Source organism: Bufo gargarizans, chromosome 2 (genome assembly GCF_014858855.1).
Source record: "Bufo gargarizans isolate SCDJY-AF-19 chromosome 2, ASM1485885v1, whole genome shotgun sequence".
In the NCBI taxonomy this organism is placed as follows: Eukaryota; Metazoa; Chordata; class Amphibia; order Anura; family Bufonidae; genus Bufo; species Bufo gargarizans.
In genome coordinates, this window is record NC_058081.1 from 26859064 (window position 1) to 27000386 (window position 141323).

Genomic DNA, 141323 nt, shown 5'->3' on the forward strand with positions numbered 1-141323 from the left:
TCCCAACTTTTTGGGAATCCGGTTTGTATAAATGATATATATACTGTAAGTAGTGAAGCGTGACTACCCCATTTCAAAGTAATTGACATTTTGACAGGTGCCATGCCCTCTCCTCCCCTTCAGATCCACCTTCCTCTCAAACCTATATTACTGTCCTTAACCACCGCCCCTCTCAGACACCAGCCCTAGTCGTGCAGTGGGGCTCTCCTATCACTCCAAAAGCATCTACACCATATACAAGCAGAGAGCTATGAGTGTATGTTGAGATCTGCTTTCGGATCAGCAGCCACATGGTAAATTAGACTTTTAATGTGTATAGCATCTCTATGGGGATGTGTATCGTGCCCCCAAACTGCAGTTTGCAGACATAATGTGTCTACACAGACAGCCTTTATCAATTAGAACACGTCTTAAAGAGGACCTTTCATGGGTTTGTAGTAAGTGAGATAAACATCTGTACCTGCGGGGTACCCCGCCGCTGATGCTGCCACCCTCCCTAGCTGTGATGCAGCCAGGGGAGAAGGAGACCCCGTAGAGAAAGACTGTCTCTCCTCCCCATTGCTCTGATGCTCAGTATTAGCATACTGAGCGTGAAATGTGCGGGGGGCCATAACGGGGCGCAGGAGCACTATTTTAACAATCCAGGCAGGGTGGCAGCAGGTACAGATATTTATCTCACTTACTACAAACCCATGAAAGATCCTCTTTAAAATTCCTGCTGTGTTAAGAATTTCTTTCACTTGAATGGACATGTCATGATTGCTGCAGTATCTCAGCCCACCAAGGATAATGTGCCTGCTTCTCACCCATCCTCCCACCCATGAAGCTGTACACATTCGCAGACAAGACCCCCTGTTATCACTCACACTCAAAATGCACAGATGAAATGTTATTTATATAGATGAGCTATAAGAAGCATGGCTGGCTGGTAGAGCAAAAACACAGAGTTTTAAAAAGGCCAATTGAGGGCAGCATTTCAGGACATAGACTTAGAGCAGCTACTCTCACATAATAACACTGATGATAAATGGTATAGATTTAAATCCAAAGTGAGTAATTGCACCCAAAAATGTATTCCCTGAGGTAACAAGTATAAACGGCTAAAATTAACCCCCTCCCCCCATGGCTTACCGCTACTGTAAAAAGAGCAATAAATGACAAAAAAGGGCATTTAAAAATACAAATTTGAGGAGTCAGCTGTAGCCTTTGAAGTTTACAAAGGGCTAATAAAATCTGTAAAAAGAACATAAAATCTTCAAAAATACAAAATTAACAGCAGGTGGCAAAAGAGAGCAAAATAAATATCCAATAATTCTTTAAATATATAAATGCTAAAAAAACAAAGTCTGAGAAGGTAGGTCCCCTATATAACGATAAAGAGGGGTTAGTCACTGAAGATAAGGAAGAGGCAGAGTTTCGTACAATTATTTTTTTTTGCTCTGTATATACAAAAGAAGAGAAAGGAGCTGATATCTGTGGTGCTGAGGCTGTTAGTACATCCAGTAATATACTCAATTGGCTAACTGGGAAAACCTATAATCGGACACTGAGACTAATTAGCTATAAAAATACAAATTTTATTGAAGATACATGGTTAAAAAACATATAATAAGAGATGACAAACATATCAATATCAAAAGTGCGGTACAACCCTGGGAGATATGGTAATAGTAAATATTGTGGACTCAATATAAATGTAAATGATCACATACCGTTAGTCAGAATAATATATCCACAGGAAGACCGCACACCCTGACGCGCGTTTCGGTGGAGATATTATTCTGACTAACGGTATGTGATCATTTACATTCATATTAAGTCTACAATATTTACTATCTACGAGTCATTCAGTAGGGCAGAGACGTGATTTTTGCTGTTTATATGGGGTTTGCCTATGCACTTTATTCATATGGCACTTTTGCACTTTTCTATTAGACCAATAGATCCATCTTTATATTCTCTTCCCAGGCTCTTTTTCAGGTCATACCTTTTACCCATATCTCCCAGGGTTGTACTGCACTTTTGATATTGATATGTTTGTCATCTCTTATTATATGTTTTTTAACCAAGTATTTTCAATAAAATTTATATTTTTATAGCTAATTAGTCTCAGTGTCCGATTATAGGTTTTCCCAGTTTCTCCTGAGCTAGCTTTCCACTAGAGGGGCTTATGCCATTTTTTGCTTTACGCACTTTCATGTAACCTGTCTTTGTTTAAGCAATTGGCTAACTGTAGAAATGGTCCAAGCTAAGTTAAATAAGGTAAATGTGAACAAAACTCCGGATCCAGATGGATTACACCCAAGTTCTTAAAGAGCTCAATCCAGTCATTGCTGTCCGCTTTTTTTAAATCATTTTTAACCACTTCAGCCCCGCTAGGTGAAACCCCCTTCATGACCAGGCCACTTTTTACACTTCGGCACTACACTACTTTCACCGTTTATCGCTCGGTCATGCAACTTACCACCCAAATGAATTTTACCTCCTTTTCTTCTCACTAATGGAGCTTTCATTTGGTGGTATTTTATTGCTGCTGACATTTTTACTTTTTTTGTTATTAATCAAAATGTAACGATTTTTTTGCAAAAAAATGACATTTTTCACTTTCAGCTGTGAAATTTTGCAAAAAAAACGACATCCATATATAAATTTTTCGCTAAATTTATAGTTCTACATGTCTTTGATAAAAAAAAAATGTTTGGGCAAAAAAAAAATGGTTTGGGTAAAAGTTATAGCATTTACAAACTATGGTACAAAAATGTGAATTTCCGCTTTTTGAAACGGCTCTGATTTTCTGAGCACCTGTCATGTTTCCTGAGGTTTTACAATGCCCAAACAGTAGAAAAACCCCACAAATGACCCCATTTCGGAAAGTAGACACCCTAAGGTATTCGCTGATGGGCATAGTGAGTTCATAGAACTTTTTATTTTTTGTCACAAGTTAGCGGAAAATGATGATGATTTTTTATTTTTATTTTTTCTTACAAAGTCTCATATTCCACTAACTTGCGACAAAAAAAAAAAAATTCTAGGAGCTCACCATGCCCCTCACAGAATACCTTGGGGTGTCTTCTTTCCAAAATGGGGTCACTTGTGGGGTAGTTATACTGCCCTGGCAATTTAGGGGCCCAAATGTGTGAGAAGAACTTTGCAATCAAAATGTGTAAGAAATGACCGGTGAAATCCGAAAGGTGCACTTTGGAATATGCGCCCCTTTGCCCACCTTGGCAGCAAAAAAGTGTCACACATGTGGTATCGCCGTACTCAGGAGAAGTTGGGGAATGTGTTTTGGGGTGTCATTTTACATATACCCATGCTGGGTGAGAGAAATATCTTGGCAAAAGACAACTTTTCCCATTTTTTTATACAAAGTTGGCATTTGACCAAGATATTTTTCTCACCCAGCATGGGTATATGTAAAATGACACCCCAAAACACATTGCCCAACTTCTCCTGAGTACGGCGATACCAGATGTGTCACACTTTTTTGCTGCCAAGGTGGGCAAAGGGGCACATATTCCAAAGTGCACCTTTCGGATTTTGCAGGCCATTTTTTACACATTTTGATTGCAAGGTACTTCTCACACATTTGGGCCCCTAAATTGCCAGGGCAGTATAACTACGCCACAAGTGACCCCATTTTGGAAAGAAGACACCCTAAGGTATTCCGTGAGGGGCACTGCGAGTTCCTAGAATTTTTTATTTTTTGTCACAAGTTAGCGGAAAATGATGATTTTTTTTTTTTTCTCTTTTTTCCTTACAAAGTCTCATATTCCACTAACTTGCGACAAAAAATAAAAAATTCTAGGAACTCGCCATGCCCCTCACGGAATACCATGGGGTGTCTTCTTTCCAAAATGGGGTCACTTGTGGCGTAGTTATACTGCCCTGGCAATTTAGGGGCCCAAATGTGTGAGAAGTACTTTGCAATCAAAATGTGTAAAAAATGACCGGTGAAATCCGAAAGGTGCACTTTGGAATATGTGCCCCTTTGCCCACCTTGGCATCAAAAAAGTGTCACACATCTGGTATCGCCGTACTCAGGAGAAGTTGGGGAATGTGTTTTGGGCTGTCATTTTACATATACCCATGCTGGGTGAGAGAAATATCTTGGCAAAAGACAACTTTTCCAATTTTTTTATACAAAGTTGGCATTTGACCAAGATATTTTTCTCACCCAGCATGGGTATATGTAAAATGACACCCCAAATCACATTGCCCAACTTCTCCTGAGTACGGCGATACCAGATGTGTGACACTTTTTTGCTGCCAAGGTGGGCAAAGGGGCACATATTCCAAAGTGCACCTTTCGGATTTTGCAGGGCATTTTTTACACATTTTGATTGCAAAGTTCTTCTCACACATTAGGGCCCCTAAATTGCCAGGGCAGTATAACTACGCCACAAGTGACCCCATTTTGGAAAGAAGACACCCCAAGGTATTCCGTGAGGGGCATGGCGAGTTCCTAGAATTTTTTATTTTTTGTCGCAAGTTAGTGGAATATGAGACTTTGTAAGGAAAAAAGAAAAAAAAAAAGAAAAATCATCATTTTCCGCTAAATTGTGACAAAAAATAAAAAATTCTAGGAACTCGCCGTGCCCACCACGGAATACCTTGGGGTGTCTTCTTTCCAAAATGGGGTCACTTGTGGCGTAGTTATACTGCCCTGGCAATTTAGGGGCCCAAATGTGTAAGAAGTACCTTGAAATCAAAATGTGTAAAAAATGGCCTGCGAAATCTGAAAGGTGCCCCTTTGCCCACCTTGGCTGCAAAAAAGTGTCACACATCTGGTATCGCCGTACTCAGGAGAAGTTGGGGAATGTGTTTTGGGGTGTCATTTTACATATACCCATGCTGGGTGAGAGAAATATCTTGGCAAAAGACAACTTTTCCCATTTTTTTTATACAAAGTTGGCATTTGACCAAGATATTTCTCTCACCCAGCATGGGTATATGTAAAATGACACCCCAAAACACATTGCCCAACTTCTCCTGAGTACGGCGATACCACATGTGTGACACTTTTTTGCAGCCTAGATGCGCAAAGGGGCCCAAATTCCTTTTAGGAGGGCATTTTTAGACATTTGGATCCCAGACTTCTTCTCACACTTTCGGGCCCCTAAAAAGCCAGGGCAGTATAAATACCCCACATGTGACCCCACTTTGGAAAGAAGACACCCCGAGGTATTCAATGAGGGGCATGGCGAGTTCCTAGAATTTTTTTTTTTTTGCATAAGTTAGCGGATATTGATTTTTTTTGTTTTTTTTCTCACAAAGTCTCACTTTCCGCTAACTTAGGACAAAAATTTCAATCTTTCATGGACTCAATATGCCCCTCACGGAATACTTTGGGGTGTCTTCTTTCCGAAATGGGGTCACATGTGGGGTATTTATACTGCCCTGGCTTTTTAGGGGCCCTAAAGCGTGAGAAGAAGTCTGGAATATAAATGTCTAAAAATGTTTACGCATTTGGATTCCGTGAGGGGTATGGTGCGTCCATGTGAGATTTTATTTTTTGACACAAGTTAGTGGAATATGAGACTTTGTAAGAAAAAACGAAAACAAAAACAAACAAAAAATTTCCGCTAACTTGTGCCAAAAAAAATGGCTGAATGGAGCCTTACCAGGGGGGGAGTGATCAATGACAGGGGGGTGATCACCCATATAGACTCCCTGATCACCCCCCTGTCATTGATCACCCCCCCTGTAAGGCTCCATTCAGACATCCGCATGATTTTTTACGGATCCATGGATACATGGATCGGATCCACAGAACGCATGCGGACGTCTGAATGGAGCCTTACAGGGGGGTTATCAATGACAGGGGGTGATCAGGGTAATCACCCCCCTGTCACTGATCACCCCCCCTGTAAGGCTCCATTCAGACGTCCGCATGATTTTTACGGATCCATGGATACATGGATCGGATCCACAGAACGCATGCGGACGTCTGAATGGAGCCTTACAGGGGGGTTATCAATGACAGGGGGTGATCAGGGTAATCAGGGTGATCACCCCCCTGTCACTGATCACCCCCCCTGTAAGGCTCCATTCAGACATCCGCATGATTTTTTACGGATCCATGGATACATGGATCGGATCCACAAAACGCATGCGGACGTCTGAATGGAGCCTTACAGGGGGGTTATCAATGACAGGGGGTGATCAGGGTAATCACCCCCCTGTCACTGATCACCCCCCCTGTAAGGCTCCATTCAGACGTCCGCATGATTTTTACGGATCCATGGATACATGGATCGGATCCACAGAACGCATGCGGACGTCTGAATGGAGCCTTACAGGGGGGTTATCAATGACAGGGGGTGATCAGGGTAATCAGGGTGATCACCCCCCTGTCACTGATCACCCCCCCTGTAAGGCTCCATTCAGACATCCGCATGATTTTTTACGGATCCATGGATACATGGATCGGATCCACAAAACGCATGCGGACGTCTGAATGGAGCCTTACAGGGGGGTTATCAATGACAGGGGGTGATCAGGGTAATCAGGGTGATCACCCCCCTGTCACTGATCACCCCCCTGTAAGGCTCCATTCAGACATCCGCATGATTTTTTACGGATCCATGGATACATGGATCGGATCCACAAAACGCATGCGGACGTCTGAATGGAGCCTTACAGGGGGGTTATCAATGACAGGGGGTGATCAGGGTAATCACCCCCCTGTCACTGATCACCCCCCCTGTAAGGCTCCATTCAGACGTCCGCATGATTTTTACGGATCCATGGATACATGGATCGGATCCACAGAACGCATGCAGACGTCTGAATGGAGCCTTACAGGGGGGTTATCAATGACAGGGGGTGATCAGGGTAATCAGGGTGATCACCCCCCTGTCACTGATCACCCCCCCTGTAAGGCTCCATTCAGACATCCGCATGATTTTTTACGGATCCATGGATACATGGATCGGATCCACAGAACGCATGCGGACGTCTGAATGGAGCCTTACAGGGGGGTTATCAATGACAGGGGGTGATCAGGGTAATCACCCCCCCTGTAAGGCTCCATTCAGACGTCCGCATGATTTTTTACGGATCCATGGATACATGGATCGGATCCACAGAACGCATGCGGACGTCTGAATGGAGCCTTACAGGGGGGTTATCAATGACAGGGGGTGATCAGGGTAATCAGGGTGATCACCCCCCTGTCACTGATCACCCCCCCTGTAAGGCTCCATTCAGACGTCCGCATGATTTTTACGGATCCATGGATACATGGATCGGATCCGTAAAAATCATGCGGACGTCTGAACGGAGCCTGACAGGGGGGTGATCAATGACAGGGCGGTGATCAATGACAGGGGGGTGATCAGGGAGTTTATATGGGGTGATCAGGGGTTTATAAGGGGTTAATAAGTGACCGGGGGGGGGGGGTGTAGTGTAGTGTAGTGTGGTGTGGTGTTTGGTGGGACTGTACTGACCTACCTGAGTCCTCTGGTGGTCGATCCTAACAAAAGGGACCACCAGAGGACCAGGTAGGAGGTATATTAGACGCTGTTATGAAAACAGCGTCTAATATACCTGTTAGGGGTTAAAAAATTCGGATCTCCAGCCTGCCAGCGAGCGATCGCCGCTGGCAGGCTGGAGATCCACTCGCTTACCTTCCGTTCCTGTGAGCGCGCGCGCCTGTGTGCGCGCGTTCACAGGAAATCTCGCGTCTCGCGAGATGACGCGCCGATGCGTCCAGGAGGAGAAAAGCAACCACCTTCCGGACGCATCGGCGCGTTAGGCGGTCCGGAGGTGGTTAAAGATTCTCTAGGTACTGGTACAGTGCCAAGTGATTGGCGCAAGGTTAATGTGGTGCCCATATTCAAAAAAGGATCTAGGTCCTTCACAGGTAATTATAGACCAGTTAGTTTAACTTCTGTTGTGGGAAAATGTTTAAAGGACTCTTAAAAGACTATATACAGGAGTATGAGACTGTAAATAATATCATAAGTGATAACCAGCATGGGTTTACCAAGGACAGAAGTTTTCAGACTAACCTGATTTGTTTTTATGAGGAGGTGAGTAGAAGTCTGGACAGAGGGGCGGCTGTGGATGTAGTGTTCTTCGGTTTTGCAAAGGCATTTCATACTGTTCCTCATAGACATTTAACAGCTAAAATATGGTCTATAGGCTTGGAAAGTATAGTTTGTAATCTGATTGAAAACTGTCTGAAGGCTTCCAGGATATTGTCAGGCATGAAATGAGGCATGGACTCGCGGGACAGGTATATAATACTACCAATTTATAAAGCGTTGGTGCGGACTCATCTGGAATATGCAGTTCAGTTCTGGGCACCAGTCCATAGAAAGGATGCCCTGGAGCTGAAAAAAGTACAAAGGAGATTAACTAAACTGATAAGGAGCATGGAGGGACTTAGTTATCAAGAAAGATTAAAATAATTAAATGTATTTAGTCTTGAGAAGAGACCTCTAAGGGAGGACATGATTAACCTATACAAATATATAAATGGCCCATACAAAAAATATGCTGAAAAGCTGGGCTTGACCTGTGGCCAGAGCTGACACAATTTGCCATGGAACTCTTGGCTTGCCCCTCGTCCAGTGTCCTGTCCAAAAGGACGTTCAGCGCAGCAGGGGGGATCGTGACCGATAAGCGCACTTGCCTAGCTCATGACAGTATGGACTACCTCACATTTCTAAAAATGAATGAGGCATGGATCTCAGAGGAATTCAACACCTGTGACGACCACGTTTAATGGAATTTCCTCATGACGGCCCCAAATATTGGTCCCTGTCTTAGGTAAATACAGCGGCATAAAAGGCCTTTTCTGTCCATTGAATGCCTAATGTTTTAGGCAGGCCTTGGAGGAGTTTAACACCTGTGACGACCACATGTTTCAACTATTATCATTAGTTTTTTTTTCAAAAGGGGGTATTTTGTTAGCCATGTTTTTAATCCAATTTTATATTTTTAGTTCTTTTAAACATAGACTATGTATTTGAACTCTTTTTGTACTGGCCTTCAGTAAAATTGATATTTATTGACCGTCTAATAGCGCTCCAGCCAGATACTTACTTGTTCTTTTATGTACTCTTAATGCATAATTTTTGGGGCCTGTAGCAAACTGGCCAGCTGGAAAATTGATATCCAATGACCGTGTAATCTACCTCCAGACACATACTTACTTGTTATTTTATGTATGCTGAATGCATAATTTTTAGGGCCTGTAGTACACTGGCCTGCTGTAAAATTGATATCCAATGACCGTGCAATCTACCTCCAGCCACATACTTACTTGTTCTTTTATGTACGCTGAATGCATAATTTTTGGGGCCTGTAGTACACTGGCTTGTTGGAAAATTGATATCCAATGACCGTGTAATCTACCTCCAGCCACATACTTGTTCTTTTATGTTCGCTGAATGCATAATTTTTGGGACCTGTAGTACTGGCCTGCCGTAAAATTGATATCCATTGACGGTGTAATATACCTCCGGCCAAATAATCACTTGATCTTTTCTGTCTGGTGAATGCCTAATGTTTGGGGCTGTAGTCCAGTGGCCTACAGTAAAAATTGTATCCATTGACCGCATAATGTACCTCGAGCCACATAATCAGAATTTCCTTTATTTCAGATGAATGCGTAATTTTTAAGGCCCATACTCCCGTGGCCTAAAATACAATTTTTCTAGGCTCCAACAGGGCACATTTCAGAGAATTTCCCTTTAAGGCCTCATGCACACGACAGTTTTTTTTCACGGTCCGCAAAAACGGGGTCCGTGGGTCCGTGATCCGTGACCGTTTTTTCGTCCGTGGGTCTTCCTTGATTTTTGGAGGATCCACGGACATGAAAAAAAAGTCGTTTTGGCGTCCGCCTGGCCGTGCGGAGCCAAACGGATCCGTCCTGAATTACAATGCAAGTCAATGGGGACGGATCCGTTTGACGTTGAGACAATATGGTGCAATTGCAAACGGATCCGTCCCCATTGACTTTCAATGTAAAGTCAGGAGTCCCTTTACTTTCACACTTGTGTTCATAATGCAGACGGTGGCTCCGTTCAGAGCGGATCCGTCTGCATTATATTGTTAAAACATTTCTAAGTGTGAAAATAGCCTCAGACGGATCCGTCCAGACTTTACATTGAAAGTCAATGGGGGACGGATCCATTTGAAAATTGAGCCACAGTGTGTCATCTTCAAACGGATCCGTCCCCATTGACTTACATTATAAGTCTGGACGGATCCGCTTGCCTCCGCACGGCCAGGCGGACACCCGAACATAACTTGAAGCGTCCCCATCACCATGGGAACGCCTCTACGTTAGAATATACTGTCGGATATGAGCTACATCGTGAAACTCATTTCCGACAGTATATTCTAACACAGAGGCGTTCCCATGGTGATGGGGACGCTTCAGGTTAGAATATACTGAAAAACTGTGTACATGACTGCCCCCTGCTGCCTGGCAGCACCCGATCTCTTACAGGGGGCCGTGATCAGCACAATTAACTCCTCAGGTGCCGCACCTGAAGGGGTTAATTGTACTATCATATCCCCCTGTGAGAGATCAGGGCTGCCAGGCAGCAGGGGGCAGACCCCCCCCCCTCCCCAGTTTGAATATCGTTGGTGGCACAGTGTGCGCCCACCATCGGGCCCCCCCCCCTTCCTCCCTCTATTGTTATAAATCGTTGGTGGCACAGTGTGCGCCCACCATCGGCCTCCCCTCTCTCTATAGTAGTAACAACCATTGGTGGCAGTGTGCGGCCTCCCATTCCCCCCCCCCCCCCATCATTAGTGGCAGCGGAGTTCCGATCGGAGTCCCAGTTTAATCGCTGGGGCTCCGATCGGTAACCATGGCAACCAGGAAGCTACTGCATCCCTGGTTGCCATGGTTACTTAGCAATAGTACAATTGTAGAAGATTCATACTTACCTGCTTGCTGCTGCGATGTCTGTGACCGGCCGGGAGCTCCACCTACTGGTAAGTGAAAGGTCTGTGCGGCGCATTGCTAAAGAACTGTCACTTTCCAGTAGGAGGAGCTCCCGGCCGGTCACAGACATCGCAGCAGCAAGCAGGTAAGTATGAATCTTCTACTGTTGTACTATTGCTAAGTAACCATGGCAACCAGGGATGCAGTAGCTTCCTGGTTGCCATGGTTAACGATCGGAGCCCCAGCGATTAAACTGGGACTCCGATCGGAACTCCGCTGCCACCAATGATGGGGGGGGGGGGGAATGGGAGGCCGCACACTGCCACCAATGGTTGTTACTACTATAGAGAGAGGGGGGCCGATGGTGGGCGCACACTGTGCCACCAACGATTTTTAACTATAGAGGGAGGAAGGGGGGGGCGATGGTGGGCGCACACTGTGCCACCAACGATTTTTAACTATAGAGGGAGGAAGGGGGGGGGCGATGGTGGGCGCACACTGTGCCACCAACGATATTCAAACTGGGGAGGGGGGGTCTGCCCCCTGATGCCTGGCAGCCCTGATCTCTTACAGGGGAATATGATAGTACAATTAACCCCTTTAGGTGCCGCACCTGAAGGGGTTAATTGTGCTATCATATCCCCCTGTAAGAGATCGGGTGGTGCCAGGCAGCAGGGGGCAGTCTTGTACAAAGTTTGCAGTGTATTCTAACTAGAAGCGTCCCCATCACCATGGGAACGCTTCTGTGTTAGAATATACTGTCGGAAATGAGTTTTCACGAAGTGAAAACTTAGATCAGAAAAAGCTTTTATGCAGACGGATCTTCGGATCCGTCTGTATGAAAGCAACCTACGGCCACGGATCACGGACACGGATGCCAATCTTGTGTGCATCCGTGTTCTTTCACGGACCCATTGACTTGAATGGGTCCGTGAACCGTTGTCCGTCAAAAAAATAGGACAGGTCATATTTTTTTGACGGACAGGATACACGGATCACGGCCTCGGCTGCAAAACGGTGCATTTTCCGATTTTTCCACGGACCCATTGAAAGTCAAAGGGTCCGCGAAAAAAAACAGAAAACGGCACAACGGCCACGGATGCACACAACGGTCGTGTGCATGAGGCCTAAGACGCATAAAAATGTTCCCTGATTAAGATACATATTTTTTTATTGGAATTTTTTCATTGATCCCCCTCTAGTATGTCACTGTCCATGTTGTGAGACTATTTGTACACTTCTACTAAGTATTTGGTGGCTGCAAATATGCGCTGAAGGTTTTTCAGGTTCCCCTGCCATTACAGTGAATGGGACCCGCTGAAAACTTGCGCTTCGCAAACATTTGATCGCGATCGTGTTCTGCAACCATCCCGGCAGATGTTCGTCCATCACTAGCTGACAACTTATTTGAGAGTACGTCCTGAGGGTGAGAACCCCTAGATCTCTCCCTCAGGAGTCTATCCGGATGTACAGCAAGGGACATGGCTGCTTCCAATGACTCAGGTTTTTAATGAAAGGCCAACTCGTCCTGCAGTCTCTCAGATAGACCCTGACCGAACTGGCTACGGAGAGCAGGATCATTCCACTCCGTATCTGTAGCCCATATCCTAAATTCAGAGCAATAGATCTCCATGGAGCGTTCTCCCTGCCGTAAACCGTGTAACTTGGTCTCAGCCTGAGAGATCTGATCCGGGTCATCATAAATTAGACCCAAGGCTCTAAAACATTAATCTACTGACTGGAGGGACGGTGATCCGGTCGGCAGAGAAAAAGCCCAAGACTGTGCATCATCCTTGAGCAAAGAAATTATCATACCCACACGTTGACACTCATCCCAGAAGAATATGGATGCAGCTTAAAGTACAATTTACACGTTTCCCTTAACCGAATGAAATTGTCACTTCCCCCAGAAAATCTGTCTGGAAGGGCAACCTTAGGTTCAGGGTAGGCAGCCTGTGGTCTCTGAATCCGTAAGACTGTCGCGGAGGTCAGCTAGCTCCAAAGACAGTCCCTGCAGCTGATCGACCAGTACAGACATAGGATCCATAGCTGCACTGACCTGAACGAAATGACTGTTTTTGTGGCGGTTGATAATGTCACGATCAGTGTGGGGGGGAAACTCCACACTGAACACAGGAGATAAGGGGAACAGTAACTGGGCCTGGAAACTAGGTAAGAAACAGGTCACCTCCTAGACAACCCTAATCCGGGCCCTGACTACCTATCAATATGAATAGACCTTGAAGGTAGGAATATTCATAAGCAGGATACCTAGGACCTGATTTCTCTATAAGGCGCTGGAATTAGTATAGGACGAGAGACAACCCATTCCTCCCAAGATGGACGAATAGAAGTCTCTGTCTCAGGCCCACAACAGGGAATATAACAAATACAAACAAACGCGACACTTAACTTCTGTAGAGATGTAAGAATAGGAACACCAGAGAGGATCTCACACCAGCTCAGCCAAACTCAAATTAAGCTATCAACCGCAGTATCAGAAGGGTGGGGTGAGACTATAAAGGGTAGAAGTAATGACCACTGAGCAACAGCTGAGAAAAGGGAAGTGGTCATTATACCTATCAACACTGAACCAAGAGAAATCAAGGAGGCTGTTGGATTCTGCCAATCTCCTTGATTTCCTGCCATCAGTCACCTGAGGGACTGTGACACTTAAAGGGGTTTTCCGGGATTTTAATATTGATGAGCTATGTTTAGGATAGATCATCAATATCAGATTGGCGGGGGTCAGACCCCCAGCACCCTTGGCGATCAGCTTGTTGAAGAGAATGCTTTAGGTTTTAGCCCCAAGCTCTTGCAGTAAATGTTTCTCTCTCTGTAATTGATGGGGCACATGGTCATCATTATCAAATAATTTTGTCTCTCCAAGCGACACACTAGGCGTATTTTGATATATATGTCCTTTAACGTTAAAATATATTTCATATGACGTATCGGAATCTTCCCCCTTCTTCCCATCTTTCTTCCTCTCTCTCCTTCTTTCTTCCTTACTTTCTTTGCTTTCTCTTTCTTGTGCTGAGCCTCATATAGCTATTCGAATATGGGCTAAATTTTGCTTACCCAATTGCTCTGTGTTTTGTTTTCCTTTTTGCTTCTCTCTGTCTATTCTTTGCTCATTTTTCATACAGACAGAGTAGATAAATACACCTTTCGTGTATAACGTCTACTGATCGACTCATCAGTATTATCCTCCTGCTATTGTCACGGCCATGGTCATGGTCGTGACTCCTGAACCGCATGCGGTTGTCAGCGGTTTGGTCTGGTTGTCAATCACAGGTGAGGGCTGTGGTATTTGCCTCACCTGTGGTTGCCGCTGGCAACAGTATGTATGTGGCAGCATAGCAGTCTGAGCTGTATTGTGGCAGCTTGCTATGTTGTGCATGCGGTTGCACCTGGCAACCTCCCTGTTAGGTGTGTGTGTATGTTATGCACTTTGTATGTCTGGTGTGCATGTGGTTTATGTAGGTGTGCACTGTGACACTTCCCTTTACTGTGGCTGCCCGTGGCAACGTTTGGTATGATGTACATGTGGTGGCAGTGTCTCGACCTTCTGGCTGACTCCCAGGACATGGTTGCCACCCATGTCGTTGCCTGCGGTAACAGCTACAGTGTGATGTGCATTTGGACACTTCCCCTTTAAGTGGTTTCACTCCCTGTTAGTGCTGGAATGGTTAATTCCCTCTCCTTGTGTGTCTGTGTGGGTGTGGCCACTTTGGGCTATAAAGCCTCTTTGGTGATCAGAAGCTGAGGGGGTTCTTCAGCCATACTTTGCTGGAGACACCCTCCTGGTATTTACATCTGCCAGTGGGGGCCACCCTTGTGGTCATAGACAAATTGTTGTTATAAATTGTTATATTTTGTTATACACGATGTTATGAGGATGTGTTTGTGTGTCATGTCTATTGATTGCAGTGTATGGTTTCCTGGCGTCCTGTGTGGTGTGTGTGCTCTGTTTTTTGTGTTGGTGGACAGCAGCACTGATACTTGGGTCCCAGGCTCTGTGTCTGTGGCAGGTAGGTGTTAGTACTAGTTGCACTTACCTGCCATTGCCATATCACTGTTCCAGTTCCCCTGTCTTTATAGTTTGGCCATCTTTAGACTCCTATTTCTCCATGTCCAGGAGGAACAGGTAGTCTACCCAGCTCCTAGCTTAGGGACCTGCGGAGGGCTAGTAGGGACCCGAGGTTCCAGAGCATGAGCCCTCCTACCTTCAAGGTCGGCTCATGTCGCTAGGAGTTAGGGTCAGATTAGGGAAGCAATAGGAGGTGACCTGCTCCCTAATTCTGTGCTTCTGGCCAAGTCGGGACTACCATCCTCTGTCATCGCACGGCTGAGGGTTTTCTCCATCCTCAGCCGTGACAGCTATGTTTTATGACACAAGTGATATTCATCACCTTCTTCTGTGGGGTAAATGTTCTATTTGTTTAAAGGATAAAACCCAATAAAACTCTTGAATAAGAAAATATATTTCGCCTTATCATTGGCTGCCGTATATTTACAAATGTCAACTAAGTCAATTTTCCAGGAAAAGTTTGGGTTCAAGTTCGGTGTTTGGGCATTTAATAAAGCTTGTTAAAAGGCTGCAGGTCAGGCAATCAACAAGCTTTTATGCTGTGGGCACTTAGAAGCCATCACAGTCATGCCTAGTAATGGCATGGCTGTGATTGGCCCGTGCATCATGTGACCCAGCCTCTATGAAAGCTATATCATGTGTAGCACATCTTTGAAACCATTGCTGATTTGGGGGTATTTTTGCTTTCTTCCAGTAAACGGCTATAAGCAGTCTGGATGAAGCCAATAGAATTTTGCAAAGGGTTTGTGTGTCCCCAGGGCATCTGAGACCCTCAAAAAACCCTAAAAGTCACAGTTTCGCCAAAACCGGCATGTTCATCTTCACTATATTAGATAGTGTTCTACAGATTTCTTGCCAGTAGGATGTTAACTTGGGGCAAGTCCACCAAATATGGCTCTGAGTGCCTATTTCAGCATTACATCTCCAGCACATAGGGCTACTATCAGGGAACATGAGGTGAAGGCGTTGCGGAGAATAGTACCATTGGGTCAGGACTTTATAACTACTCTCAGTTTGACACTCCTAAACACCCTAAAGGGAGCCGTCAGGACATTACTCAGCTCTTTTGCTGCGAACCGGATATTAAGTTCTGATTATGATTTTAAGATAAACAGACATTTATCTGGGCGTGATAAGGACTTTAGGATGGTGTATAGGTTTGATATCTTTCCCTTTGGGTCTTTGACTTGTAGAGCCGCTTTTTCAAAAGCTGAATGCTCATTTTTATCATGAAGATTTTTCAGGTGTTTCTTTATGAAATGGATAATATGAAACATGTGGAATGTGGAGAGACCTGCCAACATGAGGTGTATTTTCAATTCAATGAGGGTAGGGATGTTGTTACTTGGGCATATGGCCAAGACGGGAGTAGAAAGTGTTTTGGATTTTGCAGGTAACGTTGCTCTGAAATGAGCAGAGGATTGATAAAGGACATCTCGAACCTGCATCAGAGCAAGGCGGTTTGGTAGGAACTGATCTGCCCAATTGGAGTTCTGCCATATTCTTAGCGTATATTCAGTGATATAACTATGTGTATGTGGTCTATCACTTTTCCTGTTTTTTTCAAGGAAGATTAAAGAGTGCAAGGGAATGTTTGACATGTTTTCTTCAACAATTAGGTCTAATCACTGTGAGATTGGGCATAACCACTCCAGACATCTGAGACACATAATCGCTTTATAGTAGACATATAGTTCAGGGATACCGAGTCCTCCGTCTCTAGGATGTTGTGTTGTAAATTTGAGAGGTAATCTAGCTCTTTTGCCACTCCAAGGTAATTTTGTGAGGATACTTTGCAGTTTTTTTAAAATACATTTTGGGAATTGGGATGGGTAAGGCTTGGAGATAGTAAAGAATTGTAGAGAGAAGTATTGTTTTAATAAGTGTCCTACGACCAAACCATGATACAAATGGGATATCCCATGAGCTTATCAAATCCTCCATTCGTTTTGGAAGTGTTTGGAAATTTTAACGAAACGGATGGGAGAATTCAGGTGCAATTACTATGCCCAGAAATACAATCGACTGACTGGTTCACTGAAAGGGAATTGTTTGCTGCAAGTTAGCTACAGTATTGGGGCTTAGGGACACATTCAGAACTATAGGTTTACTGAAAAATTAGACAGAAGGTGGAAGGTCTGGAGTGTTGACATAATTGCTGGGAAAGACTATTTTGGGTTAGTAATGAGTAGTAGAACGTCATCTGCAAATGCAGCTGTTTGGTGCATTGTGGACCCTATCATCAACCCCTTGATGTCCTTATTTTGTCTGAAAGACTGTAGAAGTGTTTCTATAACCAGTATAAAGAGTAGCAGGGAGAGGGGACATCCCTGATGTGTGCCGTTATATATTTTGAACGTCGGAGAGAGGATTCCATTCACCAGGATGCGTGCTGTGGGCGCATGATACATTGCCATAACACCTTCTATAAAAGTGTTCGGGATCCCGAATTTTGACATCGTTTGAGCCATATAGAGCCAGTCCACTTTGTGAAAGGCTTTTTCGGCCTCCATACTTAGGAGGGATAGCGGTATTTTTGTCTTTTTAGCTAATTGTATTAGATTTATAATCCTGACTATATTGTTTTTCCCTTCTCTACCAGGTATGAAGCCTACTTGTTCTGCTGATATGAGTTCTGGTAAGTAATGTTTCAGTCTGTTGGCAAGCATTTTTGCATAGAGTTTAAGGTCATTGTTGAGAAGCAAAATTGGCCTATAATTTGAACAGAGTGAATGGGTCCTTATTTGGCTTGGGAATAAGAGAAATTTGCGCTGTTAACATATCTCTAGTGAATGGCTTACCCTCCCGTGCTTCGTTACAAACAATCAGTAGGCGGGGCAGTAAGATTTCTTTAAACGAGGAGTAATAAAAGATAGGAAGTCCATCTGGACCCGGACTTTTGTTAGAAGGTGAATCTTTCAAAGCTGCTTGTAGTTCGGATAGAGTAAATGGGGAGCATAACTTGTCTGCTTGAGTCTTGGTTAATGAGGGGAGGTTCAAAGTATCTAGCCAATTCTGTGTCAGTTGTTTTTTTAAACTAGTTTGGGATGAGGTTGATGCCTCTTGGAGATTATATAATTGGCTATAGTATTTGCAAAATTGTTCTGCTATTAATTCTGTTTTATGGACAACTTGTGAGTCATGGGATTTTATATGGGAGATATAAGACGCAACTTTCTTCTTTTTAACCTGGGACAATAGCACTTTTGTGGCTTTATTTCCATGCGCATAATATTTATATTGGGTGGACAGGAATAATTTCTCTGTACTGGCGTTAAATATATTTTTTTAATTCTGACCTCAGAGTATCAAGGTGTGCCAAAGTGTCTGCCTTCAATGTTCTCCTGTGCTGAATCTCCAATTTGAAGGTTTTAGGGTACGGTAAGTTCTTCTACTTTCATTTGTTTTAGTTTTTTGACATAAGAGCCTAGGGTGATTAGGTGACCTGTTATGACAGATTTGTGAGCGTCCCAAATTACTGATTGAGTCAGATCCTCTGTCTCGTTTATACTGAAGTACTCTTCTATCAGATTCACTACTTTTGGGATAGAGGAGGCTCATGTTAGGAACTAGAAGGGTTAGAAAGACCGGCCGTGGTCTGAGAAAAGTATATTCCCAATTTGAGATGAAACGCAGTGCTGAAGGGAACATAATCCAATCTCTGATATGAGTGGTGGGCAGAAGAGAATTATAATCCTTATCATTGGAGTGCATTGCCCTCCAAGCGTCAATGAGTCCTCGACTGGAAAGTACTATTTTAATTCTTCTCAACGCTTTTTTTTGACATTGTCGAATTTCCAGTGGAGGAGTCAAGACTGGGGACTAAAGTCACACTGAAATCGCCTCCCAGGACAATAATGCTTTCAGCAAAGTTTTCCATCTTATCAATAGATTCTAATAAACAGGAGGTCTGAGCTGTGTTTGGTGCGTAGATATTGCAGAGCGTGAATAGTTGGGGACCGAGCATACCCTTTACAAAAATAAATCTTCCCACCTCATCCTTTAATGCATCCTAGTGGATAAAGGGGGCATTTTTATGAATGGCTATGCTGACCCCTTTTGAGTTAGATACTGGGGAGGGACTATGAAACCATTGGTTATACAGCATGTGTGATAATTTTGGGATATGATTTTTCCGGAAGTGCGTTTCTTGTAACATTGCTATTTGCACCTTCTTCTTATGTAAGTGTTGACATATTTGGGTCCGTTTTGATGGGACATTTAGACCCCTGACATTGTATGTGCATATTTCTAATTTAGCCATTTACATAGATACTTATTTGGCTGATTACCATCCTTACCTGGTTCCAGGACTCGTGGAGTGAACAGCAGAGTGGGGAGAAGGAAATAAGAGGAGCAAGGAGGAAGGACCAAAAAGAGAAAAAGGGTGAAAAATGGTAAGAACAAATGCAAATAACATGACATTTAACAGAAAATGTCCATAATATAGATATAGGAATTGGGGGGGGGGTTGTCTACCAAACTTGACCACAGACCCCTATGAGCTAGCTATTGTGGGGAATACTATGTTCCGTATTCAAGGGAGACATATGCCATAAAATTATATAAGCTGAGAAATGGAAAGCAAATAAGAGAAAAAAGAAATGAAAACCTTATAGAAAAAGTATAGTAGTGAGCTCAAAATAAGTAGATATGTTCTGAAAACATTTGTACAACGCACTAGGTGGCGCTAGTCTACCAAAAATCAAGGTATTCCAGGATAGCTCAGCGATACCCAGTGCACCAAATCGGGTACGGTTATGTCTTCTTATGTTGAAGATGGAGCGAGGAGTGGAAGAACTTGGTACGTTCAAAAAAGAGAGGAAAGTATTTGAGGGTATAGCTTATACAACAGGTATAAAAAGTGGTTAATAGCAAACTAGAAATAACATTGGGTGGATTAATTCACCACTAATAGGACAGAAGATAGAGATAGTGTTATCTATTGGCATATCACATCTTGTGTTTTCTGCTCATCTTGTGGGAGTTTGGCCGGGAATCTTCTTAGATTCGTGCTTCCTGGGGGACCTCTGCTGCCAGTCACTCCATGCAGGTAGAGAGGGCATAGATGCCATGTTCTGAGCAGGACACCAGTCCAATATATCGAGATCTTGAATGTCCAAAGCTTCACAGACTCTCATTAGGTCTGCATGTGAACGGATGACTAGCTTCCAGAGTGGCGCATTAATTAACAGTCCAAAGGGGTAACGCCATCTATATGTCATTTTCTTCTGTTGCAAGACTTCTAGAAAAGGTCTGATATGTCGACGCTTCTTTAGGATCATAGGTGATAGATCTTGTTATAGTGCTATAATAGACCCTTCAATGTCGATAATCTTATTGCTGCACACCGCATCTAGAATTTATTCCTTTACCGAGAACCTTGTGATGCGGCAGATAACATCTCTAGGGAGTTCTTGTGGTTTCAGCATCGGTCGCAGAGCCCTGTGAATCCTATCCATTTCCAGAAGTTCAAGTGGGCAGTCTGGGACCAGGCGGGAAAAAAATGATTCCACCTGTTGTTTTAGGGAATCCAGCTTGACTGACTCAGGGACACCCTTCAGCCTGATATTGTTTCGTCTTCCCCTGTTATCTTGGTCTTCTATTAGGGCATATAAGTAGTTTGCATTAGCTTATGCATTATCCATTGTATTTGATACTTGCTCAACAAACGTGATAATGGTGTCTTGAGCGGTTTCTAGGGCTTCCACTCTGGCATGTAACTGACGCATGTCTCTTTTAATCTCAGACAGGTCTTGTCGGAGGGGTTCAATTGCGGCTCCTAAGAGGTCTCTCATGAAGGCTCTAGAGAGAGGTAAGTTATCTTCAGCTATGGCCTCCTCTTCCCCACCTTCTGAGTCTTCCTCTCTTCGCGCGGTCGCCATCTTGGCTTCTGAGCGGACTTCAGATTTCTTTACGAATCTGTCTAAGTTGCTTTGTGTTGATGCCAGTTTAAGCCTCCCTGGTGTTTCCCTAGGCTTTTCCTTGTTAATCTTTACCATTTTCAGCTGTTAATAACGCTGTAAAATGCTCATAGGGACTCTGTCTGCAGTGGAGCTCTTCACACAGCCTGCTTCAGGCTTGGCTGCCAGACTTGGCCCCCCCAAATGCACTATATGGAAAGTATACATCATTATTGGTATTTCATACCTGTGCCTCAATCAGTTTTCCTGGGGGGAAACCTCAAACAAATGCTGCATTAGCCAAATATATATAGAAAGTATATTATTGGTATATAACACCCCTGCTTCAATTAGTTTTTTGGGGGGGCAACTGGTATATCACACCAGTTGAAATTATTTGTTCCAACAGCGTTTGTCACTCTGTGTAGCTGGGGTAATGCAGCCAAACCGCATACAAATGCTGCACTACCCAAATGCACTATATAGAAAGTATAATATTGGTATATAACACCCCTGCTTCAATCAGTTTTTTGGGGGGCAACTGGTATATAACACCGTTTGAAATTATTTGATTTAATAGCGTTTGTCACTCTGTGTAGCTACTGTAACGCAGCAGAACCGCCAACAAATGCTGCACTACCCAAATGCACTATACAGAAAGTATATTATTGGTATTTAACACCCCTGCCTCAATCAATTTTTTTGGGGGGCAACTGGTATATCACACCCGTTGAAATTATTTGTTCCAATAGCGTTTTCAATCTGTGTAGCTGCGGTAACGCAGCAAAACCAAAAACAAATGCTGCACTACCTAAATGCACTACATAGAAAGTATATTATTGGTATATAACACCCCTGCTTCAATCAGTTGTTTTGGGGGGCAACTGGTTTATCACAATGAATTGTTCCAATAGCGTTTGTCACTCTTTGCAGCTGCGGTAACGCAGCAGAACCGCGAACAAATGCTGCACTACCTAAATGCACTAAACAGAAATTATATTATTGGTATTTCACACCCCTTCCTCAATCAGTTTTTTTGGGGGGCAACTGGTATATCACACCAGTAGAAATTTCTTGTTCCAACAGCGTTTGTCACTTTGTGTAGCTGCGGTAACGCAGCCAAACCGCATACAAATGCTGCACTACCCAAATGCACTATATATAAAGTATATTATTGGTATATAACACCCCTGCCTCAATCAATTTTTTTTAGGGGGCAACTAGTATATTACACCAGTTGAATTTATTTGTTCCAAGAGCGTTTGTCCCTCTGTATAGCTGCAGTATCGCAGCAGAAACACACACAACTGCTGCACAATACAAATGCACTATAATATACTTTCTATGTTAGAAAGTATATTATAAGTATATCACACCCCTCTGTAAGTCACACCTATCGATAGTACATGTATAGCAGTCCTTAAAAGGACTTTTGTGGCCCTATTAGGTAACGTTTGGTGTCCCTGCTCCACAAAGCAACCTCTCCTTACACTGGCAAAAGAATCAATGTAAAATGGTGGCCAGATCTGGTTTATTTATAAGGTAGGGGGTATGTCCATGTGCTGAAACATCTCAATTGGCTGTCCTGTACCACCTGATGGATGTGTCATGGGTCAAAATTTTTCACAATGTAAAAGAATATGGCACCGGCGAACCATATGTTCGCCCATTCATCGAACCGCGAACGAGTAAAGTTTGCCACAAAACCACTGCCGGGCGAACCGCAAGGCCATTTCTATTGCATATCACTGAGTATCATTGAACTTTGCATGGATACATTTTTGATTGTATTTTAAATTACTGTATGATAAATCATTTATATTTTTGCATAGATGCTTGTACCTTGTTTTACTGATTACACAATATAATTAAATAACCGATCAAACTCTTTTTGAGGTGTTTATATGTCCACCTCAGGATCAATAACCATTTTTCATTTTTTTCTTTGATCCCTTCTTTTATACAAAGCCTTTTGCTTTATATCCTCGACACACTGCCGTGCTCTGCATAGGTGGTACTCTGCAGGAGCACTCTGAATTGTGCCTGCAGTGGAGGCTGAGGACAATGTGGAGGATGAGGAGGCAAAGGAGGACATTGGAACAGGTCTCACAGCTTGAGAACATGGAGGTGGCCATGCTGTAACCTGGCCAAGTTGCGGGTGTGGCTGGGCAGGAGCCATCTTTACCCAGTGGTCCGTAAAGGACATATATTGTCCTTGATGTAAGGCATACACTGACAGGCTCAAGGACTGGCCCATCTTCTGTTTAACATACATGTGCAGGGCTGGTTTAGCCTTTTTGGAGAAGTAATGACAGCTTGGGACTCTCAACCTTGGCTCGGCACAAGCTATCAGTTCTCTGAAAGGTTCTGAGTCAACCACATGGAAAGGGAGGGACTGTAATACCAGCCACTTGGCCAGCAGCACGTTCAGCTTTTGTGCCATTGGATGAGTGCACGCATACTATTGTCTTTTTGCAATCGCCTCAGTGATCGATTGTTGGCGAAATGAAGGACGAGAAGTAGGAGGAGGAGCATGAGCATAAGGAACAGTAGATGATAGGACGGAAATATAGCTCCCATTTTCTGGGGTTGGTGGAGCCTTGACTGCTTGAGAGGGGTGCGGGCCACTGGGTGATGCAAAGGTTCCTGTGTCAGGCTGTACCACTACATTAGCACCACAGTTTTCCCAGGCCACTTTGTGGTGATGCTGCATGTGTTGACGCAGGGCCGTGGTGCCAACATTGGCACCCTGGCCACTCATCACATTCTGCACACAGATTCTACAAATGGCCATGCTGATGTCCTTTGGCAGCTTAATGAAAAATTCCCACACCGGTGAGTATGGCATTTTCCCCCCACCACTCCATGCTGACTGCCTACTGCTGCTGTCCCCATGAACCCATGCACCTCTAGTTCTTTCTGGAATTAGCCGGTTTATCCCGGGCACGTTTGGCTTCAGACCTCACACTGCTGCCATCCTGCTGACTCGCGGCCACGCTAGCACCTGGCAGGTTCAGCTGCTGCCTCACACGCATGCTGCCACCCTCATTCCCTGATGATGATGCCCTTCTCCTCACCTGACTCCCACATGTGATTAGCTACATTATCCACTACTGTCTGCAAATCAACATCACTGATGTCACCCTTACCAGTCTCAGGGCCGCATGTCTGAATGCTTACAACACGAGCTCCCACGCAAATCTCATCATCGCTACTTGCCCGCCTACTGGAGGAAGCAGCGGATCTCTCTTCCACATCTTGGCTCGGCAGTAGCTTCTGACTGTCCATTAAACCTTTCAAGACCAAGCCATTTTTGACCTTCGTGACCATGTCTAATTTAGCAAATCTGATATGTGTCACTTTATGTGCTATTAACTTTGGAATGTTTTTACTTATCTAAACCATTCTGAGATTGTTTTCTCGTGACACATTTTACTTCATTATAGTCATAAATTTGAGTCAATATATTTTACCTTTATTTATGAAAAAATCCCAAATTTAACAAAAAATTTGAAAAATTCTCAATTTTTTAAATTTCTATTTCTCTGCTTTTAAAACAGAAAGTGATACCTCATAAAATATTTATTACTCAATATCCCCATATGTTTACTTTATGTTGGCATAATTTTGTAAATGTCATTTAAATTTTTAGGACGTTAGAAGGCTTAGAATTTTAGAAGCGATTCTTAAAATTTTTAAGAAAATTTCCAAACAGACTTTTTAAGGAACAGTTCAGGTCTGAAGTCACGTTGTGGGGCTTACATAGTGGAAACCCCCCATAAATGACCCTATTGCAGAAATGACACCCCTCAAATTGCTAAAAACTGATTTTACTAACTTCCCACAAGAATTAAAGGAAAACGAAGATTAAATTTCACTTTTTGGGCAGATTTTCCTTTTTAATCCATTTCTTCTTTAAAACATGGAGGGTTAACAGCCAAAACTCAATGTTTATTACACTGATTCTGTGGTTTACATAAACACCCCACATGTGGTCGGAAACTGATGTAAGGGCGCAGAAGAAAAGGAGCACCATATGTTTTTTGAAAGGCAGATTTTGCTGGACTGGTTTTTAGATGCCATGTCCCATTTGAAGCCCCCCTGATGCACTCTTACAGTAGAAACTCACAAAAAGTTACCCCATTTTGAAAATTAGGGGATAAGTTGCCAGTTTTATTGGAACGATTTTTATTTGCTTCATATTAAGTTTTTTATTAGGCAAGGTAGCCAAAAAATGGCTGTTTTGGCAACATTTTTTTTATTTTTATATTTTACAACATTCATCTGACAGGGTAGCTCATGTGCTATTTTTTATAGAACAGGTTGTTATGGACGCAATGATATCAAATATGTATACTTTCTTTGTTTTAGTTTTACATAATAAAGCATTTTTGAAGAAAAAATACTTTTTGTCTCTCTTTTCTGAAAGTCTTATTTTTTTATTTTTCTGCAGAGGGTTGTTTTTTGCAGAAAGAGTTGACGTTTTTATTGGTACCATTTTTGGTTACATATAATTTTTTGATCATTTACTATTACACTTTAGGGGGCAAGGTGCCCAAAAAATTGGTTGTTTTGGAACTGTTTTTATTTATTTATTTTTAAAGCGTTCACCTGAGGGGTTAGGTCATGTGACATTTTTATAGAGAAGATTATTACGGACGTGGCAAAACCTAATATCTATAATTTTTCTTATTTATTTAAGTTTTACAGAATAATAGCACTTTTTAAAACAAAATAAATATGTTTTAGTGTCTCCAAAGTCTGAGAGCCATAACTTTTTTTTTTTTAATGATAGTCTAAGGTATGGTCTAATTTTTTGCGGAATGAGGTGACGGCTTGATTGGTACTATTTTGGGGGGGCATACGCCTTTTTAAACACTTGGTGTTGCAATTTTTGTGAGGTAAGGTCACAAAAAATGGCTTTTATTTTACTCAATTTTTTTTTTTTTTTGTATGATGTTTATCGGACGAGGTGGATCATGTGATATATTTATATAGTTTGTTGTTATGGACGCAGAAATACCTAATATGTATACTTTTTTTTATGTATTTCACTTTAACACAATAATAGCATATTTGAAACAAAAAAAAATGATGTTTTAGTGTCTCCATGTTCTGAGAGCCATAGTTTTTTTAATCTTTTGCGAGATTTTCTTATGTAGGGGGTCATTTTTTGCAGGATGGGGTGACGGTTTTGTAATGGATCTCCTAGCACCCCGACCGGGTACCTCCGTCAATAGATGCTCCTAGTGCTTTCCGAGGACTCCAAGCACTCCACTTGACACCGTACACACTGCAGACCCCACGAACCGCCGCAGCTTGGTTGGGGTCTCACCGTCCTCCACCCACGCTGGACCTACGACAAGGCTCCAGGCTCCAGTGGGTGAACCTCTACTACAGCCAGAGAGCAGGAACAGCTCTTACAAGAGCTAGTAGTTATGCCAGGGGAGTATAGAAAATCTTCAGCGTATAGCAATCCACCAGTTTTGATCAGTCATCCAAACACCAGTCTCAACATGATGAAGGATAAAACAGGAACTCTTTATTGAGGGCTACCCGCCTGTATTTATGCAGGTCCCCATCTGGTGGACACGCCCCTAGGGGACCAGAAGGGAGACTGCGACACACAGACACAACACATCCCCACAATGCATCATGGTTTCCTCCTCTCTGCCCTGGCGACACCCGAGGAGCAATCCAATTATCTCTCAGGACAAAGGGAAATCGCCAATACACATGTGGAGACAACAGGACAGGAATCACCACCCAAACACACAATGTCACACCCCCACAGCAAACACAGACATTTAACATATCCCCAGATAGCTCAAGTCTGAGTGCATATCATTAGGTGAATGGCACTCAGAATACACGAATACAATAATGTTAGCTATCTGGGTGCCCTCACATAACATACAATTTAACTGAACGCATAATAACATAAAATACAATTCCAAAGACAGATTTAAGCTGTGCGACCGGTCTGTCTTCTCCTTTAAAGTTAGTATGGGCCATAATCCTGAGGCAAGAGGCTGGCAAACAGCCCCCTCCAAAACACCGTGGCGAGGTTGGTTTCGTCACAGGTTTAATTGGTATTATTTTGTGGGACATACACCTTTTTGATCTTTCTTTTTGGTGTTGCACTTTTTGTGATGTAAGGTGCTAAGAAAAATTGACAGTTTTTATTTTTTATTTCATGGTGTTTATCGGATCGGCTGGATCATGTGATATCTTTATAGAGACTGTCGTTACGGACACAGTGATACCTAATATGTGTCATTAAATTTTTCCAATCTCTTATAAATGAGCGGATACAGGAAAAGGCTATTATTTTATTTTTAAGTTACATTTTTATTTATTTATGTTTTTTACTTTTTTTTCACACTTTTTTTAAAGATCCAGTGGGGCTGATGGCTGTACTATACTTTGCAATGCTCTTGCATTGCAAAGTATAAGATTATCAGTTTTACACTGGTAGATGGCAACAAAGGACGCCTTTGCAAGGCATCTAGTTGCCATGGCAACCATCGGTCCACTGCCATGGCAGCACAACATCCCGATGGTTAGGATGGGAGCCCCTTCCCTCTGATAACCCCTTGGATGTAAACGTATATATAGATGGTACTACACACCATACAGACTATCTAAGATTTATGAGAACACATCTAGCATATGCTGCAGAGGTTGCAACCAGATAGGAACCCTCACCCATATATTCTGGGAGTGCCCACTCATATCCAATTTCTGGCAAGGAATCAACAATCTTATTTTAAACACTATAGGAGTGAAACTACCCTTCAGACCGAAAATATTTCTTTTAAGATTAAACCTAGATAACCTTTCCCTTTCCCAAAAAATATATTCTATGTCATATACTTACAGCTTCTCTACAAAGCATAGCACAACTTTGGAAATCTACATCTACACCGCCGATCTCGCAGATAATTAGTAGTAAAGTTAATACTAATTGCAGATTCGAAAAGATGATAGCAAAAAGCAATAATAAATCAAATAAATACCAAAAAACCTGGGCACTATGATGAGCTACAACATATGCCACCCTATTAGACACATAAGAGTTTTCTGTTACTGTTTATATTTTAATTTTATTTTTTATGGTCCATGTAATAAAGAGTGTCATCTCATGTTTTACAATGATTAACAGGATACACTGTACTCTATTGTACTTTCCTGTACTTTATTGTCCTTTAACATCTTGGAATTGATGTTAAACTATTAAAAAACCTATTGAATGAGAAAGGCCTGGCGCCTGTTTGTCGGACATACTGTACTGTAGCAGTAACTGTAAAAAAAATCTGTAGGCTTTCCTGATCATTGTCCCTAGTGCCTGAAACGTCTCTCCCTAAACTAAGTTCACTGAAAAATGGCGGAGATCGGGCAGGAGGAACCTTTTTATAAGGCTGTGACATTACAGGGGCTAGCTGGCTGCTGATTGGCTATCATGTATGCAGCTCAAAAAAACATTGCTTGTCGGCAGCACATCAGCCTATGTAAGCATGCCAACAAACAATGAAACTATATGGGGATGGCAAACAATCATAAGATCATTCATTCCCATACAGCAGCAATTAAAAAGTGATTGCTAACAAGTGGGCAATTATCTGGAATGAACAATATGTTCCTATTCAATGCCCTGAGTATTAACCAATGTAAATGAGCTTATTTTCACCGACCATCCGTTTTCACTGTAACATAACCTAAGCCTCCATGCTATACCGTGACATATAGGTCCGAGTATTATATAAGCAACTAATGTAAGTAGAAAAATAAAAATTGGACAGTGTTAAAAACCTTACCCAATGCATATCCAATGCATACAGCTCCCTCTGAAATGGCGTATACTCCACCATACACAGATGTATGACGTAGATCTACCAGTTGTCCCATGATAGGCATGATGGATGCATCAACCATTCCAACGGCAAAGCCAATGGCAGTCACAAGACAGATAAGACCAAACAGATTGGAAGCTAGTGGAACCTAGAAGGGGAAGCAATGTATAGATGCACAATGTACAGATTAGTTGCTAGGTGTCTTAACAAGTACATTTGAGGCATCAGTAGATGAGGATCCTTAGCTACAACCAAGTAGACACTAGACCAAGCAAAAGCAGGTGCACCCATGGGGCAGAGGCCTTTCTACCATGCACGGATCTACTATATCTATACTGACCAATATAAAAACAACTCCTGTGATTAACATCCCGACAAAAGCACACAGCCACCTAAAAAAAGAAGACATTGGTTTAGTCTTCAGAGAATTCATAAATATAATTTATGAATAGCTTATTACTGAAGAAATCTGACAGGCCCTACTCTAAAATATTACTTTTATTAATATAAATTAAGACAACCTACTTCAAAATCAAATGATATCTGTTAACTATTTAACAATAACAGGAAACCAAAATAAAGTAAAGTATAGGGCACAGTGAGTGTTATCTCACAGATAATATAGTGTAGACTGCTATTGCAGTCACTCACGGTTAGATGGATCACAAATGTTCCTGGTTCACCACTTCTGAAGTCCCAACACGTTTGCCCTTTCAAAATGTGCATGTCACGATCCCTCCCGTGACAGAGGTTAGAAGATCTCAGAGACTTGCATCATGTGAGGCTATCTGACAGCTTCTCGGTTTTCACTTTGCAGTGTTGTTGTTCGTATGACCACACCTCTTGTTTCAGGTGTAGCTTGTGGTCATTACTGCTCCTCTATTTAGTCTGGACTCACACTTCTTACCATGCAGTTGATATTATCTGCCTGGTGTTGGAAGAGCTGGTGTGTTGTTCTCATCTGAGTTCCTGCTCATCCATTTTCTATTGAAGATAAGTGTACTTCCCTGTCACGGAAGGTGTACAGGAAACAAGACAACACAAAATGAATATACGACTCACTGGATCCAGAACTAAGGAACAAAAAGGAGACCCCTGCATCAGACCTGGCACTCTCCCTGACTGCTCAGTCTATGCGAAAATCCCAATGGTAGATGATCGCATATCCTCATACCTCGACTGTATAACACCTGAACACCCTATAATAGTGAGGGGACACGACCACCGGCTCCCTACACTAGATACGGAGGGAGTCAGGGTCACCTGGGATTCAGCAAACAGAAAAACACAAATGAAAGCACTACACTTATCTTGTAGAAGACTGGGAAGTAGGATCAGCATGCACACACACTCCAGGAAGTAATATAACAAACTGATGCACTATGGGGAGGAATTTAAAGGGATGCAATCAGTACAACTACATGACAGCTGAGAGAGGCTAACGAGATGAGGAACTGAAAGCAAAACAAAGGAAGCTCAAGGAGGAGGTTCTGAAAGGCATCTGTCAGAGCTTCTCAGATGTTTGGTGGTGACATTCCCTTTGTATTTTGTTGTACCATTTTGTTATTAGTTTCCTAGGCCTCAGGGAGATGCTGGTTCGTTCATCTCGGAAGGAACCAGTGATCTCAGACCCTGTCACTACTCCTAGGGATTTTAGGGTTTCTAGGGCCTAGGTTTACGGTGTATGAATATTCCCACCTTCAGGTTCTATTCATACTGACAGGAGTCAGGGCTAGGTTTAGGGTTTCCTCGGTGTGACCTTTTTTCCTTTCCATAGCCATGAGGCCTAGTTTTCTGTCATTTTCCTTCTGTTGTTATTCTGGTGTTTATCCCCTCGCCCTACTTTGTGACAGTGCAGGTTTATCAAGAGACAATTAGAAAACATGCCCAACTGCACAAAAATGAATGCCAGCATTTGATAACCACCTGCTCGATTATTTCTTCAGTGATAAGTTATATTCATTACCCTACCACCATTTATCATTGGACTTCAGTGAATAGTTAGAATAGACTGACCTCCCCATCTTGTATGCCAGAATGCCAAACAGGTTGGTACATAGGAGGTACAAAATGCCACCAGGTAGGAAAACAAAACCTGTTAAAGTAAACATGTGTGGGTTATACCGGGGATTATAGTCAATGTGTAATTATTAACCTCTGTCACCAACCTGTCTTTGTCCTCAGGATGAAGCAATTGTTTTTAATTTTTTCATTGTCACATTGCAAGAGCTATAATTTTGCAGTACACCCAACAACTTACTCCTTAATTTGTATTAACTCTTTTTTGGGTGTATGGGAAAAGCAGCAATACCGCCACAGATTTTTTTTATTTTAAAAGTTTTGTGGCGTTTATTTTTGTATAAATAAACATAACTTAAAGGGTTCCTATCACCACGTTTTGACATAATTAGCTATCAGACACTAGCGATCCGCTAGTGTCTGCTCTACCAAATAACTTTGAGTGCAGCCGTTTGCCTAAAAAACAAACTTTTATTGATATGCTAATTAGCCTCTAGGTGCTATGGGGGGTCTTTTCAGCACCTAGAGGCTCGGTCTACTCACACAAAATGCCGCCCAGCGCGTCCCTCCAGCCCGCCCATCTCCTCTGGAATGCGATCCTCCCTCTGAGCCAGCGGACGAATTCTCGCACCTGCGCCGTGTGCGTCTGTATTCGGCACAGGCGCAGTGACTGTCTGAACGCTCCCTGCGCCGGCATCTCCACTGCGCCTGCGCCATCTGTTCCTCAGAGCACTCTGACATAATCAACGCAGGCGCAGTGGAGATGTCTGTGCAGGGAGCGGTCAGACATTCACTGTGCCTGCGCCAAATACAGACGCGCACGGCGCAGGTGCGAGAATTCGTCCGCTCGCTCAGAGGGAGGATCGCATTCCAGAGGAGATGGGCGGGCTGGAGGGACGCGCTGGGCGGCATTTTGTGTGAGTAGACTGAGCCTCTAGGTGCTGAAAAGACGCCCCCATAGCACCTAAAGGCTCATTAGCATATCAATAAAAGTTCGTTTTTTAGGCAAACGGCTGCACACAAAGGTATTATAATAGCATTGTTTGGTAGAGCAGACACTAGCGGATCGCTAGTGTCTGATAGCTAATTATGTCAAAAAGAGGTGATAGGAACCCTTTAATTCCCTGGGTTAGTACGACCACAGGGATACCAAATACTTAGAGGTTTTTCTTTTTTTTTTTTTTTTACATTTTACTACTTTTGCACAATAAAAATCCTTTTATAAAAAAAAATGGCATGATACATGTAGATGCCATTTGCTGAAGTGAGACAACCCCTTTAAGACCCTCTTACACATGTTCTCCTGGGAGATAAGCTGTGGCCAGTAGTGTTTGGCAGCTGCATCTTCAACTCTCCCCCATTAAATACACATACATGTTCGGCTAAGTCAAACATAGATGTCTGTGAGGGAGGCGGGAGGGATAGCGGATCATTTTCCTGCCTGTCCGCTCTTGTGCTTAGCTCAGGAGGCGCTATGACCTCACTGCATCGCACCTACTGCAGAGGAGAGTAGGATGCTCCATTCATCAGGGAATTGGGTTAGGTGCGTGTTATTTCTTATTTTATTAACAATACAGGTTACCCGATTGGAGGGTCCTTGAGCATATATATATATATATATATATATATATATATACAACACTTATAATGATAACTCCATCTGTGTGGATAGTAATGTAAAAACTCCAGCAAATAGCGTTGCAAAAAAGAATCTTTTAATAGACATATGCGGCAATGTGTAAAATTCATGACGTTTCGGCCATACATTAGCCTTCATCAGACTACAGCAAAACAAAAGAAAGAAAAGAAAATAATATGAACACATCTTATATATACATATTTATAAAGTGTGCCATGGCAAGTGACATAGAATGTGGCACATAAGTATAAAGCAGTAAATCAGGTAAAAAACAATAATTAAGGTCCAGAGAATTCTGTAATTTTGTCCAACAATCCGTGTTCAGACATATCCTTGGTGCGGGTAATGTATTCCGATCCCATTTTCAATGAGAACATATTAAGGAATATAATGTTCATGTGAACAGCAGTCCATAGAATGCTTACAAGTCCGTGGGCATCAGCAGCGTTATAGAAATGGAGCACAAATATTGTCATGATAAAAGATAATTTCAACAGTACTAAGATAAGATATCCCTATGCTGCAATTAAGTGCCAGTATATAGATCTAACCTGGATAAAATGAATTGGCAGTGGATCCATGGATAGATGGGAGGGAACGGAGAAGGGGGAGAGAGAGAGTGAGAGCACAAGGCTGGAGATAAGGTAAGTAGAATACATACTATATAACGCATGGCTACAGGTCATATATGCAGTTTGTCATAAGTGGACTAGTATTGTCCTACCTTCTGCCGCTTAGGGATGGATGTCCAGGATGTGGGCGTAGTGTGAAATGTGCAGTAGCACTATCTGGGATGCGCCTCTGAGATCCAGGATGCGCGCCCTTATTTGAAGGAGTGTGTCCAGTAATGAGGGTCATGGCGCATGCGCACTGGGTGCCGTTGCGTGTCACGTCTCACTCCTGTTTATAGGTAGGATCCGGTATGACTGGTATGAATGCGCCTCAAGCCTCGCTTGAGGTGTTGGTGTTGCGCATGCGCAGATGGTATAGGTGCGTATCAAGCCTCGCTGTGAGTGTCATTATGAGTGTACGGGATATTTGAAGAGTACAGTATCGCAATACCTGATGTAGGGTAAAATAGGATAGAATGAAAACGGACTGATCTATGGGGGAGAATAAGACATAGAAGATAAAAGATAAAAGGACATAAGGGACATAAATGCGGATAGATGATAATGATATAAGACATATGGACATATAGACAAAAGACATTAGACAGTCATAGGAAATATCAGGAAGATAACCTATAATAACATGAAAACATGGATACTATACCATAACGTGAAAAGGATACTATGGATGACCCAACGTAGTGAAGGGTAGTGCGACTAATTCATCTAAAAGGAACAACAGAATACATCAGAAAGTGGTGGAGACCATGTTACCACATACTACTGTTGATATAGATAGACATATATTGAAATATATTGAAATATAGAGGTGTCTAGGTATCAAAGTAACCGGACGTGGGGGGAGGGTTTTTATAAAAAACGGATTATAGTGGTCAAATGGGAAGTAAGGAGGGACAACTTGGGTATATACTGCTGGGTATCAAGGTCTGGTATCTGTTATTATGTAACGGTTCGTTCAGATAAGGCTATGTATTTCATAGTCCCTATTTAATCCTTTAGGTTCCAGACTGTCAAGTGTATGAATCCAATATGCTTCCCTCTTTTTCAATAATTTGATTCTATCACCTCCCCTCCTACTGGGTGTCACCTGTTCGATTATTTGATATTTAAGTTGTGAGAGATTGTGGCCTGCTGATTCGAAATGTGCTGGTACCGGAAGTAATAGATTTTTTCGTCTGATATTAGATTTGTGTTGGCATATGCGATCGCGTATTTTTTGGGTTGTTTCCCCTACATATATCTTACCACAGGGACACTTCAATAGGTACACTACAAAGTTGGTTTCACATGTAAAGAAACCGCGAATTGGGAAGCTTTTGCCTGACTGTGGGTGATGAAATTGGGGTCCTTTTAATACATTCGAGCACTGGGAGCAATGTATACAGGGAAAAGTTCCTGTCTTCTGTTTCTGTATAAAAGTCTGTCTAGGGATGGTCTTAGTCGGGCCTATATCAGCCTTCACAATTAGGTCCCTTAAATTTTTGGGCCGGCGTGTACAAGGTAGTATAGGGTTTTTAAATTCACTAATGTCTGGGTAGGCTTTTTGTAACAGGGGCCAGTGGTTCCTAATGCTATTGATTATTTTGTTAACACTTGGGTGGAAGGTGTGGACAAATGGTATCCATTAATGTTCCTAAATAGTCTCTGTAAATCTATGTCAAGTTGGAAAGTATCCAACTGATTAGATGGACAGTAAGAGAGCCCTTTCTCTAATAGGGACATTTCAGCCGGCCCTAGTGTGTGTGAGGATATGTTAATCACTAGTGATTGTACCTGTGATCTTGTGACGATGCCGGAATTTTCTCGTGTAGTGGTGTTGGTTTGTCCTCTTTGGCTTTGACTTTGGCCTCTTCTGCCCTGGGATCGCCGTTGTCGGTTGTCTGGTCTGTACTGGAAGTTAGTGTCGCCACTAGAGCCCGACTGAGCTGAATCCCTGGATGATGACCGTTTGTTGGTGTAGCTGAACCGGTTGTTGGTGGTATCTGACCATCTGTAGACTCGGTTGTGTCTGTAGTCTTCAGTATCCCTGAAAAATTTGTTCCTTTTTGTTGTCTCCACTTCTTTTCGTTGCTGTGCCAGGGATGTTGTTATTTTTTCTTTCAGTTGATTGTAGTCTTCTGGTGTTATGATGTCTTGCAGTTGTTCTTCGATTGTATGAATTTCTGTTTTAGTTGTACTGATGGCGTTATGCAAATATGAGAGAGTAAGAGTCATCAAGTCGAAGGAGCACTTATTTAGTATTTGTTCAAATTTTTCGCAGAATTCCTGATTTTCTTTAAAAAATGTTGGTCTAGTGCGTATGCATAACCCACGCGGGATGCGTTGTACCTTCAGGTATTCGGCTATTGTGACGCTGTGTAATTCATAGTTGAGCAATCGTCGAGATTCTCGCTCTAGGTCTCGCTTCAACAAATCAGATTAACGGAAATGAAACAGCGATTTCTAACACGTGGCTATCCACAACACCTTCTCCATGAAACAATTAAACCCAAAATAAAAAAACAATCAGGAATAACCAATAGGATACCATTTTTCCACACCTTCCACCCAAGTGTTAACAAAATAATCAATAGCATTAGGAACCACTGGCCCCTGTTACAAAAAGCCTACCCAGACATTAGTGAATTTAAAAACCCTATACTACCTTGTACACGCCGGCCCAAAAATTTAAGGGACCTAATTGTGAAGGCTGATATAGGCCCGACTAAGACCATCCCTAGACAGACTTTTATACAGAAACAGAAGACAGGAACTTTTCCCTGTATACATTGCTCCCAGTGCTCGAATGTATTAAAAGGACCCCAATTTCATCACCCACAGTCAGGCAAAAGCTTCCCAATTCGCGGTTTCTTTACATGTGAAACCAACTTTGTAGTGTACCTATTGAAGTGTCCCTGTGGTAAGATATATGTAGGGGAAACAACCCAAAAAATACGCGATCGCATATGCCAACACAAATCTAATATCAGACGAAAAAATCTATTACTTCCGGTACCAGCACATTTCGAATCAGCAGGCCACAATCTCTCACAACTTAAATATCAAATAATCGAACAGGTGACACCCAGTAGGAGGGGAGGTGATAGAATCAAATTATTGAAAAAGAGGGAAGCATATTGGATTCATACACTTGACAGTCTGGAACCTAAAGGATTAAATAGGGACTATGAAATACATAGCCTTATCTGAACGAACCGTTACATAATAACAGATACCAGACCTTGATACCCAGCAGTATATACCCAAGTTGTCCCTCCTTACTTCCCATTTGACCACTATAATCCGTTTTTTATAAAAACCCTCCCCCCACGTCCGGTTACTTTGATACCTAGACACCTCTATATTTCAATATATTTCAATATATGTCTATCTATATCAACAGTAGTATGTGGTAACATGGTCTCCACCACTTTCTGATGTATTCTGTTGTTCCTTTTTAGATGAATTAGTCGCACTACCCTTCACTACGTTGGGTCATCCATAGTATCCTTTTCACGTTATGGTATAGTATCCATGTTTTCATGTTATTATAGGTTATCTTCCTGATATTTCCTATGACTGTCTAATGTCTTTTGTCTATATGTCCATATGTCTTATATCATTATCATCTATCCGCATTTATGTCCCTTATGTCCTTTTATCTTTTATCTTCTATGTCTTATTCTCCCCCATAGATTAGTCCGTTTTCATTCTATCCTATTTTACCCTACATCAGGTATTGCGATACTGTACTCTTCAAATATCCCGTACACTCATAATGACACTCACAGCGAGGCTTGATACGCACCTATACCATCTGCGCATGCGCAACACCAACACCTCAAGCGAGGCTTGAGGCGCATTCATACCAGTCATACCGGATCCTACCTATAAACAGGAGTGAGACGTGACACGCAACGGCACCCAGTGCGCATGCGCCATGACCCTCATTACTGGACACACTCCTTCAAATAAGGGCGCGCATCCTGGATCTCAGAGGCGCATCCCAGATAGTGCTACTGCACATTTCACACTACGCCCACATCCTGGACATCCATCCCTAAGCGGCAGAAGGTAGGACAATACTAGTCCACTTATGACAAACTGCATATATGACCTGTAGCCATGCGTTATATAGTATGTATTCTACTTACCTTATCTCCAGCCTTGTGCTCTCACTCTCTCTCTCCCCCTTCTCCGTTCCCTCCCATCTATCCATGGATCCACTGCCAATTCATTTTATCCAGGTTAGATCTATATACTGGCACTTAATTGCAGCATAGGGATATCTTATCTTAGTACTGTTGAAATTATCTTTTATCATGACAATATTTGTGCTCCATTTCTATAACGCTGCTGATGTCTATGGACTTGTAAGCATTCTATGGACTGCTGTTCACATGAACATTATATTCCTTAATATGTTCTCATTGAAAATGGGATCGGAATACATTACCCGCACCAAGGATATGTCTGAACACGGATTGTTGGACAAAATTACAGAATTCTCTGGACCTTAATTATTGTTTTTTACCTGATTTACTGCTTTATACTTATGTGCCACATTCTATGTCACTTGCCATGGCACACTTTATAAATATGTATATATAAGATGTGTTCATATTATTTTCTTTTCTTTCTTTTGTTTTGCTGTAGTCTGATGAAGGCTAATGTATGGCCGAAACGTCATGAATTTTACACAGCCGCATATGTCTATTAAAAGATTCTTTTTTGCAACGCTATTTGCTGGAGTTTTTACATTACTATTGAAACGGGGTGGGAACCCGACTTCCAGCGGCAAACGGACGGCAGAGTGCCACGAAGTTTTGCTTATCCATCTGTGTGGAACCACAATTACCAACACCAACAAACACAACAAAAATAATACATCTTTATTAAAACATAATAATAAAAATAAATAAATATAATAATAAATCACATTATGATATCCATAGTCCTGGATGAACTCCACGTCATCAAAACATGTCCCTGAGATCCTAATAATGGTCAAATGGATCAGATATCAGTTTGAAAATAATAACTCCCCACAATTTTCCAGGTAATAATACTATCAATTGTCTATACTATTACAGTATAGTGTGCCATATTATTGTTGTTATTGTCCATTATCTACACTATCAGTATAATACATCAGCCAAAGTGTTGCAACAGAGTAATATCACTCAAACAATATGTCTGCCAACATCCACAGCAAGTGTTGGCATATAGCATCTGAGCCCTTGAGCATATAGCAGGGGAACAAATGGGTTCACAGTTGCAACGGGCGCCTCCCCCTAGATCCCTCTCTATCACGCATCCCAGGTGTAGGAAATGCTGAGTGGTATGTTACTGCCTAAAATGTCTCTTTATGTGTGTCACAGTGCTCCTACCTGTATACGGCTGGACCCCAGGCTTTAGCTCCAAAGCAATAAATATGGGGAATAATTGAGGGATTTGAAGAAATAACTTGCATCCAGACCTTGCGATGAAGTTCAATGGCAGCTTTACTTGAATAAACGTTTCTCCAAATAGTTTCAGGCTTTGTCTTGGTTCCAGCAGGCTTTAGCATTAAACTGGCAGGCAAACTCAACTCTGCTCTATTCTTCTCTCACTTTGCTGTACAAACAGGCTAGCTGTATAACTCAGTTTCTTCTGTATGCTGCACATCTTCTTTGTAGTCTGACTCTAGGTTATGCCAGGGAACTTTCCTCCTGGCTCCTGAGGCTTCAAGCTTTGGCCTCCATGGCTAGCAGAGCTTAAGGTGCTCTGGCTAGTGTGGGCACCTTCAGCAGAGATGTGCCTCTGCACACCATTCCCCTATTTAGGGGAGACCTAAACCTGGAACTAACTGGTCCCCACCTTTCCTGCAGGAAGTAGGACTAGCCCACTTCTCTCCAGAGGGAGGTTAGAATGGAATGGTAATTTCCATTCAATCTAAGTACAGCTCTGCCGTGTTTGCTGCCACCTGCTGGTGAACCAGGCATATTACATGAATATAACAGTTGCAAAAAGATTAGGAATGCATAGTGTATAGGACCTGGACAGAAATACATAAAATTATGTTTTGTTAGCTGATTAGAGATACTAGCATAGGTGTTCTGATATGTTTGTGGTTTGTTGTTTCTTCCTTCTGATTCTCTCCCCTCATCCTTTTCCCCCTTTTTTCTTTGTGTCTGGTACCGGCACATTGTTCAATGGCTCTTATGAGTAGTGAAGGCCAAGTTGGAGCTGTGCACTAGCATGTGAAAGTTCTTGAACTTTCCCAGTGTCTTGTTCCCCAGCCTCAGAACAGACTCCAGCATCGGATCAGTGGCGGCAGCACCACAGAGCTTTGCAGGATGCTTCTTCCAGTCCTTGGTGGATCCCAGGGCCTAGCCAGTCAACGTTGCCTGTGGTGGAGCCTACTACTGCTGAATCCTCTGTGTAGCCAGGAGATGCTTTAGTCGTTGGGCGAGACTGTCTGTCCCTATTGATCTTGTGTCTGAAATCTTAAAGTTTGTTTCTGGTGGTTCTGGTTCTGTGGACCATTCTGCAGCCAGGGTTTGTTTTGAGTCTCATGCTGCTGCTAGTTCTGGGCTTCACTACGCAGGGGCGTAGCGTGGGGGGGGGGGGCGGAGGGGCCGTTGCCCCGGGCACCAAATTTCAGGGGGCGCCAGGCAGCCGAAATTTCAATGAGGGCTACGGGAGCCTATGGCTCCCGTCCCCTCCGTTATGCCCCATAGGCTTCAGGCCTAGTGGCCTGAAGCCTATAAGGCACAAGAGCTATGCAGGACTCGGTCACGATAACCTCACTGTGACCTCCTGCGTCGGGTCTCGCGAGATGACGCGATGACGCGGCGCAGGAAGGCACAGTGAGGCGTTCGTGACCACCTGCGTCGGGAACAAGCGGGGATGGAGATAGGTAAGTATTTTTTTTTTTATGTTACCTTACCTAATTGCAGAGGCTCTGGGGGCAATATGGGGGGTGGGAGAGGACTGGAGCAGAAAGGCTATCCTATTCAATGGCATTGGCATAGTAATAAGAAGGGGCGATTATATTAGCAAAGAGGGGGCCAGTACATTAATAACAAAGAGGGGGACATTATATTAGCAAAGAGGGGGCCAGTACATTATTAATAAAAAGGGGGCCATTATATTAATAATAAAGAGGGGGCCAGTACATTATTATTATTAATGTAATGACCCCCTCTTCATTATTAATGTAATGACCCCCTCTTTATTATTAATATAATGACCCCCTCTTTGTTATTAATGTAATGACCCTCTCTTTGTTATTAATGTAATGGCCCCTCTTTATTATTAATGTAATGGCCCTTCTTTATTATTAATGTAATGGCCCCTCTTTATTATTAATGTAATGGCCCTTCTTTATTATTAATGTAATGGCCCCTCTTTATTATTAATATAATGGCCCCCCTCTTTATTATTAAAGAGGGGGCCAGTACATTAATAATAAAGAGGGGGCCATTATAATATACAGGGGGAATAATATTATGGGAAATGAAAGCTATCTGTCTGGCTCTAGCTCAGTATTGGGGGGCAGCAGGATGACAGTGTTGAGACACCAGGAAGGAGAGCATGATAGTAAAGTGAGGAACCTAAATTTTTTTTCGGTGAAACTCTGCAGAGACGAGAAGCGGCTGAAAGAAGTTATCATGGCGGTCTTATCTCTGAATGAAGACGTCAAGGAGAGTCTACATCACAGGAGACGTCACTGGATGTAACAGGTATGGTGCGGTATTCTACTGTAATAATAATGTCCATCCACATATCTGTTTCATGGTAGGGTTGGGGGAGAAGATTGAGAATTTGGCCCATACTGCCGAATTCTGGCCCCAGACTTCAGGTCACACTGTGTGTGTTCTGAATTCTGGGGGCTCACACCCATCTACTACATTATCTGTACTCAGAGAGTTATCTCTGTGTTATCTGAGGTGTTACATAGGACTGCTAGTGATCTACTACAGTATCTGTTAAAAGTGGCATGCCTGGGGTAGGCGCGCGGGGGGGGGGGGGGGGGCGCAATTTTTGGCTTGCCCCGTGTGCTGGCAACCCACGCTACGCCACTGTCACTACGTCTCTGTATCTGCTTCTGAGACAGTAGTTTAACCATTGTTAGACAAAGGTGCTGGCATTTCCCAGACCTGTGTTGGATTTGTGAATTGTCTCCTTTAGGATTTGATTTGTCTCCTGCAAAGAGATGAGCAAACCAGTTAAGATTCGTTTTGTGTCCAGTTTGCCGAATCTTAGAAAAAGTTCGGTTTGGACCTGAATCGGTTCCAATTACCCTGAAAGTTGGTATATAACCCCCTCTAGCTTCCTATGACTCATACTGTTTTAGGAAAACTTGTTATCTCTTTTTGTTCATTTTTTATGATTTTTTTTCCCTTCCCCCTCTGCAAGCTGTGGAGCGCAATGACAGCAATAGTAAATGATATCTGAGTGACACTGACATACATAGCTTTCATATATCAAAGATTCTAAAATTTGTCCCTTAGAGGAGGGCAGAAGATGTTTAAACAAACTTAGCTCTATTGTAGCACCCTGGAGCAGGGATACTTTGAAGGCTGGACATTTAGGGACATTTGCCTCTGTTTCCCCAATGCAAAGTCATCAACTCCTTACTTTATTTTACTTTAAAGGGTGAACGTGCATTGACTTATACTGTTTAATACTGTGTAACTGATATATATCTTGTTCATTTGCACTGTATTTGCATAGCACTGTGGAAATGGTTAATGAATACTGACATAATTTTTGGGGCTTTCAATAAGAAGCTGGTCATTTTCCACAGCTGCCATAAGGTTTAAAGGCGCTACATCCGAAACAAACAAGTTCGGACTGAACTCAGTTCGGTCCCAACTGGTATTGTAACACCCCAGAGTTGTGTTATTACACGCCTCTACCCCGCTAATATCTTCTAAGAACCTTTATACTGTCATTAGATGTAATTTATATTATGTCCTCTACAAATGTGCATACAAAACTATGTTAAAAGTAATTGTTCATGTCATTTGCCTGGTTACTAGTAGGTGGCAGCAACACATTGGCAAGTATAGTTTAGTGTTTAGTGAATCTGAGTTGGAATGGTTTATTCCAGCTTAGCTCCCCCTCTGTGGAGAGGTTGGCTGGTCCCACATCCTGCAGCATGGGTGGAGAAGGACGTTAGAGTCAGTGTAGCCTCCCCCTTGCTAGAGGAAGGCTATGGTATGATAGCGTTCAGGAGTTCCCCTGCATAGGCAAGACAGCAAGGACCTAGTCTTGGCTGAGACTTGGCCATATACCCAGCTTTAGCACCTTAAGCTCAGCTGAATGAAGAAAGCAGAAACTACAGACAAACACCAGACTTCTAGGAAGAAAGCATCCCCTGAGAATCCATCTGTGAGATAAGTCCAGAGTCCTAGGAGAAGCCAATTCCTCCTCAGCTAGTCTGTCCCCACACAGCAGAAGGTATCAGATAAGTGCAGAAGCTAATCCTGCCTCGAATACAGAGATACCAAGCAGATGTTTTATCCGGCAAGCTTCACATTTAAAGCAGAAGTACACATTCCTGCCAATGATTGCCAAAACCTGCTGGGACCAAGAGACCAAAGCTGTATACTGCTTGGATGAGAGTTACCTCAAGTAAAGAAACGTTTGAACTTCATCTAAAGGTCTGGACATTATTTCTTCTGCAAAATTCCTCTATTTCTCCTACTATCACTACACTCAAATTTATTGAGCCAGGAGCCAGTAGTCCGGCCGTACCCACACAATTATCACTATCCTACAGAGACATTATAGGCCATTACACCACTCTGGCATTCCTAATCTGGGACGTGCGTTATAACACCTTGGAAGAGCCCTGGGATAGTAACCCTGAGCTCGCTGCAATTGACCTCACAAACAAATTCAGGATATATTATCCATCTGACCCTGCCTCTGCATTAAAGCGGCGTCAGCGAACCCATTCCTGGTCACTGCAGTATCACTTATCCTTACTCTTGTGGTAAAATATCTGGAAGCAGGAGTCTGTATGTTTGATGTCCTTATTGCTGTCCTCTAGGGAGACTGTGGTTTCCAGTGACAGAAAAAAAGAACAAGGTTAATGATAACTGGAGACGAGCTCAGCCTCGTTCATTTAATAATTGGCTTCAGGCCTTTTTTCTTTATGCATCTGAGTTGGGAGATACATTTCCTGATAAATGTGCCAGTCTCTTGCAACATTTAAATATTATTTTGGAAGCTTATCGCTATTTTTGTTGGGATGGCGCAGTTCAATTAAGGCTACTTTCACACTAGCATTTTGGCTTTCCATTTGTGAGATCCGTTCAGGGCTCTCAGAAGAGGTCCAAAATGGATCAGTTTTGCCCTAATGCATTCTGAATGGAAAAGGATTCGCTCAGAATGCATCAGTTTGCCTCCGTTCAGTCACCATTCCACTCTGGAGGCAAACACCAAAACACTGCCTGCAGCGTTTTGCTGTCCGCCTGATGAAGCGGAGCCAAACAGATCTGTCCTGGCACACAATGTAAGTCAATGGGGACAGATCCATTTTTCTCTGACACATTAGTAAACGGATCCGTCATGGCTGTATAAGACATAATACAACGGGATTCGTTCATGGCGGATTCTGGTAGTTGTATTATTGTAACAGAAGTGTTTTTGCAGATCCATGACAGATCCACAAAAACCGCTAGTGTCAAAGTAGCCTAAGATTAGGGGGGTAATATCTCTCCTTAGGGAGAGAGCACCTTAATCAGCGTGCGGAGACTTATAGGCCATACATGCTTCTCTGAAATTCTGGGAGGAAAGGGATGCAAATGAGCTCTTAACAAGCTTTGCCTCTAATGCCATCAGATGTAAGGCAGCTATCTTTTAAGTCAATGTTCAGCTCTTTAACTAAGCCTTGAGACATGACTCAATAATATCCAAGTCATGTCTCAAGGCTTAGTTAAAGAGTAGTGTTGAGCGCGAATATTCGAATTGCGAATTTTTTTCTCGAATATCGCAATTTCGAGATTTCGCGAATATTTTGAATATTGTTCTATATATTCGCAAATTCGAATATTCTTTTTTTTTATTTATTATTATTATATTTTTTTCTTTCCCACTTCTCTAAAGTTGTTCTTACCTGTCCTTTGGATTCCTGGCTTCCTGGCTGCTCCAGTCAGTGGCGTTTTCAACTTACTGCTATATTCCATATTAGCTAAATTACAATCTAATCTATATGTGTATTTTACGAAATTTCGCAATAGTCGAAATTGCGATGCGAGTAATATAACACGAAATAATCGCATGAAGATTTCAACTTAGTACTGCTATATTCCATATTCTAGCCTAATATGGAATATAGCAGTGCTAAGTTGAAATCTTCATGCGATTATTTCGTATTATATTACTCGCATCGCAATTTCGGCTTTTGCAAATGTTCTTAATATTGCTCTAACTTCGTCTTTTAGAATATTACGAATATTCTAAAAGACGAAGTTAGAGCAATATTACGAATATTCTAAAAGACGAAGTTAGAGCAATATTACGAAATTTCGTAAAATACACATAGATTGTATTTAAGCTAATATACTGCTATAGTAATATTTTTTAATAGTGTACATATTTTACAAAACTTAAGTTCAGAAGAGGCAAAAAAAAATTAGAGGAAAAAAAAGGGATTATAGCACTATATAAGCTAAATTACAATCTATATGTGTATTTTACGAAATTTCGTAATATTGCTCTAACTTCTTCTTTTAGAATATTCGTAATATTCTAAGAGACGAAGTTATAGCAATATCACGAAATTTCGTAAAATACACATATTAGCCTAGCCATAGTCAATTAGCATAGGAACGTTGCCTTATACTATCAAGATAAATAATCGCAATACGCAAAAAAAAAATTGCATATTATTCGCGATAATTGGAATAATTACGAATATTCGATTTTGACGAATATAACACGAATATTCATTCGAATATTCGCGAAATATCGCGAAATCAAATATAGCACCTCCCGCTCATCACTATTAAAGAGCTGAACGTTGACTTATAGGATAGCTGCCTTACATCTGGTGGCATTAGAAGCAGAGCTTGTTAAGAGCTCATTTGCATCCCTTTCCTCCCAGTAGCCTAAGATGTTATGTTTTGTGAGAAGTTAATGGTTCACCCAGCCCTGAAATGGGATGTCAAGGGTGTCTAGCTGTGGATACTGCCTCAGAAGTTAGTTGGACCTCTGCAGCCAGTTACTCCTCAGAGTGGCCTCCACAAGGGAGTTTGTTTCGCGTATAATGAATCTTCATGCAAGTGGCTCTCTAGTTGCAGGTAATGCCATGTTCTTTTTGTGGAGGCAATCATTCCATGTCCAAATGTTTTCACAGGGTTGAAAAATCTGCAGATTTCTGCTAAAGAACAGCTGTCTAAGAGTGATGAGGTGAATGATGAGGTCTTTGGCTTCTGAATCCTTTGCTTCTTTTGATCAGGCTTTGTCCACTTAGAATTATTTTGGTGTTGTCGCCTTTTTAGATAAGGCATACTAAAAGTCTGTGTTCTGATTGTTACCTATTCATCCTAGTGGACTTAATTCTTTAAGTTTTCATTTTGAGGTTTCCTGTTATGTTGATATGTGTTTACTGATGGGTTTTTCCTTGTCATGGGTTTATTTTGAAGCCTTTTCCGCTGGGTTGTTTCAGGTGCTGGTGGGTGGAGTTCTGCATTAACTTGATGATTTCTTGTTTGTCGGTAGTGCAGAATCTGAGGTTTGTAGTTTATTACTTTGTTGATTTTTGGCTGATATTGTCATTGTTTGATATACCAATGGCTGAAGAGAAAACAGTTTTGCCTAGTTTGCGTTTGTCTCTCTCAATACCCAAAAACTCCAATGTGAAAAAGGAGTTTAGGCTTTCACTGTCAGCATCATTAAAATTCAGTCTTTGTTGATTTGTTTTTTGGCTTAGAGTAAAACTACTCTGAAGGAAATGCAGTCTTTGTTAGGGTTGCTTCACGGTTGATTAACGATTCCCAGGGATCGTGTTTTTTCTATGTATATTTATTTGTCTACCAGAGGCTTGAAATCTTATAGTCTCATATACGTTTGACCAGGGTGTTGAAGGAGGACTTGAGGATTTCGTTGGAATTTGTAGGTAGTTGTAATGGTTGTATAAGTTGGCAGAAGGATTTTCAGGATTTAGTGTCTTTGCTCTTATTTACTGATGCTGTGGGTAGTATGGGCTATGGCTATGGTCACTGGTCGGCAGAGTGTTGGACTGACTCTTGGATTTTGCATAAGGTGATCAAAAATGTTGTTCTTTTGGAGCTATTCCCGGTTTTGGTTGCCATTGTGGTTTGGGGTTCTGCATTTCAGGGTTAGAGGTTATTGTTATTTTTTGACAACCAGGGTGCTGTTTTTGTGATCAGTACTCACTCTTCTAAATGTGATTGAGTGGTCAAGTTGCTTGCCCATTTAGTGTTATGTTGTATGCATCTGGACATAAGGTTGAAGGCTAAATACATATGTTCCTGGTTGCAAGAATGTAATAACTGATTCTCTCTCTCTCGTTGCCAGTGGGACAGATTCCGGGAATTGGCATGAGAGGCAGAGAGTCAGAGCACCTTGTCCATCCCGTCCCTGGGACTTAATTTGGGATTGATCTACTGTAATTTAGTTGTCACTGGTTCCTAAAACATGCGCCGATTGTTTGGCCGCATGGCATTATTGGCTCGTTTTTTCTATTCTTCGATCGAGGTATATAGTTTAGAATCAGAGGTTGGTTTGGCGTTATTACTTGTGTGTGATTTAATGCAGAAAGCTTTGTCACATTCCTCTATTGCTAAGACTCTATCTGATATTTATTTTTTGCTCATCCTTGCTGGTAGTGTGCCAATTAGACCTCTGCAAAGGATGACTTCCAGAACCTCATAGAAAAAGAGAAAAGGATCTCAGAGCTTTAAAAAACAAAACAAAACAAAAAAAACCCATTCTGTGACATGTTCTGATAAATTGTAATGACCAGAACGAAAAAATATCAATGAGATAAAGAACAATGCAAATATCGAAGTTGATGAAGTGTAATTAGATCCGAATTTCAGTAAAAATTTGATTCGCACCTGATATGGTTCTGGATCTGACTCCAATAGTCAGTGATGTATTGTTGATGTATTGCTCCGAATGATATAAAATAATTGGCATACGTACGCCTTGAAAGAGATCACACACAGACTGTCACAGAGAAGTCAGTCAATGCAAGATGCTGCGTTTATTGAGATTACATGATATTTTATAGCAAAAAAGAGGAACTTTATGACTCGGCTAATTTGATGATCTAATTGTCACATTACTAAGTCCCATGACAAGGTATCACATTATCACTCCATACTTTAGCAATGTCAGCACTATGTCAGCAATTTCAATATCATAAAGTGTTTAGTAAGGGATTATTAAGGGAGCTGGCTGCTACTTCAGGGGCCATCTTGTTTGTTAAGCAAACTGTTAGATATAATACAAGCAAGTATACATTTGATACTAGATATATAGATATATGATTCCACAACAGTCCCCCCTTGTAGACTTGATTGTAGACTTGATTGTAGACTTTCCCTAAACCTAGCGAATCCCCTGGCATACCATTCGTATCCTCTTCACCCACAGTGGCGACAACTTATCCCTTGTGAATAAGTTCCCGATTGAGCGGACTTCTGGTAATACCCTGGGATTCATTTGTCCCTAATTTTCATAATCTCTTGGATCTTCAGGCCTGGGTAGAGGAGGAGCTTCATCAGCGGGAGTTGGAGAAGGCGGGGGTGTCGGGAATGTAGGGGGTGTCGGGAATGCAGGGACGACATCCACATCTATTGCGGTGCTAGCCATTTGTTCATAGAGAAGTAGTATGGCTTCTTCAGCAGGCTTCTTTCTGTTGGTGATACGGTTAATGCAGGAAACAACAATTTTGATAAATATGTAGATTACCATCAATATTAGGGCTATCTGTAATATTCCCTGAATTATTCCCATCGTCCATCCACTAATTCCCTTGAACCAGTTACTGGGATTAAGGAATGAGAAAGTGTCAGACGACCATGTTGACTTATCTGCACTGTGAGACTCTAGCCATTCATCACGTATCTCACTCATCTTTTCCAAACCAGCTTTTACTTGTAGATTACCTTGTGGATCGATATAATGGCAGCATGCAGTACCTACTACCTGACACATACCTCCATCCTTTGCAGTCAAGTAGTCTAATACTAAAGTGTGTTGATTAGTGACTATGATGAGCTGATTCTGGACAACATTAGATGTATTCATCAGTTTCATAATTTCCCAAATCTGATCATCCAAGTAGTCGGTAGCCATTACTAGCTTGTCATATGTTTGTGTAAGCATAGGATAGATTAATAGAGTACTAAAGAACTTGTTGGCACCACTCATTTCCACAAGATGGGGTTTTCCATTTGGTCTAGGAATGTTATCTGCGGCTCTTTTATATAAGGTGTGTTTGGGGATAGCATTGACATTTAATTTTCCATGAGGCAGTGTAAAAGTGTGAGCCTAGCAATTGTACATAAACCTTTGAAATCCGAAGGGAGCCATTTATATGCCCTGTGTCCACATACTAGGTATATATTTTTTGGGACCGAAACCACTGTACTATTGAACAAACGAGTGATTAAGTGGGCTAGTTTGATACCTTCTGCCAGTTTTTGACCCTTTTCTTGACCCTCTGTGGTTTCACTAGTCATCCCTATTGTCAAGTCCTTTACGCTGCGCCGGGCGCAGGCCAGATCACCACTTGCTTCAGCATATATACCAATGCACTGTACTGGACTGTCTGGGTTGGAATCATTACAGCCTGATCTGTTATGGGAACTGAAAACCATACCATGGGTTTGTACCTGTAGGCAGTAACAGTGGGTCCAATTTGGGAAGCAGGATACATTGCTCCACATATAGTCATTCCAGGGCATTGCTATTCTGAGCTGAGGGTCCTGTTCTGTTTATCATTAGCCATGGGGACCCATCCCATGCTACTACTATTAGGGAAGCTTTTATACAACACTTGATGATGTTTGACAAACTTATTGTCCCACCCGTCATCATCCATTTCCGCCGGGGGAGGAATGTATGCACTGGTGGTGAGTGTCACCAGTGCTAGCAGATAAAAGAAAATCATTTTGTTATTTCTGAATCTGGCGGGTTCCTTATCCTTTTGCAGTGAGAGGCGTGGATCCAGGTGGATCTCCCTTCGAGCTTTACAGAAGTTGGAGTGGTCAGTAGTACTTGGTAAGGCCCCTCGAAGCGTGGTTCTAGGGTACTTCTGACGTGTTTCTTGACCACTACCCACTCTCCTGGTTTCAGAGTGTGGCTGCCTTCTAGGGAGTCAGGATCTGGAATGGAAGAAAAGACTTGTACATGGATGTTAGACAACTGTTTGCTCAAAGCTATCACATACTTTGCAACAGATTCATAATGCATTTGCAACTGTTGAGGGAAGTACAGCCCCATCCGGGGTCCCGATCCAAACAATATCTCATGTGGAGTCAGCTTATGGGGAGGTTTGGGAGTGTGTCTGACTGCAAAGAGTGCTATTGGTAAACACTGAACCCAATTGAGCCCTGTTTCCCTAGTCATTTTCAGCATTTTTGACTTTAATACCCCATTCAGTCTCTCGACTTTGCCGCTACTTTGGGGTCTGTAAGGGGTGTGGAATGCCAGGTGTGACCCTACCATCTTCCAGACCTCTTGGGTTAGGTTAGCAGTGAATGCTGGGCCCTGATCACTCTCAATGACCTCAGGTACCCCGTACCTACAGACAGTTTCCTGTATCAATTTTTTAGCAGTAGTTGTTGCTGTCTGATTCCTGACGGGGTAGGCTTCTGGCCACCCAGAGAACATGTCTACCACTACTAACACGTATTGAAACCCTTGGCACATTGGCATCTGGATATGATCAATCTGGATCCTCTGGAAGGGGTATAAGGCTTTTGGGAGACATTTTTTTGGCGTGGGCTCAGTCCTACCTGGATTGCATTGGGCACAGATTAAACATGACTGGACATATTTCACTAGTACAGGAGTGATTCCTGGGGCTACCCATATTTTATCGATGAGCTCTTTCATTATTGTCTTAGATTGATGAGTGGGCCCATGGGCCACAGAGGCTATTACAGGATAGAGTGCTCTAGGCAAGCACACTTTCTTCCCTTGTGTCCAAAGTCCGGATTCTTCTTCCAGGGCTGACTCCTTTAGCCAGGTTTCCTTTTCTGAGCGGGTGGCTTGCTTCTGCATCTGTTTCAGTAGATCCCATGATATTTCTTGTTGCTTGACATTCGGTTGTGCTAACATGATTTTATCTGGCTGTGCTCTTTCCTCTTCCATTGCTGCCTGTTTGGCTGCTTGGTCCGCCAATGCATTTCCTTTGGCTTCTGGTGTGTCAGCACGGGTATGTGCCTTTACTTTGATTACTGCTACTTTGGTGGGCAGGAGTACTGCAGTCATCAAAGCCTCCACTGCTAAAGCATGTTTAATTGGGGTTCCTGCTGCTGTAATGTAATCTCTGGCCTTCCATATTATTCCGAAATCATGAACTACTCCAAAAGCATATCTGGAGTCTGTGTAGATGTTAGCAGTGGAGTCTTTTGCTATGAGGCAGGCCTCAGTAAGGGCTATGAGTTCAGCCTCTTGTGCTGACTGGTCTGGGCGCAATTGCCTTGCACACAGTACTTCATACTCACTAGTAACTGCCATGCCTGTATGGAATTTCCCTTTGTCATCGGCATACCTTGAACCGTCTACAAAGAGTGTCCAGTGTGGGTTTTGCAAAGGAGTATCCTGTATTGATGGTGGAGTTCCTACTTCAGCTTCCATCATTGTAATGCAATCATGTTCTTGTTCTTTGTAAAGAGAGTCGGTTGAGGCCCATAGTTCTTCTTCCTGAAGATCTTCTTCAGCACGTAGATCAATAAAATCTGCAGAATCTCCATCTGCAGTACACTCAGTACACTCCCCCCTTGGGAGAGGAAGGAGTGCAGCAGGATTGAGGATGTGGCATCTCTGGATGGTGACATTATCTGGCAGAAGCAGGCTACACTGGAGCCTGAGGTGGCGTTGTGCAGTGAGGTGTTTAGGTTGTGTTTGTTGCAGGATAGCTGAGATGTCATGGGGAGCCATGATGGTGAGTGGGTGTCCCAGGACGATGTCAGCGGTAGCGTTCAGGAGAGAACTAGCAGCATGAACGGCCCTGACACAGGAAGGGGTGGCTCTGGCTACAGGGTCTAGACGTTTTGAGAAGTAGCCTAGAGGTCTACTACGACCCCCATGGCTCTGGGTGAGAACTCCAGTGGCATGACCCTGACGTTCCATGACATAAAGGCGAAAGGGAAGCTGATAGTTAGGGATGCCAAGAGCTGGGGCAGTGACAATGATTTGTTTGAGAGATTGGAATGCTTTTATGGCTTCTGCAGTCATTTGGAAAGGAACAGTAGCAATACGGGGTATGCAATCAAATAGTGGCTGCATTAGAACGGATGCATCAGGGATCCATGGTCTACAGTATGAAATGAGTCCCAGAAAGGTTTGCAGTTGGTGAGGGGTATCTGGCAGTGGGATGTCTGAGACTGCTTTCTTTCTGGCATCCGTAAGATGCTTACTGCCTTGAGAGATGCAGTGACCTAGGAAAACAACTTTTGGAAGACACAACTGTAATTTAGAACGTGAGACTCTGCACCCAGCATCCGCCAGGTAAGCAAGAAGTGAGGCAGATGAGTTCAGGCAGACGGGGTGTGAGTCAGCACAGAGGAGTAAATCATCCACATATTGTAAGAGTTCCACCTCTGGGTGATCTGCTTGCCATGGTTGTAAGATGGATGCCATTGCTTTGCTAAAGCAGGAAGGACTATTATGAGCTCCTTGAGGCAACACCGTCCAGGTGTATTGTTTTCCATCATGTGTAAAAGCAAAGAGAAATTGGGAGTCTTCATGTAATGGGACAGAAAAAAAGGCATTTGCTAGATCAATGACAGTAAAGATAGCAGCCACAGGAGGAATGCTAGCAAGCAAAGTGTGGGGATTTGGTACAATGGGGGTTTCAAAGACTGTAGCCTCATTAACTGCTCTGAGGTCTTGTACCATGCGATATACAGGAGGTTGTCCCTTCACACTCTTCTTTTTAATTGGGTATAAGGGAGTGTTACATGGTGAGGTGGTAATTTTAATAGCTCCATTTGCAAGAAGAGCCTGTATCTGGAGGGTGATAGCATCTCTCTGGGAAATGGAGAGAGGGTATTGTGCTTTATAAGGCAGTAAGTTAGGATTCTTCAAGGTTACAGTGACTGGTGGGACTTTGAGACGCCCAATGTCTTGGGGACCTTTGGTCCAAAGGGTATTAGGGATGAGGTGCAAAATGCTTTGCAGCGAATCCCCTTGTTCATGTGATTCAAGTGACTGGGATTTTAATGCCATTAGGAGGCAGGTTTCTTCAGGACTCAATGCCGTACCTAGAACAACTGTACCATTTTCCTTGAACTGGATGTTGGCACGTATTTTCTGAAGAAAATCTGAGCCTAATAGGTTATAAGGACATGTCTGGCTTACAACAAATTGTGACATTACTCCAGTGGGCAGATGTAACTGTGGAGATTGGCTTTGGGATTTAGTAGAGGGAGTAATCAAGAGAGGCTTAGTAACAGGGTTGTGCTGGGTGACCCCTTCTAAACCAGAGCAGGGTAAATGCATATCTGTGAGACAGGAAGGGAGTATGGCGGTCTCACATAACACACTGCGGGCTGCACCAGTGTCTACAAGGAATGAGAGTTCCTTCCCTGCCACATCGAGGGTGATTCGAGGGGCGGGGCCTGCAGGAGGGGCAGAGACTGCCATACACGGGGTGTCCCCTCCCAGCAACACTGGTTTGCCAACGTCCTAGTGGGATGGAGCTGGCCATGGAGGAGGAGTTCCTCTTTGGCTCTGATCTGCTGGCCACAGATGTTTGGAGCGACAGTTTCTCTTAATGTGCCCTGGTTTGCCGCACCCATAACAGACACGGGGGGGCGGGGGTCTTTCCTCTCTTTCTTCTCCCGTCATGACTGCCATGACTGATATGCGGGATTTCTTTGTACTACTCTCCAGCCCTTTTGCAACTTGTTCTAAAATTTCCAATGTTAATGATTTCCATTCTGGGCGACAGGTTACAAGAGCTTTGTTCAGATCTGGCCTAAGGCCATCTACAAATGACCGTGCTAGGAGTCTTAAGTGCACAGGTTCATTTGAACTGAATCCCATATCTTTATAGTTTTGTTTAACTCTTTGTACAAACTTTTCTACTGACTCTGCTTTATCCTGCACCATGTCTTGCAGGGTCGTGGACTGCTCTGCTAGTCTGTCTTTCGCCCACTTATATAATTGCTGAATGAAATCACGGCCAGATTCTGAATCACGAGTGTCATAATTTGCTCCAGGGAGTTCTGGTTGGCGTATGTGATCCATTATAAGTGAAGAAAATTCACCAGTTTTATTTTGTACAATACTTTGCAAGTCTGACCAAGTACACCCGTAGGTTTGATAAACTTGTGCCAATTTTCTATAAAAGGGCATAGGGTGTGTATCTGGGTCAGGCATGAGGTTCACTATGGTGAACAACTGCTGGGGGGTAAAGGACACATACTTAGGTGGCCCGACTGGGCGAGTGTTCAAGTATATTTCCCTTAAGGCTTCAAGATTTCCTTGTCCTATGTTATGGATCTCTCTTTGCAGCTCTGTAATTTGGTTTTGAAAAGACTCATTCATTGCTCTTGCTGCACCCTGCTGACTACTTAGGGTAATATCAGAAAATTGTCCAAGGTGCGGTGGGGGGCTGCGATATCCCGGGGTTTGTGCTGCAGTACCAGGTGCATAGTCCACTGTCTGCTGTGAGTCTTCCCCTGCATCTTCCTTTTGTTTCTCCCCATCCTCATCTTCCTGATCTACAGCACCACTACCTCCTACCATTATATGAGCTGGAGCTATGGGCTGACTGGGTAGCATGTAGGTGCCGTCAGGATTTACAAGTGGGTATATAGTAGTGACTTGTGGCATGACAGAAAGAGCAGGGTTTGGGGAGATTACAAGTCCAGCCTTGGGCGTTGGCGGAGGACAAGATGGCGTCACTGCTGGGACTGGTGAGACGTGCTGGGGGGCTAAAAGAGCATGATTATGTGGGCGTGGAGCACCACAGGCTAAGCACGTATCACGGGGGGCAGGGTTCTGCTGACCACAATGTGTACAAGTCCAACTTCCCCTTTTTCTTTCAGCTGCGCCACTGTTATAGGGCGGTGGCTGTTCCTGTACTAAGACTGGGCCAGGCCGATAATAATGGAGTCCTGATTTTTCATCAAACATTGCTTCTCCTTTTGTCTGTTCAAATTCTTTGCTACAGTCCAGCCATACCCTGACTGTATCTATCAACTTATCATCATTCAATTTGCCTCTTTTCTCAGTCAACAATGTCTGCCACACAGCAGAACACAACACACCTCCTTTTGCAATACCATAATTCTTTTCTAACTTGCTTAGTCCTTTGACATAACCTTTTCCTCTCCGGTCCGCCACGTACTGTTCAGGTGAACAATAGCCCTTCGGGACACTATTTCGGTTACCCATCTTTTCAAAACAACACGTTCTGGAGCCTTCAACACTTTCTGGAGCCTTCAACACTTTCTGTTTCTGATAGTTGGATTAGCACAGACACTGACAAACAAACACCTTGAGCTTGAGATTAACACACCACTGGGTTATCAGCAAGCCGTCTCCTTCCCTTCTACTATTTCTTGGGGTTACACACCAGGGTTACCCCTCAATGTAGGCACTTTAGGAGACTTCTATTGTTCTGTCAGTCTATGCCTCTCCTTTCTCCCAGAGACCAGAGAAACCAACCATACACAAAAAAATAATAAAACACAATACATCAAGCTTATCAATACAATGGGGTTCTTACTTTCATGCCCCTGAGGATGCCTCACTGTCGGTGCACCCCTCCCTAGAACAAATATGGATAGACTAAGCCAAGGGACACAGAATAGGTAAGATGAATATATTTTCTCACCTCTTATTACGGGCCGCGGTCCCGGTGTCCGTTGGCTTGTCTCTCTGGGTCCAGTCTCTGGGGGTACGCCAGCAGGAGGTCCAATCCTCAGGCCCCACGTTGGGCGCCAACTGATATGGTTCTGGATCTGACTCCAATAGTCAGTGATGTATTGTTGATGTATTGCTCCGAATGATATAAAATAATTGGCATACGTACGCCTTGAAAGAGATCACACACAGACTGTCACAGAGAAGTCAGTCAATGCAAGATGCTGCGTTTATTGAGATTACATGATATTTTATAGCAAAAAAGAGGAACTTTATGACTCGGCTAATTTGATGATCTAATTGTCACATTACTAAGTCCCATGACAAGGTATCACATTATCACTCCATACTTTAGCAATGTCAGCACTATGTCAGCAATTTCAATATCATAAAGTGTTTAGTAAGGGATTATTAAGGGAGCTGGCTGCTACTTCAGGGGCCATCTTGTTTGTTAAGCAAACTGTTAGATATAATACAAGCAAGTATACATTTGATACTAGATATATAGATATATGATTCCACAACACACCGAAGCCGAATTTCCTCATGCATCAACGAAGTGTTAGGACATGGTGCAAAGAACTCTGGGAATGAGGGATCACCCACAATGCCATGCATGCAGCCAATCAGTAGCCAGCCTGCCCCTGTGGAGTCACAGCCTTAAATAGCCTAAGCCATCTTGCATTCTGCCATTTTCCAGTGTGCTTAGTGCAGGGAGAGCCTTCAGCAGTCGCTAGGGACAGTGCTAGGAAAGACTTCATTGTGTTGAAAAAATGATCTACAAGCTCAAGGAAAGATTATTCTAATTGGGGAACCAAATTGCAGTTATACTGCTGCACTATATGATACATCAGTAATTCCAGCATACCTTGCTTGTGATTGGGGTACAAGTACGCAGCCATTTACGGGGTGTATTAATAGGAAAGATATGTACGTCCTATTAGCAGTTCTGGTTGATTTTATATTGTTTTATTTTTTTGGGGGGGCGGGTGTATTAATAGGAAACAAAATGTAAAAAATATATATATGTCATAATTGCAGTTCAGCGGTGAAGTTACATTGTCCTACAGCCATTTACGGGGTGTATTGAAGGGAAATAAACCTACTTCCTATTATCCGTATTGTTATTTTTTTTTGGGGGGGGGGGGAGTTTATTAAACAGAAATATATATATGTCTTAATTGCCGTTCAACTGTCAAATTGCATTGTAAGGCCTTATGCACACGACTGTTGTTGTGTCCCGTGTCCGTTGTTCCGTTTTACATGATTTTCTGCGGACCCATTGACTTTCAATAGGTCCGTGGAAAACTCAGCTAATGCACCGCGTCCGTGATCCGTGTTTCCAGTCCGTGAAAAAAATAGGAGCTGTCCTATTTTTTTCACGGACAACGGTTTGCGGACCCATTCAAGTCAATGGGTCCGTGAAAAAACACGGATGCACACAAGATTATCATCCACGTCCACGCGTCCGTGTCCGTTTTTTTCCTATCATTTGCATGGCAAACTAAACTTAGATTTTTTTTTTTTACTTTCCTTCATGTTTGGAATCCTCCAAAAATTAAGGAAGACACACGGAAACAAAAACGGACACGGATCACGGAACAACGGAATCCCGTTTTGCGGACCGTGAAAAAATACTGTCGTGTGCAGCCATTTAAGTGGTGTATTAAAAGGAAATATACGTGCGTCCCATTATCCTTTCTGCGGTGAATTGTGATTGTTATATTTCTTTTTTTTGGGGGGTGTAGTAGTAGGAAAAAGAATACGTCTTAATTGCCGTTCTGCGGTGAACTGTGATTATTTATTATTTTTTTGGGTGGATTTACTAATCAGTAAATAAAATAGATCTTAATTGCCTTTCAACGATTACATTGTACTACAGCCTTTTTTTGGGGGTATTATTTTAATTTTAATTTGATTCTTTCATTATACAATATGTCAGAAAGACAGGTGACATCAGACACCCCCAGCCAAGAGTTGGTGGGTTCCTCTGACATGAAGCTTAGTTGGCATAGCCTGCTAAGGCCCTGTGACCTCAACTGTCCTGTCCAGTTCTCTGAGTGCGAGAAGTATTATATGCCATAGGCTCGGCTCCACTTCTCAGTGAAGACGAGCTACTAGAGGACAGTCAGCAGCTACTGCCCAGACAGGATCTGGAGGAGACATCCGTCACTTCCTCCTTTAGGTGGGCAAGTAGTGATGAGGAGAGTCACGTGGGATTAGGTGTTGAGAGCGGTCAGGCTCCTGGCCCTGAGACCATTGAGGGGGACATCAGTGACGTGCAGACAGTAGTGGATGATAATGATGATGATGATAATGTAGCCGATTGCACTTAGGAGCCGGGTGAAGAAGAAAGGGGCTTCATCATCATCATCAGTAGAAGAGGGTGGCAGCTTGAGCGTGAGGCAGTGGCTGAGCCAGCAGGGTGGTAGCCTGGCTGTGAGTCAGCAGGGTGGCAGCAGTGGTAAGTCAGGAGCCAAATGTGTCCAGGGTAGACCACCTGCTTCGCAGGAGCCTACCTGCCTGGAAAGTAGTGATGCAGGGGTTCACAGAGGCAGTGGTAGCAGGCAGTCAGCGCGGAGTGTTGGGGGGGAAATGCCATACTCGGCAGTGTGGCAATTTTTTGTTAGGTCGCCGGAGGAGGAGAACATGGCTGAATTTGTGGGCAGAAGGTGAAGTTGGCACCACAGCCCTGCGTCAACACATGCATCATCATCATAAAGTGGCCTGAAAGAACTGTGGCTCCGATGTGGTGGTCCAGCCTGAAGCAGCAACCATTGCATCACCCAGTGGCACACACCCAATTTCATGCAGTCAAGGCTCCACCACCTCAGCCGAAGGGAGCTGTCCGTCCTTCCCACCATCTGCTGCTCCTCGTCAGTCATTCCTGAAAATGGACAGGAAACTTTGCATGCACTTCAGCCACTCTTACATCTCAAAGCACACCCTCCTTTAACTGCAGCGGCAGACAGGCATCGCCCAACATAGGCTGATATGCAACGTTTCCACCCGTTGGAATGCCACCCTTTATATGTTGGACCGATTATATGAACAGAGAAAGGCCATAAATGATTTCTTGATGATACAGGTGGACAAAGGGTCTCCCCTGTGTAACTTTGATGTTAGCCAGTGGCAGCTCATGCTTGACACCTGCCATTTGCTCGGGCCCTTTGAGGAGGCCACTTTATTTGTCAGTTGCCAGGACAACAGGATGAACAACGTCGTTCCACTACTTTTGATCGCGCATCATAGTGCTCAGGTCGAACAAATCGGGATGCTCGGGTGCTCTACCGAGCACCCGAGTATAATGGAAGTCAATGGTGAACCTGAGCATTAAACCAAGGCACCCCCTGCTCTGAAGAGGATAGGGTGCCTGATTCATATAAAAAGCTCAGAAATTGATGGAAAAAACACTAAAAATGGTTCGGGAACTGCATGGGGAGGATGCCTGGATGCATTTTGGACTCCCACTTTTACAGACTGACAGTAATATGCACAAAACCGAAGATAAAATCGATTTAAGATGAAAAATTGTTAGGAAACATACTTTCCTGTATATTTACATATATATAAAGTGCAAGTGCTACCAAAAATTACAAGGAAGAGGCACTCCGATACAACCTGTATATCACATAAAGGAGGGCCTCATTCACATTGTGGTACAATTGTTCATGTAGTTGGACTCCTACACTCATAAAGCCTATGCACTAAGTGAAAGGGCTGCCAAAAATTACAAGGAACCGACACTATAATACACGCTTTGTTACACATAAAGGAGGGCATCATACACAGCCTTGAAAAATTATGATTAATGGCCTACTGGTGACCCTCAAAAACATTTGGAGCAAGGGCCTGCTAATCTGACCATCTAAATCATTATGGGTGAGGGCCTGCTGACGTTTTGGTGACTCTAGATAACCTGAGGCTGGTTGCACGTCCCCGTGACGGCGACGATCCATTCGGATGTCTGACCTCTCAACTTTCGATGTTATTGTCAGCGCGAGCCACGGTGACTACAGGTAACAGGGAATCAAAGTTTCAATTGCAGAGGGGGAGCCTGAGAAACAGCTTTGGCTACCACATCCAAGCAGGGCAGCATGCGCGCAAATTACCTATTAGGTATAATTAGATGAGGGCCTGCAGGTGATCTGACCCTATAAAAGATTTTAGGCACAGGCCTGCTGGTGAGATGACCCTGTAAAATATTGTAGGTGAAGGCCTACTGGTTAGCTGACCCTGTAAAAATTATATACGAGGGCCAGCTGGTGAGCTCACCCTGTAAAACATTATATGCGAGGGCCTGCTGGGGAGCTGACCCTCTAAAATATTATACGCGAGAACCTACTGGTGATCTGACCCTCTAAAATATTATACTCGAGGGCCTGCTGGTGATATGACCCTGTAAAACATTATATGTGAGGGCCTGCTGGTGAGCTGACTCTTTAAAAAATTATATGCGAGGGCCTGCAGTTGAGCTGACCCTGTAAAACATTATATGCGAAGGGCATATATGCGAGGGCATTATATGCGACGAATAAGCATGTGTTGATATGATGGAAGAGCAGAAGGAGGATAAGATAAGGAAGATTCAACCATATACCCTTGTTTGTGGTGGAAGGGGTGCATGGGAATACAGTGTATTCAGTACATTATAAACAACACATTTAAAGTGCCTTTATGTTCAGCCGCTTTCCTCTGGTGGAGTCGAGAAGTTATGGTCAATCCAGGCCTTGTTCATTTTTATAAGAGTCAACCTGTCAGCATTTTCAGTTGACAGGTTGATATGCTTATCTGTTATAATGCCACCAGCAGCACTAAATACCCTCTCAGACAAAACGCTGGCGGCAGGGCAGGCCAGCACCTTCAAGGGAGTGCCAGTTCATGCCACGTGTCCAGTTTAGACACCCAGTAATTATAAGGCACTGGGGGTCATTGAGGACGCTGTACTCCTTCACCATCTTCCAGAATTTTTCCTTTCTTGTGACACTAGGCCGTGCTAAAGGGTGAGGGTGTTGGCGGGGTGTCATAAAAATGTCCCAGGCGTTGGAGAGTGTTGCTCTGCGTCTGTTGGAACTGCTGTGTGTTTCTCTTGTCTCCCCTCCTCGGTTGGCCAAGGAACTACGGACTCTGCTGCCATCGTTGTCAGATGGAAATATTTAGAGACATTTTTCAACAAGGAACTTCTGGTATTGCCTCCACCAGAGGAATGAGATATGAGAAGTTCTCTTTGTAGCGGGGGTCGAGAAGAGTGAACAACCAGTAATCCGTGTTGTCTAAAATGCGTATAATGTGTGGGTCGCAGGAAAGGCAGCCTAACATGAAGTCAGTCATGTGTGCCAGAGTACCAACAGGCAAGACTTCGCTGTCGTCATCAGGAGGATCACTGTCAATCTCCTCATCCTTTTCCTCCTCTTCCGCCCACCCACGCTGAACAGATGGAATTAAACTTCCATGGGTACTACCCTCTGTAGCGGAGGCAAACATCTCCTGCTCCTCCTCCTCCTCTTCATCATCCAATTCGTTCCTCGAAGATGTACTAAGGGTGGTCTGGCTATCACCCTGTGTAATGTCTTCCCCCATTTCCAGCTCTTTCACATGCAAAGTGTTGTCCTTAATTGTGAGCAGCGAGCGTTTGAGTAGACACAGAAGTGGGATGGTTATGATGATAATAGTGTTATCGCCGCCCACCATCTGTGTTGATTCCTCAAAGTTTCTTTAAACCTCACAGAGGTCAGACATCAATGCCCACTCCTCGCTTGAGAAGAGCGGAAGCTGACTGGAAAGGTGACGACCATGTTGCAGCTGGTATTTCACTACTGCCCTCTGCTGCTCACAAAGCCTGGCAAACATGTAGAATGTAGAGTTCCAGTGCGTGCTCACATCGTTTCAAGCGCTGCTGCAATGTTGACAGACCGGCTGAAGCTGTCGATGACTTGCAGAAATGTGCACACACGGTGCACCTTCAACAGTAGCACAGGCAAATTGGGATAGATTTTGAGAAACCACTGAACCACAAGGTTGAACACGTGGGCTAGGCATGGGATGTGTCTGAGCTTGCCGAGCTCCAAAGCCGCCACCAAGTTATGTCCATTATCAGACACCATCATGCCTGGTTGTAGGTTAAGTGGTGAGAGGCACAGCTCAGTCTGATCTCTTATCCCCTGCCACAGTTCTGCGGCGGTGTGCTGTTTGACCCCTAAGCATATCAGCTCCTAACGAAACGTGACAGCGAAACCTGGGTCGGGCGATACCGAAGTGTGCATACCATTGTTTTATGCGTTTTATCAGAGACTCTGTTGTAAGTACAATAAATCTTTGCATGTGACGGTGGCAGTCTGGGCTTCACTATTGTTGCAGCCTTTAATTACCCACAGGAGTGTTGGAGAGAGGAGGGATCCTCGGGTATACCCCTTGCAGATCTTTCCCCGTGCCTTTTGTAATCCGTACAAAGAATGCAGGAGGTGTATTAAGCAGCGCGGTTTTCCACTTTCTTGATTTACTTGCTTCTGTGATCTTCCCACATCGCATTGAAAACCTGCAGCGCAAGATTACAGATACAGATACATATACTAGTGACTTTTTTTACTGTGAATATCAGCTTCAGCACTGCCTGTTGCCGCTTCCCAAATGCAGTGCTACACTGCTTCCAGCTACTGACTGATGACTGACTGGTGCTGCACGTGGATAAATCAGAGGTGGAAGTGGAGGAGGAGGCTAAGTGGGGTTTGGAACCACTAACGTAGGTGCTGGCAGGAACCCTGGTCGACATAGGGCCCGCAATCCTTGGTGTCGGTAACACCTGTGCCATTCCAGGGTACGACTCGCTCTCGGCCTCCACAACATTCACCCAGTGTGCCATCAGGGAAATGTAGCATCCCTGGCCGAATGCACTTGTCCATGTGTCCGTGGTTAAGAGGACCTTCCCAATAACTGCGTTGGTCAGGGCATGTGTGATGTTATAGGACACATGTTGGTGTAAGGTTGGTGTTGGTGTAAGGCGGGAACGGCACACCTTGAAAAATAGTGGAGATTGGGGACTGCGTAACGCGGTATGGCCGCCATTATCAGGCTGCGGAAGACCTCAGTGTCCACAAGCCTAAATGCCAACATTTCCAGGGCCAGTAATTTGGAAAGCTGCACATTTAGTGCTATGGCCTGTGGGTGGGTGGCTGGGTGTTTTCGCTTGCGTTCAAAGACCTGGGGTAAGGACATTTGGACGCTGCGCTGGGACACAGAAGTGGATGTGGTCGCTGATGGTGCTTGCGAAGGTCCAGGTGCAGGGCGGGAGGCATCCTGGCCTGCGCCTTCGACAGGGGATTGGCCAGCACGTAACATAGGGGAAGAGGAGGCAGTGGTGTGACCCGCAGACACAGATTGTGGACCCAGGTGTTCGGCCCACTTATTACGGTTCTTGGGTGCCATGTGGTGGATCATGCTGGTGGTGGTGAGGTTGCTAGTGTTCATGCCCCGGCTCATTTTGGTGTGGCACAGGTTGCAAACTACTATTCTTTTTTCACCCGCACTTTCCTCAAAAAAGCACCATACTGCGGAACATCTACCCCTTGGCAATGGAGATTTCTGCAAGGGGGTGCTCTGTGGAACAGTTGCCGGCCTATTTGGTGTGGCCCGCCTTCTCCCTTTTGCCACCCCACTGCTTCTTCTGGAATGTTGTGGTGCTGAAGATCCCTCTCTCTCTGTACTGCTATCATCACTCGGCTTTCCACCTCCCAGGTTGGGTCAGTGACCTCATTGTCCACCACATCCTCTTCCACTTCCTCACCCTGATCATCCTCCTGATTTGTTGACCTAACCACAACCTAAGTGATTGAAAACTGTGTATCATCCTCATCATCAACCTCTTGAGACAGTAATTTCTGTTGACTCATTGGCAACTGTGTCTCATCATAATCCACCTCATTAAACACTAATTACCATTCCCCACCATCATGTTCTTGTGACTGTGGATGCTCAAGAGATTGGGAATCAGGGGACAAGATCTTCAAGCATGCTTGGCGAGAGGGCCAAATCAAGTAATGGCGATGAAAAGAGGTCCCCGGAATATTCGAGTGTGGGATCACTTGTTTGGCCATACTGTACATGGTGGGAGGAAGGAGGATCAGTGTGAGGATCGTGTTTACCAGACTCCTGGCTACTGAGACTGTACTTGGTGGAAGACAGGGTGGTGCTTTACCGACTGGAAGCATTATCTGCTGCCATGCAACCGACTACCTGGTCGCACTAGTCTGACTTCAAGAGTGGTTTCCTGCGCCACCCTGCAAACTGGGACATGAAGCTAGGTATCGTAGATGATTGTTTTTCTTGTGCTCTGGCAGCAGGCACAGTTTCTCCGTGCCCAGGGCCATGGCCTCTGCGTACACCATCAGCATCACGGCCACTTCCCTATCCCTTACTGCTCGCCTTCTTCATTTTAAATGTGATATATGCTTGAAAGTATGTCACACATACAGTAGGATTTGGAATTGTATGCACAAAACAATTTACAAAGGTATTTATGATTAGGAATCGTTATACAGGACAGGTACCACAGGTAATGTCACTGTTCGCAGTGTCTACGGAAAAAGATACACTGGATGTCACTGATATTTTAGGGATGCACACACTTTAAACAGAAGATGTGGCGCAGATAATTTAACAGTCCGCAACTGACATAGTCTACGGAAAAAGTGCACTGGATGTCACTGATATTTTAGGGATGCGCACACTTTACATAGGAGATGTGGCGCAAATAATTTAACTGTCCGCAGCGGCCAATTACACGGTATTTAGCGCAGGATGCGCTAAAAATATTTATCGCTGCTGTCACACACAATAGTCCTTAAAACTTTTGGGTCTCTGAAAAGTTTTTGGTGTTAAAATCTACGTATTAAACTCCCTACACTCCTGTCCCTTCCTATGCACAGCTCTCCCTAACACTGAGCAGTTTAGTGCAGGTTGCGCTACAAACATATATTGCTGCTGTCACACACAAAGGACAAGGACTTTTGGGTTTATTTGTCCAAAATAAAATATTTAATTACATTCCCTACACTCTCTGTCCCTTCCTATGTTTAGCTCTCCCTGACTACGAATGAGCCGAACATGCGTCATCGGGTGCTATATAGCACACGATGACACGTTCCGGCCAGCCAATCACTGTAATGCCAGTAGCCAGTAGCCACATGAGCCCAGTGAGGGCAGTGCCTACCTGCATGTTTATTGGATGTGTAGCAGCCAAGAAACGTGCGGGGAGGAGACTTGTGCATGGCGCTCGAGCTGAACAGGTGTTTAGCCGAGCATGCTCGATAATCACTACATTCAACTGATTCATGTCCTGGAACAGTTGATGCTAAATAGGAGACGTGGCGACTACATCTCACGGCCAGTCGGCCACATGAGCCCAGTGGGGGCTGAACTAGAGGAGGAGGATATCTGTAAGGAAGAAATCAAGGCAACTGGACATACTGTAGATTTCTTGAAAACGTTTTACTCGTTCTTCCAACAAGCTTTCTCAATTCTGAGTGACTGTACAAGAATTCTCTGGGAATAAATATGTAACTGAATCAACATCTGGTAATTATATCCAGCATGGGGTCAGAGGTCATTATACCTAGCATGGGGTCAAAGGTGTTGATTCCATTATCCTAATTGGAGTCAGTAGGTGATAATGACCTCCCAGGAAAAGGTGTCAAGACAGCATTGTATGTGGCAGACAATGGATGTCTAACCCCCCCGCCTCTATTCAAGCTTGGCTTCTCCATTTTTATGTAGATGGACTCCTTCACAACTTGTTTGTACCAATTTGTCCCCCTTATCCAAAACACATACTTGACTGTCTTGAAAGGTGTGACCTGTTTCTTTTAGATGTAAGTACATGGCTGAATCTTGACCAGAGGTTTTGGCTCCTCTATGCTGAGCCATACGCTGATGTAGTTGTTTTGTTTCGCCGATATACAGTTCTGAGCATTCCTCATTGCACTGGACTGCATACACAATGTTGTCCATCTTGTGTTTAGGCGTTGGGTCTTTTGGGTGAACCAGTTGTTGCCTCAGTGTGTTGCTGGGTTTAAAGCAGACAGGGATGTGATGTTTATTAAAAATCCTTTTGAGTTTCTTAGACAACCCAGCTACATATGGGATAACCATCTTCTTGCGTCTGTCATGCTTCTCACCCTCACTGGTAGTCTTGGTGCTCTTTCTTCTCCTTCCTTCTGTTTTGACAAAGGCCCAATCTGGATACCCACAAGTTTTAAGTGCCGCTCTGAGGTGTTTGAATTCCTTCACCTTGGCCTCTGTGCTGGTGGGGATTTTCTCTGCCCGGTGGTGTAGAGTCTGGATGACTCCCAGTTTGTGGTCTAGAGGATGGTGGGAATCAAATAGCAGGTACTGGTCTGTGTGTGTTGGTTTTCGATAGACCTCTATTCCCAGCTTCCTTCCCTCTTCCACTGTTATAAGACAGTCCAGAAATGCCAGTTTGTTGTTCTGCATATCTTCCCGTGTGAAATTGATGTTATGATCCACTGAGTTGATGTGATCAATGAAAGCCTGTAACTCTTGTTTATGAATTTTAACCCAAGTGTCATCCACATATCTGAACCAATGACTCGGTGTAATTCCCATGAAAGTGGTCAGGGCTTTCCTTTCTACTTCCTCCTCCGTAACTAGAAGTGACTGGGCCCCATAGCAAATATTTGTAAGGGCCCCTCCAGCGCGCTTCGCACCTCCCTCCTCCTGTGTAAACCCCACTCCTTTGGCACATTGTAGCGGTATACTGTATATTGTGTGGCACAGTGTAGGCTATATGTGTATAACATAAACATATTTCACATGAAAACTTACAGTTACTTGGCTTGGCATGTGTATAACATAAACATATTTCACATGAAAACTTACAGTTACTTGGCTTGGCCCTTGGGGATCTCGGACGCCACTTCCACACTTTGCCGGGGGCTCGGCGGAGCTGGTGTTCTGTTTCATGCTAATGAGAAAGATTTCATAATAAGGATTTGGAGAAGGGGCAGAGGGATAGCAGAGCAGGGAGAGGCTGGGGCTGCTACTAGGGGGTCATACCACGGGGGAGTAATAAAGTCCACCATAATGCCCCCCCCCCCCCAGTAGAAATAATTCTCCATATAATGTGACAATGCAAAAAATACCCCCTTGTAATATCCCCAGTTGAGCTAATGTCCCCATAGTGCCCCCATAATGTGCCAGTATAAAATACCCCTATATAGTGCCCCCAGTAAATTCCCCATAGTGCTCCTCTCCCCCCTTCCTGCTAGTGCCCCCCATAATGTACCAGTATAAAATGCCCCATATATAGTGCCCCAGTAGATGCCCCTCAGTGTCCGGCCTCTGATAGCTGCCGGCCTAGTGTCCCTCATATTGCCCCCCGATAATGTGCCAGTAAGTGTCCCCATAGATGCCCCCCCAATATGTGCCAGTATCAAGTGCCCCCCCATGTGCCAGTAGCAAGTGCCAAACCCACCCATGTGCCAGTATCAAGTGCCAACCCCCCCACATGCCAGTATCAAGTGCCTCTCTCTTCCCCCCATGTCCCAGTATCATAGTGCCACCCCCCAAAAAAAAGTGCCAGTATCAAGTGCCTCTCTCCCCCCCACGTGCCAGTATCAAGTGCCAAACCCACCTCCCACGTGTCAGTATCAAGTGCCTCTCTCCTCCCCCCCATGTCCCAGTATCATAGTGCCACCTCCCCCCCCCCCAAAAAAAAGTGCCAGTATCAAGTGCCTCTCTCCCCCCATGTTCCAGTATCAGGTGCCAACCCCTCCCCCCCATGTGCCAGTATCAAGTGCCTCCCGCTCCCCCCATGGCAGTAACAGTCGGGTATTAAAAAAATAATAATAAACACTTCTATTTACCTCCATGTCAGCGATGTGATGCAGCCTCTTCCTGTGTTCCATCCTGTATGTCCACATATGGAGTCAGTGCTTGTATTTCAGAAAAGTTTCTGCTGGGATTCAAACCCACGACCTTCTGTATCAGAGGCAAAGCAGCTAACCACAAGACCATAAGAGTTGCCTTGCTGCTGACTGAAAAAATAAGAGACTTCTACTGTTATAGCTGGCTAACTGTACATCTATACACATGACAGCTGCCTTAACACACCCAGCACTGCTATATCTCTATATGACAGCTGTCCCAGCACACTCAGCCTGCTATATCTCTATATATGATAGCTGCCCCAGCAAACCCAGCTCTGCTACATCTATGCATATGACAGCTGCCCAAACACACCCAGCACTGTTATATCTCTATATGACAGCTGTCCCAGCACACTCAGCTCTGCTATAGCTCTATATATGACAGCTGCCCCAGCAAACCCAGCTCGCTACAATAGGTGAGACTGGCGATCCCATAGCACAGCCATGTTTTTGCCTGTAGAACTTGTCCTTATACTTGAAGTAGGTGCTACTCAGACAAAGGTCCAGTAAGGCACACACTTGGTCTGGGCTAAGTTCTGTTCTGCAATTCCTGACTGTTTCATTTGCCTCTGTAGTGGGTATGCAGGTGAAGAGGGATGTAACATCATAGGAGACCATTGTTTCTTCTGTGCCCAATACCAAGTTCTGGATTTTGGTGGTGAAATCCTGAGAGTTCTGTATGTGATGTTGTGTGTTTCCAACCAAGGGCGCTAGGATTCTGGCTAAGTATTTTGCCACATTGTAGGTCACAGAGTTGATGCTGCTGACAATTGGCCTGAGAGGGGTCCCATCCTTATGTATCTTAGGAAGTCCATAAATAGATGGAGGGGCTTCCCCAGGGTAGAGGCGATGATACATGGCCCGATCAATGATTTTGTCCTTTTCTAGTTGTTGTAGTAATTCTATAACCTTCTTCTTGTAGCCTTCTTCTGCTTCTTTCCTCCACGTTTCAGTGGGTAGCTGCAAAGTCAGGTCCTCTTCCAGCTGACTGATGGTTTGTTTCAAGGCTTCAACTGTGAAATGGGTTTGTCATACCCGTTCATTTAGTAGTTGCTTCTGGGCTTTTTGTAGAATCATCTTAGCTCAGCGACCCTTCACCGTGGAGTCCAAACGGATGCTGCATGGTACCAGCTCCTGTTTTCGGCATCTGAGGTTGAAACGCAGGTGGTTTCTATAGTCTGCCAGTTTTCTTGCTGTCTTTTCATATTCTCGTACAAGTTTAAGGATTTCCCCCCCAAAATGTGTTGCAATATGTCATGACCTGGATAAATGAGAACCTTCACAGACATAGAGGAGGAGGACGACAACGACATTCAAGCTCAAGCAATGCATAGAGAAATGGTTAGTTTTTCTACACAGGTGACAAGAGAGAATGAGCAGCATCCGGAAGAGTAACAGGGCGATAAGTAAGATGAGGCAGATGACCCAGACACACCATGGCAGTATGCACTGGAGATGGAGGCAGGGAGTCCCTCCAAGTCACTTGCGCAAATGTCCCGATGCATGCTCAGTTGCTTGCGTAGTGACAGCCGAATTGTCACAATTCCGCAGAAGGATGACTATTGGCTCTCCACCATGTTAGACCCTCGCTAACAGTCCAAAATGGGGGCCTTTTTTACACCCACTAGAGGGAGGACGAACTGAACAACTATCAAGACATCCTATGTAGTCAGTTGGCCACTGACTATGTGCGCCATCCTCAGGCAGGTCTGACCGGGGGGGGGGGGGGGCCCTCTGCACTCACGTTCCACTGCCATGGCAGCAGTGTAGTGTCCCACTAGGTAAATGTGGGCACTACACAAGGGTCAATATGGCCACATTATTTGTCATTGTATTTTATATGATGTTTTTATGTGTTCTTCCTGTTATCTGTGTATCAGGCCTGTTAGGGTGTAGTTCCTCCTCCTAGACAGTAGCGGGAGCTAGGGAACCCCTAGTATATATAGTTAGAGGGTCAGTGCAGTGCAGTATAGTCCAGGAGGCTAGTCAGTGCAGTCTAGCCTGCCTGAGGGTCTTGAGCAAAGAAGCTCAAAAGTTGCCTCCAGGAGAAGGGTTTACCTCCTGAGAGAAACTAAGTTCCTATAAAGTACAGTGCAGAGCAAAAGTGATTCCAGCTGAACCAGAGAGCTGAAGGGCAGAAGGATCTATTTAAAGCAAGGAGACATATACCTGAGGAAGTTTTCCCTAACCAAGGATAAAGCCAGCAACAGGGCATACGGGCCTTGGGATAAAGACAGACAGGATTCTGAGGAAAATGCAGCCTGATCTGTAAGTGTTTAACCCTCTGAGTATCTTGCAGGAACATTGTACCTGCCAATTGATGTAAAGCCTGCATGTTACTATCACTGACCTATGGAACTTTGACCAAAGACTGTATATAGTTAACTGTTCCAGTAAAAGGAAGTTTTGGTTCACCACAACATCGTGTTCCTCAATTATTATATACTCAAACCCCTGATTTTCACACTTCCTCAATTATTCGTATCATAAATCGCTGTGTCACCGTTACCGGCACTGGCGTCACAAATTTACTGAATATTTTGGCATCACGAACAGGATACGAATATTCCTGCACCATTGTGAAATCTGAACTGTGTGCCGTTATTACCTATAAAGTGATAAATGCCCTATCTGTTTATTTGAAAATTGTTGGGCCCCAGAACTGTGACAAATCGCGGTGTGAAAACTGTATATGGTGGACTGTTTGCAGCTTATTAAGTCACCGCTTGCTGTCAGTGAATGAACAGATTTATACTCAAAGATCGCCGCCTAAGTTGACTGGATTATTGGTGCGCCTCGTTGTGTCTGTTTGGCGCGAAAAAGAAAAAGGAAAGGTACCACCCTGTCTGGGAAGAAGATACTGCCTACCTTGACCCTTGCACAACGTAATCACGTACCTCGCGAGACTGCGCATCACCGAAATAAGTAAAAACTTTTATATTCACCAGCCCCTTTATATACAAGCACTGGGGAGGTTCCGATACTTGCTAAGAGACTGGGGAAGGTCCCTCACTAGTAACAAAGGACTTAATCCGGGGGGAGAAGTACGTCCAACGTAGATCTGGCCGCATACCCTCGCTGTGGTCTCTGTTAGCAACGGCCTAAGAAAGTCAAGTCCAACGTGGGTCTGCATATAGAACTTGCCTCCATAGACCACGCCATGTCCGCACCTGAGGGGATGGAGCAGGTGGCCCCTGATATACCTGCTGAAATACACGCCACTGATAACAGGGCGCCTGCCGCTGCCGCAGCATCTAGCCTGATGCCACTGACCATGCCATATTATTTTGGGGCCCCCTGGTTCCCCCGATATTCAGGGGAAGCCCACAAATTGAAAGACTTTAGAGACCAGATCCTGGCCTTATTCCTGCTCTATCCTATATCCGCTGAGCAACAAATGGAGATCCTCTTAGCACAATTAGAAGGGGCCGCCCGCAGGGAGGTCATGTCATGTCCCAGTTCCGAAAAGAATAGCCTGGAAAAAATCTTTGATCGCCTTGGTCAGAACGGTGTCAAAGGTTAAGATGCGGTTTTTCAGCAGGAAGCAACAGCCTGGTGAGTCACTCCGTGATTTTGCTTTGTCCCTGCAAGAGACCATGAGGGCCGTGGTCCAGGTGGACCCCAGGGAGGCTGAAGACCAGGACTGCGGGTGTAAACACTGAGCACTTAAAGGGCCAGCTGAGGATGCTGTCGGCCCAACACCCCAGTTGTGCGTTTTTGGACTTTAAACCGCCCCTCGGGAGGTAGAACAGTAGGTCCAAAGGATCCAAGTTGGATGCCCAGATACGTAGGGACTCGTCCAAAAATTAACATATGCATCAACGGGATACCTCTTGAAGCCCTGCTGGATACTGGGTCTCAGGTCACCACCATTCAACGACCCACATTTGACAAATTCTGGGATTCAAGTCTCCTCACCCAACCACCGGAATCCTGGCTGGATATTATTGCTAGCAACGGCAAGCCGGAGAAAGTCCATGGGTGCTGGGAACCTACCCTTCAGGTGGGAGAAGCCACCTTACCAAAGCAAGGTGTGATTGTGGTGCAAGCCGAGATAAAGGGGGACACCCCTTGATCTTAGGGACTAATGTCTTTAAATAATCTTTCAAAAGACTATCAGTGTGCTGTGTGCTCAGCAAAAATTTGCAAATGGGAAAGGAGAAATCTGTACTGGCCGGATCCAGGATAACCGTCCGGTAATCCTGCCACCTGAATTCCCAGATCATCCTGTGGTGCCGTGCTGTGCTAGGGATCCAGGGCCAAGACTATCAAGCCCTAGTGGAGCCTATCCAAATTGAGAATCATCCCTTCGTGCGAGCAGCCAAGAGCCTGGTGACTGTATCTCAAGGTAAAGTGCCTGTCCGTTTGATTAATTTCGGTGATCACCCTGTTACTCTCTCGGCTGGACTCCTTCTGCACTAGTAACAACGTGCCCTAGGTACTTAACGGCTGGTTTCAGCAGATGGCACTTGGACGGCTTGATTTTAAGGCCATATTTAACGAGGACTTGAAACACTTCCGCCAGATGTTTTAAATTATCCTCATATGTCTTGGAGTAGATAATGACGTCATCCAAGTATAGCAGTACAGTCTCAAAGTTCTAATGGCCTAAACAACGCTCCATTAACCGCTGGAACGTCCCTGAAGTGTTACACAGTCCGAAAGGCATGTAATTAATTCAAACAGGCCCACAGGCGTAGTGAAAGCAGTCTTTTCCCTGTCTTCCTGGGCCATAGGTACCTGCCAGTATCCACTGGTAAGTCCGGAGTTGAGAAGTAGGCTGATGACCCCAGGGCAGTCAAAGACTCTTCAATGCGTGGCAACGGATAATCGTCTTTGTGGGTGATTTGATTGATTTTTCTATAGTCCACGCAGAACCTAATACTGCCATGCTTTTTACGAACAAGGACTAGGGGCGCAGCCCAGGGACTATGACTGTCCCGGATTATATTAGAGTCTTTCATTTCCTGTATCATCTCTTTTACAGACTGATAGGTAGTAGGTGGTATGGGTCTGTATCTCTCCTTGATAGGAGGATGTGAGCCAGTGGGTATGGTGTGTTTGATTACACTGACCTCTCCGTAGTCTGTGGAGTGCTTGCTAAAGGCCTTGTGGTGCTCTTTCACCAGACTCAGGACTCCCTCTATTTGCTCCTTCAGGGTGGATTTGTTCCCCATATGAAGTTCCTCCAACCAGGATACTGAAGAGGCGCTGGCGGGGGCGCTACTGCTCTGTGCAGTTTGGAACATTTCCATGGCGGGCAGACGGATAACATCCTGGAATGATACCTGAATGACCAGGTTATTCCATCAATGGTTTTTTTCATCCCCGATAGCACGGGCATATTCCAAGATGACAATGCCAGGATTCGTCTGGCTCAATTTGTGAAAGAGTGGTTCAGGGAGCATGAGACATCATTTTTACACATGGATTGGCCACCACAGTGTCCAGACCTTAACTTCTTTGAGAATCTTTGGGATGTGCTGGAGAAGGCTTTGCGCAGCAGTCAGACTCTACCATCATCAATGCAAGATCTTGGTGAAAAATGTATGCAACACTGGATAGAAATAAATCTTGTGACATTGCAGAAGCTTATCGAAACAATTCTATAGCCAATGCGTGCCGTATTCAAAGCTAAAGGCGGTCCAACAAAATATTAGCGTGTGACCTTTTTTTTGGGTGGCGACTTTTTTTGGGGGGCAGGCAGTGTATATATATATATATATATATATATATATATACACAGTATACTGTCCTCTGTTGTTTTAATTACTTTACACAGTTTAGTGCCATCTGTAAAAATTTACTGTGCAACCCTTCTACAAGTTCATTAATAAATATATTGAAGAGAATAGGGCCCAATACTGACACCTGAGGTACTCCACTAGTGACAGTGATCCAATCTGAGTGTGTACCATTAATAACCACCCTCTGTTTTCTATCACTGAGCCAGTTACTTATCCACATACAGACATTTTCTCCCAATCTGAGCAGTCTCATTTTATATACTGACCTTGTATGTGGTACAGTATCAAATTAGTGTTGATCGAGCATGCTCGGCCAAACACCAGTTCGGCTAGAGCATCTCGATGCTCGGCACATGGTGGTATTCAGCTGAATACCGCATGTGCTCGAGCGCAATGCTCAAGTCTCCTCCCCGCACGTTAGTTGGCTGCTATGCAGCCAATAAACGTGCAGATAAGTACTGCATTTCACTGTAATGCCAGTAGCCATGTTGGTTACTGGCATTACAGTGATTAGCTGGCCGAAACTCATCATCGGGTGCTATACAGCACCCGATGACATGTGTTCAGCTCAGTGTTAGTCAGGGAGAGCTGTGCTGAAGAAGGGAAAGATAGTGTAGGAGTGAAATTTTCTTTTTTTCAGTAGAAAAACTTATCAGAGACCCAAAAGTCCTTTTAAGGACTATTGTTGTGTGTGGCAGCAGCAAGATATATTTTTAGCGCAACCTGCGCTAAATTGCTAAAACTATACTGACCCAAAAGTCCTTTTAAGGACTATTGTTGTGTGTGGCAGCAGCAATCTATATTTTTTTGCGCAACCTGTGCTAAATTGCAAAAACTTTACAGACCATAAGTCCTTTTAAGGACTGTTGTGTGTGGCAGCAATTTCTATTTTTAGCGTATCCTGCGCTAATTAGTGTGCAATAGTTAGGCCGCTGCAGACAGTGACATTATCTGCGCTACATCTCCTGTGTAACGTGTGCGCATCCCAAAAATAACTGTGACATCCAGTGCACTTTTTCCATAGACTGTGTCTGCTGCGGACAGTGACCTTAGAAACTGCGGCAGAAACTGTGCCTGCTGCCAGAGCACAAGAAAAACAATCATCCATGATACCTAGCTTCATGTCCCAGTTTGCAGGGCGGGGCAGGACAACGCTCTCAAAGTCAAACCAGTGCGACCAGGTGGTCGGTTGGGTTGCAGCAGATAATGCTTCCAGTCGGTTAAGCACCACCATGTCTTTCACCAAGTCTAGTCTCAGTAGCCAAGAATCTGGTCAACACAATCCTCACCCTGATCCTGCTACCGCCCACCATGGAGACTCTTGCCAAACAAGTGATCCCACACTCTGATATTCTGAGGAGCTCTTTTCAGCGCCATTCCTTCATTTGGGCCTCTTGACAAGCCCGCTTGAAAAGGGACATGAAATCTTGTGCCTTGATTCCCAAACTCTTGAGCATCCACAGTCACAAGAAGATGATGGTGGGACATGAAGCTAGGTATCATGGATGATTGTTTTTCTTGTGCTCTGGCAGCAGGCACAGTTTCTGCCGCAGTTTCTAAGGTCACTGTCCGCAGCAGACACAGTCTATGGAAAAAGTGCACTGGATGTCACAGTTATTTTTGGGATGCGCACACGTTACACAGGAGATGTAGCGCAGATAATGTCACTGTCTGCAGCGGCCTAACTATTGCACACTAATTAGCGCAGGATACGCTAAAAATAGAAATTGCTGCCACACACAACAGTCCTTAAAAGGACTTATGGTCTGTAAAGTTTTTGCAATTTAGCACAGGTTGCGCAAAAAAATATATATTGCTGCTGCCACACACAACAATAGTCCTTAAAAGGACTTTTGGGTCTCTGATAAGTTTTTCTACTGAAAAAAAGAAAATTTCACTCCTACACTATCTTTCCCTTCTTCAGCACAGCTCTCCCTGACTAACACTGAGCTGAACACATGTCATTGGGTGCTATATAGCACCCGATGATGAGTTTCGGCCAGCTAATCACTGTAATGCCAGTAACCAACATGGCTACTGGCATTACAGTGAAGGGCAGTACTTATCTGCACGTTTATTGGCTGCATAGCAGCCAACTAACGTGCGGGGAGGAGACTTGAGCATTGCGCTCGAGCACATGCGGTATTCAGCTGAATACCACCATGTGCCGAGCATCGAGATGCTCTAGCCGAACTGGTGTTTGGCCGAGCATGCTCGATCAACACTAATTTGATACTGTACCACATACAAGGTCAGTATATAAAATGAGACTGCTCAGATTGGGAGAAAATGTCTGTATGTGGATAAGTAACTGGCTCAGTGATAGAAAACAGAGGGTGGTTATTAATGGTACACACTCAGATTGGATCACTGTCACTAGTGGAGTACCTCAGGTGTCAGTATTGGGCCCTATTCTCTTCAATATATTTATTAATGAACTTGTAGAAGGGTTGCACAGTAAATTTTTACAGATGGCACTAAACTGTGTAAAGTAATTAAAACAACAGAGGACAGTATACTGTGTATATATATATATATATATATATATATATACAGTCATGTGAAAAAATTAGGACACCCTTTGAAAGCATGTGGTTTTTTGTAACATTTTTAATAAAAGGTTATTTCATCTCCGTTTCAACAATACAGAGAGATTAAAGTAATCCAACTAAACAAAGAAAACTGAAGAAAAGTCTTTTCAAGATCTTCTGTAAATGTCATTCTACAAAAATGCCTATTCTAACTGAGGAAAAAGATAGGACACCCTTGCCCCTAATAGCGAGTGTTACCTCCTTTGGCTGAAATAACTGCAGTGAGACGGTTCTTGTAGCCATCTACCAGTCTTCGACATCGGTCTGAGGAAATTTTACCCCACTCCTCAATGCAGAACTTTTTCAGCTGTGAGATGTTTGAGGGGTTTCTTGCACGTACAGCCCTTTTCAAGTCACCCCACAGCATCTCAATGGGATTCAAATCTGGACTTTGACTTGGCCATTCCAGGACTCTCCATTTCTTCTTTTTCAGCCAATCTTTGGTTGATTTACTAGTATGTTTTGGGTCATTGTCATGTTGCATGGTCCAGTTCCGCTTCAGCTTTAATTTTCTAACTGATGGTGTCACATGTTCTTCAAGCACCTTCTGATACACAGTAGAATTCATCGTGGATTCTATGATGGTGAGCTGACCAGGTCCTGCTGCAGCAAAGCAGCCCCAAACCATGACACTTCCACCTCCATGCTTCACAGTTGGTATGAGGTTCTTTTCTTGGAATGCTGTGTTTGGTTTACGCCAAACATGTCCTCTGCTGTTGTGTCCAAATAATTCAATTTTGGACTCATCTGTCCAAAGAACATTATTCCAGAAGTCCTGGTCTTTGTCAACTTTATCTCTGGCAAATGTCAGTCTGGCCTCGATGTTTCTCTTGGAAAGCAAAGGTTTCCTCCTTGCACACCTCCCATGCAAGTTAAACTTGTACAGTCTCTTTCTGATTGTAGAGGCATGTACTTCTACATCAACAGTAGCCAGAGCCTGCTGTAGTTCTCGAGATGACACTTTAGGGTTTTTGGAGACCTCTTTTAGCATCTTGCGGTCTGCTCTTGGGGTGAACTTGCTGGGGCGACCAGTCCTGGGCATGTTGGCAGTTGTTTTGAAAGCCCTCCACTTGTAGACTATCTTCCGGACAGTGGAATGGCTGATTTCAAAATCTTTTGAGATCTTTTTAAATCCCTTCCCAGACTCATAGGCTGCTACAATCTTTTTTCTGAAGTCCTCTGACAGCTCTTTTGCTCTCACCATGGTGCTCACTCTCACTTCAACAGTCAGGAGCACACCAAACTAAATGTCTGAGGTTTAAATAGGGCAAGCCTCATTCAACATGCAGAGTAACGATCTACTAATTATGTGCACCTGGTGTGATATACCTGTGTGAGATCTGAGCCAATTTAAGAGGGAATACATGTGAGGGTGTCCTATCTTTTTCCTCAGTTAGAATAGGCATTTTTGTAGAATGACATTTACAGAAGATCTTGAAAAGACTTTTCTTCAGTTTTCTTTGTTTAGTTGGATTACTTTAATCTCTCTGTATTGTTGAAACGGAGATGAAATAACCTTTTATTAAAAATGTTACAAAAAACCACATGCTTTCAAAGGGTGTCCTAATTTTTTCACATGACTGTATATATATACACTGCCTGCCCCCCAAAAAAAGTCGCCACCCAAAAAAAAAGGTCACACGCTAATATTTTGTTGGACCGCCTTTAGCTTTGAATACGGCACGCATTGGCTATAGAATTGTTTCGATAAGCTTCTGCAATGTCACAAGATTTATTTCTATCCAGTGTTGCATACATTTTTCACCAAGATCTTGCATTGATGATGGTAGAGTCTGACTGCTGCGCAAAGCCTTCTCCAGCACATCCCAAAGATTCTCAAAGAAGTTAAGGTCTGGACACTGTGGTGGCCAATCCATGTGTAAAAATGATGTCTCATGCTCCCTGAACCACTCTTTCACAAATTGAGCCAGACGAATCCTGGCATTGTCATCTTGGAATATGCCCGTGCCATCGGGGATGAAAAAAACCATTGATGGAATAACCTGGTCATTCAGGTATCATTCCAGGATGTTATCCGTCTGCCCGCCATGGAAATGTTCCAAACTGCACAGAGCAGTAGCGCCCCCGCCAGCGCCTCTTCAGTATCCTGGTTGGAGGAACTTCATATGGGGAACAAATCCACCCTGAAGGAGCAAATAGAGGGAGTCCTGAGTCTGGTGAAAGAGCACCACAAGGCCTTTAGCAAGCACTCCACAGACTACGGAGAGGTCAGTGTAATCAAACACACCATACCCACTGGCTCACATCCTCCTATCAAGGAGAGATACAGACCCATACCACCTACTACCTATCAGTCTGTAAAAGAGATGATACAGGAAATGAAAGACTCTAATATAATCCGGGACAGTCATAGTCCCTGGGCTGCGCCCCTAGTCCTTGTTCGTAAAAAGCATGGCAGTATTAGGTTCTGCGTGGACTATAGAAAAATCAATCAAATCACCCACAAAGACGATTATCCGTTGCCACGCATTGAAGAGTCTTTGACTGCCCTGGGGTCATCAGCCTACTTCTCAACTCCGGACTTACCAGTGGATACTGGCAGGTACCTATGGCCCAGGAAGACAGGGAAAAGACTGCTTTCACTACGCCTGTGGGCCTGTTTGAATTAATTACATGCCTTTCGGACTGTGTAACACTTCAGGGACGTTCCAGCGGTTAATGGAGCGTTGTTTAGGCCATTAGAACTTTGAGACTGTACTGCTATACTTGGATGACGTCATTATCTACTCCAAGACATATGAGGATAATTTAAAACATCTGGCGGAAGTGTTTCAAGTCCTCGTTAAATATGGCCTTAAAATCAAGCCGTCCAAGTGCCATCTGCTGAAACCAGCCGTTAAGTACCTAGGGCACGTTGTTACTAGTGCAGAAGGAGTCCAGCCGAGAGAGTAACAGGGTGATCACCGAAATTAATCAAACGGACAGGCACTTTACCTTGAGATACAGTCACCAGGCTCTTGGCTGCTCGCACGAAGGGATGATTCTCAATTTGGATAGGCTCCACTAGGGCTTGATAGTCTTGGCCCTGGATCCCTAGCACAGCACGGCACCACAGGATGATCTGGGAATTCGGTGGCAGGATTACCGGACGGTTATCCTGGATCCGGCCAGTACAGATTTCTCCTTTCCCATTTGCAAATTTTTGCTGAGCACACAGCACACTGATAGTCTTTTGAAAGATTATTTAAAGACATTAGTCCCTAAGATCAAGGGGTGTCCCCCTTTATCTCGGCTTGCACCACAATCACACCTTGCTTTGGTAAGGTGGCTTCTCCCACCTGAAGGGTAGGTTCCCAGCACCCATGGACTTTCTCCGGCTTGCCGTTGCTAGCAATAATATCCAGCCAGGATTCCGGTGGTTGGGTGAGGAGACTTGAATCCCAGAATTTGTCAAATGTGGGTCGTTGAATGGTGGTGACCTGAGACCCAGTATCCAGCAGGGCTTCAAGAGGTATCCCGTTGATGCATATGTTAATTTTTGGACGAGTCCCTACGTATCTGGGCATCCAACTTGGATCCTTTGGACCTACTGTTCTACCTCCCGAGGGGCGGTTTAAAGTCCAAAAACGCACAACTGGGGTGTTGGGCCGACAGCATCCTCAGCTGGCCCTTTAAGTGCTCAGTGTTTACACCCGCAGTCCTGGTCTTCAGCCTCCCTGGGGTCCACCTGGACCACGGCCCTCATGGTCTCTTGCAGGGACAAAGCAAAATCACGGAGTGACTCACCAGGCTGTTGCTTCCTGCTGAAAAACCGCATCTTAACCTTTGACACCGTTCTGACCAAGGCGATCAAAGATTTTTTCCAGGCTATTCTTTTCGGAACTGGGACATGACATGACCTCCCTGCGGGCGGCCCCTTCTAATTGTGCTAAGAGGATCTCCATTTGTTGCTCAGCGGATATAGGATAGAGCAGGAATAAGGCCAGGATCTGGTCTCTAAAGTCTTTCAATTTGTGGGCTTCCCCTGAATATCGGGGGAACCAGGGGGCCCCAAAATAATATGGCATGGTCAGTGGCATCAGGCTAGATGCTGCGGCAGCGGCAGGCGCCCTGTTATCAGTGGCGTGTATTTCAGCAGGTATATCAGGGGCCACCTGCTCCATCCCCTCAGGTGCGGACATGGCGTGGTCTATGGAGGCAAGTTCTATATGCAGACCCACGTTGGACTTGACTTTCTTAGGCCGTTGCTAACAGAGACCACAGCGAGGGTATGCGGCCAGATCTACGTTGGACGTACTTCTCCCCCCGGATTAAGTCCTTTGTTACTAGTGAGGGACCTTCCCCAGTCTCTTAGCAAGTATCGGAACCTCCCCAGTGCTTGTATATAAAGGGGCTGGTGAATATAAAAGTTTTTACTTATTTCGGTGATGCGCAGTCTTGCGAGGTACGTGATTACGTTGTGCAAGGGTCAAGGTAGGCAGTATCTTCTTCCCAGACAGGGTGGTACCTTTCCTTTTTCTTTTTCGCGCCAAACAGACACAACGAGGCGCACCAATAATCCAGTCAACTTAGGCGGCGATCTTTGAGTATAAATCTGTTCATTCACTGACAGCAAGCGGTGACTTAATAAGCTGCAAACAGTCCACCATATACAGTTTTCACACCGCGATTTGTCACAGTTCTGGGGCCCAACAATTTTCAAATAAACAGATAGGGCATTTATCACTTTATAGGTAATAACGGCACACAGTTCAGATTTCACAATGGTGCAGGAATATTCGTATCCTGTTCGTGATGCCAAAATATTCAGTAAATTTGTGACGCCAGTGCCGGTAACGGGCAATCTTGTGCCTTGATTCCCAAACTCTTGAGCATCCACAGTCACAAGAAGATGATGGTGGGAACGGCAATTAGTGTTTCATGAGGTGGATGATGAGACACAGTTGCCAATAAGTCAATGGCAGTTAGTGTCTCAAGAGGTTGATGATGAGGATGAGACACAGTTGTCAATAACTGAGGTTGTTGTTAGGTCAACAAGTCAGGAGGATGAGCAGAGTGAGGAAGTGGAAGAGGAGGTGGTGGACGATGAAGTCACTGACCCAACCTGGGAAGGTGTTAAGCAGAGCCAGGACAGCAGTACAAAGGGGGAGGGATCTGCAGCATTGCAACAGGCTGGAAGAGGCAGTGGGGTGGCAAAAGGGAGTAGGTGGGCCACACCAAACAGGCCCGCAACTGTTCCCCGGAGCACACCCTTGCAGAATTCTCACTTGCCAAGGGGTAGGTGTTCCACAGTCTGGTGCTTTTTTGAGGAAAGCGCGGATGACAAAAGAATTGAAATTTTCAACCTGTGCCATACAAAAATGAGCAGGGGCGTGAACACTAGCAACCTCACCACCACCAGAATGACCCGCCACATGGCATCAAAGCACCGTAATAGGTGGGCCAAACACCTGGGTCCACAATCTGTGTCTGCGGGTCACACTACTGCCTCCTCTTCTCCTGTTTTTATGTGCTGGCCAACCCCCTGTCAAAGGCATAGGTCTGGATGCCTTCCGCCCTGCAACTGGACCTTCGCAAGCACCATCAGCGACCACCTACTCAAACGCTCGCTGCTCACAATTAAGGCCGACGATTTGCATGTAGAAAAGTGGAAATGGGGGGAAGACATTACACAGGGTGATAGCCAGACCACCCTTAGTTCGTCTTCTCAGCGCAAATTGGATAATGATGATGAGAAGGAGGAGGAGCAGGAGACGGTTGCCTCTGCTACAGAGGGTAGTACCCATGGAAGTTTAAATCTGTTCAGCATGGATGGGCAGAAGAGGAGGAAGAGAATGAGGAGATTGAGAGTAATCCTCCTGATGACGACAGCAACGTCTTGCCTGTTGGGACTCTGGCACACATGGCTGACTTTATGTTAGGCTGCCTTTCCTGTGATCCATGTGTTTTACGCATTTTGGAGAACAACGATTACTGGTTGGTCACACTTCTCGAACCCCACTACAAAGAGATCTTTTCATCTCTCATTCCTGTAGTGGATAGGACGAACAAAATGGTGCAATACCAGAAGGTCCTTGTGGAAATATTGCTCTAAAAATTTCCAGCTGACAACGCTGGCGGCAGAGTACGTAGTTCCTTGAGCAACTGAGGAGGGGAGACGAGGGGAACACATAGCAGTTCCAACAGAGGCAGGGCTGCACTCTCCAAAGCCTGGGACAGTTTCATGACACCCCACCAGCACCCTCACCCTGCCGGCCTAGTGTCACAAGGAGGGAAACATTTTGGAAGATGGTGAAGGAATACGTAGCAGACCGTCCTCAGTGATCCCTCTGTGCCTTACAACTACTGGGTGTCCAAGCTGGACACATGGCACGAACTGGCGCTCTACGCCTTCGAGGTGCTGGCCTGCCCTGCCCCCAGCCTTTTGTCTGAGCGGGTATTTAGTGCTGCTGGGGGCATAATAACTGATAAGCACATCTGCCTGTCAACTGTAAATTCTGAAATGTTGACTATTATAAAAATGAACAAGGCCTGGATTTCCCCTGACTTCTCTACTCCACCAGAGGAAAGCGGCTGAACATAAACACACTTTAAATGTGTTTTTATAATATACTGAATACACTGTATTCCCATGCACCCCTTCCACCACAAAAAAGGGTAGATAGTTCAATCTTCCTTTTCTCGTCCTCCTCCTCCCCTTTATCATATAAACATGCTTATTAGTCTGCCCTCACTCCTAATGTTATAGAGGGTCAGCTCACCTTCAGGCACTCACATATAATGTTTTAGAGGGTCAGCTCACCAACAGGCCCCCTCACCTGCAATTTTTTAGAGTGCCAGCTCACCTGCAGGCCCTCGCATATAATGTTCTAGAGGTTTAGCTCACCAGCAGGCCCTCACCTACAATCTTTTAGAGGGTCAGCTCACCTGCAAGCCCTTGCATGTAATGTTTTAATGGGTCAGCTCACCAGCAGGCCCTCACATATAATGTTTTTGAGGGTCAGCTCACCAGCAGGCCCTCAACCATAATGTTTTACAGGGTCAGTTCACCAGCAGGCCCTCACCTACAATCTTTTAGAGGGTCAGCTCACCTGCAGGCCCTCGCATGTAATGTTTTAGATGGTCAGCTCACCTGCAGGCCCTCACCTTCAATCTTTTAGAGGGTCAGCTCACCTCAGGCCCTCACATATAATGTTTTAGAGGGTCAGCTCACCCACACGCCCACACCTACAATCTTTTAGAGGGTCAGCTCACCAGCAGGCCCTCACCTACAATATTTTAGAGGGTAAGCTCACCAGCAGGCCCTCACCTACAATCTTTTAGAGGCTCAGCTCACCTGCAGGCCCTCGCATGTAATGTTTTAGAGGATCAGCTCACCAGCAGGCCCTCACCTTCAATCTTTTAGCGGGTCAACTCACCTGCAGGCCCTCGCATGTAATGTTTTAGATGGTCAGCTCACCTGCAGGCCCTCACCTTCAATCTTTTAGAGGGTCAGCTCACCTCAGGCCCTCACATATAATGTTTTAGAGGGTCAACTCACCAGCAGGCCCTCACCTACAATCTTTTATAGGGTAAGCTCACCAACAGTCCCTCACCTACAATCTTTTAGAGGCTTAGTTCACCTGCAGGCCCTCGCATGTAATGTTTTAGAGGATCAGCTCACCAGCAGGCCCTCACCTTCAATCTTTTAGAGGGTCAACTCACCTGCAGGCCCTCGCATATAATATTTTTGAGGGTCAGCTCACCAGCAGGCCCTCAATCATAATGTTTTACATGGTCAGCTTACCATCAGGCCCTCACCTACAATCTTTTAGAGGGTCAGCTCACCAGCAGACCCTCACATATAATGTTTTAGATGGTCAGATCAGCAGCAGGCACTCGCCCCTTATGTTTTAGAGTGTCAGATCAGCAGCAGGCCCTTGCTCCTAATGTTTTTGAGGGTCACCAGCAGGCCCTTGCTCCTAATGTTTTTGAGGGTCACCAGCAGGCCATAAATCATAATTTTTCAAGGGTGTATGATGCTCTCCTTTATATGTAATAAAGGGTGTATTGGAGTGCTGGTTCCTTGACATTTTTGGAAGCCTTTTCACTTAATGCATAGGCTTTATGAGTGTAGAAATCCCACTACCTGGGGGCGTGGCCTGACTGCCATGGTGTAAGGACGCACGTCGCTTAAGCTCCTCTGAATCCTGCTTTTAACCTGGCCATCAGAGTTACCTGAGCCCCTGTTGCCCCACTAATCGATTCAGGAGGAAAGGAGAGGCGGCGGTGAGGCTGTTTGGGATCCCTTCTGCCCCATTAGGTAGCTGCCGCTCGTGTGTGGCCTCCTGAGCTGAGCTTTCCGGAGACGCCATCTTGATAACAAGGCCGCAGTTGTCAGCCTGTTCTGCGCTCTGAAGACATACAAGAGGCAGTAGTAAGTGACCCGATCTGCCCACAGGGACCGGCGGGTACAACCCGGAGCGCACACTTGGACAGTGTATTCTTACATGGACTGGCTGTATGCACGGATCCCCAAGTGATTGCCTGTGAGAGGCTTGGCTGAGGAGGGGCGCGGCACTCTGGAGGTGCAGGAGCCAGCAATTCATCAGTAACCGAGCGCTCCTGGGAAGCAGAGCTGGATCACTGAACTTGTCTATTGTCTGGACAGCTCAGGGGGTGGCTGGCTGAAGAGGCTGAAAGCAGCTGGAAGGACGGGACGAACTGAGCTTTCACTGAGGTATCCAACTTAAACTCCCCTCAGGCTAGCAGAGTCTGCATTAACCCTTCTGCTGGAAGGTAGTGGCGGTGGGTCCTTTTTAGAATCTGGTGGGTCTGCACGTCCGGCAGCGTCTCTTCTCCCAAGTTAATGGTGGACGGTATGAGTCAGACGGAGGTCCAGGGGGATGAATGCCCCTCGGAGCAAGCTGAGATTAATCTTAGTAAAATTATGTCTGCAATTACAAGCTGCCAGACGGCTCTTACAGTCAAAATAGACCATGTTCAGGCTGACCTTACCTGCCTTCGGCATGATATCGACAAGATACGTGAGAGAACCGTGGAGGTTGAGAGGAGGTTGGGAGAAGTGGAGGATACGACACATTTAGGAGAGAACAATGTGCGTGTACTTCAGCAACAAGTAAAATCACTAATAGCAAAAGTGGAGGACGCAGAGAACCGTAACAGACGAAATAACGTCCGTATTATGGGTTTGCCCGAAAGGGCTGAGGGCCAATCTCCTGAGGACTTTGCAGAGAACCTTATAAAACAGACGCTGGCACCCATTACCCTCTCTGCCAGCTTTGCAGTTGAAAGGGCGCATAGAATTCCCACCAGACCTTCACCTCCGGGGGCCCGACCTCGTACCTTTATCCTAAAAGTGCTGAACTACAGGGACCGTGACGCCGTACTAGCAGCGGCTGAAAGACGTTAGATTTGATAACACCAGAATCTCATTTTATCCGGATTTTTCTTCAGAAGTCCAGAAACAGAGGAGGCAGTTTACAGCAGTGAGATCACATCTGCGCGAGAAGGGCCTTGCTTATGCCATGCTATATCCAGCCCGTCTCAGGGTTCAGGACGGAGAATCGGTGAACTTCTTCTCCACTCCAGAAGAAGCTTCTGACTAGCTCGATCGGAGGGGATGATTACATGTGGGTTCCTAGGATGTTGGAGCTCCACTTGCTTTTATAGATGGCCAAATTATAGGATGGGGCTACAGTTGATTTAGATGTCCCAGTTATCCCCTGATCCCACTTGGGTTAACTAAGGGGTAGTGGTCATCTTGGTTGGTCCCCCCATATTTCCAAAGGGAAGTTAACGCATTGAGGTTCGGGATACCAAGCTCGGATATGTTGGGGAATCCTGGGCAGGGAGGGTGGTTACAGTCATGTGAAAAAATTAGGACACCCTTTGAAAGCATGTGGTTTTTTGTAACATTTTTAATAAAAGGTTATTTCATCTCCGTTTCAACAATACAGAGAGATTAAAGTAATCCAACTAAACAAAGAAAACTGAAGAAAAGTCTTTTCAAGATCTTCTGTAAATGTCATTCTACAAAAATGCCTATTCTAACTGAGGAAAAAGATAGGACACCCTCACATGTATTCCCTCTTAAATTGGCTCAGATCTCACACAGGTATATCACACCAGGTGCACATAATTAGTAGATCGTTACTCTGCATGTTGAATGAGGCTTGCCCTATTTAAACCTCAGACATTTAGTTTGGTGTGCTCCTGACTGTTGAAGTGAGAGTGAGCACCATGGTGAGAGCAAAAGAGCTGTCAGAGGACTTCAGAAAAAAGATTGTAGCAGCCTATGAGTCTGGGAAGGGATTTAAAAAGATCTCAAAAGATTTTGAAATCAGCCATTCCACTGTCCGGAAGATAGTCTACAAGTGGAGGGCTTTCAAAACAACTGCCAACATGCCCAGGACTGGTCGCCCCAGCAAGTTCACCCCAAGAGCAGACCGCAAGATGCTAAAAGAGGTCTCCAAAAACCCTAAAGTGTCATCTCGAGAACTACAGCAGGCTCTGGCTACTGTTGATGTAGAAGTACATGCCTCTACAATCAGAAAGAGACTGTACAAGTTTAACTTGCATGGGAGGTGTGCAAGGAGGAAACCTTTGCTTTCCAAGAGAAACATCGAGGCCAGACTGACATTTGCCAGAGATAAAGTTGACAAAGACCAGGACTTCTGGAATAATGTTCTTTGGACAGATGAGTCCAAAATTGAATTATTTGGACACAACAGCAGAGGACATGTTTGGCGTAAACCAAACACAGCATTCCAAGAAAAGAACCTCATACCAACTGTGAAGCATGGAGGTGGAAGTGTCATGGTTTGGGGCTGCTTTGCTGCAGCAGGACCTGGTCAGCTCACCATCATAGAATCCACGATGAATTCTACTGTGTATCAGAAGGTGCTTGAAGAACATGTGAGACCATCAGTTAGAAAATTAAAGCTGAAGCGGAACTGGACCATGCAACATGACAATGACCCAAAACATACTAGTAAATCAACCAAAGATTGGCTGAAAAAGAAGAAATGGAGAGTCCTGGAATGGCCAAGTCAAAGTCCAGATTTGAATCCCATTGAGATGCTGTGGGGTGACTTGAAAAGGGCTGTACGTGCAAGAAACCCCTCAAACATCTCACAGCTGAAAAAGTTCTGCATTGAGGAGTGGGGTAAAATTTCCTCAGACCGATGTCGAAGACTGGTAGATGGCTACAAGAACCGTCTCACTGCAGTTATTTCAGCCAAAGGAGGTAACACTCGCTATTAGGGGCAAGGGTGTCCTATCTTTTTCCTCAGTTAGAATAGGCATTTTTGTAGAATGACATTTACAGAAGATCTTGAAAAGACTTTTCTTCAGTTTTCTTTGTTTAGTTGGATTACTTTAATCTCTCTGTATTGTTGAAACGGAGATGAAATAACCTTTTATTAAAAATGTTACAAAAAACCACATGCTTTCAAAGGGTGTCCTAATTTTTTCACATGACTGTATGTCTGATATCTGGGCAGGGTGGGGGGTATTGCCTGATGTTTTGGGCATATTGGGAGGTTTTTGCATTAATTTTGAGGAGTTGGTATGAATGTGTGAGTGTATGGCTTGGGTGGTGCAGTTTCTTTTGGGGTCATTGTTTTATCGAGCCGCCATGATGACGGTCTGTCGGTTTGTCTCCTGGAATGTCAGGGGTCTCAATGACATAATTAAACGATCTCTGGTCTTTAATTTTCTACGAAATCACAACCCGGACGTACTGATATTGCAGGAGACACATCTGCAGGGGCGGAAACTCTTGGCACTGCGGAGGCCCTGGGTGGGTGCAGCCTATCACGCTGTATATAACTCTAGAGCCAGAGGTGTATCAATTCTGATGGCGAAGTCTCTTCCCTTCCGGTTGCATTCTGTGCATAATGATATGATGGGGCGTTTTGTGATTCTCCACGCTGCAGTCAGAGGCATTGACTACCTTGTGGTGGGTGTTTATGTCCCCCCCCCCCTTTCGGAGTGAAATATTGGATGAGATTATGAGACGAGTAGCATCTATGCACCCGATGCCTCTGATTGTGCTTGGGGACTACAATGCGGTCCTAGACCGGTCGCTGGATCGGCTTCGCCCTAGTGATACCTACAATGAGGCGTTAAGTTCCTGGGCTGATGTGTTTGATTTAACGGAGGGTTGGAGGTATTTGCATCCGGGGATACGTCAATATTCCTGTTATTCTGCCTCTCACGCAGCACTCTCCCGGATAGACTTGGTGTTCCTTAGTAGGGACCTGTTGTCCTCTCTGGTGGTGGCTGACTATTTGCCGAGAGGTATTTCTGACCATGCCCCCCTGTTGGTAATTCTGAAGCAACCCCTTGCACTGGCTGAAAGAATATGGAGACTCATCAGTAAATGGCTGGAGGTCCTACCTGTAGTTTGGGCTGCACAGCAAGGTATGAAGGACTATTGGGAATTCAATGAGGGCTCAACCAACCCGTCAGCGGAGTGGGAAGCCTTTAAAGTTGTAATGCGTGGTACTCTGATTCAGGCGATAGCTACGCATAGGAAGGAGTTGAGTGCTACTAGGACTAAGTTAGAAGGGGAAGTGGTAGAGAAAGAGCAGGCTTTTAATTGTAAACCCGAATGCAGAGAGTCGTAGGTTATGGGATGAGGCGCAGAGGAAACTTAGTTTACACCTAACAGAGTATACCCAGAAGAAGCTATTGTATCAAAGACGCTTAGTATTTGCTGACGGAGACAAAAATGGGAGTGCTTTGGCCTTCCTGGCTAGGACTGAGACACCTCAGACGGTGGTCCCACACATTACCTGTGGAGATGGCTCGAGGGTATATCGGCCGGGGGATATCTGCGAGCAGTTTGCCCAATTTTATGCAGACCTGTATAGCTCTAAAATTAGCTTGACCCCGGATGAGATCCGATCTTTCCTTCAAGCCATCCCCCTTACACCTTTGGCGAGGGCAGATAGTACGTATTTAGAGGGAGTTATCGATGAAGGGGAGATTAAAGCTGCGATCGAAGATATGGCAGTGGGGAAATCACCTGGTCCGGACGGCTTCCCAGTCGAATGGTACAGATTAGATGTTGAGTTACATTCTGCACGATTACAAAAACTTTTTAACTACGCCTATGAATCCGGTGGGTTGCCTTTATCCTTTGGAGAGGCTACCATTGTGGTAATTCATAAGGCTGGGAAGTCTCCGGACCAATGTGAGTCATATAGGCCTATTTCCCTACTGAATACTGATGCCAAAATTTTAGCCAAAGTCTTGGCCAAGCGACTTAGCGGGGTAGTCTTATCCATCATTGACCCCGACCAATCTGGTTTTATGCCTGGAAAGACAACTGATATCAATCTTAGGAGGTTATTTACAAACTTACAGGTCAGGCATGATAATGCGGGATCAAGGGTCCTGGCGTCTCTCGATAATGAGAAAGCCTTTGACTCGGTAGAGTGGCATTTTATTTGGGAGACAATGTCCCGCCTTCATTTCCCTCCCTCTTTTATTAAATGGGTCCAGCTGTTGTATCAGGCGCCTACAGCACGCATCAGAGTGAATGGCTTTACTTCCCGACCTTTTAGGTTGTATAGGGGCACAAGGCAGGGTTGTCCCCTGTCACCATTGCTGTTTGCCCTGGTAATGGAACCTCATACACAATTAATCAGTAATAGCTCCTTGATAGAGGGATGGACGATAGCCGGGATACAAGAGAAAGTGTCGCTGTACGCGGATGACCTGTTGGTGTACTTAGCTGACCCTGGCCCTTCCTTAGAAAGGAAGAATGGATATGGTAGATATTCAGGATTGCAAGTGAACTGGGCTAAATCCAGTCTATGTATAGTAGACGTAGATGAAGGGGTAGATATGTCTCCGGTGTCCCCCCTGAAAGTGGTGGACAGCTTTCTTTATTTGGGGATTCATATCCATAGAGACCCTCGGCAATTCTGTCTTTTGAATCTGAGACCCACTATGGAATATGTCACACGTAAGCTGGAAGCCTGGGAAAATCTCCCCTTGACCTTAATAGGCAGAATTAACATCATTAAAATGGTGTTGTTGCCTAAACTATTGTATGTTTATAGAGCAGCACCAGTAAGGATCTCTAAGTCCCATTTTGATGTCTTAGACAAAGTCATGTCTCGATTCTTGTGGTGTCACCAGACCCCAAGAATAGCAAGAAAAACGTTGAAAGCTTCCTACTTACAAGGGGGTTTGCAGCTTCCAGACATGTATATTTACTACATAGCGACACGCTTGATGTATGCATCCTGGTGGATTAGAGCGGATGCCAACAATCCAGCGGTGGTGTTGGAGGCGGCGCTAGTTGGGTCGTGTGAAGCTCTAACGAACTTGGTTTATAGGGGAGGCGGAGCTCTGGTTCATGGGAGATATACGGAGGCTATGGTGACGGTTATAGAGGCATGGGTGAGATTTGTGAATACTCATTTGGATACTCAAACAGGAGAAACCTGGTCTCCGTATATCCCACTATGGCGTAATAAGCACCTCCCTGAGCTCTTACATCTGTCAGATTTTGAATTTTGGCCTAGGAGAGGGCTTAAGTATTTGACACAGCTGTTCCAAGATGGGGTTTTTCGCTCCTTTGAGAGTCTACAGTCGGACTTCCTGTTACCTCGGACGAGTTTTTACCGTTTCCTCCAGTTGAGGCACGCTTGTGATAGGCAGTTTCAATCTTTGACCCTGAGCTTAAAGTGTGGTCCTCTGGAATCAGTAGCTAGGAGAGAGCAATCACACAAACCAATTTCTTCCTTTTATGTTGAAATTATTAAGATGCACGAATCCCCTATCCAGCGATCATTTGTTAGATGGTCGGCGGATATCCCAGAGCTGGAAGACTCTCACTTGGAGGAATGGCGTCTGGGGTGGAGGAAGTCTGTTATAAGCGCTTGTGATCAACTCATTCAGATCAAATGGATACATAGGGTATATCTGACTCTGATGCGTCTATATCAGATGCGGCAGATACCGAGCCCTGGGTGCGATAGGGGATCCTTCTTTCACATGGTTTGGCTATGCCCAACAATGCAGATATACTGGAAGGGGGTGTGCAATTTTATTAATGTTAAGTTGGGGTTACCAGGGATCTGTGATCCAATAATATGCGTTATGGGGCTAGTTTTTGATGCGACCCCTTCCAAATATAGTAGAATATTGCTACGACTATTAATGTTTTATGGTAGAAAGAACATACTTTTGAACTGGAAACCACCCAAGTGCCCCACGGTAGACCAGTGGGTGCACCTTATTAACAAAGATCTTAAGATGTATAAATTGACATATGAAGCAAGAGGAGTGCCTGATCGATTTGACAAAATCTGGGGAATATGGGTGCAAGCGGAGGGCACAGTTTGAGGTTCATTGATGATTGGGACTGCATTACCCAAGAGTGTGTTTGTGAGTGTGGATGTGGAGTGAGTGAGTGCAGATTTCACTTTGTGACGACAGTGATGCTCTGTAATAAAGATTCATTTATGTTTCTTATTGTTGTGCAACATGATAATGATGGATTTGTCTGGACTTGCTTTCGTGTGTGACTGTCATGCAGAATTGTTTTTACCTTTGGGATTGTTGTATTAACCTGAAAAGTGTTAAATAAACGCTATAAAAAAAAAAAAGAAATCCCACTACCTGAACAATTGTACCACAATGTGAATGAGGCCCTCCATTATGTGATATACAGGTTGTATCGGAGAGCCTCTTTGTAATTTTTGGCAGTACTTGCACTTTATATACAAGTAAATATACAGGAAAGAATGTTTCCTAACAATTTTTTCTCTAAAATCAATTTTATCTTCGGTTTTGTGAGTATTATTGTCAGTCTGTAAAAGTGGTGTACTACTCGGACAACATCGTTCCCAGCAGCGACCTGGGAGTCCAAGATGCATTCAGACATCATACTGTTCCCAACCATTTCAGTGGTGTTTCCATCAATTTCTGACTATTTCCTATGAATCAGACACCCTCCCCTCTTCAGAGCAGTGGGTGCCTGATTTAATGCTCGGGTTCTCCCATTGACTACCAATGTGCTTGGGTGCTCGGTAGAGCACCCGAGCATCGCGAGGTGTTCGACCCGAGCACCTGAACACCCGAGCACTTTGGTGCCCGTTCAACACTTATATCAAATGTTTTGGAGAAGTCAAGATAAACGACATCCGTTGACTCACCCCGATCCAGTCTAGAACTTACCTCCTCATAGAAACTGATTAAATTAATTTGACCAATTCCTCATGAAGACGTGCTGATACAGTGTTACATGCTTATTTTCACTGAGATACTTTAAGATAGCATCTCGTATAACAGTTTACCCACGACAGATGTTAGACTTACCGACCTATAATTTCCAGGTTCTGTTTTTGACCCATTTGGAATATTCTCATGGCAGGCGTTCCCATCCTTACAGACCATGAACTGTACAGGTCCTTCTAAAAAAATTAGCATATTGTGATAAAGTTCATTATTTTCTGTAATGTACTGATAAACATTAGACTTTCATATATTTTAGATTCATTACACACCAACTGAAGTAGTTCAAGCCTTTTAATATTGGTGATTTTGGCATACAGCTCATGAAAACCCCAAATTCCTATCTAAAAAAATTAGCATATCATGAAAAGGTTCTCTAAACGAGCTATTAACCTAATCATCTGAATCAACTAACTCTAAACACCTGCAAAAGATTCCTGAGGCTTTTAAAAACTCCCAGCCTGGTTCATTACTCAAAACCGCAATCATGGATTAGACTGCCGACCTGACTGCTGTCCAGAAGGCCATCATTGACACCCTCAAGCAAGAGGGTAAGACACAGAAAGAAATTTCTGAACAAATAGGCTGTTCCCAGAGTGCTGTATCAAGGCACCTCAGTGGGAAGTCTGTGGGAAGGAAAAAGTGTGGCAGAAAACGCTGCACAACGAGAAGAGGTGACCGGACCCTGAGGAAGATTGTGGAGAACCCCCAAGACCTTGGGGGACCTGCGGAAGCAGTGGACTGAGTCTGGAGTAGAAACATCCAGAGCCATCGTGTACAGGCGTGTGCAGGAAATGGGCTACAGGTGCCGCATTCCCCAGAAACAGCGGCAGAAGCGCCTGACCTGGGCTACAGAGAAGCAGCACTGGACTGTTGCTCAGTGGTCCAAAGTACTTGGAAGCAAATTTTGCATGTCATTTGGAAATCAAGGTGCCAGAGTCTGGAGGAAGACTGGGGAGAGGGAAATGCCAAAATGCCTGAAGTCCAGTGTCAAGTACCCACAGTCAGTGATGGTCTGGGGTGCCATGTCAGCTGCTGATGTTGGTCCACTGTGTTTTATCAAGGGCAGGGTCAATGCAGCTAGCTATCAGGAGATTTTGGAGCACTTCATGCTTCCATCTGCTGAAAAGCTTTATGGAGATGAAGATTTCATTTTTCAGCACGACCTGGCATCTGCTCACAGTGCCAAAACCACTGGTAAATGGTTTACTGACCATGGTATTACTGTGCTCAATTGGCCTGCCAACTCTCCTGACCTGAACCCCATAGAGAATCTGTGGGATATTGGGAAGAGAAAGTTGAGAGACGCAAGACCCAACACTCTGGATGAGCTTAAGGCCGCTATCGAAGCATCCTGGGCCTCTATAACACATCAGCAGTGCCACAGGCTGATTGCCTCCATGCCACGCCGCATTGAAGCAGTCATTTCTGCAAAAGGATTCCCGACCAAGTATTCAGAGTGCATAACTGAACATAATTATTTGAAGGTTGACTTTTTTTGTATTAAAAACACTTTTCTTTTATTGGTCGGATGAAATATGCTAATTTTTTTAGATAGGAAATTTGGGTTTTCATGAGCTGTATGCCAAAATCATCAATATTAAAACAATAAAAGGCTTGAACTACTTCAGTTGGTGTGTAATGAATCTAAAATATATGAAAGTCTAATGTTTATCAGTACATTACAGAAAATAATGAACTTTATCACAATATGCTAATTTTTTTAGAAGGACCTGTACAGTCCCTAGCTGGATGTTTATGGAATGATGGGTAGGTTGGTAGTGGGTTATTTTCCTTCCTGGTCAGTACAAAATTTCTTTTCAACACTGTCTGGCTGATTAGTGGTCTATTAAGCTGCAAAGTGTGCAGTATAGAGAGACATCTGAGGAGACAGAACCTTTCCAGGGAGACTGTTACTGTGATTGGTAGCCTCAAAGTGGACATGTGCTCTTGTGATGTGAGGTAATGTAATTTTACTTGAGTAGTGGGTAGTAAGCCGCTTTTTTGTTAGTGCCAAGCAGTGGTTGATTTGTGTTTTGAGTCTAAATGTAAAGGTTATAGGTTTATTTTGTGCAACAAAATAAAGAACAAGGAAAGCCCTTTTTAAAAAGAAACCTGCAAGAATACTGAGACTGTGCGTTATAAGTCAAAGTGTTCAATTGATGTGACCTCCGGTAAAGAAAATAATTGTAAATCGTAAGGTAAGTTACAGTAAAGTTGTGTTTCTGCAAAATAATTTGTGTCTGCCTTATTCCTCTGCTGCTCAATAGAACCCCTAAAGGTACTGTATGTCCCACTACCTCCATCCTATGACAGGAGGCTCCCCTTGCAGACTGATGGAGAAGGCCAACAGTTTGGAAAACTGAAAAATAAAATCTCTAGTGCATGGGCAACTTAAGGCATTGTGATCTACTCAAGACCTGTCAGAGATCTACCAGTAGATTCCAGTCAACTTATTGCCTATAGGCTATAAAGTAGTTTTGTAGACATATTTAAAGGGGTCGTCTCACTTCAGCAAATAATATTTATCATGTAGAGAAAGTAAATACAAGGCACTTAGTAATGTATTGTGATTGTCCATATTGCCTCCATTGCTGGCTGGATTTATTTTTCCATCGCATTATACACTGCTCGCTTCCATGGTTATAACCACCCTGGAATCCAGCAATGGTGGTTGTGCTTGCACACTATAGAAAAAAGTAGTGAACTATGCGCACTCCTGCGTTCCAAGCCACCAGAAATGGCTTTGCTTTTTCCCATATTGTACACGCATGGCCACCACTGCTGGATTACAGGGTGGTCGTAACCATGGAAAGGAGCAGTGTATAATGTTATGGGAAATTGAATCAAGACAGCAAAGGAAGCAATATGGATGATAAAAAAACATTATAAAGTGCCTTGTATAACTTTCTGTACATGATAAATGCTGCTTGCAGAAGTAAGAAAACACCTTGACTGTAATGTGCAAGCAATCAGTTTGGCATCACATCTACCTAATTCCCAGTCAGACGAGCACATCGTTTCCAACATCCATATGGGCAGGGTAGGTGCAATAACTCCAAATGTCATATAGTCAATGCAAAAAGAACCTAGGAAGAAACGGAAGAATACGATATGTAAGCACAGGGTTGCCATTCTCTGATATACATACCCCAGTGTACCAGCAGATTTTGTAGTAAGGTTGTCAGCTGTTTATCTTTGCTATACACTGAATATGGAATGGTCAGTAATGTAACTTACCTGCAGCCACTAGAATGTAAGGGTCCTTGAGAAGTTTTAAGTAAGATGTCGCTGGAATGCTCTATGGAAGAACAACACAATTGCTTAGTGCCGGGTCTAGTAGTTCTGCTCATTTCAAAGATTTTTTTATAATAAGATTTCTATATACTCACCCCCGGAACAAACTTGTCAAATTGCAGCATACTGAGCTGTAGAGCTGTGGATAACAAATAGCACTGTGAGGAACATCATGACATATATCACAAAATTACCTTTGATTAGAAGAATATTTAAATAAGTTGTCCAGGATATACAGTAGCATGCAAAAGTTTGGGCAGCCCTAGTCACAATTACTGTTACTGTGAACAGTTAAGCAAGTTGAAGATAAAATAATCTCCAAAAGGCATAAAGTTAGAGATGTAATTTAAGCAAAAACATTATATTTTTTTTTCATATTTTACATTTTTTTAAATAATAAGAAAGGAAGCAAAAATGTGGGCACCTAGCATGGTTAATACTTAGCAGCACCCCCATTGCCACGTATCACAGCTTGGAAACACTTTTGTATCCAACCAAGAGGCATTTTTGGCCAGTGTAATACTACTCCTTTGCACCAGTGACACGGAAATACAATAATTAATCCGTCTGTTAATTGTGTTGCTGACACATACCTATTTTTGTGCTGCAAAACCCGTTCCTTGCAGATGTCACACGGAAAAACAATAGTTAAAAGGTCTGTTAATTGTGTCACTGCAACATACCTATATTTTGGACCGCCAAACCTATTCTTTGCCATTGTTACACAGAAATACAATCGTTCGTCTGTCAGCCTATCTCCTGGGTGACCATAAAAAATGAACAGAGCCTCAAATAAGGAACGTTGTGCTGGTGGTGGTGGAGCTCCTGCTGCAGGGAGTAGACATTGTCGATCTGTGCCAGCTACGCACCCAAATAAAACCCCTTCCTCTGGTGCATGCAGGCGACAGGAAGTTCTGCCTCATTTAGTAGGCCGGAATACCGCACTAAGAATGGTGTAGCCAGAACAAGTAGAGGTGGTAGTAGATTGGATGGCTCAGAGTATCAGCTGTCTATCCCCAAACACTGGAGAGAAAGAGGAAGTACCCCCCTACCATTCCACGAGCCCTGGCCCTGAATGCCAGCATTTTAAGATTACTGGCCTTTGAAATGCTGCCATTCCATCTTGTGGAGACTGACAGTTTAAAAAAAAGTCATGATGGCAGCTGCCCCAGGCTACATTTTTTCCAGCTGACACTACTTTTCCAGTTGGCCTGTCCCCGCAACAAGTGGCGGAAAAAAATCAGTTGTGCACTGCGCAACACTGTCAGTGGCAATGTCCACATAACCACTGATACGTGGACAAGTGAGCACGGGCAGGGATGTTATAACATCCTAACTGCCCACTGGGTAAATGTAGTGGTGGCTGTGCCAGAGGCGGAAAGCGGTTTGTTGCATGTCCTACTGCCACCGAGGATTGCTGGAGGTTTCTTGGTGCCTCCTCCTCCTGTTCCTCCACTACCGCCCCCTCATCAAGTCGGTGCAACACCTACACCACCAACTTCAGCACAGCCAGGAAGAAACAACAGCAGGCTGTTCTGAAACACATCTGTTTGGGGAAAAAACCCCACACCATGCAGGAGCTGTGGGCGGGCATGGAAGAACAGACCGATGAGTGGTTGGTGCCGCTGAGCCTCAAGCCCCACAGTTCTGGGCCTAGCTGGTTTGACAGACATCCATTGCCTGGCACATGTGCTGAACTTGGTCATGCATAGGTTCCTGGAAATTTACCCTGATATGTCAGGGCTGCTGCAGAAAGTGTGGGCCATCTGTGCGAGCTTTCGGTGTCCTCACCCTGTTGCTGTTAGCCTATCTCACAGGCATCACTGGACCGTGGCTTAGGGAAGGGGGGATACAGAGGACACAGACAATACACCTGCCATTGAGGACAGCTTGTCGTTGCCTCTGGCCAGCCTGGCACACATGAGCGACTACATGCTGTAGTGTCTGCGCAACAACCGCCGAGTTGCCCTCATTCTTACTACTGCTGATTACCACCCTGCTGGATCCCCACTACAAGGACAATGTGCAATCCTTATGTCACAGGTTAAGGGGAAGGGAAAACACCAAATACACACCAGAACGTATAAACAGCAATCTAAGCCTCAAAAGCTGAGGAAGAGGGATGGTGACCTCCTAGTAATCCCTAGGCCTTTCCCTAACTCCTGCCTGTATGAACAGATCCTGATGGTGGAAATACTCATACACCGGATACCTAAGCCCTGCTAAAACTGACGAGCCCTAGGATAGGTAGCAGGGCTTCCAGAATAAAGGAATCTGTGTCTCCGTGAGGCCTAGAAACAACACACACCAGATAATAAGAAACAGCGAAGGACACAAGTACTTGGCTTAGAGATGTATGGAGAAGCAAGAGATCCAAATTAAACCAGCACTAGCAACTCCAAGCAGAAACTATCAACCGCATGGTCAGCAGTGTGAGGCGGATCTAAATAGAGCCTCATCACTGATAACGAATGGCACCTCAGGAGAGGTGAGATCCTGTCAAACAACAGCGTACATAGAGGAAAACAGAGAGACTTGTCAGATAGCCTCACGTGCAGCAAGTCTATCCGATCTTCTCACCTCTCTCACAGGAGGGAGCGTGACACCTTACTTCCGTCACTGGAGCGTAAACTGAAGATGCATGAGTACAAGCGAATGCTGGTGGACATGACACTCATAGCGTTCCCATCTGACAGCGGGGGCTCAGTGGAAGCACAAGGCGGAGGAGGAGGAAGTTGCCAACACAGCTGGGGCACTGCCAGCATCTCAGAAGGGAGGGTTAGCATCGCCGAAATGTGGGACTGCCGGGAGTAACCCACTATCTTAGAATAAAACCATCCAGGCTCAACCAAACCTTGTAAATAAAACCATCACACTCTTTTTGTGCAAAATTGTGGGGTGGCCACAGCTTTATTTAACCACATATAACAATGTGAGCCCTGAAAACAAACTCATTTAACGCAATCCAACTTCCTGTTTTCCAAAGACACAAAACCTCCTCTTATGCCGACCACTAATTCTGAAAGAAAGAAAAAGAAAAAACAACTCTACAAAAACTGAAAAACACCACAAACAAAAATAACTGATACTTCCAAATAAAATTAGGGCTGGAGGGCACTCCTCTGGCTATACATTAACCGACCCTTTTCCTGCCTGCATTTTCCCGCCAAAACATTAACCCCTCATGTGCCTTTCCACCCCTTTCCCCTGAAGTCCCAGGTGCCCTTGTTATTCACTTTGTATGCACAAAAAAGCTTTGTCAGCACACCACAACATCCAGCACCACCATCTGATATGGACCGTCTTAGCCGGAACGTTTCAGCAACATGGTGGAACAGTACATGTCCACACGTCTGCATGTACTTACTAATGGGTCTGCCCCATTGAACTTCTGGGTCTTCAAATTGGGCACATGGTCTTTGCTTGCTTTTTACACCTTGGAGATGCTGGCCTTCCCTGCGGCAAGTCTATTGTCCAAACATGTGTTTGGGCAGATTAGAGCGGTATACTAGCCGCACCCAGCCATTGTTATACTTTGTGCATTCTCTTTTCTATTTCCCAATGTTATGGGGCCTCCACAAACCAAAATTAAACCCAAAAAAATAAGGAAAAAAAAATAAAAAATGTTGGCTACCTCGCCTCCTCCACCCGCACTGCCACATCTGCCTCCTCCTCCACTCGGACCTCCACCTCTTGGCTCAAGATTATTATGTCTTTTATTGGCATATAGAGAAGTATACCGGCCGCACCCCCCCAAAAAATGGCTAAAGGTCATACACAGAATTGATAGACACATTAAAAAAAAACAAAAAAAAAAACAGAAACAGTATTGGCTTCCTCCCCGGCCTCCTCCACCTCTTCCACCTACACCGCCATGTCCACCTCCTCCTCCATTATTTGGACCTTAATCTCTTGGCTCAAGATTATTATTTGTTATTTTGGCACAGTAGAGAAGTGTTGGCTTCCTCCTCCACCTCTTCCACCTACACCACCACATCCACAGACTCCGCCTTGTTCAAAATTATTATTTTTATGCATTTTATGTTATTTTAAGTCATTTCTCTATCCACTTTTGTTTGCAGGGTAATTGTACTGCTCTTTCCCTCATTTTGGTTCCTTTTGCAGCCCTCCAGCCTTTTCTATGACTTTTTTTACAGCCAATTCTTAGCCCCAAAGTTTGGGTCCCCATTGACTTCAATGGGGTTCAGTGTTCGGGGTTAAGTTTGGGTCAAGTTTAAAACAAAGTTTGGCCGAGTCTGTCGAACCTGAACGTTCATCACTACACAGCAGTTTACATTATGGAAATGCACTTGTGATGTGAAAAAAACCAGATTTGATACATATGCAAATTACCCTGAGATGAGTCCTGTCCCTGACTCATCTCACATACAGGACTCATCTCAGGGTAATTTGCATATGTATAAAATCAGTTTTTTCCCCACAATAAAAGCACACAGAGCTATGGGGACTGGATATTGCGGATGTGCTAGCGGCCATCTAGCAACCCATGTCCTCAGCTCTATACACAAAATCCCGGTGACAGGTTCCCTTTAAAGTCAGATGCCGCTATCAGCGAGGCATCTGAGGGGTACAATGACGGGGAGTGGCGCAATCTATTTATAAAGAAATGCACTTCATGATGAATTAATTCATCACAATGCAAAATTTTTTGTAAAATTTGGCAAAGCATCCGAATCGAATTTTAGAGAACTTCGCCCGTTAGTCACTAGTCACAGCAGTGTATGGAAACTCATTTGCTGTAGCACAACATGTAACCAGTTTGAAACCAGCTTGTGATGTCACAGCATTTTGCATGATGGAAACACACTTTGATGTTACAGCAGCTTACCCGACTAAGGCTACTTTCACACTAGCGTTCGATCGGATCCGTTCTGAACGGATCCGATCATAATAATGCAGATGGAGGCTCCGTTCAGAACGGATCCGTCTGCATTATTTTAGCATATAACAGCTAAGTGTGAAAATAGCCTCGTACGGATCCGTCCAGACTTTCAATGTAAAGTCAATGGGGGACGGATCCGCCTGAAGATTGAGCCATATTGTGGCATCTTCAAACGGATCCGTCCCCATTGACTTACATTGTAAGTCTGGACGGATCCGCACGCCTCCGCACGGCCAGGCGGACACCCGAACGCTGCAAGCAGCGTTCAGCTGTCCGCCTGTCCGTGCGGAGGCGAGCGGAGCGGAGGCTGAACGCCGCCAGACTGATGCAGTCTGAGCGGATCCGCTCCATTCAGACTGCATCAGGGCTGGACGGCTGCGTTCGGGTCCGCTCGTGAGCCCCTTCAAACGGAGCTCACGAGCGGACCGACGAACGCTAGTGTGAAAGTAGCCTAAAACTGACTTGTGATGTCACATATTTACTTGCCTAACGCCCACTTGTGATGTCACAGCAGATTACATGTTTGAAATTTGAAACCCACTTGTGATTTCAGAAACACAATTGTGATGTTACAACAACTATCCTGACCGGATTCCACTTGGGGCGTCACAAAAACTATCACAGCAACTTACCTGACAGAAAGATATATGCGAGGTCACAACAGCTGAATTGTCTGAATCTCATTTGTGATGTGACAGTACTGCAACTTACCTGACTGAGGCCCACTGCAATGTCACAGCAGCTTACCTTACATTTGTTATGCCACAGCTGTTTATACCAGACTGAACCTTGTGATTTCATTTGCTATGGGCATACATCAACAGCAGAGGGCCCTTGTGCATGATCAGAACACTAGCTCCTTGATTTTGGAATTTTAATTGTATGACAATGAGATACATTACATAGTCCACCTCACTCATCATGGCTCTCTAGAAGATCCCTCACTGCTGTACAAATCCACCAGTATTTGTAAGACGTGAATAAAAAAGTGTATAACCTAAGAGGTGATTAGGGATGAGCGAACCCGAACTGTATTTTGGGGTGTCCGTGACACGGACCCGGACCCGAACATTTTCGTAAAAGTCCGGGTTCGGTGTTCGTCGCTTTCTTGGCGCTTTTTGAAAGGCTGCAAAGCAGCAAATCAACAAGCGTCATACTACTTGCCCCAAGAGGCTGTCACAGCCATGCCTACTATTGGCATGGCTGTGATTGGCCAGTGCAGCATGTGACCCAGCCTCTATTTAAGCTGGAGTCACGTAGCGCCGCACGTCACTCTGCTCTGTTCAGTGTAGGGAGAGGTTGCAGCTGCGACTGTTAGGGCGAGATTAGGCAGTGAATAACTCATCAAAAACGCTTAATTCAGTGATCGATCTACGATCTGCTCACTGTTTTTAGGCTGCCCAGAGCGTTTTTTAGTCACTTTTTTCTGGGGTGATCGGCGGCCATTTTGTGTCTTGTGGTGCGCCAGCACAATCTGCCACCAAGTCAATTTAACCATCAATAGTGTGGTTATTTTTTTGCTATATCCTACATCAGGGGCTTGGCTGTGCTTGCTATTTTATTGAGGGGCGAAATACAATAGCCAAAATAGCAGTACCCTAAATCTGGTGTTTCAGCTGTGGCCAGCCAATTGTAATACTGTCTGCTGTCCGGCAAAGGATATATTTTTGTTCTGGGTTGAAATACAATTCCCAACTTAGCAATTCCCTAAATCAGTGGTTTCTGCTGTATCAGGCCAAGTTTAAATCTATCCATAAAAGGGTATATTAGATTGAAGGTGCGGATAGTGTCATCCTCAATAACTTCACACGCTACAGTTCATTTCCAAGTCAAATTCTGTCTGAAAACGTATACCTGTCACCCAGCGCCTAAATACTAGTCCTAAAATTTATATTCAGCTAAATCTGTGTTTATTGCTGAGGCTGGTCAATTCATTTAGTGTCCGCCAAAGCACAGTTTTTGTTCTGGGTTGAAATACAATTCCCAACTTAGCAATTCCCTAAATCAGTGGTTTCTGCTGTATCAGGCCTACTTTAAATCTATCCATAAAAGGGTATATTAGATTGAAGGTGCGGATAGGGTCATTCTCAATAACTTCACACACACGCTACCGTTCATTTCCAAGTCTAATTCTGTCCGTAAACCTATACCTGTCACCCAGCGCCTAAATAATAGGCCTCAAATTTATATTCTGCTAAATCTGTGTTTATTGCTGAGACTGGTCAATTCATTTAGTGTCTGCCAAAGCACAGTTTTTGTTCTAGGTTGAAATACAATTCCCAACTTAGCAATTCCCTAAATCAGTGGTTTCTGCTGTATCAGGCCTACTTTAAATCTATCCATAAAAGGGTATTGTCACGGACGGTGTACAGGAAACAAGACAAAGCAACATGCATAAATGACTCACTGGATCCAAAGCTAAGGAACCAAAAGGCAGACCCCTGCACAAGACCTAGCACTTTCCCTGGCTGCTCAGCCTATGCAAAGATCCCAAAGGTGGATGGTTGCATATCCACGTACCTCGACTATATAACCCCTGAACACCCTACAATAGTGAGGGGACACGACCACCGGCTCCGTACACCAGACACGGAGGGAGTCAGGGTCACCTGGGATCCAGCAAACAGAAAATAACATAAATGTACAGCACTTAACTTTGTAGCAGACTGGGAAACAGGATCAGCATGCACGCACACTCCAAGAAGAAGTATAAGCCGCCCAGTAAAGCATTATGGGGAGAAATTTAAAGGGAAGCAATCAGTCCAACTACATGACAGCTGAGAGAGGCTAACGAGATGAGGAACTGAATACCACAACAAAGAAAACTCAAGGAGTAGGTTCTGAAAGGCCTCTGTCAGAGCTTCTCAGCTGTCTGGTTGTGACAGTACCCCTCCCTCTACGAGTGGACTCCGGACACTCAGAACCCACCTTCTCAGGATGGGACCTATGGAAAGCCCTGATGAGACGAGAGGCTTTAATGTCCGTCACTGGGACCCACATCCTCTCCTCAGGACCATAACCCTCCCAATGAACAAGGTACTGAAGAGAACCGTGGACAAGACGAGAATCCACAATCCTAGAGACCTGAAATTCAAGATTCCCATCAACCATAATCGGAGGAGGAGGCAAAGGCGAGGGTACAATGGGTTGAACATAAGGTTTCAATAAGGACTTATGAAAAACATTATGGATCTTCCAAGTCTGAGGAAGATCAAGACGGTAGGCAACAGGATTGATGACAGACAGGATTTTGTAAGGCCCAATAAACCTAGGACCCAACTTCCAGGAGGGAACCTTCAATTTGATATTCTTGGTAGACAACCACACCAGATCACCAACATTCAGGTCCGGACCAAGCACACGTCTCTTATCTGCCACACGCTTATATCTCTCACTCATGCTCTTTAGATTATCCTGAATCTTTTGCCAAATAGATGACAAAGACGAGGAGAATCTGTCCTCATCAGGTAAACCAGAAGACCCCTCTCCCGAGAAAGTCCCAAACTGCGGATGAAACCCATATGCACCAAAAAATGGTGACTTATCAGAGGACTCCTGATGACGGTTATTTAAAGCAAACTCAGCAAGGGACAAAAAAGAACACCAATCCTTTTGATTCTCCGCCACAAAACAGCGTAGATATGTCTCCAGATTCTGATTGACGCGCTCTGTCTGGCCATTCGACTGCGGGTGGAAAGCAGAAGAGAATGACAACCAAACCCCCAAGCGAAAACAGAAAGCCTTCCAGAATCTGGAAACAAACTGCATGCCCCTATCAGAGACTATGTCTGAAGGAATACCGTGCAATTTGACAATGTAATCAATAAATGCCTGCGCCAGCGTCTTAGCATTGGGCAAACCAGGAAAAGGGATGAAATGCACCATTTTGCTAAAACGGTCCACCACCACCAGAATCACAGTCTTCCCCGAGGAACGAGGCAGGTCCATTATGAAGTCAGTAGACAGATGTGTCCAAGGACGAGAAGGAATGGGTAGGGGAAGGAGAGGACCTGATGGCCGTGAATGAGGGACTTTGGCACGAGCGCAAGTCTCGCAGGCTGCCACAAAACCCTCAACTGACTTACGAAGCGCAGGCCACCAGAATCTCCGAGCGATGAGATCCAGTGTGGCTCTTGCCCCCGGGTGCCCAGCAAGGACCGTATTGTGGTGTTCCTTAAAAATCTTGTGTCTTAAAGCGAGAGGCACAAACAACCTCCCAGGAGGACAAAGATCAGGAGCCTCTGACTGGGCTGCCTGCACCTCTGCCTCCAATTCAGAAAAAAGAGCAGAGACCACCACACCTTCAGCCAAAATGGGACCCGGGTCTTCAAAATTCCCGCCTCCCGGAAAACAACGTGACAGGGCATCTGCCTTCACATTCTTAACTCCAGGGCGGAACGTGACAACAAAATTAAATCTTCAAAAGAACAAAGACCATCTGGCCTGTCTCGGGTTCAGACGCTTGGCTGACTCCAAGTAGGCCAGATTTTTATGGTCAGTAAACACGGTAATAGGATGTCTAGCTCCCTCCAGCCAATGGCGCCATTCCTCAAAAGCCAACTTGATGGCCAACAATTCCCTATCTCCCACATTGTAATTTCTCTCTGCGGAGGAAAGTTTTTTCAAGAAAAAGGCACACGGTTGCCATTTGGCAGGAGAGGAACCCTGAGACAAGACCGCACCCACACCCACCTCAGAAGCATCAACCTCAACTATGAAGGGTAAAGAAATATCAGGTTGCACCAAGATGGGAGCGGAAGCAAAACTCTCCTTGATATTAGAAAAATCCTTACGCGCCTCTACCGACCAAGAAGAAAAATCTACCCCCTTTCTGGTCATATCAGTGAGTGGTTTAACAATAGAGGAATAATTCAAAATAAACTTCCTGTAATAATTGGCAAAGCCCAAAAAATTGCATCAGCGCCTTCTGATTCTCAGGAAGCTCCCACTCAAGCACAGCGCGGACCTTCTCGGGGTCCATGCGAAAACCAGAAGCGGAGAGAAGAAACCCCAGAAATTGAATTTCTGGAACCGCAAACACACATTTTTCCAGTTTCGCATATAATTTATTCTCCCGCAGAATGAGCAAGACCTGACGTAAATGTTCCTTATGAGTTTTGAAATCAGGAGAAAAAATCAAAATGTCATCCAAATACACTAATACAAATTTTCCCATCAAATGATAAAAAATGCTGTTCACGAAATGCTGAAAAACGGCTGGGGCATTCATCAAACCAAAAGGCATAACCAAATTTTCAAAATGGCCCTCAGGGGTATTGAAGGCCGTCTTCCATTCGTCTCCTTCTCTGACCCTGACCAGGTTGTATGCCCCTCTTAGATCTAATTTGGAAAAGACTTTAGCCCCAACAACCTGGTTAAACAGGTCCGGGATTAGAGGAAGCGGATAAGGATCACGAATAGTGATACTGTTCAGCTCCCTGAAATCCAGACAAGGTCTTAAAGAACCATATTTTTTTCTTACCAAAGAAAAAACAAGCGGCAACAGGTGACTTTGAGGGTCGTATGTGTCCTTTTCTCAGACTCTCAGAGATATAAGCACGCATAGCGATCCTTTCAGGTTGGGAAAGATTGTATAAACGAGATTTAAGCAGCTTGGCGCCTGGGATGAGATTAATAGGGCAATCGTACTCCCTGTGCGGGGGCAAATCCTGAACTCCACTCTCAGAGAAGACATCCGAAAATTCAGAGAGAAAAGATGGTACAGTCTTAGTAGCAACCTCAGAAACAGATGTCGTGAGGCAATTCTCTCTGCAAAAGTCACTCCAACCATTTATTTGCCTCGCTTGCCAATCAATGGTGGGATTATGTTTAGTGAGCCAGGGTAGCCCCAACACTAGAAGAGTAGGCAAACCGCTAAGGACGAAACATGACACATCCTCAACATGAGCATCACTCACAATTAAACGGATATTGTGAACTATGCCCTTTAATGATTTCTGAGAAAGTGGAGCGGAATCAATAGCAAAAACAGGAATACCCTTTCCCAAAGTGCACACCTGGAAACCATGAGTTATTGCAAATTGACTATCAATAATATTGACCGCTGCTCCACTATCCACAAAAATCTCACAAAAAATCCTCTTGCTCTCTAGCGCCACCCTAGCAGGCAGGACAAAACGGGAACTACAAGCAAACGGAAAACCTTCAATTTCCACCTCAACCCTGCCAATAGTAACAGACGGAACATTTTTAAAAGATTTTTTCCTCTTTGTTTCTTTATTACTCCCAGAGAACTGCCTGAATCTCCTAGAGGGACAAACATTTGCCAAATGATTTATACCTCCACAACAAAAACAAACCCTCCCATGCGGGCTGAATCTTCTATTGTCAGAAGCAATCAACCCCAGCTGAATGGGCTCTTGCTCAGAAGGGGCTGACAGCGACTGAGACCCCTGCGCACAGAATGGGACCGCTGCACTGTCCTGGGACTGAGTATGACAGGAAGGAGAGATCTCTCCTCTCTCTCTAAGACGCCTGTCAATACGAACGGCCTGAGACATAGCAGAGTCCAAGGAAATAGGCCTTTCATGAAAGGCAAATGCATCTTTCAATCCCTCTGAAAGACCATGGCAAAATTGACTTCGGAGTGCAGCATCATTCCAACCAGTATCAGCTGCCCATCTCCGAAATTCTGAGCAGTATATCTCTGCGGATTGTTTACCCTGGCATAATAGACGTAGTCTAGACTCAGCCAGAGCAATACGATCCGGATCATCATATATCTGACCCAGGGCAAAAAAGAATTCATCCACTGAACGGAGGGGCCGTGCCCCCTCCGGCAGCGAAAAGGCCCAGGACTGAGCGTTACCCCTGAGAAGCAATATAATGATCCCCACCCTCCGTTCCTCATCACCAGAGGAATGGGGAAGAAGGCGAAAATTGAGTTTGCAAGCCTCTCTAAAATGCACAAAATTCTCACTACCCCCGGAAAACGTATCCGGGAGCGAGATCTTAGGCTCAGAACAAACTCCATAAACGCCAGCTGAACCAGTCACTTGAAGCTGAGAAAAAGTCCTGCGGAGATCAGCTACCTCCAATGAAAGACCCTGAAGGCGTTCAGCCAAAAGTGAAACCGGATCCATGCTTGAGACGGTTTTGGCGGCTTATATTGTCACGGACGGTGTACAGGAAACAAAACAAAGCAACATGCATAAATGACTCACTGAATCCAAAGCTAAGGAACCAAAAGGGATACCCCTGCACAAGACCTAGCACTTTCCCTGGCTGCTCAGCCTATGCAAAGATCCCAAAGGTGGATGGTTGCATATCCCGTACCTCGACTATATAACCCCTGAACACCCTACAATAGTGAGGGGACACGACCACCGGCTCCCTACACCAGACACGGAGGGAGTCAGGGTCACCTGGGATCCAGCAAACAGAAAATAACTCATAAATGTACAGCACTTAACTTTGTAGCAGACTGGGAAACAGGATCAGCATGCACACACACTCCAGGAAGAAGTATAAGCCGCCCAGTAAAGCATTATGGGGAGGAATTTAAAGGGAAGCAATCAGTCCAACTACATGACAGCTGAGAGAGGCTAACGAGATGAGGAACTGAATACCACAACAAAGAAAACTCACGGAGGAGGTTCTGAAAGGCCTCTGTCAGAGCTTCTCAGCTGTCTGGTTGTGACAGGTATATTAGATTGAAGGTGCGGATAGGGTAATTCTCAATAACTTCACACGCTACCGTGCATTTCCAAGTCTAATTCTGTCCGTAAACGTATACCTGTCACCCAGCGCCTAAATAATAGGCCTCAAATTTATATTCAGCTAAATCTGTGTTTATTGCTGAGGCTGGTCAATTCATTTAGTGTCAGCCAAAGCACAGTTTTTGTTCTGGGTTGAAATACAATTCCCAACTTAGCAATTCCCTAAATCAGTGGTTTCTGCTGTATTAGGCCTACTTTAAATCTATCCATAAAAGGGTATATTAGATTGAAGGTGCGGATAGGGTCATTCTCAATAACTTCACACGCTACCGTGCATTTCCAAGTCTAATTCTGTCCGTAAACCTATACCTGTCACCCAGCGCCTAAATAATAGGCCTCAAATTTATATTCAGCTAAATCTGTGTTTATTGCTGAGGCTGGTCAATTCATTTAGTGTCAGCCAAAGCACAGTTTTTGTTCTGGGTTGAAATACAATTCCCAACTTAGCAATTCCCTAAATCAGTGGTTTCTGCTGTATTAGGCCTACTTTAAATCTATCCATAAAAGGGTATATTAGATTGAAGGTGCGGATAGGGTCATTCTCAATAACTTCACACGCTACCGTGCATTTCCAAGTCTAATTCTGTCCGTAAACCTATACCTGTCACCCAGCGCCTAAATAATAGGCCTCAAATTTATATTCAGCTAAATCTGTGTTTATTGCTGAGGCTGGTCAATTCATTTAGTGTCCGCCAAAGCACAGTTTTTGTTCTGGGTTATAATACAATTCCCAACTTAGCAATTCCCTAAATCAGTGGTTTCTGCTGTATCAGGCCTACTTTAAATCTATCCATAAAAGAGTATTTTAGATTGAAGGTGCGGATAGTGTCATCCTCAATAACTTCACACGCTACCGTGCATTTCCAAGTTTAATTCTGTTCCTAAACGTATACCTGTCACCCAGCGCCTAAATAATAGGCCTAAAATTTATATTCAGCTAAATCTGTGGTTATTGCTGGGGCTGGTCAAGTTATTTAGTGTCCGTCAAAGCACAGTTTTTGTTCTGGGTTGAAATACAATTCCCAACTTACCAATTCCCTAAATCAGTGGTTTCTGCTGTATCAGGCCTACTTTAAATCTATCCATAAAAGGGTATATTAGATTGAAGGTGCGGATAGGGTCATTCTCAATAACTTCACACGCTACCGTGCATTTCCAAGTCTAATTCTGTCCATAAACGTATACCTGTCATCCAGGGCCTAAATACTAGGCCTACAATTTATATTCAGCTAAATATGTTGTTACTGCTGTGCCTGTATTAGTGTAATACGGTACCTAAATAGATAGCCAGATAGTGTTAGGTATCTGTAAAAAATTTCTTATTGTGGTGAACAGTAACAATGAGGAAAACATCTAGTAAGGGACGCGGACATGGTCGTGGTGGTGTTAGTGGACCCTCTGGTGCTGGGAGAGGACGTGGCCATTCTGCCACAGCCACATGTCGTGGTGAACCAACTACCTCAAGTTCCAGTAGCCGCCAGAATTTACAGCGATATTTGGTGGGGCCCAATGCCGTTCTAAGGATGGTAAGGCCTGAGTAGGTACAGGCATTAGTCAATTGGGTGGCCGACAGTGGATCCAGCACATTCACATTATCTCCCACCCAGTCTTCTGCAGAAAGCGCACAGATGGCGCCTGAAAACTAAGCCCATCAGTCTGTCACATCACCCCCATGCATATCAGGGAAACTGTCTGAGCCTCAAGTTATGCAGCAGTCTCTTATGCTGTTTCAAGACTCTGCTGGCAGGGTTTCCCAAGGGCATCCACCTAGCCCTTCCCCAGCGGTGGAAGACATAGAATGCACTGACGCACAACCACTTATGTTTCCTGATGATGAGGACATGGGAATACCACCTCAGCACGTCTCTGATGATGACGAAACACAGGTGCCAACTGCTGCGTCTTTCTGCAGTGTGCAGACTGAACAGGAGGTCAGGGATAAAGACGATGCAGGGGACGATGAGGTCCTAGACCCCACATGGAATGAAGGTCGTGCCACTGACTTTCACATTTCGGAAGAAGAGGCAGTGGTGAGACCGAGCCAACAGCGTAGCAAAAGAGGGAGCAGTAGGCAAAAGCAGAACACCCGCCGCCAAGAGACTCCGCCTGCTACTGACCGCCGCCATCTGGGACCGAGCACCCCAAAGGCAGCTTCAAGGAGTTCCCTGGCATGGCACTTCTTCAAACAATGTGCTGACGACAAGACCCGAGTGGTTTGCACGCTTTGCCATCAGAGCCTGAAGCGAGGCATTAACGTTCTGAACCTTAGCACAAGCTGCATGACCAGGCACCTGCATGCAAAGCATGAACTGCAGTGGAGTAAACACCTTAAAAACAAGGAACTCACTCAGGCTCCCCCTGCTACCTCTTCTGCTGCTGCCGCCTCGGCCTCTTCTGCTGCTGCCGCCTCGGCCTCTTCCTCCGCCTCTGGAGGAACGTTGGCACCTGCCGCCCAGCAAACAGGTGATGTACCACCAACACCACCACCTCCGTCACCAAGCATCTCAACCATGTCACACGGCAGCGTTCAGCTCTCCATCTCACAAACATTTGAGAGAAAGCGTAAAATTCCCACCTAGCCACCCTTGATCCCTGGCCCTGAATGCCAGCATTTCTAAACTACTGGCCTATGAAATGCCGTCATTCAGGCTGGTGGACACAGACAGCTTCAAACAGCTCATGTGCAGCATACGGGTAGGCTACCCGACACTGCTAGATTGTAATGTGTATTTCCCTTTAAGCCAGTCAGGCCTGTTACAGGCAATCCTTGTCACAGCCAGCAGAGGGAGCCCCCAGTTCAGTATAAATAGGCTAGGGCCTAGCCCAGGAGAGGAGTTCAGAAGTTTCTAGACTCAGTGCTGAGAGGGTCAGAGCTCAGTCGGCAGTGCAGGGATTGCATCTCTGGTGTGGAGGGTCATACCCACCCAGCTTTCCAGGTTAGTGATACCTGAAGAACTCCAAAGACAGAGCCAGCCGTCAGGAGGGAAGAAGACCTCTACTAAGTATTTGCTCAAGGGTTATTACCAAGAATTGGGAGTCTGGACCTTGAGGGTTTTGCTGCAAGTAGAGTAAGAGGAAAGCCCTGATCCTAGGAGGCCTGTCTCGAAGTTAACCTTGTTGTAAGTGAAAGCCTGAACCACCACTGTTAACTGCATGATAAAGTGTGAAATAACTCTGGAACTGTGTTACCTGCTGTTTACCCTACTACATATCCATGCAGTAAAGTTGACCTGTTGTATGAATACCTGAGTTACTCCATTATTCCACCTATCGTTCCACGGTGTGTCACCGTTCAATTGACACTGGCGTCACAACATTCATCACCTGCCTGTTCCAGTGCTGACCCGTTTGAAGACGACAGTGAGTCCCAGGTTAGTGGGTTACCCTGCACTACAAAGCCCAGCATACCTAAAGCTATACTACTGACCCCCTGGGACACTGCACATGTCGCTTGCTGTCCCACAGTATGTTGTTCCCAGCCGCCACTACTTCTCCAAGAGAGCCGTGCCTTCCCTGCACAAACAAGTATCCGATAAAATCAAGTGTGCACTGCGCAACGCCATCTGTGGCAAGGTCCACCTAACCACAGATACGTGGACCACTAAGCATGGCCAGGGACGCTATATCTCCCTAACTGCACACTGGGTAAATGTAGTGGCAGCTTGGCCCCAGGCGGAGAGCTGTTTGGCGCACGTCCTTCCGCCGCCAAGGATCGCAGGGCAACATTCTTTGCCTCCTGTTCCCTCTTCCTCCTACTCGGCTTCCTCCTCCTCTTCTTCCACCTGCTCATCCAGTCAGCCACCCACACCTTCACCACCAACTTCAGCACAGGCCAGGGTAAACGTCAGCAGGCCATTCTGAAACTCATATGTTTGGGGGACAGGCCCCACACCACACAGGAGTTGTGGCGGGGTATAGAACAACAGACCGACGAGTGGTTGCTGCCGGTGAGCCTCAAGCCCGGCCTGGTGGTGTGTGATAATGGGCGAAATCTCGTTGCAGCTCTGGGACTAGCCAGTTTGACGCACATCCCTTGCCTGGCGCATGTGCTGAATTTGGTGGTGCAGAAGTTCATTCACAACTACCCCGACATGTCAGAGCTGCTGCATAAAGTGCGGGCCGTCTGTTCGCGCTTCCGGCGTTCACATCCTGCCGCTGCTCGCCTGTCTGCGCTACAGCGTAACTTCGGCCTTCCCGCACACCGCCTCATATGCGACGTACCCACCAGGTGGAACTCCACCTTGCACATGCTGGACAGACTGTGCGAGCAGCAGCAGGCCATAGTAGAGTTTCAGCTGCAGCACGCACGGGTCAGTCGCACTGCGGAACAGCACCACTTCACCACCAATGACTGGGCCTCCATGCGAGACCTGTGTTCCCTGTTGCGCTGTTTCGAGTACTTCACCAACATGGCCAGTGGCGATGACGCCTTTATCATCGTTACAATACCACTTCTATGTCTCCTTGAGAAAACACTTAGGGCGATGATGGAAGAGGAGGTGGCCCAGGAGGAGGAGGAGGAGGAAGAGGGGTCATTTTTCGCACTTTCAGGCCAGTCTCTTAGAAGTGACTCAGAGGGAGGTTTTTTGCAACAGCAGAGGCCAGGTACAAATGTGGCCAGCCAGGGCCCACCACTGGAGGACGAGGAGGATGAGGATGAGGTGGAGGAGGATGAGGATGAAGCATGTTCACAGCGGGGTGGCACCCAACGCAGCTCGGGCCCATCACTGGTGCGTGGCTGGGGGGAAACGCAGGACGATGACGATATGCCTTCCACAGAGGACAGCTTGTCCTTACCTCTGGGCAGCCTGGCACACATGAGCGACTACATGCTGCAGTGCCTGCGCAACGACAGCAGAGTTGCCCATATTTTAACGTGTACGGACTACTGGGTTGCCACCCTGCTGGATCCACGGTACAAACACAATGTGCCCACCTTACTTCCTGCACTGGAGCGTGATAGGAAGATGCGCGAGTACAAGCGCACATTGGTAGACGCGCTACTGAGAGCATTCCCAAATGTCACAGGGGAACAAGTGGAAGCCCAAAGCGAAGGCAGAGGAGGAGCAAGAGGTCGCCAACGCAGCTGTGTCACGGTCAGCTCCTCTGAGGGCAGGGTTAGCATGGCAGAGATGTGGAAAAGTTTTGTCAACACGTCACAGCTAACTGCACCACCACCTGATACGGAACGTGTTAGCAGGAGGCAACATTTCACTAACATGGTGGAACAGTACGTGTGCACACCCCTCCACGTACTGACTGATGGTTCGGCCCCATTCAACTTCTGGGTCTCCAAATTGTCCACGTGGCCAGAGCTAGCCTTTTATGCCTTGGAGGTGCTGGCCTGCCCGGCGGCCAGCGTTTTGTCTGAACGTGTATTCAGCACGGCAGGGGGCGTCATTACAGACAAACGCAGCCGCCTGTCTACAGCCAATGTGGACAAGCTGACGTTCATAAAAATGAACCAGGCATGGATCCCACAGGACCTGTCCATCCCTTGTGCAGATTAGACATTAACTACCTCCCCTTAACCATATATTATTGTACTCCAGGGCACTTCCTCATTCAATTCTATTTTTATTTTCATTTTACCATTATATTGCAGGGCAACCCAAAGTTGAATGAACCTCTCCTCTGTCTTGGTGCCGGGGCCTAAAAATATCTGACCCAGCCTGTTCCAGTGTTGGGTGACGTGAAGCATGATTCTCTGCTATGACATGAAGCCTGAATCTCTGCTATGGGACCTCTCTCCTCTGTCTGGGTGCCGGGGCCTAAATATATGACAATGGACTGTTCCAGTTTTGGCTGACGTGAAGCCTGATTCTCTGCTATGACGTGAAGCCTGAATCTCTGTTATGGGACCTCTCTCCTCTGTCTGGGTGCCGGGGCCTAAATATATGACAATGGACTGTTCCAGTTTTGGGTAACGTGAAGCCTGATTCTCTGCTATGACATGAAGACTGGTTCTCTGCTGACATGAAGCCTGAATCTCTGTTATGGGACCTCTCTCCTCTGTCTGGGTGCCGGAGCCTAAATATATGACAATGGACTGTTCCAGTGTTGGGTGACGTGAAGCCTGATTCTCTGCTATGACATGAAGACTGATTCTCTGCTGACATGAAGCCTGAATCTCTGTTATGGGACCTCTCTCCTCTGTCTGGGTGCCGGGGCCTAAATATCTGACAATGGACTGTTCTAGTTTTGGGGGACGTGAAGCATGATTCTCTGCTATAACATGAAGCCTGAATCTCTCTTATGGGACCTCTCTCCTCTGTCTGGGTGTCGGGGCCTAAATATATGACAATGGACTTTTCCAGTTTTGGCTGACGTGAAGCCTGATTCTCTGCTATGACATGAAGACTGATTCTCTGCTGACATGAAGCCTGAATCTCTGTTATGGGACCTCTCTCCTCTGTCTGGGTGCCGGGGCCTAAATATATGACAATGGACTGTTCCAGTTTTGGGTAACGTGAAGCCTGATTCTCTGCTATGACATGAAGACTGATTCTCTGCTGACATGAAGCCTGAATCTCTGTTATGGGACCTCTCTCCTCTGTCTGGGTGCCGGAGCCTAAATATATGACAATGGACTGTTCCAGTGTTGGGTAACGTGAAGCCTGATTCTCTGCTATGACATGAAGACTGATTCTCTGCTGACATGAAGCCTGAATCTCTGTTATGGGACCTCTCTCCTCTGTCTGGGTGCCGGGGCCTAAATATCTGACAATAGACTGTTCCACTTTTGGGGGACGTGAAGCATGATTCTCTGCTATGACATGAAGCCTGAATCTCTCTTATGGGACCTCTCTCCTCTGTCTGGGTGCCGGGGCCTAAATATATGACAATGGACTGTTCCAGTTTTGGCTGACGTGAAGCCTGATTCTCTGCTATTGTAGTGTCCCACTAGGTAGGGGTGGGCAATACACAAGGGTCAATTGGTGTGCGCGTTACTCCTACTCACAAGGGACAGAAATGTTATATTTACTTGTGCATTTTATGTATTTTCTAATGTGTTTTTATATGCAATGTTTCCCTGTATGATGCAATAGCAGGCCTAGTTGGGTGTAGTTAGACATCCCAGACACTAGAGGGAGGTAGGGAGCCCCTAGTATAAATGTCCAGGCCTAGACAGGGAGAGTTAGTGCAGAGTCAGGAGTCTGAGAAGACAGAAGTTAGAAGGCACCAGCCAGAGATATGCTGAGGGCCTCCTCCTGACATGCAGCTTGATAGCCCTGGCTGCTAGCTATGACCAGGAGGCTAGTGAGGAGACCTAGCCTGCCTGAAACCCACGGTCATTCACCAGACAAGTAAGGATATCACAGGGAAAGATAAGTAACCCTGATGGGCAGATGCTTTAGAAAGTAAAGCAAGGATCTGATACCAGAGGAAGATATAGTTTTACCAAGCATATAAGCCACCATTTAGGCATCCGGGCCTTGGGATAGAAAGCCAGACAGGAGTTCTAGAAAGAACAGTGTACGCTATTTCTGAGGAAAGGTACAACCTGATTCTGAGTGCATTGTGGATTTACCCTCTGAGTATCTTGCATAATCAATACCTGCCATCTTGTGGAATAAACCTGCTTGTAAAGCTGTGATCTAAAAGACTGTGTTACCATCTGATGTACAAAGTTGGACTGTTAAGTAAAGCAACGTTTGGTTCACTATACCATCTGTGTACCTCACTTATTCCAACTATCAACCGGTGTGCCACCATCACAGGCACTGGCGTCACGAACCTTAAAGGGACCTTGCCCCAGGCACTCAAAATACCCGTAACATCCAGGGCACCTCATCCACCATCAGGCCCGGTCCCTACATACAGAGTGTGCCCCAGAGGAACCGTGTCTACCTCTCCTTCACTGCCACATGCCTGCCCAGGGTTCTCCAATACAGTGAGCAACCCTCGTTTGCCCATAACCGTGACCTCACTTCGCTATACCCTGCAGGTCTGGCGTGTTGCACTATGACATAAAGACTGATTCTCTGCTGACATGAAGCCTGAATCTCTGTTATGGGACCTCTCTCCTCTGTCTGGGTGCCGGGGTCTAAATATCTGACAGTCGCCTGTTCCAGTGGTGGGTGACATGAAGCCAGATTCTCTGCTATGGGACCTCTCTCCAATTGATATTGGTTAATTTTTATTTATTATTTTTTTTTTTATCCATTTCCCTATCCACATTTGTTTGCAGGGGATTTAACTACATTTTGCTGCCTTTTGCAGCCCTCTAGCTCTTTCCTGGGCTGTTTTACAGCCTTTTTAGTGCCGAAAAGTTCGGGTCCCCATTGACTTCGGCCGAACTTCTCGAACCCGAACATCCAGGTGTTCGCTCAACTCTAGACGTGATCAACTAGACAGAAGGAACCACTATTATTTTTGGGCACTCTTACCTTCAGGCTCCTGTTTCTGGATTATAGGGAATGATGTAACTCAGGATTAGTGTTAAGCACGAATATTCGAATATCAATTTTTTTTAATCAAATATCGGCACTTCGCTAATTCGCGAATATTTCGAATATAGTGCTATACATTTGGAATTTCGAATATTCATTTTTTTTATTATTATATTTTTTCTTTCCCACTTCCCTAAAGTAGTTCTTAACTGTCCTTAGGATTGCTGGCTTCCTGGCTGTTCCAGTCGGTCCCCTTTGCTGCTTCTGCCGACTTCCGTGCTCATGGAGTGTCCCCATCACCATGGAAACGTCTCCATACTAGAATGTACTGTCGGATTTGAGAATTAAGTTGAAATCGCAATTCGATTAATTCAAGTTATAATAATCGAATTGCGATTTCAACTTGGACCTTGTTTACTGTGGTTGGCTTGGTAGAATTAGCGAATATGACAAATGTATTCGTCATATTCCTCAAAGCGAAGATAACAGAGTATTCTCCATCTTCATTTTAGCTACCTATTCGTTAACTTCGCTAATTCTAGCAATCAAATAGGAAAGTTGAGTATAGAGACAGCTAAGTTTAATTCGCTATGCGATTATATTACTTTGCTTTTTTTTTATAAATAGAACAATTATAATAATTATCCCAGTATTATAATTATTCTATTTATTTAAAAAAAGCAAAGTAATATAATCGCATAGCGAATTAAACTTACCTGTCTCCATAGTCAACTTTCCTATTTGATTGCTAGAATTAGCGAAGTTCACGAATAGGTAGCTAAAACGAAGATGGAGAATACTTCGTTATCTTCGTTTTGAGGAATATGACGAATACATTCGTCATATTCGCTAATTCTACCAAGCCAACCATAGTAAACCAGGTCCAAGTTGAAATCGCAATTCGATTATTATAACTTGAATTAATCGAATTGAGATTTCAACTTAGCACTGCTATATTCCATATTAGGCTAGAATTAACAAATATGGAATATAGCAGTGCTAAGTTGAAATTGCAATTCGATTAATTCAAGTTATAATAATCGAATTGCCATTTCAACTTGGACCTGGTTTACTATGGTTGGCTCGGTAGAATTAGCAAATATGACGAAAGCATTCGTCATATTCCTCAAAACGAAGATAACAAAGTATTCTCCATCTTCGTTTTAGCTACCTATTCGTCAACTTCGCTAATTCTAGCAATCAAATAGGAAAGTTGACTATAGAGACAGCCAAGTTTAATTCGATATGCGAATAGAATAATTATAATACTTGATAATTATTATAATTATTCTATTTATTAAAAAAAAAGCAAAGTAATATAATCGCATAGCGAATTAAACCTAGCTGTCTCTATAGTCAACTTTCCTATTTGATTGCTAGAATTAGTGAAGTTGACGAATAGGTAGCTAAAACGAAGATGGAGAATACTTCGTTATCTTCGTTATACATTTGTCATATTCGTCATCTTCGCTAATTCTAGATATCAAACCAATAGGAAAGTAGCCTTAAGTTACAATCGCAATACGCTATTATTTAAATCGCATATTAATCGCGATAACTAGAAAAATTACAAATATTCGATTTCAACGAATATGAAACAAATATTCTAGCGAATATTTGCGAATTTCTTCGAAATCAAATATGGCACCTCCCGCTCATCACTACACTACAGGATAAGTCAAGAACAAGTATTACAACACAAAAAGTCTAGTGCTCCTACCTAAAAAACAATTGGCTTATTACCTCCATCTAGCAGCGCGAGAAAAGCCAGCACTAAGAATGGTGAAGCTTTCCCAACAAAATTGTACATTAGTGAACCGAAGGGGGCGCCAACTGCAAAGAGAAGGAAATTTGAGAGAAGAAAAGCTTACCAAAGACAAGTCAAAGCTAAAAACCATCAGACTGATGAAACTTTAAGATCATAGTACTTACTGATCGTACCCAACGCCAGGCCTCCTAGTGCGATGCCCATGGCCTTCCCTCTTTCATAATCATCAGGGTATATTTGGGCCAGCATTCCCAAACCTGTAGATACATGTATTTAAGTCACTATATGAAGAGACTTTGCAGTGCAAATAGAAAACGGGGGGTCCGCTTGTTACTCCCTATTATCATTGGACAGTCCTTGGGGCCACAGTTAGGCCCTGAGCTGACTTGTTCAGTTTAGGACAACCACCGATGATCCAAAGAAGGGGCCTCTGCTGTATCCAAACACAATCTGTATGTGCATCTGTTCTTGGAACTGCAGTTAAACCCTATTTAAGGTAAATCCCCTGTATAAAGTCCATATTATGGACAGAATGACGGACAGATAGCGAGTTGCTCTCAGATATCATTTGGGGGAAGTGGAGTCTAAGATAGTAACAATTTATAAGCTAATTATCCATATAGGGAGATGGCAGTCAAGTGGTTGGTGGCTGTTATAGTCCATAGGTCCTAATAAGCTCTATGTATAGTATTTAGTGCAAGCTATGTCAGTAATATTCTGCAATCCTTATAAGGGACGATATAGGGGAAGCAATTAATCAGTGTTGTCAGTGCAGCAATCTCCTGTGGAGCCGATGCAGAGGATGGGAGTGGTAGTGGCCCTGATGAGGTGTTGTGTAATGGTGTACTCCCTCAGGCCATTGCTCTCTTGGGATCAGTGCAGTGGAAATGTAGTTTGAAGAATGAAGCCAGAAGTAAATGTATAACAGTCTTTTTTTTACTTAGTACAAAATAAAATTTGTAGAACATCCTGAAGCAGCAAATACAAAGTGCAGGTTCTGGCACCAGGTGAGGAGGTATGGTAGCAGGTTGGATGACTATATGTTCACACTAGCAGGCAATTGTGGGTGTAGGTGTCTACTGTAAGATTCAGGTTTGATATTTGTCTGGCTTTGTGGAGATTTAGGTGATGGGTGTCTGATTAGTAGTTCCTCACCTTGCAGCAGTGTCTGCATATTTTATTTTTGCAATTTTTTTTCTTTGAAAAATTGTTTTTATTCAATGTAAAATGTTTATTTTTTTTCTTGGACATTGTCTTTTTTTGTGTTCATTTTTTAACCATTTAATAGTTCTACTATAGTTCTAGGAACGGGTACACTGACGCCACTTTTGCAGTGGGTCAGGATATGGGTGGATAATAGTTTGTTTGTGACGCCAATTGCAGTGTGTGCAGGGTAATATCACAGGGCCCTCCCAAGGTGTTATAACGCACGTCCCAGGTTAGGAATGCCAGAGTGGTGTGATAGCCTGTAATGTCTCTGTATGGTGATTATAATAGTGTAAAAGGTGTCTACTACCTGGGTACGGCTGGACTCCTGGCTCACTTGCAATAAATTGAGTGTAGTGATAGTAGGAGTGATAGAGGGATTTTGCAGCAGAAATTGACGTCCAGACCTTTAGGTGAAATTCAGACTTGTCTTTACTGAAGATAACTTTCACCCAAGCAGAATTCAGCTTTGGTATTTGGTCCCAGCAAGTTTTGGCAATGGTTGGCAGGAATAAATCTTCTGCACTATAACTCTGGAGCTTGCCGGATGAGACGTCTGCTTAGTAGCTCTGTAACTGTGGCAGGAATTTATCTTCTGTGCGTCTCTTTATCTTCTGCTATGTTGACTAGCTAAGGAGGAATATGGCTTCTCCTAGGTCTCTAGACTTTACTCACAGGTATATTCTCAGGGAATGCTTTCGTCCTGGAACTCTGGAGGTTGTCTTCTGCTTCTGTCATCCAGCTGAGGCTGCAGGGCTCTCAGGCGAGGGAGGTGATCAATGTCTCAGCCGAGACAAGATCCTGGCTTTCTTCCCTATGCAGGAGATCTCCTACACACACACCCTACCCCTAGCAGGGTGTGGGCTACACTGCACTCTAACTTTCTTCTCCACCCATGGTGTAGGATGTGGGAACAGTCCACACCTCCACAGAGGGGGAGCTAAGCTGGAATGACCCATTCCAGCCTAGATGTACTAAACTGTAACTAGTTCCTTACCAATCCACTACTGCCACCTGCTGGTGAACATGGAAAATTACAAGAAAATTCACATTTAAAGGGATTCTGTCACCTCTCATAACACAAATTCAGATTTTAAACCAGTCATGCTCCACAGAATACCTTGAATCGGCTTTGCTGTTCCATACTGTAATCCGTCCAGTAGTTTTGCTGAAAAACGACTTTTATAATTATGCTAATTAATCCTGAAGGTGATTAGAGTGCCCAGAGGGGCGTTATGTTCCACTTTGTGTGCCCAGTAACGCCCCCCTGCAGTGCCCAAAACGCCTTCCTCCTGAATCCCTAACCGCCCACAGCGTCTCATCCCTCTCCTTCCCCTCCCTGACGGCCGAGCGAAGTCTCGCGCAGACGCAGTACCCACTGAGGGCTGCGCCAGTGCGATTTGCTGGAGACTGAGGGAAGAGCAAGCATCGGACATTACTGGGCTCGGCACATGCCCAGTGACGACGATGAAGCTCCTGCCCTCAGTCTCCAGCAAATCGCACTGGCGCAGCCCTCAGTGGGTACTGCGTCTGCGTGAGACGCCGCTCGGCCGTCAGGGAGGGGGAGGAGAGGGATAAGATGCTGTGGGCGGTTAGGGATTCAGGAGGAAGGCGTTTTGGCCACTGCAGGGGGGCGTTACTGGGCACACAAAGTGAAACATAACGCCCCTCTGGGCACCTTCAGGATTAATTAGCATAATTATAAAAGTCATTTTTCAGCAAAACTACTGGGTGGATTACAGTATAGAACAGCGAAGCCGATTCAATGTAATCTGTGGAGCATGACTGGTTTAAAAGCTGAATTTGTGTTATGAGAGATGACAGCATCCCTTTAACAAAGTTTTAAATGCCCAGTTGTGGAGACATGAGCAAAATCATATCAGATGACAAGGTAAAGGCTCTTAATAGATGATAGCGGGGTAGAGGCATGTAGTAACACAACTCTGGGGTGTTACATTCCTCCTTACTTTGAGTTAAGCCGTCCTCGGCTTATGCTTAGGAGGGGAGGAACCAGCTCTGGGGTACCCAAATACAAAGTGCTGCATATAATACATATAAGACATACAAAGACAAACACATAATGGTTACCCTGAGGTTCCTGCCCGCATGAGTAGCGTGTCCTAAGTAACAGTTTTCCTCTCGGTATAGCCAGTGATCCAAAGGTCTGCACTAAACACTCACTACTGAAAGCATGGGGGTGTATTTACTCTGTAATCTCACCATTGTGTAATAAAACACCAGCAAATGGAAGGGTGGCTTTATCCTGTATTCCCTTCCCTGCACCAAAGTCAAAGTATAAGGCTTATAGCACGATCACTATAGTGACTATGGGTAGCTAAATGGCTCTAAGGTTTGAGGTGCCATACCTTAGGCAAAGGCACAGAAATTAAAGTATTAGCTTCTCCATGCACTTCTGGCAGTCACAGGAGGAGGGTATGATAATTCCATGAAACTCCTTGAAGACACCTCACGATGGGAGCAATTCTGAACAAATAACAAATGGGAAGGAGGGGTCAAAAACTTCTCTAACATTCCTGAAGCTGCGGGGTTACCCGTGTAGTTACTAGACTTGCCGGGACTTACCACTTGGTCCTACCCTGGGTACCTAGGATATATAACACCGGGTGTAGGCCATTAGTATTAAGCATCCATATAGGCAGTCCGTTTAAAGGGGGGAGAGAACAAGAGCTGTAAAGCAAGGCACACAGAAGTGAGGTGCTACATATCTGGCTAAGTGCAAAAGTTAGTGCAGTTTAACAAAAAAGTTTATGAAGGTCACATTGCGGCATCTAGAAAAGAATACACACAATGGGCATATGTTACTTGAACGTTGCTCAACCTGTAAACATTAGTGCAAAAATATCACATAGAGATCACAAAGAGCTCAAGTACACGTTTGTGTCCTTTCTTTGGGTGAAAGATTATAACATTGCATAACCTGTAGACATATTGGAAAGACAGTGCAAAAACATTATGCATTTATTAGTGCAATAATACGCTCATATATGACTTGAGTCCTTTTTCTTTGAAGTGCTTGATGTAGAATCCTCTGGAAACAGATAAAAGTCAATTGTAATCCAAAAAGTGGTATAAAATGTCATATAAAAACACATAAAATAGCAGCAGAAATGAGAACCATAGTTCCATGCGGCTCTCAAGTAACCTGAGAAAGGGGATAAAACAATGTAAAACTTGGTTGCAAAGGGTTATGTCACGGCGGACTGGATCTCAGATACACAGAAAACCAAATAAACAAGTATCTAGGCGAGATGCTGGGGAAAGTTCACCTCCTAGCAAATCCCTGACTTCTCTCCCTACCCTGCTAAGTCCACATTCAGACCTTGAAGGTAGGAATAATGTGTCCTCGTGCCTGGACTGCAAGTACCCTAGAATCCCTAAGATGGTGAAAGGGGAGAAGGAGCAGAAGACACACAAACAGCCTAGACCGCAAATAACAAAAACAGAAACCAAACTTATCTGAGCTGAAACAGAAAATCCTTCCTTCCTTGAATCCAAGGCCAGACTGAATTCTATAACCCGCACGGCTCTCTGGGAGTGAAAGCAATTTAAGCCAACGACCCCACCCAGAGCACCTGAAGGAAGGCGGATCCGGCACGATTACAAAACAAAACAAATGATTAGACACGTGCTGCCAATCTGACAGACCTCCGCAGACAGGGCATGACAGTACCCCCCCTTCTACGGGTGACCTCCGGGCACCCCAGACCAACCTTATCTGGGTAGGCTCTGTGAAAAGCCCTAACCAGTCGGCTGGCACTGACATCCAGCGCCGGAGCCCACATCCTCTCCTCAGGGCCGTATCCCCTCCAGTGTACCAGGTACTGAAGGGAACCCCGAAGAACTCTAGAGTCAAGAATCCTGGAGATCTCGAACTCATCGACCAGAACAGGAGGAGGGGGCAATGGCGATGGTTCCACCGGTCTCACATATTTTTTCAATAAAGATCTATGGAATACATCATGGATCCTCCAAGTCTGCGGAAGATCCAACCGAAACGCTACTGGATTGATCAGCACAGATATTTTGTATGGGCCGATAAATCTTGGACCAAGTTTCCAAGATGGCACTTTCAATTTAATATTTTTAGTGGACCACCACACCAGATCACCCACACACAGGTCCGGACCAGTCACACGTCTCCTGTTAGCCATTCGCTTATACCTCTCACCCATCGTCTCCAAATAAACTTGTATCCTCTGCCAGATAGAAGACAAGGTAGAGGAAAATATTTCCTCCTCTGGCATCCCAGAGGAACTAGTCCCAGAAAAGGTACCAAACTGAGGATGAAAACCATATGCGCCAAAAAATGACAACTTACCCGTGGACTCCTGTCTAAGGTTATTCAAAGCAAACTCCGCTAGGGGCAAGAATGAAGACAAGTTCTCCTGATTCTCTGCCACAAAGCACCTCAAGTAGGTCTCCAGGTTCTGATTAGTACGCTCCGTCTGTCCATTCGACTGCGGATGGAAAGCCGAAGAGAACAAAAGTTGAATGCCAAGCCGAGAGCAGAACGCCCTCCAGAACCTAGAGACAAACTGTGTACCCCTGTCAGAAACCACATCCGAAGGAATACCATGCAATTTCACAATATTATCAACAAAAATTTGCGCAAGAGTCTTGGCATTAGGTAGACTAGTTAACGATAAAAAATTTGCCATCTTGCTAAAACGGTCAACTACCAACAAAATCACAGTTTTCCCGGAGGAACTCGGTAGATCCGTAATAAAGTCCATGGACAAGTGCATCCAATGACGATACGGAATAGATAAAGGAAGGAGTGAACCAGCCGGTCGAGTATGAGCCACCTTAGATCGTGCACAGGTTTCACAAGCTGCCACGTAATCCTCAATGCTCTTACGTAACCCGGGCCACCAGAACCTCTGGGACACAAGGTCACAGGTGGACTTACCACCAGGATGTCCGGCAAGTACAGTATCGTGATGTTCCTTGAAAACCTTGTATTGCAGTTCTTCGGGAACAAACAACCTCCCTGGGGGACAAGAACCAGGAGCCCCCTCTTGGGCTCCCAACACCTCCATCTCCAATTCGGGATACAGGGCAAAAACCACAACCCCATCAGCCAAAATCGGAGCAGGATCCTCTGAATCACCTCCCCCAGGAAAACTGCGAGACAACGCATCCGCCTTGATGTTTTTAACCCCCGGACAAAAAGTAACAACAAAATTGAACCTGGTAAAAAACAGTGACCATCTGGCCTGCCTAGGGTTCAGACGCTTGGCGGATTGCAGGTAAGCCAAATTCTTATGATCCGTATAAACAGTAACGGGGTGAGAAGCCCCCTCCAACCAGTGACGCCATTCCTGAAAGGCCAACCTTATAGCCAGTAACTCTCTATCTCCCACATCATAGTTCCTCTCGGCGACCGAGAGCTTCTTGGAAAAAAATGCACACGGGACCCACTTGCCAGGAGAAGAACCCTGTGACAGCACCGCTCCCATCCCCACTTCTGATGCATCCACCTCCACCACAAATGGCTGAGACACATCGGGCTGCACCAGAATGGGAGCAGACGCAAAACACTCCTCAATAGTCGAAAACGGCCTGCAATGCCTCCTCCAACCAAACAGAGACTTCGGCGCCCCTTCTTTGTCATATCAGTCAGAGGTTTAACAATGGTGGAATAGTTCAGAATACATTTTCTATAATAATTAGTAAATCCCCAAAACCGCATCAAAGCTTTCTGATTCTCTGGTCGGTCCCATTCCAGAACCGCCCAGACCTTTTCGGGGTCCATACAAAAACCAGAGTCGGAAAGCAGATATCCCAAAAACGGAAGCTCCTGCACAGAAAACACACATTTTTCCAATTTGGCATATAATTTATTCTCCCGAAGGATCGTCAAAACCTGTCTCACATGATCCTGATGGGTCTTCAGATCAGGAGAGTAAATTAAAATGTCATCTAAGTAAACTACCACGAACCTCCCCACTAAGTGATGAAAAATGTCATTGACGAATGGCTGAAATACCACAGGCGCGTTCGTCAACCCAAAGGGCATAGCCAGATTCTCAAAATGACCCTCGTGCGTATTGAAGGCCGTCTTCCACTCATCCCCTTCCTTGATTCTGATCAGATTGTAGGCCCCCCTTAAATCCAACTTGGAGAACACCCTGGCACCAACAATCTGATCAAAAAGGTCTGAGATCAAAGGAAGGGGATACGGATCCCGGACCGTAATACGGTTCAATTCCCGAAAATCCAAACACGGTCTCAGCGATCCATCCTTTTTCTTAACAAAGAAAAAACCTAATGCCACCGGAGACTTAGATGGCCTAATATGACCTTTTGCCAAACTCTCGGCGATATACTTTCACATGACCTCTCTTTCAGGTTGAGAAAGATTGTAAAGGGGAGACTTTGGCAACTTAGCCCCTGGGATGAGATTAACTGGACAATCATAGTCACGATGGGGGGGGGGGGGGGGGGGGGCAATTCCTGGGCCCCACCCTCCGAAAAGACATCCGCAAAGTCTGAGAGATACTGAGGTAGAACCGCAGTGGACACACCAGAGATAGACGTGCCAAGACAATTTTCCGAACAAAATTCTCCCCAACCAATAATTTGTCTTGCCTGCCAATCTATAATTGGATTATGCCGATATTTGTCATTGTTTTAATCAGGATGTTGATATATATTTTATGAGTAACAGATATATAGATAGTGGGAGGATTCTCTTGGGGATTTGTGGAGGTAGCCATCTGGGCGAATCTTTAAAGAAATTGCTATAAAATAGAGGTAATCTCCTTGAAAAACAGTATGTGATAAGGCGCACCATAGACGCATTATTATATGCGAATATGGAGCGTTTTTTTCATATGGTGTGACTTCCAGGGAGACATAAGAATTCTATATGAATTTTATATGATATTTATGTACATAAAGATCATTTATAATTACCCTGCTACCTTGCACAGATATTATATATGCTTCCCCGCATGTATGTCCTCTTATGTGAGAACTTTATTATCATAAAGGCTATTTGCAATCATTATGTACTGTTCAGGACGTGCAACCACCCTGTATGGATATCGTTTTCCCTTGTAATCACAGCGGTAGCTAATGTATCAAAATAAATAATATACATCGAAGAAACTATTTACTTCTTGTGTAGAACTTCTAGCTACACAAAAAGACGCAAATGAAACATACGGATTCATTTGCAAGAACGATACTTACTCTACCTGGTGTGATTTAAGAGACATTGCTATACTATAAATTTGAAATAAAACATGGAGGTCTTTAAAGGAGGAGACTCCACTACCATTTATATTTACACACATATATGTATATCTATATTTATATTCTTAGTCTATTTGGATATTTTAAATTGATATGGTGGACTAACATTATTTGTTTTAAGAGTGATACGGCTGATGGAATGCCGAATATACAGCGGATGTCAGCATTGACATATACCGATCCCAATTCTAAAAATCCGGATTCCGAACCAGTCTTTCCTTGTCCCTCATGTACTATAAAGGTGGAACATAAACAGGGGGTCGTTAACCACTGAGGAAGGGGTCTGTTTTGTAAATCCCCGAAACGCGTTTGGTATCCCCCCCCACCAGGAGAAGTGGGTTCGCAAGTCCGAGGAAACCTGGAGGTCTTATCTCTTGGGCCAGAGAATATCGGAGTATATCGGTGTTACAGACACGTGCAACAAACATTTCCACTGGCGCCAAAATTTGAACCTGGACACTAACCCTTGAGACCGGAGTTGGATACTACACGCCGAGTCGAGGGAACATAACCCAGTGTGAAGGAGCCTCCAGTAAGAACTTGCTTATCCCACATTATAGCGATCGCTTTAATCCAATACAGCGGGACGCCGCTGTGCGCACTGACAGCTGAATTATTACAAAGTTAAACTTTACAGCTGCATACGCTTGGGACTTCGGTTCTCTCTATATGAGAGACCTGGCATAAAGACTGTTCATAGGAGTGAATACCATACATGGAACTACTCTTCAAGGTTCAAATACTGAACAATTCCACTATTTAATATTTGGATTTATTCAATATTTATTGGGATCCTATTTATTAATGCAACAACACTGCTGTATTTAATTTCCTTTTATAGTTGTTTTATATTATCATCATATCTATCATCATATGTATCATTGTCAGTATCAACTTTTTATCTTCATTTTATTGCTGATATCTTATTGTATTTTCATATTGTATGTTTTTATTTTATTCTGCTATTCAATAAAAAGATCCCTATACTTTCAGTGAGTGCACCACTTCTATTCTTTTATACTTTATCTCTATCAGACTGGGTGCTGTCTGTTAGTGGGAGCACCTCTCTTGGACCCCTATCTCATTTTTAGTGCGACATTCCCCATATTATAATTGGATTATGTTTTGTCAACCACGGTAAACCTAAGACTATAGGAGCAGGAAAATCCCTCATGACAAAACAAGACATAAATTCTACATGTGAATCACCCACCCTCAACTGAATACCATGTGCAATATGAGTGAGACTCCTTTGAGAAAGAGGTGAAGAATCTATTGCAAACACCGGAATCTCTCTTTCTAAAGTGCGCGTACTTAGACGCAGATTTTGAAGAAAAAGAAAGTCAATAAGGTTTACCCCAGCATCACAGTCAATGAATACCTCAACAACAAAAAAATCTTGAGTCTAGCTGGAAGGAGAAAACGAGAATTACAGGGAGCTTGCATACCTGCTTGTTCTACTACTCCATTCACGCTACCAAGAGTCAGGACGGTTTCTTTCTTATCATCATGCGGTTTAACAAAAGGACAAGCAAAAACACAATGACCACTTTTTCCAAAGTAGAAACATAGTTTATGTAATCTCCTAAAGTTTCTCTTATCAGAACGGAAAGATATCTGACCCAACTGCATGGGTTCCTCCCCTACCCCAGAGCTATAAGTAGTATCACCCTGGGCAGCAGGTGAGACGAAGCCACTCGCAGAAGGGATCCCTTGCGCGGATGGAGCCTTACTCCTCTCTCTGATACGTCTATCTAACCGTATAGCCAAAGACATAGCATTCTCTAAAGTATCCGGGTACTCATGAAAAGCCAGGGCATCTTTCAATCTCTCAGATAACCCCTGACAAAACTGACTACGTAACGTGGAGTCGTTCCACTCTGACTCAGTAGCCCATCTCCTAAACTCTATGCAGTAAACCTCTGCAGTATGTTCACCCTGTAATAAGTTACGCAATTTAGATTCTGCCATCGCGACTTGATCTGGGTCATCGTAAATCAATCCCAGGGCTTTGAAAAATTCCTCCACCGACCGGAGGGCCAGAGAATCGGGCAGCAGAGAAAAAGCCCAGGATTGTGCGTCCCCTTTAAGCAGAGACATAATTATACCAACCCTCTGACTTTCATCACCTGACGAGAATGGACGCAGTCGAAAATACAATTTGCATGATTCTTTAAAGCGTATAAAATCATCCGCACCCCCTGTAAATTTCTCAGGAAGAGCGTCTTTAGGCTCCCCACCAATTTGACCTGCACCTGATGCCAGAACACTCTGACACCGTGTGACCGAACTACGCAGATCCGCAACCTCTAGGGATAATCCCTGTATGGGGTCAACCAGTGCATCAATTGACGCCATTACAAAACCGCTGAGTAATGGCAGTCACAGTATGGCGGGTTATAATGTCACGGTGGACTGGATCTCAGATACACAGACAACCAAATAAACAAGTATCTAGGCGAGATGCAGGAGAAAGGTCACCTCCTAGCACTAGCACCTCCCTGACTTCTCTCCCTACGCTGCTAAGCCCACATTCAGACCTTGAAGGTAGGAATAATGTGTCCTCGTTCCTGGACTGCAAGTACCCTAGAATCCCTGAGATGGTGAAAGGGGAGAAGGGGCAGAAGACACACAAACAGCCTAGACCGCAATTAACAAAAACAGAAACCAAACTTATCTGAGCTGGAACAGAAAATCCTTCATTCCTTGAATCCAAGGCCAGACTGAATTCTATAACCCGCACGGCCCTCTGGGAGAGAAAGCAATTTAAGCCACCAATGACCCCACCTAGAGCATCTGAAGGAAGGCGGATCCAGCACGATTCCAAAACAAAACAAATGATTAGACACGTGCTGCCAATCTGACAGACCTCCGCAGACCGTCCGAACAGGGCATGACAGGTTAATGTAGTTGGGGGGAGTCCTCGCAAACCGATGTCCATCCTGGTGAAGAAGAAACAAGGGCAGCACACATGGAACAAATGGCCAACAGCTCTCCACCCTTCAAGTGTAGTCCATGTTGTGGTTCCCATAAGTTCTTTTTATTTTAGCATGAGAAAGGCATTTAGAGAAGGACGTGTAGGTCGTCCTCGCTGCTGGAGCTGCTGAAGTTCATCAGGTGGCGCTCTTGCTTTTGGTAGCTCAGCTGAGCAGCTGTAGTGGTGCGCCCCTGCCCTCTAGTGGTGCTCTTGGTATTTGGCTGAGCAGCCAGCCTGGTGAATGCAGCTGTAACATGCTGCAAGTCGGGATCCCTAGCCGGTGCAGATGCAGATAAAACCTCCGGCTGAAGGGGTTCTGGCAGGCAAACTGGGGGTGCCTGTGGCAGCTTCCAGGGCAGAATGTAGGGTTGCACCCTGGGGCTGAAGGTCAAAACTGAATTGTTAATCTGGCCCACCCGTAGTGTGGGGGGGTGCGGCCAGGTCATGGATGAGGAGCTCTGGCTCAGCCTGTGCTTGCTCTCTGAACCGCATCCTGCCGTCTGGCTCTCTTGTAGACATCTGACCCTCCCTGCAGAAACTGTGTCCTCCTGCCAGGACTCTGGGGTTAAGGCAGGGGATAACGGTTTGGCGAGTAGAGTCACTCCTGCGGCAAAGGGGCCTTGAAGGTGCGGTATGCCAGACCTTGCAGGGGTATTAAGTGTGAGGTCACGGTGTGAGCAATAGGTAAGCCAAGGTAAATACAGTTCTGGTTACTCACGGTTGTGTCATCCCTGGGCAGGCTCACATAAAAGTAAAAAGGAGAATGGCACAAGGATTCTCTGGGGCACAATCTGGTGTAAGGGACACTGGCCAGATGTTGGTTTGAGGTGCCCTTGGTGGTCTGTATTAATGTGCCAGCGGCAAGGTCCCTTGTAGTCTTGAGGCCAGTACCTTTTGTATGGAGGTACAATCATTTACTATAGTGTTAATAAAGGAACTTGAGTCTGAGGCAAGCAGGAGGAAACTCAAAAGGGAACTTTACTGAAGATTACTTTTGATAACAGTACATCTAAAGTGTTTAAACAGTCTCAGTACAGAGATATACTGCTGCAAGTCCTCTGCTGGCAGGTACAGTCCTGATCAAAAGTTTAAGACCACTTGAAAAATGGCAAAAAATCATATTTAGTATTGTTGGATTTTAACAAGGTTCCAAGTAGAGCTTCAACATGCAACAAGAAGAAATGGGAGTGAGACAAAATACTTTTTGAGCATTCAATTTAATGAAAACAACGAATAAACTGAAACAGGCTGTTTTTCAGCTGATCAAAAGTTTAGGACCACACCTCCAAAAAAAGCTAAACACCACCAAAACAGAAATCCAACTTCCAAACATGAACTCAGTAATGAGTATCTCCGCCGTTATTGTTTATCACTTCACAGATTTGTTTCGGCATGCTTGATGCAAGCGTTTCCATGAGGTGAGTGGGAACATTTCTCCAAGTGGTGAAGACGGCCGCACGAAGGCTATCTACTGTCTGGAACTGTTGTCCATTTTTGTAAACTTCCCTTGTCATCCATCCCCAAAGGTTCTCAATTGTATTTAGATCAGGGGAACATGCAGGATGGGCCAAAAGAGTAATGTTATTCTCCTGGAAGAAGTCCCTTGTCCTGCGGGCATTGTAGTCATTACCACACAGACGATGGACCTCAGTCATGAGGAATGCTCTCTGCAACATCTGGACATAGCCAGCGGCCGTTTGATGCCCCTGCACTTCCTGAAGCTCCATTGTTCCACTGAAGGAAAAAGCACCCCAGACCATTATGGCGCCCCCTCCACTGTGGCACGTAGAAAACATCTCAGGTGGGACCTGCTTGTCATGCCAGTAATGTTGGAAACCATCAGGGCTAGGGATGAGCGAACTCGAACTGTATAGTTCGGGTTCGTACCGAATTTTGGGGTGTCCGTGACACGGACCCGAACCCGGACATTTTCGTAAAAGTCCGGGTTCGGGTTCGGTGTTCGTCGCTTTCTTCGCGCTTTTGTGACGCTTTCTTGGCGCTTTTTGAAAGGCTGCAAAGCAGCCAATCAACAAGCGTCATACTACTTGCCCCAAGAGGCCATCACAGCCATGCCTACTATTGGCATGGCTGTGATTGGCCAGAGCACCATGTGACCCAGCCTCTATTTAAGCTGGAGTCACATAGCGCCGCCCGTCACTCTGCTCTGATTAGCGTAGGGAGAGGTTGCGGCTGCGACAGTAGGGCGAGATTAGGCAGATTAACTCCTCCAAAGGACTTGATTAACTGATCGATCTGCAGCTGTGGATCATTGAGCTGCTGATCCTCAATTGCTCACTGTTTTTAGGCTGCACAGACCGTTTGTCAGTCTCATTTTTCTGGGGTGATCGGCGGCCATTTTGTGTCTTGTGGTGCGCCAGCACAAGCTGCGACCAAGTGCATTTAACCCTCAATGGTGTGGTTGTTTTTTGGCTAAAGCCTACATCAGGGTGAAGCTGTCACACCAAGTGCATTTATCCAGCAATAGTCTGTTCATTTTTTGGCCATATACAAAATCAGGGGCAAGCTGCGCCTGTCACCAAGTGCATTTAACCCTCAATGGTGTGGTTGTTTTTTGGCTAAAGCCTACATCAGGGTGAAGCTGTGACACCAAGTGCATTTAACCAGCAATAGTCTGTTCATTTTTTGGCCATATACAAAATCAGGGGCAAGCTGCGCCTGTCACCAAGTGCATTTAACCCTCAATGGTGTGGTTGTTTTTTGGCTAAAGCCTACATCAGGGTGAAGCTGTCACACCAAGTGCATTTAACCAGCAATAGTCTGTTCATTTTTTGGCCATATACAAAATCAGGGGCAAGCTGCGCCTGTCACCAAGTGCATTTAACCCTCAATGGTGTGGTTGTTTTTTGGCTAAAGCCTACATCAGGGTGAAGCTGTCACACCAAGTGCATTTAACCAGCAATAGTCTGTTTATTTTTTGGCCATATCCCAGTCTAATTCTGTCACTAAATCCATACCGGTCACCCAGCGCCTAAATACTAGGCCTCAAATTTATATCCAGCTAAATCTGTCCCTAGTGCTGTAGCTGGGCGAGTTATTTAGTGTCCGTTCAAGCACATTTCTTGTTCTGGGTTGAAATACAATTCCCAATTTAGCAATTTCATAATTTAGTGGTTCCTGCTATATCAGAGCTATTTGAAATCTATCCCAAAAAGGGTATATAATATTGAAGGTGCACATTGGGTCATTCAGAATAACTTCACACACACCCGCTACTGTGTATTTCCAAGTCTAATTCTGTCACTAAACCCATACCTGTCACCCAGCGCCTAAATACTAGGCCTCAAATTTAAATCCCTCTAAATCTCTCGTTACCCACCGCTGTACTGTTGTTGCTGGGCAAGATATTTAGTGTCCGTCAAAGCACATTTTTTGTTCTGGGTTGAAGTACAATTCCCAATTTAGCAATTTCATAATTTAGTGGTTTCTGCTATATCAGAGCTATTTGAAATCTATCCCTAAAAGGGTATATAATATTGAAGGTGCACATAGGGTCATTCAGAATAACTTCACACACACGCTTCTGTGCATTTCCAAGTCTAATTCTGTCACTAAATCCATACCGGTGACCCAGCGCCTAAATACTAGGCCTCAAATTTAAATCCCTCTAAATCTCTCGTTACCCACCGCTGTACTGTTGTTGCTGGGCAAGATATTTAGTGTCCGTCAAAGCACATTTTTTGTTCTGGGTTGAAGTACAATTCCCAATTTAGCAATTTCATAATTTAGTGGTTTCTGCTATATCAGAGCTATTTGAAATCTATCCCTAAAAGGGTATATAATATTGAAGGTGCACATAGGGTCATTCAGAATAACTTCACACACACGCTTCTGTGCATTTCCAAGTCTAATTCTGTCACTAAATCCATACCGGTGACCCAGCGCCTAAATACTAGGCCTCAAATTTAAATCCCTCTAAATCTCTCGTTACCCACCGCTGTACTGTTGTTGCTGGGCAAGATATTTAGTGTCCGTCAAAGCACATTTTTTGTTCTGGGTTGAAGTACAATTCCCAATTTAGCAATTTCATAATTTAGTGGTTTCTGCTATATCAGAGCTATTTGAAATCTATCCCTAAAAGGGTATATAATATTGAAGGTGCACATAGGGTCATTCAGAATAACTTCACACACACGCTTCTGTGCATTTCCAAGTCTAATTCTGTCACTAAATCCATACCGGTGACCCAGCGCCTAAATACTAGGCCTCAAATTTAAATCCCTCTAAATCTCTCGTTACCCACCGCTGTACTGTTGTTGCTGGGCAAGATATTTAGTGTCCGTCAAAGCACATTTTTTGTTCTGGGTTGAAGTACAATTCCCAATTTAGCAATTTCATAATTTAGTGGTTCCTGCTATATCAGAGCTATTTGAAATCTATCCCAAAAAGGGTATATAATATTGAAGGTGCACATTGGGTCATTCAGAATAACTTCACACACACCCGCTACTGTGTATTTCCAAGTCTAATTCTGTCACTAAACCCATACCTGTCACCCAGCGCCTAAATACTAGGCCTCAAATTTAAATCCCTCTAAATCTCTCGTTACCGCTGTCCTGTTGTAGCTGGGAAAGTTATTTAGTGCCCGTCAAAGCACATTTTTTGTTCTGGGTTGAAGTACAATTCCCAATTTAGCAATTTCATAATTTAGTGGTTCCTGCTATATCAGAGCTATTTGAAATCTATCCCAAAAAGGGTATATAATATTCAAGGTGCACATTGGGTCATTCAGAATAACTTCACACACACGCTTCTGTGCATTTCCAAGTCTAATTCTGTCACTAAATCCATACCGGTCACCCAGCGCCTAAATACTAGGCCTCAAATTTATATCCCGCTGAATTTGAATACAATACATTGGGCCAAATAATATATTTGTTGTTGTGGTGAACCATAACAATGAGAAAAACATCTAGTAAGGGACGCGGACGTGGACATGGTCGTGGTGGTGTTAGTGGACCCTCTGGTGCTGGGAGAGGACGTGGCCGTTCTGCCACATCCACACGTCCTAGTGTACCAACTACCTCAGGTCCCAGTAGCCGCCAGAATTTACAGCGATATATGGTGGGGCCCAATGCCGTTCTAAGGATGGTAAGGCCTGAGCAGGTACAGGCATTAGTCAATTGGGTGGCCGACAGTGGATCCAGCACGTTCACATTATCTCCCACCCAGTCTTCTGCAGAAAGCGCACAGATGGCGCCTGAAAACCAACCCCATCAGTCTGTCACATCACCCCCATGCATACCAGGGAAACTGTCTCAGCCTCAAGTTATGCAGCAGTCTCTTATGCTGTTTGAAGACTCCGCTGGCAGGGTTTCCCAAGGGCATCCACCTAGCCCTTCCCCAGCGGTGAAAGACATAGAATGCACTGACGCACAACCACTTATGTTTCCTGATGATGAGGACATGGGAATACCACCTCAGCATGTCTCTGATGATGACGAAACACAGGTGCCAACTGCTGCGTCTTTCTGCAGTGTGCAGACTGAACAGGAGGTCAGGGATCAAGACTGGGTGGAAGACGATGCAGGGGACGATGAGGTCCTAGACCCCACATGGAATGAAGGTCGTGCCACTGACTTTCACAGTTCGGAGGAAGAGGCAGTGGTGAGACCGAGCCAACAGCGTAGCAAAAGAGGGAGCAGTGGGCAAAAGCAGAACACCCGCCGCCAAGAGACTCCGCCTGCTACTGACCGCCGCCATCTGGGACCGAGCACCCCAAAGGCAGCTTCAAGGAGTTCCCTGGCATGGCACTTCTTCAAACAATGTGCTGACGACAAGACCCGAGTGGTTTGCACGCTGTGCCATCAGAGCCTGAAGCGAGGCATTAACGTTCTGAACCTGAGCACAACCTGCATGACCAGGCACCTGCATGCAAAGCATGAACTGCAGTGGAGTAAACACCTTAAAACCAAGGAAGTCACTCAGGCTCCCCCTGCTACCTCTTCTGCTGCTGCCGCCTCGGCCTATTCTGCTGCTGCCGCCTCGGCCTCTTCCTCCGCCTCTGGAGGAACGTTGGCACCTGCCGCCCAGCAAACAGGGGATGTACCACCAACACCACCACCACCACCTCCGTCACCAAGCGTCTCAACCATGTCACACGCCAGCGTTCAGCTCTCCATCTCACAAACATTTGATAGAAAGCGTAAATTCCCACCTAGCCACCCTCGATCCCTGGCCCTGAATGCCAGCATTTCTAAACTACTGGCCTATGAAATGCTGTCATTTAGGCTGGTGGACACAGACAGCTTCAAACAGCTCATGTCGCTTGCTGTCCCACAGTATGTTGTTCCCAGCCGGCACTACTTCTCCAAGAGAGCCGTGCCTTCCCTGCACAACCAAGTATCCGATAAAATCAAGTGTGCACTGCGCAACGCCATCTGTGGCAAGGTCCACCTAACCACAGATACGTGGACCAGTAAGCACGGCCAGGGACGCTATATCTCCCTAACTGCACACTGGGTAAATGTAGTGGCAGCTGGGCCCCAGGCGGAGAGCTGTTTGGCGCACGTCCTTCCGCCGCCAAGGATCGCAGGGCAACATTCTTTGCCTCCTGTTGCCACCTCCTCCTTCTCGGCTTCCTCCTCCTCTTCTTCCACCTGCTCATCCAGTCAGCCACACACCTTCACCACCAACTTCAGCACAGCCCGGGGTAAACGTCAGCAGGCCATTCTGAAACTCATATGTTTGGGGGACAGGCCCCACACCGCACAGGAGTTGTGGCGGGGTATAGAACAACAGACCGACGAGTGGTTGCTGCCGGTGAGCCTCAAGCCCGGCCTGGTGGTGTGTGATAATGGGCGAAATCTCGTTGCAGCTCTGGGACTAGCCAATTTGACGCACATCCCTTGCTTGGCGCATGTGCTGAATTTGGTGGTGCAGAAGTTCATTCACAACTACCCCGACATGTCAGAGCTGCTGCATAAAGTGCGGGCCGTCTGTTCGCGCTTCCGGCGTTCACATCCTGCCGCTGCTCGCCTGTCTGCGCTACAGCGTAACTTCGGCCTTCCCGCTCACCGCCTCATATGCGACGTGCCCACCAGGTGGAACTCCACCTTGCACATGCTGGACAGACTGTGCGAGCAGCAGCAGGCCATAGTGGAGTTTCAGCTGCAGCACGCACGGGTCAGTCGCACTACAGAACAGCACCACTTCACCACCAATGACTGGGCCTCCATGCGAGACCTGTGTGCCCTGTTGCGCTGTTTCGAGTACTCCACCAACATGGCCAGTGGCGATGACACCGTTATCAGCGTTACAATACCACTTCTATGTCTCCTTGAGAAAACACTTAGGGCGATGATGGAACAGGAGGTGGCCCAGGAGGAGGAGGAGGAGGATGAGGAAGAGGGGTCATTTTTAGCACTTTCAGGCCAGTCTCTTCGAAGTGACTCAGAGGGAGGTTTTTTGCAACAGCAGAGGCCAGGTACAAATGTGGCCAGCCAGGGCCCACTACTGGAGGACGAGGAGGACGAGGATGAGGAGGAGGTGGAGGAGGATGAGGATGAAGCATGGTCACAGCGGGGTGGCACCCAACGCAGCTCGGGTCCATCACTGGTGCGTGGCTGGGGGGAAAGGCAGGACGATGACGATACGCCTCCCACAGAGGACAGCTTGTCCTTACCCCTGGGCAGCCTGGCACACATGAGCGACTACATGCTGCAGTGCCTGCGCAACGACAGCAGAGTTGCCCACATTTTAACCTGTGCGGACTACTGGGTTGCCACCCTGCTGGATCCACGCTACAAAGACAATGTGCCCACCTTACTTCCTGCACTGGAGCGTGATAGGAAGATGCGCGAGTACAAGCGCACGTTGGTAGACGCGCTACTGAGAGCATTCCCAAATGTCACAGGGGAACAAGTGGAAGCCCAAGGCCAAGGCAGAGGAGGAGCAAGAGGTCGCCAAGGCAGCTGTGTCACGGCCAGCTCCTCTGAGGGCAGGGTTAGCATGGCAGAGATGTGGAAAACTTTTGTCAACACGCCACAGCTAACTGCACCACCACCTGATACGCAACGTGTTAGCAGGAGGCAACATTTCACTAACATGGTGGAACAGTACGTGTGCACACCCCTCCACGTACTGACTGATGGTTCGGCCCCATTCAACTTCTGGGTCTCTAAATTGTCCACGTGGCCAGAGCTAGCCTTTTATGCCTTGGAGGTGCTGGCCTGCCCGGCAGCCAGCGTTTTGTCTGAACGTGTATTCAGCACGGCAGGGGGCGTCATTACAGACAAACGCAGCCGCCTGTCTACAGCCAATGTGGACAAGCTGACGTTCATAAAAATGAACCAGGCATGGATCCCACAGGACCTGTCCGTCCCTTGTCCAGATTAGACATTAACTACCTCCCCATAACCATATATTATTGGACTCCAGGGCACTTCCTCATTCAATCCTATTTTTATTTTCATTTTACCATTATATTGCGATGCTACCCAAAGTTGAATGAACCTCTCCTCTGCCTGTGTGCTAGGCCTAAATATATGCCAATGGACTGTTGCAGTGGTGGCTGACATGAAGCCTGATTCTCTGCTATGACATGCAGACTAATTCTCTGCTGACATGAAGCCAGATTGTCTGTTACGGGACCTCTCTCCTCTGCCTGGGTGCTGGGCCTAAATTTATGAAAATTGACTCTTACAGTGGTGGGTGACGTGAAGCCTGATTCTCTGCTATGATATGAAGACTGATTCTCTGCTGACATGAAGCCAGATTGTCTGTTACGGGACCTTTCTCCTCTGCCTGGGTTCTGGGCCTAAATTTATGAAAATTGACTCTTACAGTGGTGGGTGACGTGAAGCCTGATTCTCTGCTATGATATGAAGACTGATTCTCTGCTGACATGAAGCCAGATTGTCTGTTACGGGACCTTTCTCCTCTGCCTGGGTTCTGGGCCTAAATTTATGAAAATTGACTCTTACAGTGGTGGGTGACGTGAAGCCTGATTCTCTGCTATGATATGAAGACTGATTCTCTGCTGACATGAAGCCAGATTGTCTGTTACGGGACCTTTCTCCTCTGCCTGGGTTCTGGGCCTAAATTTATGAAAATTGACTCTTACAGTGGTGGGTGACGTGAAGCCTGATTCTCTGCTATGATATGAAGACTGATTCTCTGCTGACATGAAGCCAGATTGTCTGTTACGGGACCTTTCTCCTCTGCCTGGGTTCTGGGCCTAAATTTATGAAAATTGACTCTTACAGTGGTGGGTGACGTGAAGCCTGATTCTCTGCTATGATATGAAGACTGATTCTCTGCTGACATGAAGCCAGATTGTCTGTTACGGGACCTTTCTCCTCTGCCTGGGTTCTGGGCCTAAATTTATGAAAATTGACTCTTACAGTGGTGGGTGACGTGAAGCCTGATTCTCTGCTATGATATGAAGACTGATTCTCTGCTGACATGAAGACAGATTCTCTGTTACGGGACCTCTCTCCTCTGCCTGTGTGTGTGCTGGGCCTAAATATATGCCAATGGACTGTTGCAGTGGTGGCTGACGTGAAGCCTCATTCTCTGCTATGACATGCAGACTAATTCTCTGCTGACATGAAGACAGATTCTCTGTTACGGGACCTCTCTCCTCTGCCTGTGTGTGTGCTGGGCCTAAATATATGCCAATGGACTGTTGCAGTGGTGGCTGACGTGAAGCCTGATTCTCTGCTATGACATGCAGACTAATTCTCTGCTGACATGAAGCCAGATTGTCTGTTACGGGACCTCTCTCCTCTGCCTGTGTGTGTGCTGGGCCTAAATATATGCCAATGGACTGTTGCAGTGGTGGCTGACGTGAAGCCTCATTCTCTGCTATGACATGCAGACTAATTCTCTGCTGACATGAAGACAGATTCTCTGTTACGGGACCTCCCTCCTCTGCCTGGGTGCTGGGCCTAAATATATGCCAATGGACTGTTGCAGTGGTGGCTGACGTGAAGCCTCATTCTCTGCTATGACATGCAGACTAATTCTCTGCTGACATGAAGACAGATTCTCTGTTACGGGACCTCTCTCCTCTGCCTGGGTGCCGGGGCCTAAATATCTGAGAATGGACTGTTCCAGTGGTGGGTGACGGGAAGCCAGATTCTCTGCTATGGAACCTCTCTCCAATTGATTTTGGTTAATTTTTATTTATTTAATTTTTATTTTAATTCATTTCCCTATCCACATTTGTTTGCAGGGGATTTACCTACATGTTGCTGCCTTTTGCAGCCCTCTAGCTCTTTCCTGGGCTGTTTTACAGCCTTTTTAGTGCCGAAAAGTTCGGGTCCCCATTGACTTCAATGGGGTTCGGGTTCGGGACGAAGTTCGGATCGGGTTCGGATCCCGAACCCGAACATTTCCGGGATGTTCGGCCGAACTTCTCGAACCCGAACATCCAGGTGTTCGCTCAACTCTAATCAGGGCCATCAATGTTGAATTTTTTTCTCAGCAGAGAATAAAACTTTCTTCCACCTTTGAATGTCCCATGTTTGGTGCTCTCTTGCAAAGTCCAAGCGAGCAGTTCTGTGCCGTTCAAAGAGACGAGGTCTTTGAAGACGTCTTTTGTTTTTGAAGCCCTTCAGTCTCAGATGCCGTCTGATGGTTATGGGGCTGCAGTCAGCACCAGTAAGGGCCTTAATTTGGGTCGAGGATCGTCCAGTGTCTTGACGGACAGCCAATTGGATCCTTCGGCTCAGTGCTGATGAATTTCTTTTGGGTCTTCCACTTGACTTTTTTGTTCCATAACCTTACTGCGACCCACCTCAGCAGCGATGGTGCGCTGTGAGAAACCCTGCTTATGCAGTTCAATAACTCGACCACGTTCAAAAAGGGAGAGTTTTTTTTCCTTTGCCATCACAACGTGTGACTACCTGACAGAAAATGACAATGAATCCATATCTTTGCACAGATTTGGCCTTTTAAAGGCATGTGGTCCTTAACTTTTGATCAGCTGAAGAACAGTCTGTTTCAGTTTATTCGTTGTTTTCATTAAATTGAATGCTCAAAAAGTATTTTGTCTCACTCCCATTTCTTCTTGTTGCATGTTAAAGCTCTACTTGGAACTTTGTTAAGATCCAGCCATGCTAAATATGATTTTTTGCCATTTTTCAAGTGGTCTTAAACTTTTGATCAGGACTGTATAACTGTCCCTCTCTAGATATTAAATAAGGAAATTGTAGCCTTACTGATAGATGACTTCAGGAATGGTCCTGGTAATCCGGGTTCAGGCTTGTGAAGTTGCCAACGGCTGGTAAATCCTTGATGGTGGAGTCCAAAGGTCCTAAGGCATGAATAAGATGTGTCCAATAACCCTTTGGGGGTCTTTATGTAGTATTCTCTGAATAGATAAAGTACTGTACTTCAGCTCTGGGCTGAGATATGGCTTAGGGATAAAGATAACAGGCTGCATACACTGCTAGTCTGTGCTCAACTGCCACTGGAACAAGATCTAGCTGGCTAGGCCTGAATTGAACTATGTATATATGGGAGGTATTATCTCCCCCTAGTGGTAAGCTAAGTTTAAATTAATGCTAATACACCTGTTAGCAGGGATTATGCATAAGGACATTTTGCAGCTTAACAACAGGCTATATAAAAGGCATATAAAAGTACAATACAACAACTTTGCAGTACCCACGAGGGTAGTGGGACGCTGCATAGGGACCACATTGGAGTGTACTCCACTTGCTCTCCCACATACAGGTTGTGGCAGGCCTGCGGCAGGTAGGGGAGCTTAACGGAGCGGCGGCCCACAAATATCTCTGCTCCAGAGTAGTTGTCCTGAAGGAAGCCCACTCCTCGTTGTATGGAGAACTAGAGGACGGTCCCTGTCCGTCTGGTGAGCTTAGGGTCGCCAGGCTGGGGGTCATCTAAGACTTGTTTAACCCATTCCTCTATGGCAGTCTTGTATTCCCATCGGGTCTTGTTGTGACCGATTATTTCCAGCGGGACCACTGGGTTAAGGTGGCCTGGGACTGTCTCTCCTGGGCAGTGGAGTGGAAGCTCCGGCCGCCTCCGCCGCACCAGCAGGTGTGCAGAGCGGATCCTGTTTGGGCCTACTAGAAGTGTCGGGACCCACTGGGCACGATGCAGGGGCAGCTATGGGCTGGACTGGGGACTCAGGGAGCGGGGCTGCTTTCACCTGATGTTGCGGCAGGGCAGC

General features: G+C 44.9%; 1 protein-coding gene across 1 annotated transcript; it reads right to left on the reverse strand.

The window, feature by feature from the left end:
* Positions 1 to 23950: 23950 nt before the first annotated feature.
* LOC122925550 (chromaffin granule amine transporter-like) lies at positions 23951 to 121589 on the reverse strand. Its single transcript, XM_044276908.1, has 10 exons — positions 121489 to 121589; positions 117864 to 117956; positions 117675 to 117764; positions 94992 to 95035; positions 94840 to 94900; positions 94593 to 94688; positions 30775 to 30853; positions 29099 to 29150; positions 28723 to 28906; positions 23951 to 24237 (listed from the first exon to the last, which is right to left on the reverse strand). Exons 2-10 carry the CDS (start codon positions 117946 to 117948, stop codon positions 23951 to 23953), a joined length of 978 nt encoding a protein of 325 aa, XP_044132843.1. The 5' UTR covers positions 117949 to 117956; positions 121489 to 121589.
* Positions 121590 to 141323: the final 19734 nt, after the last annotated feature.

What these genes read in the sequence shown, in the direction of transcription:
- LOC122925550 (XM_044276908.1), bottom strand. Translation starts at nt 117,948, where the DNA reads ATGCTGGCCCAAATATACCCTGATGATTATGAAAGAGGGAAGGCCATG. An exon ending in CTGGCATACAAGATGGGGAG is followed by an intron (nt 29,151 to 30,774) that starts GTCAGTCTATTC and finishes TTCTTTTTTTAG; the next exon opens with GTGGCTGTGTGCTTTTGTCG. An exon ending in ATGCATTGGATATGCATTGG is followed by an intron (nt 24,238 to 28,722) that starts GTAAGGTTTTTA and finishes TTGCTAAATTAG; the next exon opens with ACATGGTCACGAAGGTCAAA.